This window comes from Ruditapes philippinarum, unplaced genomic scaffold, assembly GCF_026571515.1.
Source record: "Ruditapes philippinarum isolate M1 unplaced genomic scaffold, ASM2657151v2 ctg1194_1_1_1_1, whole genome shotgun sequence".
Taxonomy (NCBI): Eukaryota; Metazoa; Mollusca; class Bivalvia; order Venerida; family Veneridae; genus Ruditapes; species Ruditapes philippinarum.
The window spans coordinates 61-144,239 of NW_026866075.1; the positions used below are offsets into that span (position 1 = coordinate 61).

The 144,179-nt window shown below is 34.0% G+C and overlaps 3 protein-coding genes and 2 long non-coding RNA genes across 5 annotated transcripts in view; 3 read left to right on the plus strand and 2 right to left on the minus strand.

The window, feature by feature from the left end:
• Window positions 1–16,002: 16,002 nt before the first annotated feature.
• On the plus strand, window positions 16,003–86,683 carry LOC132731201 (calsyntenin-1-like). Its single transcript, XM_060717335.1, has 18 exons — window positions 16,003–16,208; window positions 24,679–24,828; window positions 28,012–28,210; window positions 31,803–32,011; window positions 39,281–39,427; window positions 41,375–41,566; window positions 47,661–47,936; window positions 49,491–49,672; window positions 53,399–53,528; window positions 59,076–59,230; window positions 62,594–62,745; window positions 63,598–63,742; window positions 65,983–66,130; window positions 67,447–67,623; window positions 69,906–70,051; window positions 72,059–72,188; window positions 76,050–76,228; window positions 77,384–86,683. Exons 1-18 carry the CDS (start codon window positions 16,145–16,147, stop codon window positions 77,552–77,554), a joined length of 2,952 nt encoding a protein of 983 aa, XP_060573318.1. The 5' UTR covers window positions 16,003–16,144; the 3' UTR covers window positions 77,555–86,683.
• A 13,185-nt stretch (window positions 86,684–99,868) lies between these two features.
• Window positions 99,869–104,093, plus strand: LOC132731204 (uncharacterized). Its single transcript, XR_009625847.1, has 3 exons — window positions 99,869–100,087; window positions 100,889–100,999; window positions 103,261–104,093. It is a non-coding gene; the product is annotated as an uncharacterized LOC132731204 (long non-coding RNA).
• Window positions 104,094–125,993: 21,900 nt separating this feature from the next.
• On the plus strand, window positions 125,994–131,403 carry LOC132731198 (retinal guanylyl cyclase 2-like). Its single transcript, XM_060717334.1, has 5 exons — window positions 125,994–127,230; window positions 127,913–128,053; window positions 128,640–128,738; window positions 129,248–129,339; window positions 130,764–131,403. The coding sequence occupies exons 1-5, from the start codon at window positions 126,042–126,044 to the stop codon at window positions 130,941–130,943; spliced, it is 1,701 nt and encodes a 566-aa protein (XP_060573317.1). The 5' UTR covers window positions 125,994–126,041; the 3' UTR covers window positions 130,944–131,403.
• Window positions 131,404–134,902: 3,499 nt separating this feature from the next.
• On the minus strand, window positions 134,903–138,187 carry LOC132731200 (uncharacterized). The gene is made up of 3 exons (XR_009625846.1): window positions 137,623–138,187; window positions 137,119–137,189; window positions 134,903–136,798 (listed from the first exon to the last, which is right to left on the minus strand). It is a non-coding gene; the product is annotated as an uncharacterized LOC132731200 (long non-coding RNA).
• Window positions 138,188–140,543: 2,356 nt separating this feature from the next.
• Window positions 140,544–144,179, minus strand: part of LOC132731197 (guanine nucleotide-binding protein alpha-2 subunit-like) — a 4,364-nt gene continuing 728 nt past the window's right edge. The window contains exons 2-6 of the mRNA XM_060717333.1: window positions 144,043–144,088; window positions 143,613–143,732; window positions 143,229–143,364; window positions 141,281–141,434; window positions 140,544–140,875 (exon numbers count right to left, since the gene is read on the minus strand). Coding sequence (XP_060573316.1) covers window positions 140,544–140,875; window positions 141,281–141,434; window positions 143,229–143,364; window positions 143,613–143,732; window positions 144,043–144,088 — 788 coding nt within the window. The remainder of the gene's footprint in view (window positions 140,876–141,280; window positions 141,435–143,228; window positions 143,365–143,612; window positions 143,733–144,042; window positions 144,089–144,179) is intronic.

The window sequence follows — 144,179 nt, forward strand, 5'->3', positions numbered from 1 at the left end:
CCCCGCCGAAAAGGCGGCGGGGGATATAAAAATAGGTCTCCTTCCATCCTTCCGTCCGACATTTTTGTCCGGAGCATATCTCTAAAAGTATTTGTAGGTATCAACTTGAAACTTCATAGGTGGATAGTCCTCATTGAGGAGGAGTGCAGTGCACAAGAATGATTACTCTACCTTGCATAATTTTTGAGTTATTGCCCTTTGTTGTTTTTCATTTAATTTTTGTCCGGAGCATAACTCAAAAAGACTTTGATATATCAACATGAAACTTCATAGGTGCATAGATCTCACTCAGGAGGTGTGCAGTGCACAAGAATGATAACTCTACCTTTCATAATTTTTGAGTTATTGCCCTTTGTTATTTTTCATATTTAATTTTTCACCTGAGTGGAGCATAACTCAAAAGTGTTTCAGATGTCAACATGAAATGTCATAGGTGGATAGATCTTATTGAGGAGGAATGCTGTGCACAAGAATGATAACTCTTCCCTATACAATTTTTGAGTAATTGCACTTTGTTCTTTTCATTGTTCTTTTTCATACTATTTTGTCCGGAGCTTATCTCAAAAGTATTTGAGATATCAACTTGAAACTTCATAGGTGGATGATCTCATTGAGGAGGAGTGCAGTGCACAAGAATGATAACTCTACCTTTCCTAATTTTTGAGTTATTGCCCTTTGTTACTTTTCATACATAATTTTTCACCAGAGTGGAGCATAACTCAAAAGTGTTTGAGATGTCGACATGAAATGTCATAGGTGGTTAGATCTTATTGAGGAGGAATGCTGTGCACAAGAATGATAACTCTTCCCTTTTATTAATTTTTGAGTTATTGCCCATTGTTCTTTTTCATACTATTTTTGTGCAGACTTATCTCAAAAGTATTTGAGATATCAACTTTAAACTTCATAGGTGGATAGATTTTACTGAGGAGGGATGCAACACACAAGAATGATAACCTACCCTGCATTATTTTTCAGTTATTGCCCTTTGTTATTTTCAGCCATCAGTATTCACATAGGTTTCAAATCTGTAATCACTTCAGCCATCAGTTTTCATTACCAAAGACCTCTTAACGTTGAATTATTCTGCTCTACTACATATACATTCTTCTAATGAGCAAACAACATTCGGCGGGGGTGGCCATGTTGACATGGCTCTTGTTTCAAAAGTGTTAGAGGTATCAACTTGAAACTTCATAGTGGATAGATCTCATTGAAGAGGAGTGCATCGCACAAGACTGATAAACCTACCCTGCATTGGTTTTCAGTTTATTGCCCTATGTTATTTTTCATACTTAATATTTGTCCAGAGCATAACTAAAAAAAGTCTTTGAGATATTAACATGAAACTTCATAGGTGGATAGATCTCAATCAGGAGGTTTGCAGTGCACAAGAATGATAACTTTACCTTTCATAATTTTTGAGTTATTGCCCTTTGTTATTTTTCATACTTAATTTTTCACCTGAGAGGAGCATAACTCAAAAAGTGTTTGAGATGTCATCATGAAACTTCATACGTGGATTTATCTTATTGAGGAGGAATGCTGTACGTAAGAATGATAACTATACCCTTTATAATTTTTGAGTATTTGCCCTTTGTTATTATGCTCCCCGAAGGGAGAGCATATAGTCGCCACCTTGTCTGTTTGTCCATCTGTCTGTCCGTCCGTCGGCACTCACAGGACAGTAATTATGTGGCTAGAGGGACAATAGGTAACTGTTCTTTCTCTTTGATGTCATTCATTCCGTAATGCTTTTATGTGGCTATTTTCTTTTGTGTGGCTAGAGAGAACAATAGTATTTGAGATATCAACTTGAAACTTCATAGGTGGATAGATTTTACTGAGGAGGGGTGCAGCACACAAGAATGATAACCTACTCTGCATTATTTTTCAGTTATTGCCCTTTGTTATTTTCAGCCATCAGTATTCACATAGGTTTCAAATCTGTAATCACTTCAGCCATCAGTTCTCATTACCAAAAGTCCTCTTAAAATTGAATTATTCTGCACTACTACATATACATTCTTACAATGAGCAAACACATTTGACGGGGGATGGCCATGTTGACATGGCTCTTGTTTTAAAAGGGGTCTACTCCAAACTTCATACATATGTGGCTATCACCAATATTTCCAGAAAAATAACTTAGATTTTTCCATAAAATTATATATTTTAGCTCACCTGAGCACAAATTAACTTTAATAGCAAATGTTGACTTTTTACAAAGCAGCCAGTTACTTCCATAGCAAATATTAACTTTCCATAACAACCAATGATTCTACTATTGAATTTCATAGCAATACTGACTTCCAAGGAAACCAATGATTTTGTATAGCAACCAGTGACTCCTTAGGAACTATTGTTTCCCCTTGGCAATTGCAATCAGTAATGTTTTTACAAGTGCACTATTTCAGTTACAAAAATGAACTTTGTAATATCAGTTTAAGATTTAAATTCTTATCTGCTTTTCATTTATTGTTTACAATATTACTTGTTCCTTGTTGTTAAGAGCATTTATAATCATAGGAGTGATATTAGTGTCATGATGGCCCTCTTGCTATTAGTTTTCCTATGTTGAACAATTTGGTAGCTATTACAACTAATAGACTTGAAATATGGCAAATATAATAGGATTTATGATAACTCTAAAAGAATTGAAAATATACTGAAACTTGAAAATATGGATAGATGGCAGTATGGAGATTATGCTTGACTATACAGAGTATGTTGAGAGCTGCCCTATCCACCCTGCATTGGTGATTGAGTTTAGATTTGTGATTAAAGTTTTTATTCAGTAAAATCTTTTTCATCATAACTTTTCTATTTCTTAAGGTATCTACTTAAAATTTCATATGTTCCTGATCATCAACCACATGATATGTGACAAGGTTCACAACTCTAGCGCCTTACAAGGTTCACAACTCTAGCGCCTTAATTTTCAGAATTACCTCCCTTGAATGTAGAATTTTCATGAAAAAGTTTTTTGTGTATCCTCTTTATTTGTAAATGTATATACTTCAAATATATGTTTCTTATCATAACCCACATGATATGTGGCAAGGTTCACAATTCTGGACATATATTATCAGAACGAAAACTAAAAATGTGTCCTGTAGGGTGCCCCCACACTCTACTGCCTTGTCAATCTCATGACTCTATGTCAAATATTTTTTGAGAGTGCACATGACACACATTGAAAACAAAAATCTTTTACTTTGTCAAGGTCAAGAACTTTACAAATACTGAAATAAGTTGCATACGTACACATGCTGACCAACATTCTTGTAAATTACAAATTAGGGCAATAACTAACAAAACTAAAATAATCCACATGCAAATCCCCAGGTGTACAGCTTCACAGTGATGTTGATCATTATTCATGTTAAGTTGGTTGATTCTAACTTGAGCACTCAGGAAACACATAAGACAACATAATGGAATGGTCAAGGGCAATTAGCTATTCTCTTAAAATATTGAATAAATCCACAATCAAACCCCCAGGTACAATGTACACAACAGTTACTACACATGCTGAGCAACATTTCTATTTAGTTTCATGACTCTATGTTAAATGCATTTTGAGCTACGCACAACACAAATTGAAAAATGCAATTTGTACTATGTCAATGGCAATAACTGCTGAGAGTTTCATGACTCTAGGTCAAATATTTTTGAGCTATGTGCGACACAAGTTGAAATTGCAAGCTTTTACTAAGTCAAGGGCAACAAAACTCTAAACAAAACTGAATACATCCACAAGCACAATTACACAATCATGCTGACCAACATTCCTGTAAAGTTTCATGACTCTTGGTCAAACACTTTTTAAGCTGCGTGCGACACAAGTTGAGAATTGCAAATTTTTACTAAGTCAAGGACAATTACTCTACAGATACTGAATAAATCCAAACGTTCACAACTACATATGCTGACTAACATTCCTGTAAAGTTACATGACTCAAGGTCAGATACCATTTCCTCTAGGTCAAATATGTTTTGAGCTATATGCGACACAACATGAGAACAGGAGGATTGACAGACAAGGGTAAATCAAAATGCCCGCCCTGGTGGTTTGTTGAAGGTAAAAGTGGTGGGGACTGCATATATTTCTATAAAATGTTATCTTTTTATAAAATGTTACCATGGTAACCATGAAAACTGATAAAAATTTCAATATTTGCTAACATCACACTTTCTATTATATGTATTTCAGAAAAAACAAGTCAGTCAACAACACAACAAGTACAAAAAATTGGAAAATAAATTATCAGAAATAGGCGCAATTTTAGAGATGTAAATTTTAGCTGAATTTAATTATACCCCACCCGTTTAAAATCATAATACGTCCATAGGAGAAGTGTCCATAAACATTAAAATTGACAAAAATGATAAGAGTTGAAGTTGTACTCTTGCACAAAAGTATAATATGGAAATAAAAATTGAAATGTGTTGTCATGGAAATGAAAATTTATATCAAATTTAATTTTTAGGTCATTTTTAATACATTTTCCATGATATTCTTTCAAATATTTTACATTTCTCCCATAAAAGTGATCAAAAAAAAAATATTTACAGTAAACATGTATTTTCTATCATATTTATATGTAAAGACAAAATTAAATTAATTAAGTGACTTAGAAATTCTTTTAAAAAATTGCCAAATAATGATAATTAATGTTTTTGAGGAATTTTGGCGGCCATCTTGGACGCCATCTTGGATTTCTTGATTATCCGACCATTTGGGTTAAAATGAAATACCGTTTCGTATTCTACGAATCCTTGTGAACATTTTGGTATATAAAACTTATTGTTCCTAGACATAGACTGGTAGGGTCCTACTATAACCGGTCCTCGTTTCCTATACACTATCATAGCAGCCATTTACTTTATAAAACTGTAAAATTTCATAGCAACCAGTGAGTTCCGTAGCAAACATTATCTTTTCAATTGAATTTCATAGCAGGGACTGATTTCCAAGGACAGCAATCTGTGACTTCTTATCCATTAAAAGCAACCGGTAATTTTTTTTACATAACCACTATTTCAGATACAATTATGAACTTTGTGATATCAGTTTAAAGGTCCTGTATTGCAAATTTTTTTATGGTTGTTTATCATAAATATGATGCTCAAAAGATTTTTCAATATTATAAGTTTCAATAAACATTATTTATAAAGATTTTACCGAATTTAACATTTTATGTAAAAATAAAGGGAGGTAATTCGAAATTGTTTTCGATACAGTCTAAGCCAATTTTTACAATAGAAACTGAATTAACTACGGACATCCATAAACGACAGCCTACTGTTCACTGTCAACTGCTTACTGTCAACTGCTTAATGCTCACAAGCGACTGTTTAATGCTTACTGTTCATTGATCAATGCCAACTGTCACACCTGCCGAATACCCGATTAAATGTCGGCTTTTCTTCCAATATGTTTATATGTTACAATGGGGGACCTTTTGAAACAGTATTGGTCAAGGAATTACTCTGTATCATAGATGAAGATTTTGACTGATAAAACCTTGGAACTCGTTACATATATACATGTATAACTCTCGTGTTACTAAGCAGAAAGATAGGTATACATATCTTTGCAGGCTTTGGGAACTTTCTTAATTAAAACGTACAGGCATAACTCTGTTAACGAACAGGCTTGTAAAAGACAGTCATTTAGATATACCTATCATATAACATGTATATTATAATATTTGTTCCTTCAATGATAATGATCCTAACCTATCACTATAGAGCTTAATGGTATCTTTGACCGGGGGCCTTGTAATGTCATGAACATCGTTGTTTGTACATTCAAATTACAACGGTCAATTTTATGTTAGCATTTTGAAAATAATGCTTAAAATTGTTGTTAAAAAAATCTAGAACATTGTGTATACAAAAATATATATACTTATATCTAGGACTTTGAAAATAAATATTTATGCATAATATATTCGTTGATGTTCAGACAAAATTATACATACGATTATAACCATAATAAAACGTACTGGGAGAGAAAACACAATTGGAAATCATACATGGAACCGTTTAATTCTATCTAAAGAAAGTTGTTCTTGTGATGGTAAACCGTACATTCTACAAAGCCTAAAATAGATTTTAAAGGAAAATGTTACTATAGTAGATGTTTAAAAACTTCGTTGACAGGAGCATGGTGACTAACAGCTAGGTCAATTATTGCGTTATAATTGGGAAGCGGATGCATAGAAAAATCATTGGTCTTCGAGTTACGTGGGCATTATTAATACAAAGTAATGTTAATATCTTCGTACTGATATGATATGTAATGCCTTCCGCATATCATGTTTTAGTTTTTGCAGTATTGCATATGTTACATTCTGATTTATAACTGGTGAAGAAGGCATTATAAGCCGGAGATAAGAAAACAGACCAATAAATACACTTAATATGTGAAACAAAACTTTACCTCGTAACAGATTGTTTAATTGTTTAATAATAAGTAGTATTTTATTGGTAAAATATTTTTGGAAAATAGATGGGTTTATTGTATACATGTATGTTGTTTATATTTATATGCAAAGTATATACTGTAGATGTATTTGACAATACAATGTATTTACATGAATATAATTATTTTGCAACATGTATATTGTATATTAACAATGTAAGGTATGATGGAGGATGACCCCGAGCCCCTCATACCTATTACGGGGTAAATAAACGGGGTTACTCAGATGGGGCCTCAAACAAACAAAAAAAAACAAAAAAAGAAAACAGACCAATCAATATATTGATGAACGTCCGTCGTTTTATTTCATAGTGTTCGTGTTAACTTGTAAAATATATTCGGTTCACTTGCCAGATATTCGAGCTTTAGATGCATTTTCAAAGATTTCATATGGAACTAATATTATAACATAATCTTCGTCTTCCTATTACACACTTTTCGCGATCCCATGAATAATGATAAATTTAAAATTGATTAACTAAGACACCTTTTAAATGTGGACAATGTTACAACATTCAACAAACAAACTCTGCTTAATGGTTAACATATAAATATAACTATCATGTGTGTTTAATTTGCATTAAGCAGTAATTTAGACTAATCATGTTTTCATGGGAGCTAAACATAAACAACATTACAAGAAAATTATATATTTTCAAAGAACTTTTTATTATTTACAATTAAAACGAAAAACAAATTATAACACCACATAAAAGGTATTTTTTTACCCAATAATGAGACCTGTAAGCTGATATTTTCACGTTATTTAAATAAAAATTAGGAAACGCCTGTACAAAATCCGTATCTATAAAAATATTTGCAAAGTTTCGGGGAATTATAATTAAAAGTTCTGTTATGAATAATATAATTGTTATGATATTATATCAATGATATATATTTAGCAATATATTAGTGTTATACACGAAATAAGAAAGGTAACTCAAAAATGCTTAATATTGCACAATAGAAACTCTACACTATCACGATGTCTTCGAACTGTTTACTTTAGTTGTCAAACCTCTAAAAACCATGACAAAATAGTAATAACTTTCACTGGATCATTCTGGCAAATACCAAAGCAGATTTGCTCATTGGTTTCATTTGCGGTAATTGTAAAAAGAAATGGAAAAATAATCACCCTAAAAGTTCACTTTTAAGTGTGTATGTTAAGAAAACAAAGAATATTTTCCTAACATACACACTTAAAAGTGACAAGATAATTATGAAAAAAAAATTAAACAAACACGTCAAAAAGTTATAATATAACATTAATTAACATGATCATTTTGTCTTTCACAAAGGTTTATTTTTCAGTAAATTTATATAACTAAAACTCTATAACTTCCAAGAGTTTTTCAATAGTGCAGCCATTGAATTTAAACAAGATGGTAACGATGGCTTTTCATAAAAGTAAAATAAGCTGATTCAAACTAAAATTTATTACTTTAATTATAAACTATTGTCCTTTTTGAAACAATTTGAATACAGTCTTCGTTATGCTTTCAGAAGCCGAGTTAAACTCGCCTAATTAATCAATCTTCCATTGTAATTTCAAATTTTCCACACAGGTGTGTTGGTTCTGCATGTTTCTTGTCTGTGAAGTCAAATTGGAGTTGTATACGCTGTTCCTCCATAAAAATGTTTCTGTCATACTTCTCCATCCTCCATCCTCATCCTCTGTACTGGAATAAAATTTGTTCTATAGCACATATCTTTGCAACAAAAATATAAAGTGTACAATCAAGTTAACAAAATGTATAACATCTAATAAGGAATTTATACCTACAGCTAACAGCCAATGAAAACTGAACCAAAGAACTCTTTAATTTGTTAAAAGTCACCATAAAGAAACTAATTTTTCATAGTCGAACAGTAGAATCGAATAATGAAGATATTTGTTCGTGCAATTCTTGCAGAACTATCTGGGAGTGGTAAATGTTTTGGTTTTAAATCAATGTACACCGTTCAACAGTGATAAGATTCATGCGGATAGCAGATCAAGATTACATGGAAAGAAGAAAACGTCTGCAGAGGAAGTATTCGTGTCCGGGTCCAAACCGCGTATGGCACATCGGTGGATACGATAAAAACCTTTTGGGTTTTCAGTTCATGGGGCCGTAGAAAGATACAGGCCTTGAAGTTGCAACCAGTAATAATGATCCTCAGGTTATTGCAAAATGCTGCTTGGACACCATAACCAGCTTATGCGGGATCGTTCTAACAATAATGAGTGACCGAGGAACTTGAAATGTCACTGTCACTGATAAGGACATGTCGTGGGCCATGCAGCAGAGGGAACTAATGTCACCACTCTGTTAGTTCAAAGTCAAGTTTACAATTTGAAATCAAACAAGTTTAATGCTCTTCAGTACTTCTTTTACAATTCGAAAATTTATTTCAACCTTGACATAAATGCTCAAATTGATAAGGTATTATACAAAACTCATACCACTTTGTGCTGACTTTGGGTCAAGGTCACCCTTAATGGTCAAAGGTCAAATATCATCCAATTTTGTGTTTGCTCTGAAAGTCTTTTGCCCCTTCAAGTTTCTATAAAATTTGGATTATACCTATGCATTGCACTGGGTAGAGCCTATGTCACGGCCTTGCAGGCTCAATGTTAACGCAAAGTTCAATTATCAGACAATTACTGTAGAAGATTTTTTTAACTTGATTTAATTTTAACATTAATAAGGCAATGTGCAGAACCCATGCCATTTCTGTGCAAAATTAAGGTCACCTTTGAAGTAAATGTTTTCATTTAAAAATATCTATAAATTATTCTACTAAATAGGCTGTGTCAAAAAGATCATAAGGGGGTGGGTATTCGTCACTCCTGTGCCAGCTCTAGTTTATAAATGGACTGTCTTCATATTTAGACTCAACATCTTTTAGAACAAAACATTTATGAAGATCAAAAACTTGACATTCTCACTTTTTTTGATGTGATTGACAATAAAACTATGTAATTAGTATATGGAAATTATGAGTACCTGGACCTGGACAAAAATGGCATTTCAATATAAAATTACAATGCATCTGTGTGTGCGCGTGTGCGTGCGTATGCGTGTGTGCGTATGTGTGTAAAGTTTCATAACTCTGACAGTTTAAGTTAGTTAGTTAGTTAATTATATGAATTCTATAGGTAAGAATATATCACAAAAAGTGTACCTAAGTGGCCATAGCTAAGTTATTTATAAATGAATTTGTCAATATACATGGACACAACATTCTTTGAGGAATACTTCCAATTTGACTTACAATGACCCTGCTTCATAATTGACTTTTTTCAGGTCAAGTCATCTTTTTTTCCTCAAAACGTTGATGTGACTTGCTACAAGTTTATTATTGTATGTCCTATCCAATCTTATTCCGTCTAGATAAAATTAACATGAACTTGAAATATCAATGCAATGTAACGATGTACTGTGTTTTTTTAAGTTTTATAACTCTGGTAGGTTAAGTCTATTTGGTCATTTATTCAATTTGACGTCAGAAGATTATTGTTTTCTTAGTTATCTGCCCTTTTGTTTTTACCAAAATCATGTTTGGCATATTATTATACTCTTCTTTTATCAAGGCAATTAATTGTAATTATTATTGGTTCACTGATACAACACAATAAAATATAGGTTTAGATCAATTTTGACATCGGAAAACTCCATAAAGTGGTGTGTGAGAGTATGAGTCACCTTCAGTGGAAATTTTGAATATGACTTATATTAATTATGTCACATGAATGATTTAATGATTTACGTAATTATACTTTATTATAGACGCATGTGCATCCTATTGCACAAGATACTTATCTTATAACACTTATTGTCTACTTACAAAATTAGAATTTAGAAAAGGACAAAGACACTCGTTTTAGACATGTATATTATACTCCTAATAGAGATAGGGTGTACATACTGGTCACCTTGTCCATTCATCTGTCACTCATATTCCGAGACAAAGGGGAAATAATTTAATTTAACAGAAAAAAGATGTAAAGATCACTCAGAGGAATTGCAGTAACCGAGAACCATAACTCTGCTTTGTTTATTTTTTCAAATTGTTTGACCTCTTGTAATAAATGGATTTTTTTTTTCAATTTTGTTCAAAGATTTTTTTAATGTTGATGTAAATCAAACATTGTACCTCGTTGATCGTCCTTTAATTATGCCTCTCAGAGTGGGGGCATTTATATTTACACTTGTTCGTCCAGCTGTCTGCCCGTCCGTCCAAAATGTTGTGTCGCCTGTATCTGAAGTACTGAAGCTAAAGTCAAGACACTTCACAGGAATGTTGATCAGCGTGTGGTGTTGTGCACCCGGGGTTTCAAATGTGGATTAATTTGGAATTGTTAGAGTAATGGCCACTTAGTCAAAATTTGCAATTTTCAACTTGTGACACCTTTATATTTAAAACTGCTTGAGCTAAAGTAAAAGAAAAACTCACATGAATGTTGATCAGTATGTTAAGATAAGCACCTGAGCTTTCACGTGTACATTTATATAGAATTGTTAGAGTTGTGGTCCTTAAAATTATGTCAAATTTTTCAATTTCATAATTGTACCGCATGTAACTAAAAAAAACCCTGGAGCTAGTCAAAAAACTTTATAGGAATGTTGATGAGCATGTGTACCTAGGTAATACATCAATTTTTTATCAACCATTCTGTATTTCTATTTTTACCTTCACTCTGTTATTACAAGAAATATTTTCTGAAATCATTATTTTATGTAATAATTCCTTTTTACACACTTGCGTCTTTGATTAACTTTTATCTTTCTTTATTGGTTCATTTTGTTTTTATCCTCTCATTTATCATTGGGTTTGTCATTTTTATAACAAAATAAAAGAGAGATACATGGAAAAAAATTCAGCACTTCAGAAATGTAGTGTCTAGGCATATAATTGCATCTAGAAGCATTGGATGAATGGGGGCACCTGTGTCCTATAGACACATTTCTAGTTTTGTCTTACTTTTGATGGGTCAGTTTGGTTGAACCTGTACTAATATAGATTTTAACACTTTATCATACAATCTTAATTTATTCATCTCCATGCATTTAAATAAATGACAGATGTTGAGCGATTATATCAACAAGCCGTATTTCTTCTTTAGTTCCTTAATTTGTTATGTTTGTTTTTATTTTCAGGATTTGTTCAAATTAAAGTAAATTTCACGAAAATTGTTTATAGTGTTTATCTACATCCAGCAAAGTGACATTTTGTTTAACAATAGATTAAAATACGACTATATCCTATATCCTCAGCAGAACTATTCAAAAATTGTCTTCTTACGTCTGTGAATAACTGTTACCTTCCATGTAGATTTAGTGCAGCTGCATTATACAGTGTCCTGTTTTGTGCCAGTTATATAACATCTATTGAAATACAATTTTTTTTTCTCCGGAAGCCTTGTGTTGCCCTTCTGTATTTTTATAGATAAAAATAGCGAGATTTTTGCATTATCGAATGAAAGTTTTGGCGCCATTTAACTTTCGTGTTGTCGCATGCTTAACTAAATCCTTGTGAGAATCAAAATGTAAAAACATTCGCGATGATAAACATTAATTCTCGTATGTTACTTGTTTACAGCACCAGTGACTACAATAAATCTTTTTTTTACATATATATAGCTACTTATTAGTTATTAACAAAAGTAGTGCACTCGACTATTCTTAGTGCTTGGTAGGAAAATAAGAGTCTGCATAATGTGGAATTTTCTAAGGTCAAATAGGACCATAGTTCTTTCAAAATCCATATTAGAGTAACGGGTCTTGGATATAGCACATTATGCTTCCAAATACGTTTCAATCCTTCCTCTTAGTAGTTTAAGAGAAACCAACTTGGACGCAAATACTTAACCAAAGTGTGACGTCTACACCGACACCTGAGTGGGTACAAAAGCGCTACCTAGTCTTCTAGTCGACCAATTGCAAGAGATTTAGTCCATCTTAAAACTTGACAGGCGATATTATAACTGCCTCAAACAGGACACCATAGAAACTGATTGAAATTTGTAGCGAGCTTGATAGCTTAGTTTATCGAAAATAGAATTAGATAAATACATTTTATGGCCATTTCCAGGAACAAAGCTACTGTTGACTATCGACGAAACAATTGTTCGTTGGATGAAGCTTGTTAACCGTCTGTTATTCTATCAGGATAAAACAACAATGATATGACATTTGCTGTCCCCACCCCCCGCCCCACCACTGAAAAGTAGATATAAAACGTCAACGGCCATTGTGTTAAGAATGTAAAAAAGAAAACTTAACAACTTGGTGTCCACAACATTTATCCATATAAATTGACGCAAAACGACATAATCAAGTTTAGTAAATATGACTCTCTTTTGAATACATCCATTTAACATTGTTTGTTAATGAATGAAAGTCCATTTTGTCCGATTGAAATATAGTTATCAGTTAATGTATTTATTAATTTATCTGTTCTTTACACTAAATCGTCGTATTTATAAGTCGCGGTTCCTTTTCTTCAAAAGTGTCTTTACAGACATGAAGAAGGCGGTTTGCTTAGAAAAGCAATTTATCAACGGCTTCGCCTCGAATAATTTGTTGTTTATCCTAGCAAACTGTCTACGTTTGTAAGAAGACACTTTCGAAGAAAACCTCTTACTGTATCCATTACGTAATTGAAAAAAAAATGTGAACAATCCTGAAGGAATGAACTGACCGTTAAAGCAACTCTTTCGCCCAAAACGGGTCTTTAACATCAACAGTTATAAAATAAGCATTGGAGAAAAAATGCAGTTTTCACGAGGTTCTATAATTGATTTTTTTTTGTAAGCAGCGATCCGATATTATACTAGATCATACAGGCAGCTGCAACAACTATTATAAAGAATAGCCAAACAAAGTGCTCTAAAAGAAATAAGAAAGAAATTAAAAATGTTTTAGTTTAAACATATTTATTCAATGTTTTGGCAATCGGCTGAAGATTCAAAAATCACAATCTGAAAAAAGACAAAAGTAAATACAAATAAAGCTGTTATTTACCATTCAAATGACCTACTCTATATAAGTATTAAGTAACACTTTTACAGTTTCAATTTGATTTAACACATGCACGTAGATCACGCGTAACAACTCGTTCTTATCAATCATTATTCGTACAATAACAGTAAAATCACAGTAAATATTAAATCATATGAAAAAATATCAATTAGAAAATCATATTCTGATGACTTAACATACATGTTTTTTTTTCTTTAAAAACGTATGGCGTGCAAATTTATGAATTCCTTTTGAATTTAGAGGAAATATATTACACTGGTTCTTGTTCAAGTTGCTTTCATCATGACTAATTAAATAGAACCATTTGTAACGGCCAGTCTTGAAGATTATACTACTAAGGAGATGTTATGACAATCTCTTAGCAGGTCTTTATGGAGAATATTATATTTGAATGATTATAATTGTATATGCAAGTTGAATAACAGAGCATTTTGATAATGATGACTTATGAAAGTCACACACTGATAATTTAATTATATGTGCTTTGTGAATTTGATATGTGATCCATGGTACACGTATACTTTAAACCTGAACTTCGCTTTTTCCTTGCATATCAGACAGGATTATCTACCGTTTACACCGGTGCTAGAAAACTTTTTCTTGCATATCAGACAGGATTATCTACCGTTTACACCGGTGCTAGGAAACTCTATCTTACATCCCCCATGTAAGATAAGTCGCGTGTTTTAAATAACGTCATTGACGCGAGCCTTTTATGAATGAATTGCGTTCTTAGGATGACGTCACTTAACCGTTATGAATGAAGTTGAGAAAAAAGTGCGTTATGAGAATATCGGTTTTCGTAATTTTTGTTCTGTAAATAATTGATATGTAATATGCAAGAAAAAGAATCAAACACCGGCTGCCAGTGCAGGCGGAAATATCTAGCTCTCTGGTAACTGTTTAGCGGAAACTCGACAGAGCCTCGTTACCGCCTTAAACAGTTACCCTCGAGCTAGATATTCCGGTCTGTACCGGCAGCCAGTGTAAGTTATGAATGAAAACTTATTATTTTGTCTAGAGTGTTACATAAATGAGTAAACAAATTTAATGAAAAATATTAAACTCAAACCTTTTTTAGGATGTATATTTTAAACATTTTAAGGGAGCATATTTTATCACAGGATTTGAATCTTATTATTTTATTTTAATTATCTTTTTATTATTTTATTTTTTTTGTTCGCCAGCGTTGTCCATTTGATCCTATTATGAACTTAGACTGCTTTGTAGAATTGTAGGCAGAATCAATAACAAATAATTAACTGTGTACGCAGAATCTTGATTTTTATTTGTTTGGGTTGTCAGACCAAACAAATAATGGTAGCGAAATTTCAGACTCTAATGCTGTTAATTGCAAATGCCGAAAGTAGTCCGCTTTTTTTGAAGCGGTTACTTCCCTTTATATGTACACTAACGCCGAAAAATTCAGGGGAGATCACTGCGTAAAGATGGTCAAATGACAAGCGTATTAATTTTCAAGCAAAATAATTCCCGAATGGTCGAAGATTTTTAATATTGTTTTATTCTTTATATATATACATGCTTATAGTAAGCTCCATGATTATTTACATCTGTGTTAAACAACAGTTAGCGTCGTTACAAACCCTAAATTAGAATAATATGTTTTTTTTCAGGTCTTTAATATATAAATTCACCGTGGCCGAGGGGTTTGCGCGCTCGCTTAGGAAGCGAGAGGTCTGGAGTTCAAATCTCCGATAAGGCAACTCATTTTTTTTCAAATTGTTTTTAAAAGTCAAATAAACATTGGATTGAATAATAGTGTTGCAATTATAGCCAATTTACTACAATTAAAATGCTGGAAGGCATCGGTGGCACTATACAAAAACAAATTGGTCTATAATCTCACAACCCTGCACCTTAATTTCTTACATTCTGAGACCCAAACAAATTCAGCACCTTCTGTGCTTTGATTTACCAGTGTACGCAGTATCATAATGTCTATTTTGTTTTAAGATTTTTTTCGAACAGAGGAACTGTAAATAGTTCGTTTTAAATAAGACATTTTTTGAACATGGTATGACCCCCTTGTATTTCAACACATTGTTTGAATGACACTGAAGGCAGTTAAACCTACATGTATCACAAGCCAGAGTGTGAGATACGCAATATTGGTTATAATTACTCACAATTCCACTGATAAGAATAGCCTGTCTTCTGCTAGTTCGGAAACTGTAAATCCGTGTATTCATCGCGAGACCGTCGATTTCTGTAATAACCGTCAAAGACCGTCAGAGACCGTCGATTTTGTGGAGACCGTCGAAATTTGACGGAAAGGACCGAGAAAACAATCAAAATATCATTCGGAACTTCCTCGGCTATTATCTATCCGAAGACTGACGGAAAGGGCCGAGTAGTTGCGATTGCGATTGACCTTATCAGAATCACTGACGGAAAGGGCCGGAAAGTTGCGATTGCTACATGACCCTATGTGACATGTAACCGAAACCGGAAGCATTATGACGTCACTTTGATATTATTTGCATATATTTACATGGTCGGCCATATTTTATTGACAAGAGTATTTAGAAAAACACAACGACTATACTGTAGATAGATCTACTTAGGAATTTGGCGTTCTTTGATGACCTAGAGTCAGAAAATGGAAACACTGGTTATGCTTTCTTTGTGTGTATTTGGAGCCGGGATAGTTACGTCTACATCGGGTAAGCAGTAAATTTTATGCTATCCACACACTGCCAGTTTTCAATCACAACCACTTTTCAATCACCCCTAGAAATTTTTTATTTTTGACCTTATTTGTCATGTAACCAAACTGTAAGCACATCTTGTACTCCCCTTGACTAAATTTATCAGCAGCAATGTCAATTTAGGCGATAAAAAAGAAAATGCTAGCATTTTAGTTCAAAATATGTAAAAAGTGTGTTTTCCACTAATCCTTTATTTACACAGTTACAAATCGCAATAATTTTCTAAAAATAATTGATATACAGACTCAGTTTTTTGTCAGTCTGCAGAAATGGATATTAAGTTGGACAACTGTTTCAATATCATGAAGTCATAATGTATACTGCACTTCAAAAGTTGTAATTTTAATATGTACATATTTTACCATACAGTTCTTAATTGGAAGGTAATACATCAGTAAAGTAACAGTCACTTAACCAAGGAAAAACATTGTCTGTGATAACTTTTCAGTAAGCAGTCACTAGAATGGGGTCATATAGACCCTAAGATCCTAAAAATTTCACAAGAACATGCTTTTTCTGTTATGCAAATTGAAATGTACATCCATACCCCAATTACAACAGCTTTACCACTGCAAATAGATATTAAGATTGAAAAATGGCATTATAATTAGGTTAAAATTGTTTATTACCATTTATCTGAAGTTGAGTATGTCAAAATTTCTCCATAATACATAACTGATCATATTTTAACATTGTATGACAATTTTTATGTGGTACAGTTTATATTTTGTTAACTGATTGAAAAGTGGTTGTGAAATTTTGAAGAACAGGAAAATGGGTCAGTAATGATTTGTCCTCGATTCATAATAATAATTCAGGTAAAATTAAAAAAAGTTGGTGCATTTATTAGCTAAAATGATAATATTCGCAGAATTGAAAGAGATTTTTATTAAATATAATTTCGCTGTCAGTTATTGTTGAAAAATCTGTTAGCTGATCGGAAAGAGGCAGTACGGGGATACAGTAAAGTGTTGAATAACTATTAATATCATCAGATCATATTAACTTTTTAAAGAAGTCACCACCCAAAAGATTATTAAATAAGTTTCTTGCAGTTTTGAGGAAGGCTGTAGTGGTGGGGGAGATAACCTCAACACAAAATCATAGTCATATACATCGATGTATCGATAGCCCTACTGTGGCTACATAATAACACCTGGTATATATCCCAAAGTGGTAATGGTTTAGACACTGTAATTTGTAGGACATGGCTTTAATCATACCTTCCCAGTAGGTCTACATAGAATATGTCCAGATAAGTGTATCCCAAAATGACAACCATAATATCCACATACTGCCAGTTTTCAATCACAACCACTTTTCAAATTCAATCAATAGACAATCATCCCTAGAATTTTTTTATTTTTGACCTTATTTGTCATGTAACCAAATTGTAAGCACATCTTGTAAAAGTTGTATTCACATTGACTAAATTTATCAGCAGCAATGTCAATTATGGCGATAAAAAAGAAAATGCTAGCATTTTAGTTCAAAATATGTAAAATGTGTGTTTTCCACTAATCCTTTATTTACCCAGTTACAAATCGCAATAGTTTTCTAAAAATAATTGATTTACAGACTCAGTTTTTAGTCAGTCTGCAGAAATGGATATTAAGTTGGACAACTGTTTCAATATCATGAAGTCATAATGTATACTGCACTTCAAAAGCTGTAATTTTAATATGTACATATTTTACCATACAGTTCTTAATTGGAAGGTAATACATCAGTAAAGTAACAGTCACTTAACCAAGGAAAAACATTGTCTGTGATAACTTTTCAGTAAGCAGTCACTCGAATGGGGTCATATAGACCCTAAGATCCTAAAAATTTCACAAGAACATGCTTTTTCTGTTATGCAAATTGAAATGTACATCCATACCCCAATTGTGACAGCTTTACCACTGCAAATAGATATCTAGATTGAAAAATGGCATTATAATTAGGTTAAAATTGTTTATTACCATTTATCTGAATTTGAGTTTGTCAAAATTTCTCCAAAATACAGAACTAATTATATTTTAACATTGTATGACAATTTTTATGTGATACAGTTTATATTTTGTTAACTGATTGAAAAGTGGTTTTGAAATTTTGAAGAACTGGAAAATGGGTCAGTAATGATTTGTCCTCGATTCGTAGTAATAATTCAAGTAAAATTTTAAAAATTGGTTCATTTAATAGCTGAAATGATAATATTCGCAGGATTGAAAGAGAATTTTTTTATATATTATCTCACTGTCAGTTATTGTTGAAAAATCTGTTAGCTGATCGGAAAGAGGCAGTACAGGGATATATTACATGATGTGAAAGATTGTACTATTTTTACTTTGGGTCGTCAGACCAAACAATTAATGGTAGCGAAATTTCAAACCCTGATATGCTTATTTGCAAAATCCGAAAGTAGTCCATCACGAGTTCCTCGAAGCGGTTTTTTCCCATTATAAGTACACTTGCGCCGAAAAATTAAGGGGAGATCACAGCATAGAGATAGTCAAATGACAAGCACATTAATTTTAAACCCTCTAAGGGAAGAAAAATAGTTCTCAATTGATCAAAGATTTCTAATATTGTATAATTTTTTAACATTTCCGCAAATTACAAGTGATAGATTCAAATAATTTTGTTACGGGGATGAATATCATTTTGATCAATGAAAATTGCTTAGCTTTTTCCGTAAAGCTTTGGATTATTGTGATCACCTAATGAACATTTGTTATTTAATTTAGACTGTCTGAAAAATAAAGTAAGGATGTTGACTCTAGGACAGGGACATTTATTAATTTGTCAATATATAACATTTCCTTCCTATCATATTTACATTCATATTTTCATCTATTTATACTAAAACATGAAATACAATTCTTAAACATAAAAAGAAAAATCATATCTGTTTTTCAAAAGTGAAAGTTCTGATAGAGATAAACCACCTGGTCGAGCACTGGCTTGCTTGACGGAAAAATATAATGGTTTAAGGCCCTATGTACAACACTGTGGTAAATTGTAATTTGTATCTTGATCTGTGTCATTAAAATTGTGAGTTTGAAAGGCCCAGATTTGTAACAAAAATTAGTTTTCTAGCAGTCTTTTTGTTTTGAAAAACTTTTTTTGTGATTTTGTGAAATACTGGTTGAGCACTGGTCCGGTGACTATAATAATGGCCATTAATGGCGTACATGTTGTAATTTGTATATTCTCACCTTTTGTTTGATGTAAACAAGGCTACACTGACCATTGTTTGCCATGTTTGGGTTCAAAATTTCAACAGGCAAGTCTTTTTCATTGGCCGCAGGCTGCAAGTGACCAGTATTTGCAGCCATTTATATAGAGATTTTTTTCGGAGGGAAATTAACATGACAGTTATTGGCAAGTGGCAGCTATAAGGGCATGACTGTTAGCTAGAGTTAGTCTGACATTTGGTAGCATATTCAATGCATAAACAGGGACTAAACCTTGGGCTGAAAATTTATGGAGAAGTGATTTCTCCCATCAGGAAATAATAGGGAGAAGAATGCTGTGCATAGATTTAAGGGAGAAATGATGCTTATGTGTACAACATATCATCAAATCGAGCTATAACATCGGATATTTCTTTCAATTAAAATAATTATTTATTTAAGCACATAGTAGGCAAACACTGTTCTCATCTGATACATACTAGTCAAAACTGTCTTGACTAAGGTTTTAAACAATCTTTTTTTGTAGTTTTCTGACTTTAAGCAATCTTTTAGCACTGTTTACTGAGGTAATAAATCCAAATATTGTTTTCTGAGCCATGATTCAAGCAATAAATTAAAAAAAAATAAAAATTCTTAATCCACAATGATATTCCAACTTCTATAGCATTTAAATCAAAATAAATGATGAATGATATTTTGAAAGCTAATTTATACGGTTGTAATTATACTCCAGCAAACAAACTTTTGTGGGGAATATACATGTAGGAGACTATGGAGTCTGCTTGTTGGTCGGTCAGTCCGTCTGTCTATCGGTCCGTCCACATCATGGTTTCCAGATGATAACTAGTATTTGGAATGAGGTAGTGTAATCAAACTTGATATAAAGCAACCTTTGTTGGTATTGCATTTGGACCCCAGGGTCAAGATCACCATTACTAAAAAATAGAAAAATGGTTTCCAGACAATAACTAGAGTTAGGAATGAGATATTGTAATCAAACTTGATGTATAGCAAGCTTATAATTTATGAAGACCCAAATTGGTATTGCATTTGGACCCCAGGTCTTTTTATGCCACCGCAGCATCTGCGATGCAATGGCATATAGCGATTCACCTGTGTGTGTGTTTGTGTGTGTGTTCTATAGATTATATATTGAACTTAAAAAAATCTTCTTTGTGAAAAACCACTAGTCCAATTTCAACCAAACTTGGCAGAATTGATCCTTGGGTGAAGGGCTTCCAAAGTTATTCAAAGAATTTCATACCATGCAGAAGTCTGGTTGCCATGGCAACCAAAAGAAATTATAAGAATAAATTTAAAAAATCTTCTTGTAAAGACCCAAAAGGCATAGAGCTTAGATATTTTGCATAAGGCATTGTCTGGTAGACCTCTACCAAGATTGTTCAAATTATAGCCCTTGGGTCAAAATGGGCCCCGCCCCGGGGGTCATTGATTTTCACTATTTGTACATATAGTAAAAACTTAAAATACCTTCTTGTCTGAAGGTACAAAACTTAGAGGTTTGATATTTGGTATGTGTTATTATCTATAGGTACTCTACCAAGTTGTTCAAATTTTGCCTAAAGTGTCAAAATCAGCCCCGCCCATGGGGTCATAGGTTTTCCTTATATGTATTTAGTAAAACTTAAAAAAAAATTCTTGTAGCAATTGACAAATGCTAGAGGTTAGATATTTTGCATGAAACATTGTGTAGTGAACCTCTAGCAAGATTGTTCAAATAATAGCCCTGGTGTCAAAATTGCCTCCGCCCCGGGGGTCATTGATTTTCAATATATACATATAGTAAAAAATAAAAAAATCTTATTGTCTGAAGGTACAAGGCTTAGAGCTTTAATATTTGTTAAATGATATCATCTATAGGTACTCTACCAAAGTTGTTCAAATTTTGCCTCTAGTGTCAAAATTAGCCCCGCCCGGGGGCCATAGGTTTTCCTTATATGTATGTAGTAAAGACTTAAAAAATCATCTTCTCTAAATTTACAAAGGTTAGAGTTAAGATATTTTGCATGAAACATTGTGAAGTGAACCTCTACCAAGATTGTTCAAATTATAGCCCTGGGGTCAAAATTGGTTCCGCCCCGGGGGTCATTAATTTTCATTATGTACATATAGTAAAAAAAAAAATTTTTGTCTGAAGGTACGAGGCATAGAGCTTTGATGTTTGCTTTATAATATCATCTATAGGTCCTCTACCAGGTCGTTCAAATTTTTCCCCTGGTATCAAAATTGGCCCTGCTCGGGGGCAGTGATTCTCATTATGTACACATAGTAAAAACAGAAAATAAAACAAATGTTTTCTGAATGGGAGAAAGCTACAGCTTAGATATTTGACTTGAAATTTTGTTTGGTGGACCTGTATCAAGATTGTTTTGAATTAAACCCTTGGATCAAAATTTTTGCCTTGCCCAAGGGGACAGTGACCTACTTTCTTGTCCTTTGATGTACAGCAATGAAATTTTGACCATGTGCACAGTTTTGGCTGTAAAATTGAACTTTGATATCAGGTGACCTAGATTTTGATGATGTGACCTACTTGTCGTTTGATGTATAGCTATAAAATTTGAACCATGTGCACAGATTCAGATGTAAGGCCGTGGATACACCTATTCAAGTTTCTTACATGTCACATTTAGATAAGCTAAATAAATGGCCCTTTCAACATTTTTTCAGGCACAATTTTTACTGAAATGTCTCATTAAGATAGCCCAGGATTTATACCTTTGTCTTTGCAAGACTATCATGTTTCTGTAAAATATGTGAAAAAAAGCGGGAAAATGATGCAATTAGCTAAAACAGAATGGAGTAAATGAAATGCGTTCATTCATTTTAAAATTGAAAAAATGTGACAAAAATTTATTTTGATGCAAATTCTTTATTTGATGAAAGTTATTCACTAAATGAACAAGATCATTTTAAATCCCTTTTGACTCTACTTGAAAAAGAGCTCTTTTTAATTTTTTTACAATGTATTTATTTTTATTTATTATTATTTTTTTTTTTGCTCTTCTGTGTATCAGCGTATTGATTTGTTCATTTGACCAAGACATTGTAATCATTTACTGAAATTCATAGGGCAAGTACACTTAATCAACAACAAAAAGTCAGAAAATAATAAAATTAACAGCACTATCAAACCTTCGGGCACATGTTTTGTGTCAAACTGGTGTTATCAGTGTCTTGACAGCCAAAAACTTGTAGAAAAATAGAACATGTTCTAACTTTTTTGCAAGGAATTATCTTCTTGGATGTCACATAATTTCTCTTTAAAACTCATTCAAGTAGGGTGTCTACACTATCCAATACAAGAGAATATGATACTTGCATCCAAGACTTGGATAGGTGTAGACGGGCACTAAAGTGAACTTTGATATCAGCTGACCTAGATTTTGACAAAGTGTCTTACTGTGTTGTCTTTTGATGTAGTCATGAAATTTAGGCTGTGTGAAATATGACCTTCACCACCAAATTCACTAGACTCAAGTGCATTGATATATTCCTACTCTGATCTTTTATTGGATTTACAATATATTTAACCACTTATCTGATTAATAAGAATTAGATAGGTCAGGGATCTATGCATTATGACAATCTTCAGTTGTATAGAAACAAAAAAAATCTGTTCCTACACTACTATTTAGTGTTATATTAATGCGGTGGCATAGCATTTTTCTCAAATGCAATCTTGTTATTATGTACATATAGTAAAAAATTTAAAAATCTTATTGTCTGAAGGTACAAGGCTTAGAGCTTTGATATTTGGTATATAATATCATCTATGGATCCTCTACTAAAGTTGTTTTAATTGTACCCCTAGTGATTAAATTGCCCCGCCCCAGAGGTGATAGTTTTCCTTATATGTATAAAGTAAAAACTTGAAAAATCTTCTTCTTTGAATTGACAAAGGCTAGAGGTTAAATATTTGGCATGAGACTTTGCGAAGTAAACCTCTACCAAAATTGTTCAAATTATAGCCCTGGGGTCAAAATTGGCTCCGCCCAGGGGGATCATTGATTTTCATTATGTACATAGATTAGTAAAAAAAATCAAAAAATCTTTTTGTCTGAAGGTACAAGGCATAGGGCTTTGATGTTTGCTATATAATATCATCTATAGGTCCTCTACCAAAGTTGTTCAAATTTTTCCCCTGGTGTCAAAATTTGCCCCGCCCAGGGGCATTGATTCTCATTATATACACATAGTAAAAACAGAAACTAAAACAAATGTTACCTGAATTGGAGAAAGCTACAGCTTAGATATTAGACATGAAATGTTGTTTGGTGGACCTGTTTCAAGATTGTTTTGAATTAAACCCTTAGATCAAAATTTTGCCTTGCCCAATGGGACAGTGACCTACTTTCTTGTCCTTTGATGTACAGCAATAAAATTTTGACCATATGCACAGTTTTAAGTTGTAAAATTGAACTTTGATATCAGGTGACCTAGATTTTGATGATGTGACCTACTTTCTTGTCCTATGAAATTTGAACCATGTGCACATCTTGTCCTATGAAATTTGAACCATTAAGATGCACAGATTAAGATGTTAAGTGAACTTTGATATCAGCTGACTTAAATTTGACAAAGTGTCTTACTGTGTTGTCCTTTGATGTAGTATGAAATTTAGGCTGTTTGAAATATGACCTTCACCACTAAATTCACTAGACTCAACTGCGTTGATATATTCCTACTCTGATCTTTAATTTGAATAACAATAGATTTAACCACAAATCTGATAATGGACCTTTCCGGTTTTTCGTAGCGGAACATTTAGCCACACCTTTTCCATTCATTGCTAGGTCAACTGCTCACAAACAGTATCACAAACATAACCATGTGTTCTTTTGTGCAAACCAGGTCAACCAGTGACAATGTAATATCCCAGTGTAGCAGTTGGATAACCAGTTAGCCAATTTACATAAAACTGTAAACACCGGAAACGTCCATAAGAGTTAGATAGGTCAGGGATTGTAAAGAAAAAAAAATCTGTTCCTACACTACTATTAAGTGTTGTATTAATGCGGTGACATTTTTCACAAATGCAATCTTGTTTTGTTATTGTAAAGGATGATATTATATCTATGACTTGTAGTATAAAAAGGAAATCCTGTATTTTGTCTCGAATTTTCCAGAATACTATTGAGAGACCACTTATTAGCAGTCCCTTGAGTGGTCTCTTAATACAATGTTGACTGTTTATACTTTTAAATTCTCTTTATATTTTTCAGAACCAAATGCTTATGCACCAGAGATTTTATCAGTGTACAAGAACAGCCGTGACATACCATTGTTTAGAGGTAAAGTACGTGAACACGAAACTGTTGTGCATCTTGAACCAGGGTTATTAGCAAGAGATAATGATACAGTTGGAGCTTCTCGTAAGTCTGAGATTGATTTTTTTTTCATGAGAAACTTTTTAAGCCTTGCCTATGTAAAAAAAAGGCCTCAGTTTTCCATGATACAACATTCAAGTCATATGTTGTCAAATTTGTAATTTTGTGTACCTGATTGCTGGACTATTAATCTTAGTAAAATATGAAAGTATATTAACAAGGTAGTGCAAGCATTTCATGTTCTTTTATGAGATTTTCTTGTTTCAGGTGAAGCTGATGTTGATTGAGAGTCCTTCTAAAAAATTGCTGTTATTTTCAAAAGCAATGTTTCAAAGTGTTTAATACAAGCACTGTTTATAAAAACAATATGTTTTTTTCACTTACACAGAAACAGAATAAGATAGTTCACTAATTAAAAGTTGAATTTGAAAATTACAATTTTGCTTTAACTTGTTTTCTCCTTATAATTGATAATTGTTAACCAGTTTCTCAATTTCTGTAAATTAATGTGTGTGCCATATGCTTTGCCAATGACTTGACTAAACATATTTTCTCTTTGCATAGCTAATTCTTGTAAAAAAAATGTGAAAACCACTGAAAAAAAAAAGACAACAACCAAATTCAGTTGCCTTGACCAGGATTCAAACGCAGGTTCACTAATATCCTAAACAGTTGCATGGCTTTTTATCCCCCGCCGATGGAATCGGGAGGGGGATATAGTTTTGGCGTTGTCCGTCCGAATTTCGTTTCCGGAGTAGTTCTCTGCAAATACTGGCTGGAATTCAACGAAACTTTATGGGAATCATCAATATCAAGAGAAGATGCGCATATCGTCGGCTTGTTCCGGTCAGACCCTTTAACTCAGAGTTATGGCCCTTGATTAGTTATGTTGTATGCATGTAGAGTAAAAATCGTTTCCGGAGTAGTTCTCTGCAACTACTGGCTGGAATTCAACGAAACTTTATGGGAATCATCAATATCAAGAGGAGATGTGCATATCGTCGGCTTGTTCTGGTCAGACCCTTTAACTCAGAGTTATGGCCCTTGATTAGTTATGTTGTATGCATGTAGAGTAAAAATCGTTTCCGGAGTAGTTCTCTGCAACTACTGGCTGGAATTCAACAAAACTATGGGAATCATCAATATCAAACGGAGATGCGCATATCATCGGCTTGTTCCGGTCAGACACTTTAACTCAGAGTTATGGCCCTTGATTAGTTATGTAGTATGCATATAGAGTAAAAATCTTTTCCGCACTACTTCTCTGCAACTACTGGCTGGAATTTAACGAAACTTTATGGGAACCTTCAATACCAAGAGGAGATGGGCATATCGCAGGCTTGTTCTTACTTCTAATGTCTAATAATGTGCATTATCCATGTAATTATTCCTACTTTGCACCAAATGTCCCTAACCACTGTATATTGACGAATTTTATTGCCCCTTGCATGCATCTGTGTAGACAGCATACATCAAAGACACTTGCCGACAGACCTTTTGATCATGAAAAAAATCACACACAATGTTTCCCTGATTGGTTAATCACCCTGTCAAATATTCTGATGACGAAATAGACATCTTTTTTACACTATTTTAAAATCAGCCAAAGCTTGCATGAACTTGAGTGACCTTAGGGGTGATCAAGTTTTACACCTGTCGGATTATACTGTAACTTACAGCATTTCTTAAAATAGCAACACTTTTTTTTTCAGTTATCAATAATCATTGTAAATATTAAGTAGTTGTATAATTTGTTTGTTTTATTGGATTAAATTTACGTAGTAGAAATGAGTATCTGTATGGAAAAGGGATTATAAGAAGAAATGCGGTAAGTAGATAACATGGACAAAAGCTATAGGGGAATGGATAAACTCAAGAATATGCGTAATTACAAGGGAATGGTAACATGTTGCTGTTAGTACCAGTTTTGACTGGATGACTAAATTACCCAACGGACAGTTTTGTTTTCTTATAAGTCTGGCACAGATTTTAGATGCGTCCATGGCCCTTTGCTGCCGATTTTCCTGCGCCATTCTCAATTCTTTAGCGCCAATGGCGCAAAATCGCGTCCTCGGCAGATCTCTGGAATCATTAATACCAAGAGGAGATGCGCATATCGTCGACTTGTTCCGGTCAGACACTTTAACTCAGAGTTATGGCCCTTTATTAGTTATGCAGTATGCATATGGAGTAAAAATCGTTTCCGCGCTACTTCTCTGCAACTACTGGCTGGAATTCAACAAAACTTTATGGGAACCTTCAATACCAAGAGGAGATGCGCATATCGTCGGCTTGTTCGGGTCAGACACTTTAACTCAGAGTTATGGCCCTTGATTAGTTATGCAATATGCATATGGAGTAAAAATTGTTTCCGGAGTAGTTCTCTGCAACTACTGGCTGGAATTCAACGAAACTTTATGGGAATCATCAATATCAAGAGGAGATGCGCATTGTCGGCTTGTTCCGGTCAGACCCTTTAACTCAGAGTTATTGCCCTTGATTAGTTATGTTGTATGCATATGAGTAAAAATCGTTTCCGCACTACTTCTCTGCAACTACTGGCTGGAATTCAACGAAACTTTATGGGAACCTTCAATACCAAGAGGAGATGCGCATATCGCAGGCTTGTTCTGGTCAGACACTTTTACTCAGAGTTATGGCCCTTGATCCATATAGAAAAATATTTGTTTCCTTGCTACTTCTCTGCTACTACTGGCTGGAATTCAATGAAACTTTATGGGATACTAAGAGGAGATATGCATATAGTCGCCTTGTTCCAGTCAGATACTTATAACTCAGATTTATGGCCCTTGATTAGTTATGTAGTATGCATACATCTCATTGGCATTTCCAGATTTTACTATTTAACACAAAGTTATGGCTCTGTTATTGCCCTGAATATTTATCAAGTTCAAAGAATATTACTGTTTATGCCATGATTAATATATAAATAAAGCCTTATGTCTTCAGTTGTTGTGTTAATAATAACCAGTACTCGGCGGGTGATATAAATTCAACGAATTTGCTTGTTTCTTACAAATACAATCTTGATTTCTTTCTCATTCTTTAGAAAAAATCATCTTATGTACCATTTACAACAATAAATTTGCTTTTGTATGACATATTTTGGTCCATAATACCGTCTTTAAAATTTGCCATCAGAGTTTATTTCCCGGCCTCAGCTGAGCTCATGTTGTCACTAGTTTTACAGATTTATTCTGCTTCCAGGTCTAATATGCAGATATGAAATTGTATCAAATCGAAAAAACATACCATTTGAGATTGAAGTAAAGAATAAAGAAACTGGAGAAGCACTTCTGAAAGTAAAAAAAGGGGCCGTGCTTAGCTATGAAAAAAGGAAACATTACAAATTCAACATATTTGCCTATGATTGTGAAGACCCACCTTACAGTAAAAAATCAAACAGGTAAGAAATAACCACTTTATTAGTCCCCTACTGATTTATCCTTTTACCCCATGAGCATATTTCGAAAAATGGCCGTTATCATTGAAAAGCCTCCTGTAACAAGTTCAAACTGCTATGAACCTATGAAAAATGCTTCATTACTGATGAAACTTGGCACAAATGTTGACTAGACCATAGCCTCTGTAACAGCATGCTCAATTGTAAATTTCCTGTTACCGTGGCAACGGGGGACGTCTCAAAATTGCCAAAAATCACTATTTTGCATTATTTTTTTCACCAAAACTGATTTCAAAGTGCTACAACTTCTAAATGAATTGTGATAGAGTAAAAGGCTTTTCAGTGTCGGTTACTAGTTACCCTAAGATCGACCTGAGGTCTTTTTTAGCCTGTCACATCTAATATTCTAGTATAATTCTGAAATGTGTTGAAAGCAACTTTAAACAACTGTAAAATTTACCTTCTCACCTAATTTCATACAATAACCTAATAATAACAGTTTTCACACTTTGTGAAATGCTAAGGAGCATTCAAGCAGATCATAACAACAAATTGGTGTTGACTTAAAGCAGCACGCCTCCAGATTCAATTTAATTTTATAATAATGCACGGAAGGGCACCTGAGGTCTTCCTCCAACAGTAAAGCTGGAACGTCGCGATATGACCTATACTGTATAGATGTGACGTAAAACCCAATACAAAATAAAACAAAAAAACTAAGACCCATGTCCCTACCTTCAAGTTCAAGGCCACACTTATAGTTTGAAGGTACTCATTCTCTCGAGAAGAGTTTGAAGATACTCATTCATGTCCAGACTGTAACATTGTCATGCATGGAAGGATTTTAAAATAACTTGGCACAAATGTCTACCACATCAAGACAATGTGTCGCGCCTCCGTCGGTGTGTCCCCACTTACACAACAATCATGTCCAGACTGTAACTTGTCATACATTGAGGGACTTTGAAAAAACTTGGCACAAATGTCTATTTCATAACAACATTCTGTCGCGTCCAGGAACCACGTCCCTTCTTCAAATGTCAAAATCATACTTATATTTTGAAGGTTCATGCTATCACAATTAAAGATTACAGGTACAATAATACAAAGAACAATATTATGCAATTAGTTACTTTCTTTCTCTTCTTTTCATAATACCAATGCATGCTTAAGAAACCTTTTCAGGGGCATTCGTCACTTGGGTGACAGCTCTTGTCTCCTGTCTTTTCGAAGAAAAAAGGGGGATATAGAAATAGGCTCCGTCCGTCCGCACTCACAGGACAGTAAATATGTGGCTAGAGGGACAATAGGTAACTGTTCTTTGTCTTTGATGTCATCATTCCCTAATTCTTTTATGTGGCTATTTTCTTTTGTGTGGCTAAAAAGAACAATAGAGAGAACAATAGAGAAGCCACATAATTACTGTACTGTGAGAACATCCGTCCTTCCGTCACACTTTTGTGTCCGGTCCATAACTTTGTCATTTATTTTCAAAGGAATTTAATAAATGTTTGTAATAATAAGACGATGTGTCATGCGCAAAACCAGACCCCTACCTCCAGGGTCAAGGTCGCACTTGCTCATTCAAGGTCAACATTGTCTATTTGAGGGTATATGTCGTGTCCGGTCCATAACTTTGTTATCTTTGAAGGGATTTTGTAAATACTTGCCACAATTGTTCACAATAATGAGACAATATGTCATGCACAAGAATTGGTCACCTACCTCCAAGGTCAAGGTCACACTTGGAGGTCAAAGATTAACATAGTCTGTTATAGTATATAATATAGTATATAGTGTCCAATCTAGAACTTCTTCATAGGTAAAGGGATTTTGATAACTTGTCACATAAACACAAATAGTCACTATAATAAGACAATGTGTCATTAGCAACACCTGCATCCGTACCTCAAAGGTCAAGGTCACACTAAGAGGTCAAAAATTAACATAGTCTGTTTTATGGTATATTTTGTGTCCGATCTAGATCTCATAGTTCAAGGGATTTTTAAATAACTTGGCACAAATAGTCAAAAAAAATAGACGTTATATCAAGTACAACACCTGCACCCCTACCTCCAAGGTCAAGGTCACACTTAAAGGTCAAAGGTTTACATAGTCTATTATAGGGTATATTTTGTGTCCAGTCCATAACTTTTTCATAGACCAAAGGATTTTAAAAATACTCTGACAAATAATCACAATAATAAGACTATATGTCAGGCACAAACATGGGTCCCTACCTCTCCAAGGTCACACTTAGAGGTCAAAGATTAACATAGTCTGTTAAAGGGTATATTTTGTGTCAGATCTATAACTTTTTCATAGTTCAAGGGATTTTGAAAGTACTTGGCACAAATAGTTACAATTATAAGACGATATGTCATGCACAACACCTGCACCCGTACCTCCAAGGTCAAGGTCACACTAAGAGGTCAAAGCTTAACATGATAGATTTTTATGCCCCCACAGAGTGGGAGCATATAGCGTTGCACTTGTCCGTCCGAGTGTCCGTCCGTACGTAAGTCCGCATTCACAGGAGAGTAATTATGTGGCTAGAGGGACAATAGGTAACTGTTCTTTCTCTTTGATGTCATTCATTCCGTAATGCTTTTATGTGGCTATTTTCTTTTGTGTGGCTAAAAAGAACAATAGAGAGAACAATAGAGTAGCCACATAATTACTCTCCTGTTAGAACTTCCGTCCGTCTGTCCGTGCGTCCGGAAATCTTGTGAACGCAACTCCTCTTAAACCGGATGGCTGATTTTGCTTAAACTTCCAGGGATGAACAACCTTAATGTGTAGATGGTAGTAAAAGAAGGAATTTTTGCTGCGACCAAATTTAACAGAATTATGGCCCTTTGTTGATTTTTTTCACTATATACTATGTAGAAATTTTGTGAACGCAACTCCTCTTAAACCGGATGGCAGATTTTGCTTAAACTTCCAGGGATGAACAACCTTAATGTGTAGATGGTAGTAAAGGAAGGAATTTTTGCTGCGACCAAATTTAACAGAATTATGGCCCTTTGTTGATTTTTAGTTTTCAACTTGTGGCACATGTAGTCCAAAAATATTTGACCTAGAGTCATAAGATTGACAGAACAGTGGCGTGTGGGGGCATTCGTCTCCTATGGACACATTTCTAGTTAAATTCTGTGTTTCATTTTATTTCTTTAATAAATTTGTTGTTGCATTTGCAGATCTACCATTGATAGTAATTTTGGACTGAAAGTCCTGAGATCCATACCTCTATCTTGAAATAGAACAATTTTATGCTGCATGAGACTGGGGACGTTGGTAACTCTGTTACAAATTCTTGTTGGGTCAGTTCTGGCCCTTGAATAAAAAAAAAAACAATTTAGGCCAGTCAATGATTTTTGTGTCTCCTGCTACACAGTACATTGTAGCTGCAATATGCTTCAAAGCTGCAATATGCTTCAAAGTAGCCGCATCATATAGGGAACAAATATTGTCAGGTGACACATTTAAACACTGATAGGTCTTGTTTTGTTAATCAAAGGACATGGTCCTTTACTGGAACCAGTTCTAGACCATTTGTCTGGTTCCCACGATTAATTTGCTCTTTATGTTTCAGAGGTGTGGTAACAGTAAAAGTTGAAGGTGTAGACAAGTTTGCCCCAGTGTTTGATAAGACAACATACTTTGTTGAAATGGAAGAGGACAGGATGTATGACAGTATCATCAAAGTGACAGCACATGATGATGATAATGAATCTGATAATAAAGCTATATGCTCATATGATATACTTGATGATGATGTTCCATTTGTTATTGATAATGAGGGTAAGTAAGACATACTACTATTTTACTTATTTTTGTATATTTATATATGTATCATTTGAATATTCAAAGCCCTGGCAAAGTTTAAGTGGATATATAAGAGTAACCTGTGGTTGGTCAGTCTGTTGGTTGCTGGGACATGGGGCAGTTGTTTCAGTACATTTTATTTGTCCTGTAAAATTATAAATAAATTATTATTATTTCTTTGTAACTGCAAAATTATTCAAGGAGTTTTATCATTGACTTGAAACTAGAAATATAGATACAGTAAATTCTCTCTAGTAAGACCACTGATGGACTGGCTCAAAATGGTCTGCCACTTTTAGCAACTTATGTAGTGCAATTAAACCAAATGTATAGGTTCCTATGTCTTAGATTTAGGGGTTTTTTTAGCTTACAGACTTCCCGAAATACGTCGGTCCGACGGACATGTCCGATAAATTTTGATCAGGTCCGACAATTTTTTATTCCGGATCGGTCCGACTGTCCAGTTTTTATCCTAGCAGCATGTATACTAAAGGGCGTCGCTAAAGGTGCCAAACCTGGGAAAAACGAAAATCTACGTCAGAGGAGCGCGCATAACAGCAATAAAAGGATGAAAAGAATAGACCCAAATCAAAATTTAATGAAAAATGGAAGCAGGACCATGAATCGTTGGTGTATGACAGGGAGGAGATGAAAATGCGCTACACGGAATGTGCCGATTTTTCAGACGAAAAAATTAAAATCAAAAAGTGTCTTAAAAATACAAACACAAGTCTTTCTTTGATTTTGATCAATTTCATTCGGTCTGACAGATTTCGTTTCGGTCCGACAGATTTTCATGGTTTGTTAGACCGAATGTTTTTAACTTTCGGAAAGTCTGAGCTCAGGTGAGCTTTAAGGATTGTTGAATGTCCGTCGTCTGTCCACACTTGTTCGTTGACACTCTAGCAGTCACATTTTTGCCTCAATCATCATCAAACTTTGTCAGGATGCTAACCTAGATAATAGCTCTGATGGGTCAAAATTTGCCCGACCCGGGGTCATTCATTTTCCTTATATGTTTATAACAAAAACTTAAAAGATCTTTTTTGAATGAAAACAAATAGCTAGAGTTTAGATACTAAGCATGAAACATCTTCTAGTGAGTGTCTGCCAAGTTTGTTCAAATAAAAGCCCTGGGGTCAAAATTGGCCCCGCCCCGGAGGTCATTCATTTTCCTTATATGTGTATGACAAAAACCTACAAAATCTTCTTTGAAAAAACTCAAATAGCTAGAGTTTAGATATTCAGCACAAAGCATCTTCTAGTGAGTGTCTACAAAGTTTGTTCAAATAAAAGCCCTGGGGTCAAAATTGGCCACGTCCCAGGGGACATTGATTTTCCTTATATGTGTATAGCAAAAACTTAAAAATCTTCTTTGAAAAAACCTAAATAGCTAGAGTTCAGATATTAAGCATGAAACATTGTCTAGAAAGTGTCTACAAAGTTTGTTCAAATAAAAGCCCTGGGGTCAAAACTGGCCCTGCCCCAGGTGTGTCATTGTTTTTAACTATATGTGTAAAGAAAAAAACTTGAAAAAATCTTCTTTTTTAAAAAACCAACAAGCTAGACCTTAGATGTTTAGCATGAAACATCTTCTAATGGGTGTCTCTTAGATGTTTAGCATGAAACATCTTCTAATGGGTGTCTACCAAGTTTGTTCAAATAAAAGCCCTGGGGTTTAAACTGGCCCCGCTCCGGGGGGCCTATATACAGGTGAGCGACTTTAGGGCCATCATGGCCCTCTTGTTTTACTAAATCATCATCAAACTTGGTCAGGATGCTTGTCTAGCTAATAGCTTGGATGACTTCGACCATTGGTCATCTCGGATGAAAAACTGGGTCACAGGAGCTAAAAATAGAAAAACCTTGTTAACACTCTCAATTGTATTTGATTAATTATTTCATATATGACGACCAATTCATCGATTTTACATTTAGCTTGAAATATGATAGGGGCCTACTCAATGACGAAAATTGATAAACGATCCCGAGCATACCTGATCCTGGGATTTTTTCGGACCACTTTGTGACACGTGACCGAGTTTAATGAATTATCTTCTTCTATTTATATTGGCTACTGCGTTAGTAACGTAGTAGATTATGGAAAAGAAAACTCCGATATATTGACGCTTTTGTCAACATTCTTTCTTGAATTAAGGTGACAGTAATAATGGATTTATACAATAAACCTAACTAGATCAGTATTTACTGTTTACTCGAAATTTTATTTCATTTTTTAGCTCACCTGTCACAAAGTGACAGGGTGAGCTTTTGTGATCGCTTTTCGTCCGGCGTCCGTCCGTCCGGCGTCCGTCCGTAAACTTTTACTTTAAATGACATCTCCTCATAAACAACTAAGCCAATTTCATCCAAACTTCACAGGAATGTTTCTTTGGTGTTCACCTTTAAAAATTGTTCAAAGAATTTAATTCCATGAAGAAAAAACTTTAAATATCTTCTTTTAAAAAACAGAAAGAGCTAGAGCCTAGATATTTGGCATGAAACATCTTCTAGTGAGTGTCTACCAAGATTGTTCAAATAAAAGCCCTGGGGTCAAAATTGGCCCCGCCCCAGGGGGTCATTGATTTTCCCTATATGTATATAGTAAAAACTTAAAAAATCTTCTTTTAAAGAACTCAAAGAGCTAGAGCTAAGATATTTAGCATGAAACATGTTCTAATGGGTGTCTACCAAGTTTGTTCAAATAAAAGCCCTGGGGTCAAAATTGGCCCCGCCCCAGGGTGTCATTGATTTTCCCTATATGCATAAAGTAAAAACTTAAAAAATCTTTTTTTAAGGAACCCAAAGAGCTAGAGCTAAGATATTAAGCATGAAACATGTTCTAATGGTTGTCTACCAAGTTTGTTCAAATAAAAGCCCTGGGGTCAAAATTGCCCCGCCCCAGGGGGTCATTGATTTTCCCTATATGTATATAGTAAAAACTTAAAAAATCTTCTTTTAAAGAACCAAAAGAGCTAGAGCTAAGATATTAAGCATGAAACATGTTCTAATGGGTGTCTACCAAGTTTGTTCAAATAAAAGCCCTGGGGTCAAAATTGGCCCCGCCCCAGGGGGTCATTGATTTTCCCTATATGTATATAGTAAAAACTTAAAAAATCTTCTTTTAAAGAACTCAAAGAGCTAGAGCTAAGACATTTAGCATGAAACATGTTCTAGTTTGTTGAAATAAAAGCCTTGGGGTCAAAATTGGCCCCGCCCCAGGGGGTCATTGATTGTCCCTATATGTACATGTATATATTAAAAACTTAAAAAATCTTCTTTTAAAGAACTCAAAGAGCTAGAGCTAAGATATTTAGCATGAAACATGTTCTAATGGGTGTCTACCAAGTTTGTTCAAATAAAAGCCCTGGGGTCAAAATTGGCCCCGCCCCGGGGGTCATTGATTTTCCTTATATATGTGTATGACAAAAACTTAAAAAGTATTCTTTGAAAAAACCTAAATAGCTAGAGTTAAGATATTAAGCATGAAACATCTTCTAGTGAGTGTCTACAAAGTTTGTTCAAATAAAAGCCCTGGGGTCAAAATTGGCCCTGCCCTGGGGGTCATTGATTTTCCTTATATGTGTATAGCAAAAACTTAAAAAATCTTCTTTTAAAAAACCCAATAAGCTAGAGCTTAGATGTTTAGCATGAAATATCTTCTTATGGATGTCTACCAAGTTTGTTTAAATAAAAGCCATGGAGTCAAAACTGGCCCCGCCCTAGGGGTGTCATTGTTTTTAGCTCACCTTGCACAAAGTGCAGGTGAGCTTTTAGGATGGCCAACCAAATGGCATCCGTCGTCCGTCGTCCGTCCACATTTTAAATATTCTAAGGACATCTTCTATGATACCGCAAGGCCAATGTAAATGAAACTTGGCAGGAATACTCTTTGTATGAAGCTCTATCAAGATTGTTCAAAGAATTCCATTTCATGCAGAACTCTGGTTGCCATGGCAACCGAAAGAAAAATCTTTAAATATCTTCTTTTAAAGAACCGTAAGAGCTAGAGCTTAGATATTTGGCATGAAACATCTTCTAATGAGTGTCTACCAAGTTTGTTCAAATAAAAGCCCTGGGGTCAAAATTGGCCCGCTCCGGGGGGTCATTGATTTACCCTATATGCATATAGTAAAAACTTAAAAAATCTTCTTTTAAAGAACTGTAAAAGCTAGAGCTTAGATATTTGGCTTGAAACATCTTCTAGTGAATGTCTACCAAGTTTGTTCAAATAAAAGCCCTGGGGTCAAAATTGGCCCCGCCCAAGGGGGTCATTGATTTTCCCTATATGCATATAGTAAAAACTTAAAAAATCTTCTTTTAAAGAACCCAAAGAGCTAGAGCTAAGATATTTAGCATGAAACATGTTCTAATGAGTGTCTACCAAGTTTGTTCAAATAAAAGCCCTGAGGTCAAAATTGGCCCTACCCCAGGGGGGTCAAAGATTTTCCCTATATGCATATAGTAAAAACTTAAAAAATCTTCTTTTAAAGAACCCAAAGAGCTAGATCTAAGATATTTGACATGAAATATCTTCTAGTGAATGTCTACCAAGTTTGTTCAAATAAAAACCCTGGGGTCAAAATTGCCCCGCCCCGGGGGGTCATTGATTTCCCCTATAGGCATATAGTAAAAACTTAAAAATCTTCTTTTAAAGAACCGTAAGAGCTAGAGCTTAGATATTTGGCATGAAACATCTTCTAGTGAATGTCTACCAAGTTTGTTCAAATAAAAGCCCTGGGGTCAAAATTGGCCCAGTCCCAGGGGGTCATAGATTTTCCCTATATGCATATAGTAAAAACTTAAAAAATCTTCTTTTAAAGAACCCAAAGAGTTAGAGCTAAGATATTTAGCATGAAACATCTTCTAATGAGTGTCTACCAAGTTTGTTCAAATAAAAGCCCTGGGGTCAAAATTGGCCCCGCCCCAGGTGGTCATTGATTTTCCCTATATGCATATAGTAAAAACTTAAAAAATCTTCTTTTAAAGAACTCAAAGAGCTAGAGCTAAGATATTTAGCATGAAACATGTTCTAATGGGTGTCTACCAAGTATGTTCAAATAAAAGCCCTGGGGTCAAAACTGGCCCCGCCCCGGGGTCATTGATTTTCGTTATATGTGTATAGCAAAAACTTAAAAAATCTTCTTTTAAAGAACCCAAATAGCTTGAGTTTAGATATTATACATGAAACATCTTTAAGTAAATATCTACAAAATTTGTTCAAATAAAAGATAAAAGCCTGGGGGTCATAACTGGCCCTGCCCCAGGGGTGTCATTGTTTTTAACTATATGTGTTAGTAAAAACTTAAAAAATCTACTTTTAAAAAACCCAATGAGCTAGAACTTACATGTTTAGCATGAAACATCTTCTTATGGGTGTCTACCAAGCCTGTTCAAATAAAAGCCCTTGGTTGGGTAAAAATTGGCCGGGGGGGGGGGGGGGCTATATACAGGTGAGCGACCTCAGGGCCATTATGGCCCTCTTGTTATATATATGTGTATAGTAAAAACTTAAAAAATCTTCTTTAAAAAACACAATGAGCTACAGCTTAGATGTTTAGCATGAAACATCTTCTTATGGGTGTCTACCAAGTTTGTTCAAATAAAAGCCCTTGGTTAAAATTGGCCCTGCCGGGGGTAGGGGAGGGCAGATCATTGTTTTTCATTATAAGTGTGTACATCATGAAACGTCTTCTTATAGGTGTCTTCCAAGTTTGTTCAAATAAAAGCCTTGGGGTTTAAACTGGCCCCGCTCTGGGGGCCTACATACAGGTGAGCGACCTTAGGGCCATCATGGCCCTCTTGTTTCATTTTACCATCTGGAGGTCAGTGGCTTTAATAACATTTATTGCATATGATATTTAAATATTAGGCACACTTTAACTGATTGGTGCAATTAAGGACTTATACCATACTTGCCATCAACAGACAAATTAAAATGCACAAAGTTCAATGTCAGCACAAACAACAAAATTGGTTGTTTTGGTGGCATATAGTGTTATTATTGGCTGTTTTTGTGTGTTCAAATTATCCGTTCTCCTATGTACATATAAGTGGTTTTTTCTGCGGGCTCCTAATTTTGGCATGTTTTTATTTCTGCGGACTTAATTTCTGCGGCACATTCTTTGGACAAAACGTGATTTAAATTCTGCGACTCATCTTATAAAAGTCTAAGTCACATTAATCTACCTATTTTATTATTTTTTTTGCATGTACACGTTTGCATTTGTTTATCATCGTCACTGGAAAACTGTATAGTAATTCCAATCAATTATATTGTTTGCTTGCAAACAAATATAATGCGCAACAATAGAAAGGTATGCATCTTTGATCACGTGAAATGATGTGTGAAAAATATACTCTGGTAGTATCTTTAATTTAATAAAATTGATAAAAGTTTAATGTAAATCAGATGACAATTTAAGTATACAACGATTATTTAGCAGTATAAGGGTTGGAATGGTTTGAAATATCTTTATTCTTAAATTAGCATAATATCCTTACAAACACAGATTACATACTTACAGCCGACAGCAATTGAAAACCCGCTAACCGTTATATTCTGTAAGTCGTTATTACTTTAGACGAAACAGGTCACAATGTAGGACACATATCGTAGCAGGTTAGGGAAATATTCTGCAGTTTATATTTCTGCGGTGCTGAAACTGACTGCAGGAAACGCAGAAATAAAGTCACCGCAGAAAAAAACACTTGTTTGAAATAAGGAAAGTCAAGCATAGCCAAGTACCCAAATGTTTCTATGTCCATCAGTCTGTCTGTCACAAAACTTGTCTGGACCTCTCCTCAAAAATTACTCCAAACTTTACAGGAAAGATCAGTAATATGTCTAGTTGTGCATATTATCAGTGACAGCATTTTTCAGATTCATGATGTTTGTCAGAGTTATGGCATTGTTACAGTCATGTTGATGTCCACAAACTTTAACCTTGACCATAACTTTTTAAGTTCTTGATATATTGTCTTCATACTTGAAGGATCAAAGATCAGGTTGGAGAATTTGAGTGTTCTGTGTTCAAGCCATCCAATGTAGAACCATATATCTCATATGGATTCCGCTGGGACCGCATGCTTAGTCCAAGCAAAAGGAGGTATTCGAGGGATCCGAGTCCAAACGAGCAAAATTTTACTGTATATTTCCCCTAGCGGAGCTCTTGTTTCACAAATGCAATCTTGTATTGTTTAGTCATGGTTTTACTGAATGCATAATTAGCATTATTTTTTTAGGCAATTTGAAGAATACAGAGAAGATAAGCCATAAGGAGAGGTATAACTTTATAGTGAAAGTGGTAGCTAGAGACTGTGCTGGTATGGTTTCTGCTCCAGCATTTATCAACATTGATGTAAAAGAAATCTGTAAGAATGGCTGGACAGGTAAGAATGGCTTGCATCTGTATCTTAGATACTCTGTACTTTATGTATTTAGGTGTGAATACTAAAAAAACAATATTTTTCATTAAGCTATATGGTTTTTTATTATATGCCCGAAAGAATTTCTGGCATATTATGTTATACCCCCTGGCGTCTGTCCGCACTCACAGGGCCACAAGGTCAAAGTCACTATTACTTTAAAACTAAAAACAGTTTCCGTAGCATAACTTAAGTTCCATTTGGCCAACAATATTCAAACTTCATAGGATGATTGTCCATATTGGGTAGAAGACCCCTATTGATTTTGGGGCACAAGGTCAAAGGTTAAGGTCACTATTACCTTAAAACTGAAAACAGTTTCCAGAGCATAACTTAAGGTCTATTTGGCCCACAATATTCAAACTTATTAGGATGATTGTCTATATTGGGTAGAACACCCTTATTGATTTTGGGGTCACAAGGTCAAAGGCCAAGGTCACTATTACTTTAAAACTGAAAACAGTTTCCAGAACATAACTTAATTTCTATTTGGCCCATAGTGTTCAAACTTCATAGGTTAATTGTCCATATTGGGTAGAAGACCCCTATTGATTTTGGGGTCACAAGGTCAAAGTTAAAGGTTGTTATTACCTCAAAACTGAAAACAGTTTCCAGAGCATAACTTAAGTTCCATTTGGCCCACAATATTCAAACTTTATAGGAAGATTGCTCTTTGAAGGAGGTAATACTTTATTTAATTTATGTAATGTCTTACAAATGTGTCATCCTTACTAAAAAAAACACTTTCGGTCATATAATGCTTCGCCTACTGCTGCTAATGTTTGTTTAAACAACACTCCTTGATCTCAGTGCTGATACGAAATTGACACACCTGCTCAGATACACAAAGCATGCTACCATTAATTGGTAATTGTACATGTCACCTATGAAATTTTTGGATGTTTGGAAATTGTTTTAGAAGAATAAAAGTGTTGTTACATCCGTAATTTATTATTACAACATACAGGATATTTAAACTAGACAAAACAGACTTGCTACCAACAAACATATTAAATAATTTAGATGTGACCTTGACCTTAAGTTGACCTTGATTGTCAACTCTCTTGTATTTTTCTTTAACAGGCTATAACTTTGTTATTTATTATGCCCCCCTTCGAAGAAGAGGGGGTATATTGTTTTGCTAATGTCTGTCTGTCTGTCTGTTCATCGGTAGACCAAATGGTTTCCGCTGATTATCTTGAAAACAATTTATCACAAAGTCTTCATATTTCACATAGAGATTAGTCATAACTAGTAGATGACCCCTATTGATTAATGGGTCACTAGGTCAAAGGTCAAGGTCACAGGGGCCTTAAATGTCAAAATGGTTTCTGCTGATTATCTTCAAAAGTATTCATCACAAAGTCTTCATATTTCACATAATTTCACATAGTGATTTGTCATAACTAGTAGATGCCCCTTTAAACATTAACCCTGTCTCAAATGCATTGTTTTGGGTCAGAAGTTGATTTCATCAGATTTTTGGGGTCAAGGAGTCAGAGGTCAAGATCACATTAACCTTATAGGTTGAAACGATGCATACATGTTTTGCAAACACATTTTGTTTTCAATCAATACAATAGATATACATGTTGAAGTATATTGCCCCACCCATTTGGTGTTCAAGTTTGATAATATTACATAAAAAAATAGAATGTGCAATAATAGCTTTGAAATATGTTAGGGAAATTCGAAATTATGTGAAGGATATGTCAGGGAATTCTGTGTTCCCTGGTTTGTGGAAACCCTGGCTTTCTTCAGTGTCGAAAAAGTCAATCTCAAGTTAGGATTTTCTGCCTTTGTCCAAATTTGTCATATGGCTTTGGTTTTCTCTGGCATTTATGGTTGCTGGGGTCAAGGTAATCACCACTGAAAATAGATTTTCAGCATGGTCATCTTGTTTCTTTACAGATTTCCCAGATCATATAGAATACACACCCGGATCAGGTCATAAACAGCTAACTAATAATGCGCATCTCCAAATCTGTGACAGAAAATGCGTACCAGACCATATCAGCACGCGACTTAACTTGCAGACAAAACATATTGGCAAAGGCTGTGACAGGGATACATACAGCATTACATCACAAAGGAAGCTCTGTGGTTTGTATGCCATTGTTATATTATTATTATAAATGCATGTCATCCATTTTATGACTTCAGTCCAACATTGATTACATGTACTGTGAAGTCATTTAAATTTGCTGCCATGAAATTTTACACAAATGGCATAAATAGTAAGTTTGTGCAGTCTTTCTTATTTCCAAAATAATGAAGATGATAAAAACTTAATGAACAAAGAAGTCACATTATTGTACTGTACTTTGTCACCTGCTCGGGTGATATGTGTCAATCGGGAAATGCACAAAGGCCCTCCTGTATAAAAACCCTTCCTTCTAATGACAGGACGGACAAAATTTCTAAACCCCTACACCAATAGTGACACACAATACAGGAATGATCCTTCGATGGTCCCCTCCAAAAAATGCTCAAATGGATCTTGTCTGCTGAACAAGATGGCTACCAGAGCTAAAAATAGAAATACCTTTCAATGACATCTCTTAACTGTTTGATAGAATTTTACAGAAACTATACAGGAATGATCCTTAGATTGGCCTTGATGCAAATTGCTAAGATGGTTTTGGTCTTTTAAACAATATGGTCACCGGTGCTTAAAATAGAAAAAACTGTTCAATGACATCTTGTCCTCAATAGATTTTGATAAAACTGTACAGAAATGTTCATTTGGCAGTTCTTTACTGTTCCAGTCTGCTAAACAAGATGGCTGCCAGAGCTAAAAATAGAAAAACCAACAAAATCTGCTCCATAATTATTAGCTCGTTTTTTGTTGTTTTTTTAAGAAGAAAAAAGAGCTTTTGCTACAGTCATGTTGTCTTTGACATTGCTGTTGCCAAGGACAAGACCTTCAAGTTGAGTGGACTGAACTTGGCCTCCACTCATAAATGACCTTGATGTTTGAATTTTGCTTGATTTGAGCTTCAATCTTTTCGAAGAAAAAAGAAATATTGCTACATTCATGTTGACATTGCTGTTGCACTTACAAACTCGCTTGCATGATTTCAGTTGGCCATATTCACTAGCCACGAATAATAACTCATGTTTCCCTGTCTAAAATTCTGCAAAATTATTCCCCTTTTAAATGAACTCAAAGAAGGGACCTTTTCTTAAGACTTTGTATTTATTAATTTGATTGTTTGTCAAGTAACTGACAATTTTTTCATTAACCTTATATAATTTATTTTCTATATACAAATGGTTGCTATGGTAAACATATGAGTTTTTATGGTAAACAAGGGAATTTTCTGGATCGGAAGTAATCTTACACAGCGTTCGCCTGCTAACTAGCTGTCATCACATGTAAACAATATAATAAATGGGAAAGAATATTGAGATATTTGTTTGACTATTAGTTGAAAATGCAAAATATTACTATGGAAAACAACTATGTATAGTTTATGTGTGTTGTTTTAATTTGTTTGACTAATATATCAGTTTTAAAGCCATGTAAGCCATGTACACTAAGTGTAGCAGCAGCTGGACCCATGACGTTTCATAGCAACCACGCTGAAAATGTGAACGGTAACTGAATGAGATATGGCAAAGGGCATGCTCACGCACTGACTTCCGCTCTATTGAAATACTGCATATATATATATAGCGAAAGTTGGTAAGTGTGTTGCCAGCCCAAAACTTAAAACATTGGTCATGATACTTTTATAATGCCACCGGAGCATCCGATGAAAGGTAAACAACTCATATTGGAATGTCTGTCATGCATGTGCACATGTTATGATATTTTTTAGCTAGACTATTCGATGAGAATAAGTAGAGCTATCGTAGTCACCCGAGCGTCTGTGTCTGTGTGACCACTTATGTTAAAGTTTTTGTAATACCTCAAATATTTCCAAAGTCCATTGACAACTGGTTTTGAAACTTTGCACACTCGTTCACCATCATGACCCCAACCTGTAGACAGGAGGAGGTAACTGTATCAAGCATTTTGACAGAATTATGCCCCTTTTTATACCCCCGAAACGAAGTTTGGTGGGTATATAGGAGTCATTCGGTGGTTGGTTGGTTGGTCGGTCCAGCCGTCCGTTGCATTTTCCTTGTCTGGAGCATAACTTGAAGACTAATGGTTGGAATTCAATACAACTTCATACAATGGTCAAGCACAATAAGAGGAAGTGCAGTGCACAAGAACCATAACTCCATCTTCACTAATTACAGAGTTATTGCCCTTTGTTACTTTTCCTTGTCCGAAGCATAACTTGATAACTACTAGTTGGAATTCAAAACGACTTCATACAATGGTCAAGCACAATAAGAGGAATGCAGTGCACAAGAACAATAAGTCTATCTTAAGTAATTACAGAGTAATTGCCCTTTGTCACTTTTCTATTGCTTTCTTTTGTCCAAAGCATAACTTGAAGACTAATGGTTGGAATTCAATACTACTTCATAAAATGATCAAGGACATTGAGAGAAAGTGCAGTACACAAGAACCATAACTCCATTTTGACACATTACAGAGTTATTGCCCTTTGTTACTTTTCCTTGTCCGGAGCATAACTTGAAAACTACTTTGAATTCAATACAACTTTATACAATCTACAAGCTTATTTAGAGGAAGTGCAGTGCACAAGAACAATAACACCATTTTGACAAATTACAAGTTATTGTCCCTTGTCTGGAGCATAACTCTATTTCAGTTCTTTTGCAAGGTATTCTGTTACTAGTAACTTCCTCATTTCCGAGGCAGCCTTGTGGGGGTATTAATCACATTTAGCGATAGTTCCAGTTTGACTTTATGTTAGTTTGAATTTATGTTAAAGTTTTTGTAATACTTCAAATATTTTCAAAGTCCATTGACATATAGCTTTGAAACTTTGCACACTTGTCAACCATCATGAGACCAACATGTAGACAGGAAGAGATAACTCTATGAAGCATTTTGACAGAATAATGCCCCTTTTTATGCCACCGCAGCATCTGCGATGCGGTGGCATATAGCGATTCACCTGTGTGTGTGTGTGTTAGTGTGTGTGTTTGTGTGTGTGTTATATAGATTATATAGTGAACTTAAAAAATCTTCTTGTGAAAAACCACTAGTCCAATTTCAACCAAACTTGGCAGGATTGTTCCTTGGGTGAAGGGCTTCCAAAGTTGTTCAAAGAATTTCATTCCATGCAGAAATCTGGTTGCCATGGCAACCAAAAGGAATTATAAGAATAAATTTTAAAAATCTTCTTGTAAAGACCCAAAAGGCCTAGAGCTTAGATATTTTGCATAAGGCATTGTCTGGTAGACCTCTAACAAGATTGTTCAAATTATAGCCCTGGGGTCAAAATTGGCCCCGCCCCGGGGGTCATTGATTTTCACTATATACATGTACATATAGTAAAAACTTAAAATACCTTCTTGTAAAAACCAAAAAGAATTAGAGCTTAGATATTTTGCATAAGGCATCGTCTGGTAGACCCTTACCAAGATTGTTCAAATTATAGCCTTTGGGTCAAAATCGGCCCCGCCCCTGGGTCATTGATTTTCCCTATATGTATATATAGTAAAAACTTAAAACACCTTCTTGTAAAGATCCAAAAGGCCTAGAGCTTAGATATTTTGCATAAGGCATTGTCTGGTAGACCTCTACCCAGATTGTTCAAATTATAGCTCTGGGGTCAAAATCGGCCACGCCCCGGGGGTCATTGGTTTTCGTTATATGTATATAGTAAAAACTTATAGTAAAAACTTCAAAAAAAAATCTTCTAGCAATTGACAAATGCTAGAGGTTAGATATTTTGCATGAAACATTGTGAAGTAAACCTCTAGCAAGATTGTTTAAATTATAGCCCTGGGGTCAAAATTGCCCCGCCCTGGGGGTCATTGATTTCAATATATACATATAGTAAAAAATAAAAAATCTTATTGTCTGAAGGTACAAGGCTTAGAGCTTTAATATTTGTTAAATAATATCATCTAAAGGTACTCTACAAAAGTTATTCAAATTTTGCCTCTTGTGTCAAAATTAGCCCCCCCCCCCCCCCCCCGGGGGCCATAGGTTTTCCTTATATGTATATAGTAAAAACTTAAAAAATCATCTTCTCTAAATTTACAATGGCTAGAGTTAAGATATTTTGCATGAAACATTGTGTAGTGAACCTCTTGCAAATTGTTCAAATTATAGCCCTGGGGTCAAAATTGGTTCCGCCCCGGGGTCATTGATTTTCATTATGTACATATAGTGAAAAATAAAAAAATATTTTTGTCTGAAGGTACAAGGCATAGAGCTTTGATGTTTGATATATAATATCATTTATAGGTCCTCTACCAAATTTTTCCCCTGGTGTCAAAATTGGCCCTGCCCCGGGGCAGTGATTCTCATTATGTACACATAGTAAAAACAGAAAATAAAACAAATGTTTTCTGAATGGGAGAAAGCTATAGCTTAGATATTTGACTTGAAATGTTGTTTGGTGAACCTGTATCAAAATTGTTTTGAATTAAACCCTTAGGTCAAAATTATGCCTTGCCCAAGGGGACAGTGACCTACTTCCTTGTCCTTTGATGTACAGCAACGACATTTTGACCATGTGCACAGTTTTAGTTGTAAAATTGAACTTTGATATCAGGTGACTTAGATTTTGATGATGTGACCTACTTTCTTGTCCTTTGATGTACAGCTATGAAATTTGAACCATGCGGTGGCATAGCATTTTTCTCAAATGCAATCTTGTTCAACTTAGAATTTTCATTAGAATTTACATTATAGTTTGCATACCACCTCAGATATTTTCATATTCTATTGACATCTGGATTTGAAACAAGTTGAAATTTTATACTCTTCTTTGAGAGCATAATAGGACCCTCTCCAAGGCCTATAACAGTAACATGGATTTAAGGAAAAAATTTGAGAAAATTTTACATTATCAAGGGTCTTTTACTATCAAGCACTAAGAATAGTCGAGCGTTGCTGTCCTACCGACAGCTCTTGTAAGACTTGTCTAAAAATAGTTCAATGGTCTTTATATCATGACCTCTAGCAAGAGAGATGTTTGCTTTTCAGAGATATTTATGAAACATTTGAGGTCATGACTGTTTCTAAATGTTTTTAGCTCGACTATACGAAGTATAAGAAGAGCTGTCCTACTCGCCCCGGCGTCGGCGTCCGTGTCCGCGTCCAGATTTCAGATTAAAGTTTTGGTGCAGTAAAATATTTTTCACTATAACTTTGTCATTTCTTAAGGTATCAACTTCAAACTTCAAATATATGTTCCTTATCATCAACCACATCTTATGTGACAAGGTTCATAACTCTAGCACCAATATTTTCAGATTTATCTCCCCTTGAACTTAGAATTTTCCTTAAAAAATACTATTTTTTACTGTTACTTCTTTATTATTTAAGGGATCAACCTCATACTTCAAATATATGTACCTTATCATCATCCCCATCTTATGTGACAAGGTTCATAACTTTAGCACCAATATTTTCAGATTTATCTCCCCTTGAACTTAGAATTTTCTTTAAAAAATATTAATTTTTACTGTAACTTATTTATTTCTAAAGGGATCAACTTCATACTTCAAATAAATGTACCTTATCATCATCCACATCTTATGTGACAAGGTTCATAACTCTAGCACCAATATTGCAAGAATTATCTCCTCATGATCTTGGAATTTATTTTAACAAATGTTATTTTTTTACTATAACTTAATACATAATTATACATAATTGATTTTTCTTTCATAGTTTTATCCTCCTTACTGCGTCCAGTATTTTATTAGTCGAGCTTGGCTGTCTCCTGTGACAGCTCTTGTTTACTGGGAAATATGTAACAGTACAAAATTTTCAGTCATGTGGTATACTTAAATTTACAGTAAGAATTGCTCACAATGGCCATTGGGATATGGACATTACAAAAAAGTGAGGGGTAATAATCATTAATATTGTCCTAATTGACCTTTGCTGAAAAATATATAATCAAGGTAGAGAAAGGATCAAATGATGTTACTGAAAAAAATGCTAATTTACAGTGTTTAGTACTATTCAGTATCTGAAGCAATACAGTTTTGATAGCTGGATAAGATTCCAAATTTGTTACCTTCCCCCTGCAGGAATCTTATTTCTGAACTTTCTGAAGTGATAAATTAAGTATATGATTATTTGTAGGAGCAAATGAAGACAGTGTTGATCTTTTACCTACACCATCTTTGACATCTAACTGGACCAATGCCATACCAACAGATGATGGTCATGATGGGGACAAAGTTTATATGTTTAATGGGGTGGATATTGCTGTAGAAGTTCCAAACAATCATATTGATCACAAACTAAGAAGGCATTTCACTATCTCCACATGGATGAAACACACTTACCCTAATACTGTTGTGAGCAGTCATAAGAAGGGAAACAAAGAACATTTACTGTGCATGTCTGATGGTGATGGTAAGTTATTCATGTTTTTTTCAGCTCACCTGTCACAAAGTAACATGGTGAGCTTTTGTGATCGCTTTTTGTCCGGCGTCAGTCTGTCCGCACTACCCAATAGGGATACGGGGCCATCTAACTGTAAACAGAACAAAAGAGAACAATAGAATTCATTTCGTAACAATAGAATAAGGGGCCATGGCCCTCTATTAATGAAAAGAAAATAACAATTGAAATGGCCCTTTATCCCTATTCGGTCGGATGTCTGTCCGTCCGTAAACTTTTACTTTAAACGACATCTCCTCATAAACCTCTGGTGGTCACCTTTAAAAGTTGTTCAATTTAATTCCATGCAGAACTCTGGTTGCCACTGCAACCAAAAGAAAAACTAAAAATATCTTCTTTTTAAATCCAAAGAGCTAGAGCTTAGATATTTGGCATGAAACATCTTCAAGTGAGTGTCTATCAAGTTTGTTCAAATTTGCCCTGGGGTCAAAATTGGCCCGGCCCCAGGGGGTCATTGCTTTTCCTTATATGTATAAAGTTAAACTTAAAACGTCTTCTCATAAAAAACCCAAAGAGCTAGAGCTTAGATATTTGGCATGAAACATCTTCTAGTGAGTGTCTAACAAGTTTGTTCAAATAAAATCCCTGTGGTGAAAATTGGCCACACCGCCAGGGTCCAGATTTTCCTTAAAAAATCTTCTTTTAAATAACCCATAGAGCTAGAGCTTAGATGTTAAGCATGAAACATCTTCCAGTGAGTGTCTACAAAATTTGTTCAAATAAAAGCCCCAGGGTAAAATTAGCCTTGCCCAGGGGGTCTGATTTTCCTTACACGTCTATAGTAAAAACTTTGAATAACCCATAGAGCTAAGAGATTAAGCATGAAACATCTTCTAGTGAGTGTCTACCAAATTTGTTCAAATAAAAGCCCAGGGTTAAATCGACCCTGCACCGGGGGTCTGATTATAGTAAAAACTTAAAAAATCTTCTTTTAAAAACCCCAAAGAGCTAGAGCTTAGATATTTATCATAAAACATCTTCTAATGGGTGTCTACCAGATTGATTAAAAAAAGCTCCTGGGTTAAAATTAGCCTGGCCCAAAGGACCTATATACAGGTGAGCGATTTCAGGGCCATCATGGCCCTTCTGTTTATTGTACACCCAAAATCTTTTGGTGTATAATGTTATGCACCTGGTCATCTGTCCATCTATCTATTAGCAGTTTCTGTGTCTGGTCTGCCTCTTTTGAACCTATGGACTACTTGGGGAAATATTGACCCAATCTGGGGTCACATATTTTATATAGCCTTCATACTTCACTTAAAATATTGTGTGTAAACCCTACAGGAGTTTGGATTAAGTATCCTGATTTTCTTTTTGAAAATATTAACATTAAGTTTGTATTAAAGTGACTTGTATGAATTAGAAATTACAACCGTCTATTTCAGAGTGCTTTTATCTAAAACCCAAACCAAAAACTTAAAGAATAAAAATGTCCAAGAATATAAACATTATGTAGAAATTTGTAACACAACACTTATATTTGATTTATAATAATTGTTACAGGAATGAATCGTCACCATTATGCCCTATATGTTCATAACACGAAGTTGGTGTTTGTATTACGGAGAGAGAGCGAGGATTCCAAAGATCTTGAAGTGTTTAAGCCTGCTGAATGGCGCTGGAATCTTGATCAGGTCAATGATGGAGAATGGCATCACTATGCTATAAGCATGGATTTCCCTGATGTAAGTTTGATATTATGTTATGATATTTTAAGAGGTGTATCAGGGAAATTTGACAAAAACTTTATGAATAATGGCACCTTGGACTTCAATTTGCGGGATATTATTTATTTTAAGACCAATTATCAGAATGAGGTGCTGTGCAGTGTCTAAATGTCTACAATGTTCATGCCCCTAGCATATATATTTCTCTTGTCCATTCACTCTGCTCTCCTGCTGTCCGTCCATAGACTTACAAAGAGTGCAATGTTGGGACATTCATGTCAATGGACACCTTTCTAGTTAGATTGTCTGTTTTAAAGAAAAAGTCAATCTATTAGGATTGCTGCATCATCGTCATTGTTGTATTGCAAAAACTTAACTGTAGCCCATTTCTCAGCATTAATTTACTATTTGTTGACATGTTTAGTTTCTTAATGTTGGTTAAACCAAAACCTTATCCATTCTTGGCATCCTTATTATCATGTTTGACGTCCTTATCAGAAGTTTGATTGAAAGGGCTGAAAAAATGCAAACGGGAACAGTTTTTAAACAAATTTCATTTTCCTAAAAGCAATATTTTTCGGAATTTAGAGCATGTGATGCTTTTGTTTATAACATTTGTTCCTAACAGTATATATTGGCAGTTTTGTCTATGTACAGCTCCTACATTTCTTGAAGGTTTAGTTTTCATAGAACTACAGGAAGAATACCATTTCATTTAAATTTCAAATTTCTCACTGAAACCTATTTGTCATCAACTATTCATTCAACTGACATCTCCTTTGAAACCACTGGAACTCATCTGCAATATTCCTTGCATAAAGCTCTACCATTCTACATCTACCAGTAAAGTAAAATACAGTCAAACTTGCAGGGGAAACAATAAAATTGGTTGTTTAATACATTAGTTTCTTAAGAATAAGAAAAAGTCAAATTTATTTATGATATGATATCTTTCCTTTGCAGTTGGGGGGAGGGGAGGCGTCCAGTTCATTTCTTTAAATGTTATTACCCTCCGATAATCTAAATCACAGCTAGAATAAAGAAACAACTTTCGGATATATACTGCAGTGTTGACAAAAGTTTTAATGCATTACTTGAATATTTGATATTTTTCCATGATTTTTAAGCTCCTCTTTTTTTTGCTCACCACTATTAGTATCAAAGGGGGATGCTTCGTCATGCATCAACAATCGTCTCCTCTGAAACTGCTGAGCAGATTTACTTCAAATTTGGTCAGTACCATCCTTGTGACAGTCACGCTTGAATTTGCTCGTGTCATTTCAATTGGCCCCTTTTAGGGGTCAACAGAGATAAAAATAGAAAAACCTTTAAAGATATACTATGCTCAAATTTGTTTTTTAAAAATATTGATAATTGCTACACAGTCTCTTTGTATGTATAAAATAAACATGTTTTGACTTCATTTAAAGTAGATATGTTTTGAACTCTACACACTATAGGTGGTCACAATATGAATATATAGTGGGTCATTAAAAAAAACTGGCAGTTTTTTTGAAGAAAAGACCAACTTAAAATGACCTGTTATAGGGAATGCAGCTTCCTATATATAGTTTATTCATTATTTTATTGAAATTAAACATATTCAGTAAGACTTTCATGGATTTCAATACTTTTCTAAGATAAAAGTATTTTACCCAAAGATGAGCATAGTTTATCTTTAAACATCTTCTACTACAGAACTAATTGATGGATGATCACCAAACTTTGTCTGTAGCATTCTTGGGTAGTCTTTTATCAAGTTTTTATAAGCCCGAAAGAATTTCAGGCATATTATGTTATACCCCCTGGCGTCCGTCCGTCCGTCTGTCCGTCCGTCCGTTAGCAATTTGGTTTCCGGAGCATAACTTAAGTTCCATTTGGCCCACAATATTCAAACTTCATAGGATGATTGTCCATATTGGGTAGAAGACCCCTATTGATTTTGGGGTCACATGGTCAAAAGTCAAGGTCACTATGACCTTAAAACTGAAAACAGTTTCCGGAGAATAACTTAAGTTCCATTTGGCCAAGAGTGTTCAAATTTGATAGGATGATTGTCCATATTGGGTAGAAGACCCCTATTGATTTTGGGGTCACAAGGTCAAAGGTCAAGGTCACTATTACTTAGAAATTGAAAACAGTTTCTTGAGCATAACTTAAGTTCCATTTGGCCCACAATATTCAAACTTCATAGGATGATTGTCCATATTAGGTAGAAGACTGCTATTGATTTGGGGTCACAAGGTCAAGGTCACTATTACCTTAAACTGAAAACAGTTGTCGGAACATAACTTAAGTTTCATTTGGCCCACTGTGTTTAAACTTCATAGTATGATTGTCCATATTGGGTAGAAGACACCTATTGATTTTGGGGTCACAAGGTCAAAGGTCAAGGTCACTATGACCTTAGAACTGAAAACAGTTTCCGGGGCATAACTTTAGTTCCATTTGGACCACAATATTGAAACTTCAAAGGAGGATTGTTTTGTGAAGGAGGTAATACTTTATTTAATTCCCATGTCTTACAAATGCTTCTTCTTTACTAAAAAAAAAATCACTTTCGGGCATATAATGCTCCGCCAATTTTGATTGGCCCCTTTTAGGGGTCTCTAGGGCTAAAATAGAAAAACCTTTAGATATCTTTTTCTACAGAACTTATTGATGGATCACCAAACTTTGTCTGTAGCATTTTTGGATAGTTTTATATCAAGTTTGCTCATATTAAACCGATTGGCCCCTTTTAGGGGTCTCTTGGGCTAAAAATAGAAAAACCTTTAAACATCTTCTTCTACAGAACTAATTGATCGATGGTCACCAAACTTTGTCTGTAGCATTCTTGAGTAGTCTTTTATCAAGTTTGCTCATATTTATTTGATTGGCTTCTTTTAGGGGCACTAAAACCAAAAATAGAAAAACCTTTGAACATCATTTCCTACTGAAATAATTGATAACCTTTGAACATCATTTCCTACTGAAATAATTTATAGATGGTCACCAAACTTTGTAGCATTCTTAGGTAGTCTTTTATTAAGTTTGCTAATATTAATTTGATCGGCCCCGTTTAAGCTAAAAAGCTAAATGCCCCTGATCATGGCATTTCTTCAAATTATTGTTTAAACATATTCTATGCTCAAATTTAATATTAGAATATATTGACAATGGATAATTTCCAACACTGAAAAGCAGTTGTTTCTGGTGAGCGACTCAGGGGCATCATGGCCCTCTTGTTTCTTTTTCCCATTCATAAGTTTTGTGCATTTTTTATTAAAAATAAACAATCTATGTCTAAATACATAGATTTATTTTCAAGTTCAAGGTAAATTCAATGCGGTTTTAATATCAACAGAGAATGGTATATACCATCAAAGTAGGGGCGGAACTTTGATTAGTTTTATCGATTTTATTGGATAATACACATCATGCGTATACTTTACTTTATTTGCATAAGCTACTGGTTTTGGAAATTTTTAAGTTGTTAACTCGATGAAAAAGATTGACCACAATTATCTGACTAATTAGAGGTCACTAGTTGTGTTGAGCAAAAGTCACTTAACACTTTAAAGATATAGAGAGAAAATGATCTGGGGAATTTACAGTGTTTGCATAAGACAAAACTCGCTTATTACACATGTTCTCATGGGCAAGTTAGACTGTTGTGTGAAAAATAGTATTACGAGTTTATTTGTTTCATATTTAATCTATGCACAGAAATATATTTTGAAATATTTGATTGATTATTTACAGTTAAGCTTGTATGTAGATGGTCAGTTGGCAGAAACAACCAATGAAAATTTTGAGATATTAGATGACTGGCCACTCCATCCCACTGATAGGGTACACTTTACTAAACTGGTAGTGGGAGCATGCTGGAAAGGTAATACATATTAAATCTATCTGAAAATATTATCTTAGTGTTGTTCAAAGAAAAGGTTAGACCTAATTATAAAAAATGAACATAAAAAATTTATGTCTTGGATAGAGACTTCTATATGGTTGGAAAAATGTAATGGGTGAGAAATAAATAGTTACTTACAGTTAAATATTTCTACTGATTCATACTACCTCAGGGTTTGACAGCCTTAAAATGTCCTTAAAATATATAATGCTCAAATTCATTATTGAAAATATTGATAATTGCTATACTGTCTTTTTAAATGTAAAATAAACATGTGTTGAGTACACATTAAGAATATTTGTTGCAATTTAAACTCTACACACCATGGGTAAACACAATGTTTATGGGGGGCGGGGGGTCATTGATTTTCCTTATATGTTTATAGTAAAAACTTAAAAAATCTTCTCTTAAAAAACCCTAAGAGCTAGAGCTCATATATTTAGCATGAAACATCTTATAGGTGTCTACCATATTTGTTCAAATAAGGGCCCTGGGGTTAAAATTAGCCACATCCCGGGGGGAGTCATTGATTTTCCTTATATGTATATAGTAAAAATATAAAAAATCTTTTTTTAAATAACCCATAGAGCTAGAGCTTAGATATTAAGCATGAAACATCTTCTAGTGAGTATCAACCAAATTTGTTCAAATAAAAGCCACGGGGTTAAATTGGTCCCACCCCAGGGACCTGATTTTCCTTATATGTCTATTTAAAAACTTAAAAAATCTTCTTTTAAAAACCCCAAAGAGCTAGAGCTTAGATATTTATCATGAAACATCTTCTAATGGGTGTCTACCAAGTCTGTTAAAAAAAAAAGCCCCTGGGTTAAAATTAGCCCCACCCCAAGGGCCTATATACAGGTGAGCGATTTCAGGGCATTCATGGCCCTCTTGTTTTGCTCATGTGAGCACAAAGTGCTTAGTGCTGAGCCTTTGTGATGGCAGTATAAATAACATTTCCTCCTAAACTACTTGACCACACAAAATTAGCCCCACCCCAAGGGCCTATATACAGGTGAGCGATTTCAGGGCCATCATGGCCCTCTTGTTTTGCTCATGTGAGCACAAAGTGCTTAGTGCTGAGCTTTTGTGATGGCAGTATAAACAACATTTCCTCCTAGACTACTTGACCACACTTCACTGGAATGATTCTTAGGTGGTCCAGTGCAAAAGTTATTGAAATGGTTCCAGTCTGTGGCATACATGTAGGAGGTCAATGGAGCTATAAATATACTTTAAAGATGAAATCTTTAAAAATCGTCTCAGAAACTACAATGCCCAGAGGTGAGATATTTGGCATGCATGTAGCATCACCTTGTGGTCCTCTACAAAATTATATAAATCATGCCCCTTGGGGTCTAAATGGCCCTTCCTTTGTTTTCACTTAGTTAACAACGGCATATATAGCAAAATACATTAGTCAACTGCAAATTGAAATGGAGCATTTCACCAAGTGGACAAATTATATAATTCATGCCCCTTGTGTCAAAATTGGTCCCAGTCTAAGGGGTCACTTAGTTCGTCCCCCTCCGCGTAGCGAGGCGGGGATTACAAGAATGGCCTCCGTCTGTCAGTAACACTTTCGTGTCCGCTCCATAACTTTTAAACCGCTGAAAACTTTTTGAAATAACTTGGCACAAGTGATCATCATTATGAGACAATATGCAGAGTGCAATAATTGTGTTGTTACCCAAGGTCACACTTTAAGGTCAATTGTTAAAAGTGTATATTCTGCTCCATAATGTTTAAACCACTAAAAATGTTTTTGAAATAACTTGACACAAGTGATCACCATTATGAGACTGTGCAGAATGCAATAATTGGGTTGCTACCCCCAAGGTCAAGGTCACACTTAAAGAAAGTGTTAAAAATTATAGGAATGGCCTCCATCTGTCCGTTTTTCTGTGCGTCCGTCCGTAACACTGTTGTGTCCACTCCATAACTTTAAAACCCCTTCAAATATTTAGCTCATTTGAGCTAGCTCAGGGTGAGCTTTTAGGATCATTGAATGTCTATTGTCCATCGACATTTATTTGTTAACACACTAGTGGTCACATTTTTGCCTCAATCATCAGGATGCTTGTTTAGGTAATTGCTCGAATGAGTTCGAACATGGGTCATCTCGGATGAAAAACAAGGTCACAGTAGCTAAAAATAGAAAAATCTTGTCAACACTAGTGGCTACTGTTGTTATCCAAATATCCTGGTCTGCAAGTTTGTTTTGATGATTTCTAGGTCAAGTTTGAATATGGGTCACCTGGGATCAAAAACTAGGTCACCCTGCCCAAATATGGAAAGACCTTGTTAACACTCTAGTGGTCACATTTTGATTCAATTATCATCAAACTTGGTCAGGAGGCTTGTCTAAGTAATTGCTCAGATGAGTTTGATGGGTTAGGTGAGTGATCTAGAGCAATTTTGGCCTTCTTGTTTGAAATAACTTGGCACAATGATCACCATTATATGACGATGTGCAGAGCTTAATAATTGGGTTGCTACCCTCAAGGTCAAGGTCACACTTAAAGGTCAGGTATTCAAAAGTCTACATTTCATGCCGCTGAAAAAAACTTGAAATAACTTGGCTTAAGTGATCAACATTATGAGACGATGTGCAGAGCCCTTCTTCTCCCATTGTCAAGGTCACACTTAAAGGTCAAGTGTTAAAAAAAAACTACATTTTGTGCCTGCTCCATAACATTTAAACCTCTGCTATGTTTTAAAGATTACTTGGCAGAAATGATCATCATTATGACATGATATGCAGAACCCAACATCCAAGTTGCTACCCTCAAGGTCAAGATTAATAGTTCTCAATGGCTTTTTGACTTTATGGAAGATTTTATATAACTTTGCACAAATAATTACTATCATGAGACTATGTGCTTATAATATGCATGGCACAACATCAAGGTCATGGTTGTACCGCCTCCGTGGTCGAGGGGTAAGAGTCGATGACTTCTAATCCAGTTACCTATCTGGCGTGGGTTCGATCCCCGGGAGATGCTTTGGTAGTTTAGCGCGGAGGAAGGTAGTCTAGTACTGGTGTAACTCTCCAGGAGCGATGGTTAGGAAACTACCCGCCTATATGACTGAAATACTGTTGGAAAAAGGCGTAAAATGAAACAAACAAACAAACAAAAGGTCATGGTTGGTTAAAGGTCAACCTTGTTAACACTCTAGATACTACTGTTATGGTTCAAATATCCTGGAAATTACTCAGAAAGGTTGTTTTGGTGGTCTCTAGCTCAAGTTCCAATATGGGTCATCTTGGATAAAAAAAACTAGGTCACACACCCAAAATAGAGAAAAACCTTGTTAACACTCTAGAGACTACTGTTCTAGTCCAAATGTCCTGGAAATTAGTCAGAAAGGTTGTTTGAATTTGATTTCTACCTCCAGTTTAAAAATAGGTTATCTGGGGTAAAAAATAGGTCACAGCACATTAAAAGGCTTATATGGAAAACCCCATTAACATTTGCTCTATTTTTGTATTTGATTGTCATGATATTAGTTTACAGTTGATGGCATTATATCTGCCCTTCATTCATTTCTATTAATATTAATTCAGATCTTTAATAATCAGGTGAGCAATAAAAGGACCATCATGGCCCTCTTGTTTATTAATGTTATGATTACTTGTGAATAATTTCACAAAGTATTCAAGGTGAGCTTTTGTGATCACAATTTGTCCGGCGTGAGTCCTTGCATCTGTCGTGAATCTTTTACAAACGACTTCTTCTGAGAAACCACTGCATCAAAATTGATAAAAATTTTCCTGAGATGTTCCTAGCATGAAGCTCAAATGGTTCTGCTTCATTGAACATCTGGGTCAGAATGGCTAAAAATATTTTTTTTTTTAAATAAAATCTTCTCTCAAAATGCAAGGCCTAGAGCTTAGATATTTGTGTGTAGCATCATCTAATGAAACTCTACAAAAATTGTTCAAATTATAGCACAAGGGTCAAAATTAGCCTCACCTAAGGTGGTCATTGATTTTCTTTATATGTACAGAGTAAAAACTTAAAAAAGTCTTCTCTCAAAGTGCAAGGCCTAGAGCTTAGATATTTTGTGTGCAGCATCATCTGATGAAACTCTACAAAAAATTGTTCAAACTATAGCCCTGGGGTCAAAATTGGCCTCGCCCAGGGAGTCATTTTCTTATATGAACAGAGTTAAAACTATAAAGATCTTGTCTGAATTGACATAGGTAAGATATTTGGCATATCTAGCTCAAGTTTAAATATGGGTCATATGGGTCAAAAGATAGGTCCAACATAAAAAGGCACATATTGAAAAACCTTATTAACATTTGCACTATTTCAGGTTATGATATCAGTTTATTGTGCCCCGCCTTTTCGAAGAAAAAAGGGGGATATAGAAATAGGCTCCGTCTGTCTGTCTGTCCGTCCGTCCGTCTGTCCAAGCAAACATTGTGGATTTAGGTGCTACATAACAGTAAAGAGAACAAAAGAGAACAATAGGTTCATTCCGTGATCAAAGGGTTTATGGGCTAGTAGCCCTTAAGTAGACAAAGAAAATAACAAAGAAAATAGCCCCTAAATCAAAAATGTTGGAACGTCCGTCTGTCCGTCCGTCACACTTTCGTGTCCGGTCCATAACTTTGTCATTTATCAAAGGAATCTGAAATTACTTGGCACAAATGTTTGTTATAATAAGACGATGTGTCATGTGCAACAACCAGACCTCTACCTCCAAGGTCAAGGTCGCACTTGCTCATTCAAGGTCAACATTGTCTATTTGAGGGTATATGTCGTGTCTGGTCCATAACTTTCTTATCTTTGAAGGGATTTTGTAAATACTTGCCACAATTGTTCACAATAATGAGACGATGTGTCATGCGCAACAACTGGTCACCTACCTCCAAGGTCAAGGTCAAACTTGGAGGTCAAAGATTAACATAGTCTGTTTTAGGGTATATTTTGTGTCCGATCAAGAACTTCTTTGGGATTTTAAAATAACTAGGCACAAATAGTCACAATTGTAAGACGATATGTCAAGTACAACACCTGTACCCCTACCTCCAAGGTCAAGGTCACACTTAGAGGTCAAAAGTTAACAGTCTGTTATATGGTATATTTTGTGTCCTGTCCATAACTTCTTCATAGATCAAGGGATTTTGAAAATACTTGGCACAAATAGTTACAATAATAAGACGATATGTCATGCATAACACCTGCACCCCTACCTCTAAGGTCAAGGTCACACTTAGAGGTCAAAGTTTACATGATAAATTTTTAAATTCCGTTTTCATTTTATTTCTTTAATAAATTTATTGTGGCATTTGCAGATCTAGCATTGATTATAAGTTTGGACTGAAAGTCCTGAGATCCATACCTCAATCTTTTGAAATAGCACAATTTTATGCTTTGTATAAAAATTCCCCGAGGTGGGGGACGTTGGTAACTCTGTTACAAATTCTTGTAAGTTTATTTCTGCCTCAATTATGAGGTGAGCGATATTAGTTATTTATATTAGCTTTCTCATCCATTATATTGATTATTTCAGGCCTGGATGAAGTATATGTTGACCATTTCCAAGGATTCCTAGCTGGACTGTCCATATTAAAGGATAGGACAGAAAGTGAGAGAGTTATACAGTGTCTCAACTCATGTCAAGAAAGTCTAGATTTCACAGAACTAAAAGATATGCCAAGTGGAAGTGTAAGTATTCAGTTCAAAGTTTATATCATCTTTTTTTATTTTACTGAAATCACAAACATGCACTCTTTACATTAATTTATTTTCCCTTTTAATTATGCTTCATGCATAGATACAGCAAGTTATTTAATCATGCTGAATTGAATCGATTGTTAGATTAAGTGTAACAGATTACTAAGAACATTTTTTAGCACACTTTTTTTTAGGAAGAAAATTTGGGCTTTTGCTACAATCATCTTCACACTTCCAATGCTCTACTTTAATATATACTGATTATACATGTATATAAAATGGAGAGCTAGCATAAACTCGTCATCAGTGTCCAACATTTTCTATAAATGTCATTTCTACCGACACTTTTGTAAAACTAAGCAAGATTATTCCTCAGACATGACGCTATTATAAGTTAGTTGAAAGAATTCCATTCCTTGTAGAACTCTGGTTGTCATGGCAACCAATAGAACAAAAAACATGAACATCTATTCCAAAGCAGCAAGGGCTACAATTTTGATTTTTGCCATGAAAAATCATCTTTTGGGTCTATCAAAATTTTCTACTTTGAACCCAGTATGGTAGAGATTAGATATGTGGCATGAAACATTGTATGGGGGACTTTGTACTAACTTAATTCAAATTATTAGCCAGAACTCAAAATTGGTCTCGCCTGAAGATCATCGGTTTTCCTTGTATGTAATTGTATGTAGCTAAAGGTTGACAATTTTCCTGTGAATCCACAAAGACCAGAGCTTAAGTATTTTGCATGAAATATTGTCTATTTAACAACTTCCAAGTTGGTTCAAATTTTTGCTCTGGAATCAAAATTAGCCCTGTCCCAGGTGTTATAGGTTGTTATATGTATAAGTTTTAGTTAAAACTTTAAAAATCTTGTGTTTAACCAAAGGGAAAACAGAAATGGTAAATGCTACACTGAAAGTACAGCATTGAACAGTATCATACAGTTATCCAAAACTGCTGCAGTCACAATTGGGCCAAGATTGCCATAAATGATCCTGATTTGAAGATTGGTATCACCACCTGGGATAAATATGATGCTTTAATCAACACCCTCTTCCAATCCCCATAAATAATACTGCCAAAGACTGCAAGAATATGGTTCATTTCAATGCCGGGAAAATCATAACACTTGAACCAGACCAACAATCCTAGCTAGCTCAGGGTGAGCTTTTAGGATGGTTGAATGTCCATATGTCCATAGTTAGAAATAAGAAAAAGTCTAGCATGGCCCCCTCAAGGTGGGGGCTCATGTTGTAGTTAGAGCTACCAGTATATAAAAGTATGGAAGTCGAAATGCTACTTAGTTTACATTTTGCTAATATTTGACATATTATTTTACATTTAGCTTCAAGTAACAAACATCTAGCAAGCTCTAAAGTGATAATTTAAACATTATAAAACACATGTTTGATCTTTCTAAAGGAATACATATTTTTTCATTTTTAAATACATGAACTGTGAACTTCACCATGGTCTATTATAGGGTATATTATGTGTCAGGTCCATAACTTTCTCATCCATCAAGGGATTTTGAAAATACTTGGCACCAATGTTCACAGTAATGAGACAAGGTGTCAAGTGCAACACCAAGATGCCTACCTTTGATGTCCAGGTCACACTTGAAGGCCAAACTTAACATGGTCTTATATATATTTTATGTCCAGTCCATGACTTTTTCATAGATCAAGGGATTATGAAATAACTTGGCACAAATGGTCACAATAATAAGATGTGTCATGGGCAACACCCAAACCCGTACCAGCAATGTCAAGGTCACACTTGAAGGTCAAAGTTTAAAATGATCTGTTACAGAATATATATTGTGTCCGGTCCATGACTTTTTCAACCATTTTGCAAATAAAATGTCATTGGTAATTCTTCCATATACTTTGATAGATGCAAAAGTTACGTACTAGACATAAAAATATACCCTGTCACAGACCATACCCTGTATTTATTTTGTATTTGTTAAATTTTGTGGTTTTGAAATTGTGATAACAACTATACAAATGCATTTCTGTTGACACATACACAGGAGTTATTTCATTATATTTCTATAATGAATTTTTTGTTGCATGATTGTGCAGTCCTAGAATTGATCAAGATTTTGCATTGAAAGTCCAGATCCAATCAATCTTTTGAAATAGCACAATTTTGTGTTTCATGTAAAACTTTCCATAGACAGGGGACGTTGGTAATTCTTGTTGATAGTAGGGTAAGTTAATCCATACTTGTTAAGGGTTGAGTTTATCTTTAACCCTGAAAGTGGCGAGAAGGGGGTATTTTTGCCAGGATAGTGGCAGATCTATTTTCTCAAAGGCTTAAAATTTCAGTTGAGCAGTCTAGAGCAATTATGGCCCTCCTGTTTATATGCTAAAATGCTGAAAATGTCCCAGTGACCCAGCAATGAGTAAAACAGTTGCTGGATGGTCAGGAGTTTAATTTTTAGCTTGACTTTTCTATGAAAAGGGGAGCTATCCTACTCGCCCCGGCGTCGGCGTCGGCGTTGGCGTCACACCTTGGTTAAGTTTTTCGTACCACCCCACTTTATTTCAGAAGTATTACAAGTATGGCTTTGAAACTTACCATACTTGTTCACCATCATAACCTCCATCTACAGACAAGAGTACATAACTCTGTCAAGGTTTTTTGACAGAATTATGGCCCTTTTTTGACTTAGAAAGTGTATTGAGCTTGGTTAAGTTTTTTGTACCACCTCACTTTATTTCAAAACCATTGGAGGTATTGCTTTGAAACTGACCATACTTGTTTACCATCACGACCTTCATCAACAGACAAGAGGACATAACTCTGTCAAGGTTTTTGACAGAATTATGCCCCTTTTTGACTTAGAAAATACATTGAATATGGGTAAAATCCACTTATTGCCTTAACCCTTTGAGATATTGCTTTGAAACTTTTAATGCTATTTCACATCATTACCCCCATCTGTACGCAAGAGAAGGTAACTCTGTCAAGGATTTGTTTTAAAAATTAAGGCCTTTTATCGACTTAGAATCTTGGTTAAGTTTTTAGTACCAGTCCACTTTTTGACTGAACTGTTTGAGATATTAATTTGAAAGTTGGAATACTTGTTTACAATCATGATTCCCAAACATGTCCAGGAGAAGGTAATTCTGTCAAAGATTTTATTTGAATTATGGCCATTGTTCACTTTAAAAATACAGAGATTCTTGTATTGCCTTTTACTGCAAAAACTTTTTTTATTGGCAAGCAATAAAAAAGTCGAGCGCGCTGTCTTACGGACAGCTCTTGTTATATTTTTGGGGTTATGTTTGTTTTCTATACAAATAAATAAAATGAAATTAAGAATGTTTGATCTATTTTCAGTCTGTGAGCTTCAATAAGGACATGACAGAGTTTAGTATTACTGGCCAGAATGCTTCTGATATAGAAACCCTAGTACAAAAGTTGGCATATGTCAATTATAGACCATTCCCAACACCTGGAAGGAGAAACCTTAATATTCGTACCAGTGTACAGTAAGTGTTATCTTATATACTATCACATTGTATCTTCTATTTTACTGATCAAACAGTGCTTGCATACTTGTATCTTTTAAGCTTGCCTGGCACAATGTAGAAGATTGACCTTTTGTGATTGCTATCATCCATGTATAATGTCAGCTTTTTAACTCAAAAAAGCACTATGTGCTCAAAGTGAGTAATTGTTATAAATCACTATCCATCTGTAAGGATCTATATCTTATCAGTTTGTCAAATTTTCTTGGAACTAACTGTTGTTGTTTTGATGGTTTCTAGCTCAAGTTCGAATATGAGAAGGTAACATCCCATATATGGGAAAAGCATGTTTACATTAATTTTGCACTGTTTCAGTTGAACGTTATGATATCAGTTAAAGATTATGACATCTGATTTTCCTTCATTGCTAACAATATTAATAAAGAGCATAAATAATCAGTTGAGTGATATAGGGGCCATTTTGGTCCTCTTGTTTTACTAATGTCTCATATTTGGAAGGAACATACCTCAGGTGGTAAGTTTGGAGTGGTGTTTCGGGTCACTGGAATTAAGGTCAAGTTTTTGCATTTATATATATTTGATAAACTTTTATTGGTAAATTGAATATTTCAACTTATCAAATAGCAAGGACATGCCAACTTATATTTTTCACAATAACGAGAACATTGCTCTGTCAAGTTATATTACTGTGTTTACAATTGTTTCCATCCATAACTGAGTGAATGGGTAAACCTGTTTGAACATTTTGTTACTGAAAAGAATCTGAACCAGGGGCATTTATGTTTACCAAACACCTTGTTACACTGCTGTATTTTTTCTAGGATTTTTCTAAATCATGTGTTTACATTTTAGTTGTGGCCATACTGAAGAAATCCTACCTCTCGTTGAAAGTTATGTGTTTGTACAGCATTCAGACAAACCAGTTATCACTATAGCTGGCAAAGATGTTATCACTGGCAGCAAAGAACAACTTGATGAAGGAATGGATATATTTAAGGTAGTATAGTAAATGAGCTTAGATATTTGGCATGAAACATTATATTGTTGACCAGTACTTAGTTTGATATAATTATAGCCCTGAGGCTAAATTAACTCCCACCAATATATCAATAATTTCCATAGCAACCTGCAGGGCTGCCAATTGTCTGCGATTTTTATGTCCTGTAGATTTGTGTAAATTTGAAAGTGTAGATGGTGCCTATACAATTAAAACCTCTGTTATTCATATAAGTTTTAAACTCTACCCGGAATGTAACTCAAACTCCTGATAAAGATGAGCTAAAAATAAAAGAAATTAATAGCACTGTATCCAATAAGTGGAAAAGAACTAGTATCAAATTAAAATAAGGAAGAGATGAAATTTTAATAAAAGTCAATTCTAAGAATTTAGGACTGATATTAGTTTTTTAGCTCGACTATACGAAGTATGGCTTCGGCATCCGCGTCCACATTTCAGATTAAAGTTTTGGTGCAGTAAAATATTTTTCACTATAACTTTTTCATTTCTTAAGGTATCAACTTCAAACTTCAAATATATGTTAATTATCATCAACCACATCTTATGTGACAAGGTTCATAACTCTAGCTCAGATTTATCTCCCCTTGAACTTAGAATTTTCCTTAAAAAATATTATTTTTTACTGTTACTTCTTTATTTCTTAAGGGATCAACTTGATACTTCAAATATATGTTCCTTATCATCAACCACATCTTATGTGACAAGGTTCATAACTCTAGCACCAATATTTTCAGATTTATCTCCCCATTCACTTACATTTTTTTACTTGAAAAATGTTATTTGTTACTATAACTTCTTTATAAGTTTAAAGTTTAAAGGTATCTACTTCAAACTTCAAAAACATTTTCCTATCATCAACCACATCTTATGTGACAAGGTTCATAACTCTTGAAGCAATATTTTTAGATTTATCTCCCTTTGAACTTAGAATTTTTTTTTAGAAATATTATAACTTCTTTACTTTTTAAGGTATCTTTTGTAACTTCAAACTTATTTTTTAGAAATATTATAACTTCTTTACTTTTTAAGGTATCTTTTGTAACTTCAAACTTATAATATATATATCTTATCATTACACACATTTTGTGTGACAAGGTCATAACTCTAGTGTGATTTTTTTCCAGAATTATTTTCCCTTGAACTTGTAATTTATGTTAACAACAATAACTTCTTGTCATAAGAAGAAATATATTTATATCGTAATTGATTTTTAGCTCGACTTTTCTATACTTGTTTACAATCATGATTCCCAAACATGTCCAGGAGAAGGTAATTCTGTCAAAGATTTTATTTGAATTATGGCCCTTAACTGTCAATGTTTTGTATTATAGGCAAGCACTAAAAAAGTCGAGCGCGCTGTCTTACGGACAGCTCTTGTTCTTTCATAGTTTTGTCTTCCTTGCTGTGTCCAGTATTTAATTAGTAGAGCTTCGCTGTCTCTTTTGACAGCTCTTGTTAAATTATATTATGACAGTTGCATGATGTCTAAATAACTTCTGAAGTTTTGGGGATACAGGCCCCATCATGAAGCCTGCCAAGTCTCAAATGGAGGGTAGTGCTGGAATGATCAGTGACAAAACATTATGATATTACTTCTTGTTGTTGGCAGCCCTGAACCAGTGACTTTCCATAGCAATCATTGACTTTCCATAACAATCAGTAGCTTTCATGGCAACCATTGACTTTCCATAGCAACCAGTGACTTTCCATCTATTGCTGATATTATGGCCCTGGCATCAAAATAACTCTTCCCCCAAGTAACCTTGGCTTTCTTTTTATGTGTACAATAAAACTTAAAAAAAAAGAGAATCTTCTCTTAAAGTCCAAAGGCTAAAACTTAGATATTTGGCATGAAACATTGTCTAGTTGACATCAACCAAGATTTGTGAATGGTTCACAAAATTGTTCTGTGATCAAAATCCTCCTGGTCCAGGAGGTTATGGGCTTTCCCTTTATGTATGAATTAAACATTATTTTGAGTAACTCAGGTATGACCTTGATTCTAAATCACTTTAATTTTACTTTATTTAAACCCTTCACTACAGAGCTCTTCTTATGCTGTGTTTGCCTTTGGAAATAAGAAAAACTCAAGTGTGGTTCCTGCTCAGCAGTAACTCCTATTTATGTTACCTGTGAATGAGATAAAATGATATTTCCTGTTTAGAATCCATATGGATTTTATGTTACCTTTAAATTTGATATATGATATTTTCTTTCAGGATTTGAGTATCCATGTGGATTTTATGTTACCTGTAAATGAGGAAGATGATAGAGATGAGACTGAAAGTGAAAATGATGATGTTAATGATACATCTGAAATGAAGAAAGCTAGGCTTCAATACAAACTTAGTAAAGCTACACTTATGCGTAAGTTTGATATGGATATGATAATAAATTAAAATTGAATCCGTATCTCTGATCAAGCTTACAAGCTATATGGGTCCACATCTGAATTTAATATTACAGTTTTGGGGAAGTAACAATTGTAGCCCAACTGAGCATGATATTGTACTTAGGTTAGTTGTTGTCTGAACATCTCGTGCTAAAACACTTGACCAGTCCTTATGAGAAATAATACAAGAATGATCCTAACATGATTCATGACAAAAAAAGCTAAAACTACTTTAGTCTTCTGCAAATATAGACAAATCCTGCAAATGATGTCCTGGCAGATTTTTTTATAATTCAACAGGAGTGATTCTTGGTGATGGTGTGCAAAGATAGCTAGAATAGGTTTGGTCCAATTAACAAGATGGCCTCCTTAAACGAGGCCAGATTGTGATGAAACTTTCAGGAATTGATCCACGGTTGATACTTGAACAAATTCCTAATAATTCCAGTTAGCCAAATAGGTAAACTTAACACAAAAACTAGAAGAATAATAAATATTATAATTGAGATAGAAACCAGATTAAAACAAGTTCAGCTTAGACATAATATGATAATAATTATGATATTCTTGTTTGATTTTCAAGTGAACAGTTCAGGGCTCTTTGAAACTATGTAGATAAATTTAGTAAGATGTAAGAGGTTGTTACAGATTTCTTTTATGGAATTTTTATCAAAGCCCTTTGATCCATTCTTAAAGGGACTCCACTGAGGTTTTTCTTACTTAACGGGACTGGAAATAATTGTTTGAGATTCATGTTCCATTCAGTGTAGGGATAGACCAATAAATTTTGTGCAAAATTGCAGATCATTCACTCACTCCATTTATTCCAGAATAATTATTCAAATTGTGTAAAATGACACAAAACTGAAAAGTATTGCTAAGAATAGCATAAAAAGACAAAGTTCACTTAATTTATCAGTATGCTTGTTAATTATCTTTTGTATATCTTTCTGTTTAAGTGCCCCAGTTGATCTATGTAAAAAGTAGCATTTTATGGATTTTTTTTAAGCCCCCCCCCCCCCACCCCCAAGAAAAGTGGTAGGTGGGTAGGTACATAAGTACTTATTGGTATTTTACATGTAGCATCTTCTTGTGGTTTCTATACAAAAGTTAAATAAAACATGCCCCTAGGGTCACAAATATCATGTGTAAGAATTAGTTCTCCAGCTAAAAGGAAAAATTTACCCTCATGATTTGATTGTGAAATTGTTTACTCTGTTATGAAATATTTATGCATGGATATGTTGCATATTAAGATTATTTATTATGAATGCACTTTTTTATATGACAGAACAAACCATGGTACATAAGGATAATTCTGAAGATGTTTTACTTGATATGTGTACAATAAGAGCAGAACCTGTTCTAAATTTCTACAATGAACATCTGGACTTACCAAAGGATGAAATAAACAAGTTTAACATGAAGTTGGAGGGTATTGAGACCCAAGCTGGACTAGTTATCATGGGTAAGTTAAGTTTACAATACTTTAGTTTACATATTATGTTAAGGTTTACTAAAAAGTTTATGAACAACCTCAATGTTTTCTTATACGCCCGTTTGAAAAACTGTTTTCTCCAAGGCGGGCAGCTTGGCTGGTGGCGTCCAATTTTTGTCTGAAGCATATCTCCTACACCCATGGTGGAATTTTAACGAAACTTCATAGAAATGTTCACCACTATGAGAAGCTGTGCCATGCGCATGAACCAGGCCTCTAGGTCAAAACATGTAATTTAGATTAATATATGCAAGGTCAAGGTCACTAAAGATGATTTCCAAGGTCTCTAAAGATGATAAAATGTAGAGATTTTGTCCAGAGCATATCTCCTACTACAAATATGGAGGGATTGTAATGAAACTTCATACAAATGTTCACCACTATAAGAAGCTGTGTTGCGCACATGAACCAGGCCTGTAGGTCATAGGTCAAGGTTACACTAAGAGGTCATATAAAAATGCTTGTCTAGAGTAAAACTGCTACATGCATAGAGGAATTTCAATATAACTTGGCACAAATGTTCACTATTGTGGGGCTGAGTGTTGCGCGCAAAATTTAGGTTCTTGCGGCCAAGGTCAAGGTCACACATAGGGGTCACAGTTCAGATATAAATATGAATAAGTATTGGGACCATTTAGTCATCATTTATTAAGGGATTGAAACACAAATGGTCATTATCATGACTACTGGTGTGAAACATGTAATTTAGGCAAATATATGCAAGGTCAAGGTCACTTAAGATGATTGTCAAGGTCACCTGAGATGATAAAATATAGAGATATCATCCAGAGCATATTTCCTACATATACGGAGAGGTTGTAATGAAACTTCATACAAACTTTCACCACTATGAGAAGCTGTGTCCAACGCATGAACCAGGTCTCTAGGTAGAAGGTAAAAATGCTTGTCTGGAGAAAACTTCTACATGCATAGAGGAATTTCAATATAACTTGGCACAAATGTTCACTATTGTGAGGCGGTGTGTGGCATGCAAAATTAAGGTCCCTGCGGCTAAGGTCAAGGTCACACATAGGGGTCAAAGTTCAGATAAAAAAAATCACTAGAGATGATAATATATCCAGATATTGCACAGAGCATATCTCCTAGATGCATATCTATAATGCCCACATCTCTGTCAAAAGCTTCTGTGATGGGCGTATATTGCCACAATGTTGCCCTTGTTTTAATCTGGAGTTCATGCCTATCTTCGTTAAGATATTGATGCTAGTTATATATCATTGTGATTACAAACACATCTTTATATATGTGTGGATTTCAAATTCCATTTAAATAAATACACATGACAACATAAATGTAATCATGATGTTTTTACATCATTTTAAAGCAGTATTAATGATGTTGGGCGGTCCTGTTTTGCCTATAGCAGTTCTTATCTCTCTTATCCACTCACACTAACTTGGCTGAGACAAGATCTTTTCAGCTTCCACTGCGTTCTGATGATCTGCAAATACAAAAGAAAAAAAACCCAGTACTTATATGTATGAATAAATCTTATCTCAAAATCAATGAAATGAAATGAAACAGATACTCAGTACTTTTTAACAAAGAAGAATGTTGTTTATTTTAATGATTTTTGTGATCAGACTCTTTAGCACCTAATATATTCAGATACGAAAATATCAACACTATTCAAATATTAAACAGTGGTTTTATATCAATCATTAGTGAAATTATTATTTTAATTGTCACCCGATTTAATATTTCAAACTACAGTATAATTATTTTTAGTCAGTTCACGAGTCGACTTACCTACAGTTTAATTTTTGTTAACGTCATGGTCGATCTTTTATTTCTCTAATTTGCTACTAACACCAGTTGATTGCCCGTGTAATTAACAGTGGTCTAATTAGAGGGATTAAAGATGTTAATTGTTCCAATTAAATCACTGGCACTTTCATCTCGACGTGTTCCCGAGGTGTCACACAATTTGATGATACAGTTTGATAAACAAACTAATGGCGTGTGACCTTTCACATCTGGGCCGCTTATGTAAATTATGCGAACGCTTATGACTTTTAAGTGTACTAGTTGTCAGATATTTTTATGTTACGTTGGTGCCAGTAAAGTTTGCCAATTTAAGATTTTATGCCCCAGAATTAATATATTGTCGCATTTGGCGCAATTAGAGAGCAACAGTGAGAACCCTGGTATTCAATAAGTCAAAAATGCTGTCTTTTCTGATAGCTCTATCATAAGGTTGTTTTTAGAAATTAATTTATGTTTTATGACAGATGCTGACACAATAAAGAACTATGAGAGGGTAATTAGGAATATACGCTATATCCACAATAAAGCAGAGGAGCTGTACATGAGGAAGTTTGTTATAAGCTGCTCATCACAGAGTGCAAGATTTGTCAGCAATGAGTTTGAAGTGCTGGTAAGTTTACTTCAGGACATAGTGTTGGCTTTTACGATTGATGGCTCTGTTATCTGATAATCATCTGTTATTAACAATAAGTTTTTATTGAAGAGCCCGCTGGCGGTAAGCTCAACTTAGTAATCACTCGGTGTATATGCGTCCATCCGGATTTGTCCAGATCATGTTCATTCAAAATAATTTGGTACAAATGTTTACCATGATGGGATGGTGTGTCTCACACAAAACACAGGTCGGCCGCTCAAAGGTCAAAGTCACATTTGGGGGTCAGCGCAAAACCCGTGTCCGGAGCTTCAGGATGCATGGAAGGATTTTAATATAACTTGGGACAAATATTCTCCATAGTAAGGTGGAGTGTCCTGCGAAAATATCATATGTCTGTGGCAAAGGGTCAAGGTCACACTTAGAGGTCAAAGGTCAAATAACAAAATTAAACATTCATTTGCGAGTATATCTTATACATGTATATACATAAATTGATTTTAATATAACTTAGCATAAATTTTCTCCATGTTAAGTTGAGTTGTCTCATGCAAAATTAAGGTCAAGTTCACAAGAGGTCAAATAAAAATAACAAAATTTGTTTGTTGGCACTGTATCTTGATTATATGCTTCGTGGTCGGAGGATTTTCGTCAAGCCCGCTTGCGCTTAGCTTGACATAGTAAGTTGTCATGTTTATGTGTGCGTCCAAACTTGTCCATGCTATAACTTCTATGTGCATGGAGGTATTTTCAAATAACATGAATTGAGTTTTTAAGGCAAAAATGTTCATCATGAGACATAATGTCAGGCACATGAACCAGGTCACCGTGTCAGAGGTCAAGGTCAAGATGATGCAATGTCAAGATTTTGCCTTGGGTATAAAGAGGATGTGTTGCGCACATGTCACCTGTGTATATATCTTTCTCCTTGATTTGGACCTTATACGTTCAGATTTGAATTAAGATGAGTTGGCTCGACATTCTGTCCGCGGGCATGTCTTGTTAAGTCTTCTGTGAAACCAGTACTGAGACTTATCAGGTGCTCTATATATTTGGCATGTAGCATTGATCACCTTGTTGCTCTCATAAAACTGAATTCAAATAATGGCTCAGGGTTAAATTTTTAACCCTAAATAAAGTGCAGAGGTGAGAATATGGGTACTTTAATAACCACAAATAATAAAAACTTTAGGGAGAAGGAATACAGATGTGCACTTGTCTGTCTGTCCTTCACATTGTTTGTAGACTGTTGTTTGTGTTGAGTGTATATGAAACAACCATAAAATCATATGCTTTCTTGTCCAGTCTATAACTGTCACATGCATGATGAGATTTTAAAATGTATTAGTTCATATGATCACCATGTCATATGTCAAGATCATAGCAAGGAATTGAACTTCGTATATTTGTCAAAAAGTCGTAAAGCAGCAATGCCTTGAGAATGATGCTAATTTTCATGACAATTTTGAAAATGCATATAAAAGTAAACTATTGTGAAGCAAACAAAAAAAAGTTATTTACACATTGCAAATGACACAATTCAAATAAATTACCAAAAAGACCTTAAAATTTGCAAAAAATAGCCCTTTCTGTGTTGGTCACCCAGTAGAAATATTGTGATAAATATTGCAAAATCAGTCTACAATTGTACATATAATATAAATTATTACCTGAATCTTTAGTCTTTTTTACCTTTCTTAAAACGTATGTATATTTTTCTCAAGTTTGATAATCTTGAAATATTTTTGCTCATCTGGAGGTGTGCAGCTTTAAGTGCATCTGGAGATAGTGACATATCAATTATTTCTGCATGCAATATAAGATTTCATAGAGAAATAGTATTTATGATCACCATAAGTAGGTTATGTGTCTTGTGCAAGACCCAGATACATAGTTCAAAGGTCAAAGTCACAGAATGTGTTTTGAAAGATCTATGTTTTAATTGATTTTTCATATTTGTAGATTGCTTAGAACTGTGAAAAATTTTACATTCTTTATATTATTTATTGATTTAATATTTGTTAGATTGCTCCAGTAAAAGATGTGGAAGAACATGACACAATAATGAAAGCAAATATAGCAAACAATGCCAGACATCAGAATGTATTGACACATACATTTCAGCAAAGACAGTTTGAAGGAAATACCAGTACTAGTATGTTGATTATTTATTTCATTTGATTGCATAATACATTAAAGTCTCTAGATCACCTGAGCTGAAAATGCTTAAAGTGAGCTATTGTGACCACCCTGTGGCTGACTTAGATAAAGAGCTGAAATATTGTTAGTGTTTTTCAAATTATCACCCAGCTCTGAGATCAATGCTTTTCCTTGCATGTATATAGTAAAAACCTATTTGTTATTTGATATACAGCTGTGAAATTTTAACGATATTATATGTTATCCATGCATATCAGCTGATCTACATTTTGACATATAGTGGATATTCAAGTTTCTTCTATAAATACTGGATTCATTTTCATCCAGTGGTATGAAAATAATTATTTCATGAGTGGCAGAACCCACGATGAAATATAATAATTTTCATACCGCAAGATGAAAATAAATCCTGTATTTGTAGATGTGCTACATGGAATCACTTTGTCCCCTCCAAGTAGAGATAAAAACCTGAACATGAAATAACCATACAATATTTCAATGAAACTGTATTTTAAGCTTCTTTTTATTCAAATTAGCTTCAGAATGCAATTTTTTTAGCAAAGTGGCTATAGCTTTGTTATTTATAAATGAATTGTCTTCATACATGTTTTGGGATAGACCTTCAAGTTGATGAGACTTACATTGATCTGCTATATACTCAGGTGGATTTATACTCAGGTGGACAATATATGGCCATGATGGTCCTCTTGTATTGTTAAACACATTAAAATCTTATTCTCTTAAACAACAGGTCATAAAGCTTAAATATTTTGCATGTAATTTTACCTAGTGTACTTCAACAAAAGGTGTATAAAAGTCCTATGCGTGGGGCAGAGATGCTGGCCTAGGGGTTTACCTTTGTTACACATTTATTGAAAGCTTTTATTGGAAGCCTAACTCTTTCTTCAGAATCTACAATGCACAGAGCTTTGATATCACTTATATAGGAGAGCACTTTAAGTTCAACTTCTCTGAAACTACATTTCCTGGAGCGTATAACATTGTCAGGTGACAATTTCTTGTTACTTGTTTTCACATGGATGCAGATAAAGCACATATGAGACAAATTTCACAGATTGGTCTCTTCTATTATTTTTGATTTCTCAAACGCATTGATGTTTAAATTGCCTTGCTTTTGCAATTCCTTGATTATAAAATTTATGTAGGAGATATTTAGATATTCAGTTCACTATATATTTGCTAAATTTATGGTGACTTATTAATTATTCCCCCATCAAAAATATGGATAGCTTTAATAGAATCACTTTGTGGCATCTGGCATCTGTGTGCCTGCTCCATAAATCCTGTATCTGTTGAAGAAATTTCTTCAAACTTACTCAAAAATTTCACCTCAATAAGGTAATATGCGGAACACGTCACTGTTGTGCCAGCTTAAGATGAAGGTAAAAATGTCAGATAATTTTGTTCCTATTCTATACTCATTGTATGACTTTCTACAAGTTTGACTTAAATGATGACCCAAAAAGAAATGAAAAATAGACTTACATTAAACCTTGTAAGGTCACAGGGACCTTGACAAAAAAAAGCTTTTCTTCTCAATTGCTAAAGAATGTCCTGTCCGCAATGTATTGATTTTGACATTTTCACATTTGAAGCATGTAGAATACATAACTTAGCAATGCACTGGCTTAGTAACCTCAGATTTGTAGGGAGGTTGTCCTTGAGCTCTAAATGGCCACTGTTGATTCTGACAAAGTGGTATGCGGGGGTATTCACGCCATGATAGTGGCAGTTCTAGTTTCATGAGTGGCAGAACCCACGATGAAATATAATAATTTTCATACCGCAAGATGAAAATAAATCCTGTATTTGTAGATGTGCTACATGGAATCACTTTGTCCCCTCCAAGTAGAGATAAAAACCTGAACATGAAATAACCATACAATATTTCAATGAAACTGTATTTTAAGCTTCTTTTTATTCAAATTAGCTTCAGAATGCAATTTTTTTAGCAAAGTGGCTATAGCTTTGTTATTTATAAATGAATTGTCTTCATACATGTTTTGGGATAGACCTTCAAGTTAATGAGACTTACATTGATCTGCTATATACTCAGGTGGATTTATACTCAGGTGGACAATATATGGCCATGATGGTCCTCTTGTATTGTTAAACACATTAAAATCTTATTCTCTTAAACAACAGGTCATAAAGCTTAAATATTTTGCATGTAATTTTACCTAGTGTACTTCAACAAAAGGTGTATAAAAGTCCTATGCGTGGGGCAGAGATGCTGGCCTAGGGGTTTACCTTTGTTACACATTTATTGAAAGCTTTTATTGGAAGCCTAACTCTTTCTTCAGAATCTACAATGCACAGAGCTTTGATATCACTTATATAGGAGAGCACTTTAAGTTCAACTTCTCTGAAACTACATTTCCTGGAGCGTATAACATTGTCAGGTGACAATTTCTTGTTACTTGTTTTCACATGGATGCAGATAAAGCACATATGAGACAAATTTCACAGATTGGTCTCTTCTATTATTTTTGATTTCTCAAACGCATTGATGTTTAAATTGCCTTGCTTTTGCAATTCCTTGATTATAAAATTTATGTAGGAGATATTTAGATATTCAGTTCACTATATATTTGCTAAATTTATGGTGACTTATTAATTATTCCCCCATCAAAAATATGGATAGCTTTAATAGAATCACTTTGTGGCATCTGTCAGTCAGATAACTGACAATTGTGTGCCTGCTCCATAAATCCTGTATCTGTTGAAGAAATTTCTTCAAACTTACTCAAAATTTCACCTCAATAAGGTAATATGCGGAACACGTCACTGTTGTGCCAGCTTAAGATGAAGGTAAAATGTCAGATAATTTTGTTCCTATTCTATACTCATTGTATGACTTTCTACAAGTTTGACTTAAATGATGACCCCAAAAAGTAATGAAAAATGGACTTACATTAAACCTTGTGTCATAGAGATGATTGGGTTTTTGTTACTTTTGTGACAGTTTTTTCCATTTGACCCTTTTTAATGCCACTGCATCCCATATGTGTGATGACATATAGCGATTTACCAGAGTTGTTAAAAGAATTTAATTCCATGCAGAAGTCCAGTTGCCATGGCAACCAAAAGGAATAATTAGAAGAAACCAAAAAAAAAGCTTTTTCTCTAGAACCACAAGACCTAGAGTGTAGTTATTTTGCACAAGGCATTGTCTTGTGAACCTTTACCAAAATTGTTCAAATTATAGCCCTGGGGTCACAATTGGCCTAGCCCTGGGGTCATGTGTTTTTCTTATATGTATTTAGTAAAAATTGAAAAAAAAAACTTCTTCAAAACTACAAGGGGTAAAGCTAAGATATTTGGCATGAAACATTGTCTAGCAGACTTCTATCAAGATTGTTGCTGCAATTTTATTTCTGGGGACTCCTGTGTTAGAGGTTTTCTCTATATTTCATGAAATAATTTTTTTTAAAATCTTCTCCTGAAAAACTAAAAAGGTTAGAGCTAAAATATTTGTTACAAAACATTGTCTAGTGGTTATCTACAAAGATTGCAGCCATTCACCAAATGTGAACTAATTACTTGCTTCTGCATTTAAGAATTGTGACCATTTCTAGCAATGTATTTCAGGTGAGTGATCCTGGGCCATTATGGCCCTCTTGTCTTATACATATATACTGTAAAAACTTCAAAACTCTTTGATTTAACAAATAAATACATTTGAAAAATTATTCTCATTCATTTGACATGCTGAAATATAACCTTCACCTCAAAATTCACTAGACACTACAGCATTTAGTTATAAATCATGGCACATCATTTTATAACATTTGATAAGTTAGAATATGAAATGTTTTCAAATTGATATTTTCAGACCTTGGAATGGTGGCTATAATTGTGGTATGTGTTGGTTTCCTCTTGTTTATGATTGTGCTTGGTGTTTTGCGTATACGTGCTGCTCACAACAGACGTGTGCCATCCATGGATGAACGACCAGAAATGGAATGGGACAATTCAGAACTCAATATCACAGTGAATCCCATTGATCAAGAGGTTTGTTTTTTGACCAGATTTTCAATTTTGAAACTCCTGGTTTTTAGATTGGGGTAAGGCTGTGGGCAGGCACCAAACATGATGGTGACGGTTAGTAACTTAAGTTCAAGTCATAAAGAAGCATATGTGAAAACCTCGCTTGGGATAGCTTTTTGGCCCCCTAGTGTCAAGATCACTGTAAAATAAATATAGAAAATCTGTTTCTGGTCAATAAATAGAGTTTGGGATGAGATATTTCAATGAAACTGTGTGTATAGCAAGCTTATGTGAAGACCTCCCTTGGGATTGCTTTTGGGACCCTAGGGTCAAGGTCTTGGTTACTAAAAATAGAAAATAAATTTCCAATCAATTACTAGATTTAGGAATAAAATATTTTAGTTAAACTTGTATAGCATTCCTATTGGAAAGCCTCGCTTTTGAGCTCCATAGGATCAAGGTCAAGGTCATTGTTACAAAAGTTAGAAAATTTGTTTCAGGTTGATAAGTAGAGTTAGAATTTAGATACGTAATACAAAACTTGGTGTATAGCAAGCTGATGTGAAGACCTCACTTAGAATTGCTTTATGGCCAATATAGTATTCATTTTTCCATCAGCTTTTCTTTCAAAATGCTTGCTCATTTACATGGCACTTAGTTACATTGTACCTTTCTTGTATTTGTATTCCAGCTACAATAAGACTTTCTACAATGATGATAATGGAAAGCCTGGTTTTGTAACATTGTCATGTTTTTGTTTAGTTCATATGTTAGTATGCAACATTTTTAGCTAGACTATATAAAGTATATGGAAAGCTGTCCTACTCATCCCAGCATCAGTGTTCTTGTCCAGAGCTTTAATTAAAGTTTTTGTGCAGTGAAATATTTTTTAGCTCTACTTTTCGGGGGGGGGGGGGGGGGGGGGGGGGGAAGAAGGGCTATCCCTCAGTGTTGGCTTCAGGCTTGGCAAAACATTTTGCTGAGGGATGTTTATTTCTAAGGAGATCAGTTGAAATAAACATGTTTGTTCTATTAGTCTGTCAAAAGCTTCAATAGTGATAACTATTTATACAAATGCTGTTCATAAAATATTGCCGCTGATCAATATATTTTACATCTTGTTGGATTAGTAGAATGTAATTAAGTTTTGCTCCTAGAAAAGTGAATGTATTATTTCAGTTATTTGAATATGAAGAGAATCCTGGGAAAGTATCATTACCTGATGACAGTGATACAGATGATGATATCAGTGAATGTTTCCATGATGATACAACAGATGATGAAGATTATGATGATGCTAGAAGAGCAAGAAAAACATTAGAGTGGGATGATTCAACACTTTCTTACTGAAATGTCATACAATGAATCTTAAGTTTTTATTAAGATACCTTGTAATATATTTATTTCTGTTAAAAAGTCAATCTTTTAATAACATTTAATATTCCAAAAATATACATGTATTGTGAGCAGTGTTTCAAATAATGTTTGCTAAATTATACTTCATAATTTTATCTGAAAAAGAAAAATATTGTAACTATTACTCGAGTCATACAAGAGAGAAAACAAACATTATTTTTTATTTAAAAGTATTGTCATTGCTGTATCATGTAAAAGACATTGTGTCGTTTTTAAATCCTGATGAAGGTGTGAAGATTTAATATAATGTTTAAAACTTGGTTGTATATTTACACTATACTCTAATGAAAATATTACAGTGTGTCTCAAAATAAAAGATAGAGATGGTTATAGATCAGGGATGAACTGGTTCACCTTGTTTTGTTTTGTTTAACACATATCTTATATCATCTTGAATATTAATGTTAAGTGTGTTTTTATGCCACCTGCGATGCAGTGGCATATAGCGATTCACCTGTGTGTTTGTGTGTTCTATAGATTATGTAGTGAACTTAAAACATCTTCTTGTGAAAAACCACTTGTCCAATTTCAACCAGACTTGGCAGGATTGATCCTTGGCTTCCTAAGTTGTTCAAAGAATTTCATTCCATGCTGAAATCTGGTTGCCATGGCAACCAAAAGGAATTATAAGAATAAATTTAAAAAATCTTCTTGTAAAGACCCAAAAGGCCTAGAGCTTAGATATTTTGCATAAGGCATTGTCTGGTAGACCTCTACCAAGATTGTTCAAATTATTGCCCTGGGGTCAACATTGGCCCCGCCCCGGCGGTCATTGATTTTCACTATATGTACATATAGTAAAAACTTAAAATAACTTCTTGTCTGAAGGTAAAAGGCTTAGAGCTTTGATATTTGGTATATGATATCATCTATAGGTACTCTACCAAGTTACTACTCTAGCATCAAAATTAGCCCCACCCAGGGGATCATAGGTTTTCTGTTTATGTATATAGTAAAAACTTATAGTTAAAAAATCATCTTCTCGAAATTGACAAAGGCTAGAGGTTAGATATTTTGCATGAAACATGTGTAGTGAACCTCTACCAAGATTGTTCAAATTATAGCCCTGGGGTCAAAATTGGCCCTGCCTCAGGGGTCATTGATTTTCACTATGTACATGTACATATAGTAAAAAAATTTAAAAAATCTTATTGTCTGAAGGTACAAGGCTAAGAGCTTTGATATTTGGTATATGATATCATCTACACGTACTCTACCAAAGTTGTTCAAATTTTGCCTCTATTGTATAGTAAAACTTAAAAAAGTCATCTTCTCTAAATTGACAAAGGCTTGAGGGTAGATATTTTGCATGAAACATTGTGTAGTGAACCTCTAGCAAGATTCTTCAAATTATAGCTCTGGGGTCAAAATTGGCCCCGCCCAAGGGGTCATTGATTTTCAGTCACTATGTTAATGAGTAAAAAATTAAAAAATCTTATTGTCTGAAGGTACAAGGCTTAGAGCTTTGATGTTTGCTTTATAATATCATCCATAGGTCCTCTACCACAGTTGTCCAAATTTTGCCCCTGGTGTCAAAATTGGCTCTGCTCGGGGGCATTAATTTTCATAATATACATAGTAAAAACAGAAACTAAAACAAATGTTTTCTGAATTGGTAAAAGCTACAGCTTGGATATTTGACATGAAATGTTGTTTGGTGGACCTGTATGAAGATTGTTTGAATTAAACCCTTGGGTCAAAATTTTGCCTTGCCCAAGGGGACAGTGACCTACTTTCTTGTCTTTTGATGTACAGCCATGAAATTTGGACTATGTGCACAGTTTTAGTTGCAGAATTGAACTTTGATATCAGGTGACCTAGATTTTGATGATGTGACTCTACTCTGACCTTTTATATGAATGACAATAGATTTAACCACTAATCTGATTATAAGAATTAGATAGGTCAGTGATCTAAGCATTATGGCAATCTTCAATTGTGTAGAAACACAAAAAATTCTGTTCCTACATTACTATTTAGTGTTGTATTTATGCGGTGGCAGAGCATTTTTCACAAATGCAATCTTGTTTAATTCTACGTTGCTTTGTTTTGATAGGGGAAAAAATGAAAGCATATATACATATATATAAATATTGAAAACTTAAAGAAAGCATATAGTAAATGATAGCATTTTTTTCTTCAGAAGAGTGACCTACATGCTTTCCTCTACTACTTTAACGTGGCCTTCAGCTTTTCTAAAGGTTAAATGTTATTTTTAGAAAAATATAATTGTCAGATGGAAAATGAAATTTGCTGTCAATAAAATACTTTATCAATTAGGAAACCCCTCGATACCTCAAATCTAGTGGTCTGCTCTCTGAATGTAAATTACTAAAGCGGACGATTGTTTTCCGGTTCTTCTTTTTTTTTAGAAACAAATGTTACTGATATATTATAAAAAGCTCTCGGGGACACTGCTTTAATGAAGGCTAAACAGTGATATGATTCACTTTTCAGAGATTAAAATATTGATGTACTTTGATTTTAACGACACAGAATTGTTTTTTCAACTGAAAATAAAAGCTGAAGCAATTTTGAATTTATTTTGTGGGTTTTTAAGATAATAATAACTTCTCGTTAAAATTTACATTTATAGAGTAAACATCATTAATTAGCATTTTCAGCGCACATGAGCATTTTGTGCTCAGAGATGAACATTTCTGATGGCATGATGTCAGTCCTGTGTTATGGGTCAATATCCACAGTTTCTGTAAACAACACTGCTAAATAACATGGTAGATTTTAGTCAAGCATCACAGGAATAACCATTAAGATGCTAATTACATAAATTACTTCAATGATTCTAATCAGAAACTAAAGCTTAAATATTTGACCTGTGGCGTCATTTAGTATTTCTTTACAAAAGCTGTATAAATCTTGTCCCTTGGATAAAAAATGGTCCCATTCTGGGTATCACTTTAGTTATTAGGACTTAAATAGAAGTCTTCTTGACTGGTACTACAATGCCAAAAGCATAGGTATTTAGCATATAGCATTGCCTATTAAACTTTTAACAAAAGTTACAGGAATCATGCCCCTTGGGTAAAAAATGTTAAAACACATGAGTTTTAGCCAAAACAATTTCATTGTATCAAAATATTTATTAAAAAGATGTATAGTAAAACTGGTTATTTTGATATCCATTTGATGTTCTAATCACTTTATAAAGTTGATTGTTGATGATATGAATTTATCAGTCACATAGACTGGCAAAAATGATTTTATTATAATGAATTAATGTAACCCAGATTTCAAAATATGTCTTGATCAGATGGAACAGAAAATAACCATTATCAGTTATATATATATCTTGATGACGTCACAGGGTGAATTGGATTTTAAAAATTGATGAGTAAACTCCCAGTCATTTGTTTATAAGAAGTGATTTAAAGTTTATACACTTTCAGATTTTCAATTTATTTAACAAATGCACATATTTGTTTTGTATCATAGTTTGGTATTTGTTGTGCATGCACAATATTTTAAAATAAGATGCTTGAATTGACAAGAGAAAAACATTTAAGATCTACTTTGGCACTATTTTGTGTATTGCGTAGGTGTTTTGGCAGGTGGCATTTTCTAGTGGACCTGTATAAAAAAGATTTACAAATCATGCCACTTTAGTCGTAAACGATATTCTCAAATGTGACCGAGATTGAAGAATTATGAGCATTTCTTGCAGTAGATCTCAGGTGAACAATCTACTACTATCACTGTTTTCTTTTCATTATGTAATTTTCCTGTTTTTAAGCGGCTATTGTTTATCAGTTAGAGTGACATATATATATGTTGAAGACAAGTTCTCTTTGTTAAGATTATTGATACATCCTTCAAAGTGAATGGAGGAGTTTTATGTTCTTGTGTTATTAAAATGTAATATATACTTGATGTGTACAGGGAGTACAAGATTATATCACTTATTTTGATTATTTTGTTTTATAATGAGTGATAAGATCATGTACTGTCTGTAAGCTATACATGTTGTTGGTGCTTTCTGTTACTTTAGCACGTGTTTGTGTTGTGATCTGACTCATTCTCATTTACTGTTGCCATAATAATCATGATACACCCTGAAGGTGTCATATTTGTTACATATTTAGAGAAAAGTAAAACGGTTTTATTCATTTAATCTAAATGATTTTACTTGCACAATGGTAACTTTTATATGCTCTATTTGCATTTAATATGAATTGTTGTTTGTTTATTTACTAACCATTTACAGTAAAAAATCAGTGTCGGATATTTCATGTTTTATGAGTTCTCATACATTCCTGTATTTAAACATACATTTAGCATACATTTTTAGCTCACCTGAACACTACATGCTTAGAGGTTTTTGTATGGTAACATGTCTGTCATGCATGGTTAATTAAGAACCACAATTTATAAACATCATCTCTATAACTATGTGATAGATTTTGACCAAATTTCAAAGGAATGATCCTTAGCCCTTTACAAAAGTTGTAGAAATGGTTCAGATCTGATATGTAATGTCTAGAAGCACAAAATTAAATTGACCTCTGTAATGAAATTTTGAAAAATCTTCATTTAGTTCACATGGACTTGAATAGGAAATAATTCTTCTGGAGCAAAATGTGTCCCTGTTCATCAATTTTTTATTTATATCATAGAATGCATTGTGAAGCTTATATTCTATGAGTTGTGCTGAACAATATTAAGGCAAATTCATTTTTTTGTATGTACGAGAAATTTTAGATTTTTAAAGTAAAGTTTTAAATTAATATTTGTACACAATGTATATAATTGTAGCATAATAGGTTTAAGTTAATGCAATGATTAATATAAATACTTGTGAGCTTGTATTATTAATAAATTTGTTCCTTTTCCAGATTTTCCAGAATTTAAAAATTCAAACATTCCAGTTTTTCTAGAAAAAAGGTCAATGGTATAATATATATTACTGTTTTCACATTTCAAATTGTATAAAGATTTTAATATGTTAAATATGTTAGCTATTTTGCCCTTAGTATTGATTATATATCTGTTATTCCTTGAATATGTTTAAAATTGTTTTTTAGCTCAACCTGAGCACACAGTGAGTAGAGGGGTAGTGTGTTCATCATTTCTGGCTCTCCACAATTTCTTTAAAAAACATCACCTAAACCACAAGGTGGATTTTGACCAACTTCTCAGTAATGATCCCTAGGTTGCCATTTTCAAAAAGTTATGTAAATGGTTTGAGTCTGATGCATAAGTGGGTCACAAGACTAAAAAAATGAAATCTTTTTTTAACCAGGTTTTCAACGAAAACCTGGTTATTGTAGTGCCGAAGTCGGCGGGCGGGCAGGAGGGTGGGCGGGCAGGCGTCAACTTTTGGTTTCCGCTCAATAACTATAGTTTGCTTTGGCCTATTGACACCAAACTTGGTGTGTAGGTAGCTTATAACAAGAGGCAGCTTGGGTTTGCTACCCAGGTGTCTGTGATCAAGGTCAAGGTCACTGTTACTAAAAATAGAAATTCAGTTTCCGCTCAATAACTCGAGTTTGCTTTGGCCTATTGACACTAAACTTCACCAAACTTGGTGTATGGAAAGCTTATATTAAGAGGCAGCTTGGGATTGCTACCCAGGTGTCTATGATCAAGGTCAAGGTCACTGTAACTAAAAATAGAAATTCAGTTTCCGCTCAATAACTTGAGTTTGCTTTGGCTTATTGAAACCAAACTTGGTGTATGGATAGCTTATATCAAGAGGCAGCTTGGGATTGCTACCCAGATGTCTGTGATCAAGGTCAAGGTCACTGTTACTAAAAATAGAAATTCAGTTTCCGCTCAATAACTTGAGTTTGCTTTGACCTTTTGACACCAAACTTGCTGAGTGGCAGCTTTGGATTGCCACTTAGATATCTGGGAGCAAGTTCAAGGTCATGTTTTTACCATAGAATTTTCAGCTTCTACTTCAGTGCACTTTGACCTATTGATTGCTGTCACATCAAAACTTGGTCGTTGAAAACCTGGTTTTCATCGCAATGTGGCGTTTCTTGTTGTTAAACTACAATGCTTAGATTTTTGAATATTTTTGCATGTATTATCACCATGTGGTTCTCCATAAAGTAATACAAAATCTTGCCCCTGGGGTAAAATTGGCACAGTTCCAACGTCAAGTTACACATTTTTTTTTTTACTTGATATAGACTTACATGTATAATTGAAAATATATATAAGTCAGTCTTGTGTTTAGCGATAATGATTTGACCTGAAGAATTGCCTAATGGACAAAGGTTTATAAATCAAGCCCCAGGCCCCGTCTTCACTAAGAAAAGATCAGGATCAGGATCAAGTGATCCTGACTTAATTTTCAAAACTGATTTTTTGGGGTTATTGCTTAGTTTATGTAGACTGAAATAGAAACATATAAATCTTCTTGTGAAAATACTTTAGATACTTGTCATGTAGCTTTTCCAAGCAGATGCCTACAAATATTTTATGTAGGTATACAGCTGGGGTTATAAATGACACACAAAACTTGACTTCTGTATTGAAGAGTTTTGACCTTTTCTAATAATGTGTGTCTCAGGTGAGCAATACAGATACATCATGGCATTCTTGTTATTTTTGCCTTTTATTTTTATCATAGCTTGTCATTTTCTCTTTTTAAGTATGTGTATGTTTGAATATATATTTATTCTCACTTGAAGAAAAGTTCACACTGACCTTTTAGTCTGATATCCACATAGATCACTTTCGCATATTTATACAGTTTGATCTTTGCATGCTTGTATTTTTTATTCCTCTGCCATAATAATGTCAAGGGGGCATATAGTATTACCCCTGTACATCCGCAGGTGGGTGTGGTTGAAAACATTGTCAAGCCCATAACTCTGTCATGCATTAAGGGTTTTTTGATAGAACTAAGCACAAATGAGAAGCATGATAAGATGGTTTGTCATGCTCATGGCTCAGAGGTCAAGGTCACACTGAAAGGTTAAAGGTCAGCAATTAGAAAATCTTGTCCACCCATTAACTCTTATCATGCATAAAGGGATTTTGAAATTACTTGGCAGAAATGTGAAGCATGATGAAATGGTGTGTCATGTGCAAGACTTAGACCCTATGCTCCAAGGTCAATGTCACATATAGAGGTCAAAAGTTAGCAGTTAGAAAATCTTGTCCTATTCATAACTCTGGGATTTTACATATGCAGGCTTCATAACCTCTGATCCCCTTTCAAAATTCCTTTTTATTCAGTTTTGCCCATTGTTTTATTGTTTAGGGTCACACAAAGTTTTTATTTGGAGACGATATGCGCCTTTCCATGGAATGGAACTATGTGAAAGTAAGTTGGAAAAGTGTTTATATTAGGATAATGAGTCCTTGATATCCTATTACTTCTGATGGACAATGCCACACTTTTACAATAAAAATAATTGTTACATATGTTAAAATCTGTTAAACCTTTATTTTTCAAGTTTTATGCCATAGTGAAGACTAAACTGAGAAATTAACATTAAGGCCTTGCGAATATTAAATGAAACAAACTATTTTTATCAACAGTCATGAGTCTGTCCTCTTATTTTAAAGGTCTTTTATTGCAAAAAAAAATGTATTCAGTTTCGCCCATCACTTTATCATTTAGAGCACTCGCATTCTTTTACTTGGTGACCATATGCCGCTATTTTTAGAAATCTGTTTGAGTGAAAATTCTGCCCTGGATTTCCATTTCAGGGTGATTTTTTTTCTGACTCTGGTAAACATTTCATGGAATCCACCCTGAAAACACTATATATAATTGTATACTAGGATATCTAAAAATAGATTTCTGTCTTCTCTGTAGTCAACTGAATAGCCTAAAAATCTGGCTGGGAATAAATTTCTTATCCTATGTCAAATCAGGGTGTAGTAAGGGTATTATCATATTATCATACCAGAGGGAGAGGGGAAGTGAGAGCATGGGATAAGTAATGCAGGGGTGACTGGTTTGATCCTCATGTGAGGTGTTAACTTCATGCGACAGTTGATCTCCAACATTGAATCTAATGTTCAGATGTCTCTCACAAATGATTCAAAAATCTTTAGGGATCAGAAGTCAGTCAATTACTGAGAAATTGGAGATTATCCAGGAAAGGTTGAAATATAGATACATGACCTTCAAGTTTCTTCTAGCAAAAGAAGTTGTTATTGATTCTGTCTAAGTTACACACCTTTGTAAACACCTTTCCATAACTGAATGTGTAAACAGTCTAGCGACAAGAATCAGTACCAGGGGTATGTGTATTTACAAAACATACATGGTTACTCAAATTTTCATATGTAAACTTACTGTTTTGTAACATTTATTCTTGTGATCTATTAAGGGCCATTATGGCAATTTTGTATCATGTATGATGTTGTTTTTGTTGTTGATAAAAAATCTTTACAAAATATTTGCAGTCTTATTTCTTTTTTATAAAAAAAAAAACAGCTTGAAAAGTATATCAGGGAAACAGGTAAATTTGTTTAGTTTGTAAAAGCTCATCATGCCGGGGAAAGTCAGTCATTTTTTATTTATTTATTGCAGTAGCTATAGGGAATTATTTAACATAGCCCTTACATATTGTTGTTAAATAATCAATTACAAAAAGAACTGAAAATGATAATGGTAATTATTTAATCTTCATGTTTATTACTCTGGAAAAAAATCAGTATACTAGATTCAACAATATTATCTACTTTAATTGTTTTATGTTTAAAAGAAGTTTGCTACATTTATTAGCTTGTAGTTTACCTTTCATTCTATTTTATCCTTATCAGTGCATGCTTTTCTTTTGATTTTTATACTAAACTTAAAACAGCTTTGAATGTAATAGGGATAGTTTCTGTTTAGTTATTTGCCATTTTTCACAGGATTCCATTCATGGTTCATGTTTGTTGAATAATAAGAAATCTGAAAACATTTAAACATATACGTTACTAACTTACTGAGGTAACAAAGATAGTATGAAAAATATAAAACAATATAAATATCATATCATATATAGAAAGTCAATTTATCTTTACTTCTTGATGGTACTTTTATTGTTTTAGTTTAATATTCTCTCTGTCAATAAAACATTCAGTCAGTATAAATATTAGTTGTCTTTATATAAAACTTAAAGAGTAGAAACCAAATTCAAACATTAAGAATTGTCAATAGTATGGAGATGCAGGTAAAAATCTTTAAAGCTACAGTTTATAAATATGTAAAAATATTTTGCCGTCAGCCTAAAAACCAAGCAATCTGCACTTTTATCGACCCTTTTAAAAGTATTGCTGAAATTCTAATCGAATACTTTCCAGAAATTATGTTTTATAAGGAAAACCCCACGGTAACACTAAAGTAACATTGTGGCGCCGTTATATGTCGCAACGCCGCTAAATGTCGCACCATTGCCGCTAAGTGTCGCAACCGCCGCTAAATGTCGCAAAATCATTTGCCGTAAAATGTCGCAATGTTAGCGTTAAATGTCGCACGGATTTCCCCTACCGTTAAATGTCGCAACACTATCGTTAAATGTCGCAAGACGTTGAACTATTATGTTATATCAATTTTGCGTTCGATTTTTACCTGATCTTATACAAGTACATATTGATAAATTAATTATACAATTGTCTACCATTTGTATGAAACTGCAAAATTTACATTGTTATGTAAATAGTTTTGTACAAACATGTCTGTAAAATTAGCAAAAGAGACAGCCTAACGGCCAGTCTGAGTTTGCAGAATGATGGCCTAGTAGGCTGAGGAGGCAAATCGTCTCGCAGCCGGAAGAGGAAGCCTAAATTGCTGACGACATGGGCCTTAGGAGTTTGCCTAACGCCCTAGAAGTCGGCAGCCCTGCATCCTAAGAGACAACCTGGTATGTGTTAGATAGAATCTGGTACAGAAGTCAACGTAGATAAACAAAATCAGTTTTGAAAGCATAAAACATGTTATTTGCACAAACAGTTTATATGCTTTTATTATATTTGCGTGTTTTTATTTCCATTTTAACGCCAGAGTGGCAGTGCTCATTCATATTGTTTCTTCAATAAATATAAAAATGTTTACTTTACGCATCTGTTCCATATTTTATTTTGAACAATAAAGTTCTCTTAAAATAAATACTCTATAGTGCCTATGTTTTGTATTTATGGTCATTTGAATTTTACTATGATGTTCTCGACATGCGCGTTAGAACACGATAAGAAATCAAAAAGTTCTAATCAAACTCGTGACAAAAAAACTACGAGCATAAAAGTGGTTACAGATATAATTAATATCGTCGTTACACATGTATAATGTATGTCTTGTGTTGTTGTTTTTTCGAAAAATGTCAGATTAAGTTTCATTGAAATCGTAACAGATTAAGATTTTCATTACAGCAAAAGCAATCATGTGACAATAAAATATGAAAAAGCCTAGATTCCCTGGCCAATACGGCTAGCTGTATTCAACCAAATAGCAAGGCCAATATGAACATAATTAATTATTGGTATTCTTATAGAGAATCTATCATAGTATAAAGCGGCGTGACGAGTGAAATATTAATATAATGTCCAAGCGTAAATAGTGTTTGACAAATGGTAAAATGTACTTAATGTTCTGTACGTTTTCTAATTTTGACATCTGCTCACTCAGCTGCCGGCATATAATATGATAATATCTGCTAATCGTGAAATTCGCTCATATCTAACACCCGACCGCAGATCGGCAAACCTGTGAGGAATACTAAATGATCAAAGAGTACTACACGAATGCTAAGTGCAAGATCTCAAAATGGCCCAAAACACTTCCCATTTCGAATAAGACCAAACTTGTTTGTCGATTTTCGTGTTGACCGTGCATTTCATACTGTGCATTTTTAGCTCACCTGTCACAAAGTGACAGGGTGAGCTTTTGTGATCGCTTTTCGTCCGGCGTCCGTCCGTCGTCCGTCCGTCCGTAAACTTTTGCTTTAAATGACATCTCCTCATAAACCACTGAGCCAATTTCATCCAAACATCACAGGAATGTTCCTTTGGTGGTCACCTTTAAAAATTGTCCAAAGAATTTAATTCCATGTAGAACTCTGGTTGCCATGGCAACCAAAAGAAAAAACTTTAAATATCTTCTTTTAAAAAACCATAAGAGCTAGAGCTTAGATATTTGGCATGAAACATCTTCTAGTGAGTGTCTACCAAGTTTGTTCAAATAAAAGCCCTGGGGTCAAAATTGGCCCCGCCCCAGGGGGTCATTGATTTTCCCTATATGCATATAGTAGAAACTTAAAAAATCTTCTTCTAAAGAACCCAAAGAGCTAGAGCTTAGATATTTGGCATGAAACATCTTCTAGTGAGTGTCTACCAAGTTTGTTCAAATAAAAGCCCTGGGGTCAAAATTGGCCCCGCCCGGGGGGGTCATTGATTTGCCCTATATGCATATAGTAAAAACTTAAAAAATCTTCTTCTAAAGAACCCAAAGAGCTAGAGCTAAGATATTTAGCATGAAACATGTTCTAATGGGTGTCTTCCAAATTTGTTCAAATAAAAGCCCTGGGGTCAAAATTGGCCCCGCCCCTGTGGGTCATTGATTTTCCCTATATGCATATAGTAAAAACTTAAAAAATCTTCTTTTAAAGAACCGTAAGAGCTAGAGCTTAGATATTTGGCATGAAACATCTTCTAGTGAATGTCTACCAAGTTTGTTCAAATAAAAGCACTGGGGTCAAAATTGGCCCCGCCCCAGGGGGTCATTGATTTTCCCTATATGCCTATAGTAAAAACTTTAAAAATCTTCTATTAAAGAACCTAAAGAGCAAGAGTTAAGATATTTATTATGAAACATGTTCTAATGGATGTCTACCAAGTTTGTTCAAATTAAAGCCCTGGGGTCAAAATTGGCCCCGCCCCGGGGGTCATTGATTTTCCCTATATGTGTATAGTAAAAACTTAAAAAATCTTCTTTTAAAGAACCATAACAGCTAGAGCTTAGATATTTGGCATGAAACATCTTCTAGTGAATGTCTACCAAGTTTGTTCAAATAAAAGCCCTGGGGTCAAAATTGGCCCCGCCCGGGGGGGTCATTGATTTGCCCTATATGCATATAGTAAAAACTTAAAAAATCTTCTTCTAAAGAACCCAAAGAGCTAGAGCTAAGATATTTAGCATGAAACATGTTCTAATGGGTGTCTACCAAATTTGTTCAAATAAAAGCCCTGGGGTCAAAATTGGCCCCGCCCCTGTGGGTCATTGATTTTCCCTATATGCATATAGTAAAAACTTAAAAAATCTTCTTTTAAAGAACCGTAAGAGCTAGAGCTTAGATATTTGGCATGAAACATCTTCTAGTGAATGTCTACCAAGTTTGTTCAAATAAAAGCACTGGGGTCAAAATTGGCCCCGCCCCAGGGGGTCATTGATTTTCCCTATATGCATATAGTAAAAACTTAAAAATCTTCTTTTAAAGAACCCAAAGAGCTAGAGCTAAGATACTAAGCATGAAACATCTTCTAGTGAGTGTCTACCAAGTTTGTTCAAATTAAAGCCCTGGGGTCAAAATTGGCCCCGCCCCGGGGGTCATTGATTTTCCCTATATGTGTATAGTAAAAACTTAAAAAATCTTCTTTTAAAGAACCATAACAGCTAGAGCTTAGATATTTGGCATGAAACATCTTCTAGTGAATGTCTACCAAGTTTGTTCAAATAAAAGCCCTGGGGTCAAAATTGGCCCCGCCCCAGGGGGTCATTGATTTTCCCTATATGCATATAGTAAAAACTTAAAAAATTTCTTTTAAAGAACTCAAAGAGCTAGAGCTAAGATATTTAGCATGAAACATGTTCTAATGGGTGTCTACCAAGTATGTTCAAATAAAAGCCCTGGGGTCAAAACTGGCCCCGCTCGGGGGGGGGGGGGTCATTGATTTTCCTTATATGTGTATAGCAAAAACTTAAAAATCTTCTTTGGAAAAACCCAAATAGCTAGAGTTTAGATATTAAGCATGAAACATCTTTAAGTAAATATCTACAAAGTTTGTTAAAATAAACGCCCGGGGGTCAAAACTGGCCCTGCCCCAGGGGTGTCATTGTTTTTAACTATATGTGTATAGTAAAAACTTTAAAAATCTTCTTTTAAAAAAGCCAATGAGCTAGAACTTAGATTTTTAGCATGAAACATCTTCTTATGGGTGTCTACCAAGTCTGTTCAAATAAACAAATAAAAGCCCTTGGGTAAAAATTGGCCCGGGGGTGGGGGGGCCTATATACAGGTGAGCGACCTCAGGGCCATCATGGCCCTCTTGTTTCACGTATTTGCCGTTTCTGTTAAAATGAAATTTTTGCCTTGATATACAATCAATATTTCAAGTTTGAAGTGAATATTTGTGATGGTTTTGGGAAAAAAATATAAAAAGGGAGATAATTAAGCAAAAATGCCTTTCAAGATCTTTCCTTTAGAAATACATTTTACTTTTATATGAAATAAGTATTTAATGTTTAAAGTGAATATGTTTGAACTTTTTTGAGCAATTAGCCGTAACCAAAAGGTTAATCAAGGCGAAAACATAATCGAAAACTTAACCAAAAAGGTTAACCAACGCCGAAAAGAATGAAAAAAATCATTTCTCAAAATCGTTCAATCGGGAGGAAATAAAGTTAGCAGTCATTTGGTCACGGAGGCCCCTCATACCTTTTGATATAATGCAAATATTGTGTTAAATCTGGAGATGACATATCAGTTATAGAGGAAAAACTACAATATAGCCTTAATATGATTATTAAGTGGTGTAAAATAAATAATATGCTTTTACACCCTAAAAAAATCTAAAAGTATGCTGGTAGGTAGTAGACAAAAGCTAAAGATTGCAAAAGCATTAAATTTGAAAATTAACGACTCAACTCTTGACAATGTAGAATCACAAAAACTGCTTGGTATTTATGTTGAAAATACACTCAATTGGCATTGTCAGGTAAATGATGTGTGTAAAAAATTGAACTCTAAAGTTAATTTATTTAGGCGTATAAAGTACTTTTTAAATGAGGAATCTCGTATGCTTTTTTATAATGCATACCTTCTTCCTATTTTTGATTATTGTTGTAATATATGGGGAAAAGAAAACAAAAAATATATATGCCAAATATACAAAATACAAACACGAATTTGCAAAATTATTCTAGACCTTCCAACGAGAAACCAATCAGAAAATTTATACAAAAGATTAAAAATATTGCCTTTCAAGAAAAGATGTATTTTTCACACCGGTGTCCAAGTATATAAAGCACTGAATAATATGTCCCCTCAAAAAAATAGGGGCCTCCGTGGCCGAGTGGTTAAAGTCGCTGACTTGAGATCACAGGTCCCTCACCACTGTGGGTTCGATCCTCACTCGGGTCGAAATCTTTCATGTGAGGAAGCCATCCAGCTGGCTTACGGAAGGTCGGTGGTTCTACCCAGGTGCCCGCTCGTGCCTGAAATAATGCCCGGAGGGGCACCTGGGGTCTTCCTCCACCAATAAAGCTGGAAAAAAAAAATCGACGAAAAATCTCGGCGGGACGCTCTAGGATGACCCGACTTGAGTGAACGGTCGCCCATATGGGCTTCCGGCGGCGACCTTAAATAAACGCATTAAAAAAAAAAAAAAAAAAGAAAAAAAAAGAAAAAAAAGTCCCCTCAATATATCCGAGACTTACTTACCATATCTAATAATCAAAAGTATAATCTAAGAATAATATCTCACGGAAATTTAATTTCGTCTTACAAGCCACGTACTAATTATTTTAATGACACATTCCAATTTAATGCCATGGTTATTTGGAATTCCATACCACTGACTATAAAAAGAAAAACAAAATTGTTAATATTTAAGAATAGTTTCAAGAAATACTTATTTAATCAACTTTAGCACGGTCCGTATGTATTATATATACAAGATACGCTCTTTATATTCATACATGTGTTTTTTATTATTATGTTTTCTAATAAAGGGTGTCTGTCTTAGTTTCAAGTTTTTTGACTGTTAATTTTGTAAGTTAATTTTACTTTTTAAATTGCAGATTAAAATGATGCACTGATGAAAGTATTATGTTTAATGATAAATAAAATGAATTGTATGAATGTTCAGTATATGTGTTAATATATGTTAAAATTGTGATAACCATTTAATCATTTCTTTTACATGTTATATTTTCTTTGATTGATATGTGTTCTTTTGTGTGTGTGTTTTTGTTTTTATTTTTTTATTTTAGAAGGCCGCATTGTAAATAAGATGTTGCAGTCTGTATATGTCTTAATGTGTTACCTTCGGTAAATAAAGTTATTATTATTATTATTATTATTATTATTATTATTATTATTATTATTATTAAACAATAGCTGAAAGTAATGACATATGAAATACAAATATCTTATTTGACATTCAAGTATAATCTTTCATAAGCATCAGCTAAATTGTTATGTCATTCGTTTACTGTATAAATTTTGTTTAGTCTTTGGGCCCCGGATCAGCGGGTTTGAGTGCTATATTTTCCTTGAATACTTTAGTTGTTCAGATGTGTGTTGAGGAACATCAGTCATTGATAAAATAGAGAAAAAAAGAACCCCTAAAGAAAGTCCAAAACGGCAAAATTGAAAATGTTGCAGGTTCCGTTTGATAAAGCCCAAATTAACACTGTCCCGGTACTGGCCGGCCACGGTATCGCGTACTGTGTCTTAAGCCGGTGAACCGGGGTGTTCCGTGGTGTTTTTCTGAGAAATCAAATTGCGTTTACACACCCCGACAGAGCCCAGGTGTATTCCATGTTCAGAGCCAGATATAGCACCGGATATATAGGATAAGCGCCGATGCTAAATCGGTGTATTCCTGCTTGATTCCGGTGGAGACCCGACTTGACACGGTTTCATCACGGTCAATCCCGACCATCGCCGATTTTGCCACGGTAACGCTACTTTTAATGCCTGTACTGTCCCGGTGACACGTTAATGCACCGATGCTGCCGGTTCAAGTTTATGAGAATAAAACTGCCTGACCACGTTGACATCAGTCATTTGGTAAAAACTCAGCAGAGATGCCATCCAAAGGAAAGGGGATGAAAGTTAGAAATCAAAGCACAGAAGGCGCTGAATTTGTTTGGGTCTCAGAATGTAAGAAAGGTGCAGGTTGTGAGATTATATGTTTAGTGCCACCAATGCTTTCCAGCGTTTTAATTGTAGTAAATTGGCTATAAGACTAATTGCAACACTGATATTCAATCCAATGTTTATTTGACTTTAACAATTTAAAAAAATGAGTTACCTTTACTGGGATTTGAACTCCAGACCTCTCGCTTCCTAAGCGAGCCCGAAAACCCTTCAGCCACGGTTAAATTTATATGTGAACGGCCTGAAGAAAACCATATTATTCTAATTAGGGCTTGTAACGACTTTTAACTGTTGTTTAACACAGATGTAAATAATCCTGAAGCTTACTATAAGCATGTATATTTATAAAGAATCAAAGGGCTTCAAGTTCTTTGGTATTTTCTGATCTTTGCAATCTAAATCGTACTGTATATCTGTATGCATTTTCCTGTATAAGTTTATTTTTATGTATTATAATTCATTTTGTAAGGCACATACGGAATTCTGCATAACTAGAGTTGCATCAAAAAATCATTTATGTACTTTTTTTACGACAGCCACACTTTATCCTTGTAAATCATGGCTACTTCCTTAACAAAAACAATTAAAAAAAGAATTTATCAAAAAAAAAAATTTCCTCGACTGGGATTCGAACTCGAGACCTCTCACTCACTAAGCGAGCGCGTTACCACTGTACCACGGAGAAGTTATACACAGAATGTCTGAATAATATCAAGTCATTCTAAATTTAGAACTTCCATTGCATTCAGGTTTGTAATCCTTATTAATTTCGAGGTATTTTGTTCAGGGTAGACCTGTTGTTTAAAATTGAAGAAAATATTTTAGCGAAAATCCTCTCGCCCAAACAGTCCGACATGTAGAATCTATATATTCCACTACTCGGTTTGTGTAGTATTCGGTAATCTACATGGCTAAAAATAGTATTTTCATTGATAAAATCATATTCATCCGCGTAATTTGTAATTGTGCATTTATTGACAATTCTATAAGCCAACGCTATTGTTTAACTTTAAATGCGTTGTAATTTGTTGGATACTTGTAACAAAATAAAATATTTCTTTCTTTTAAATCGCTAGTTTTAAGCTGTTTTGAGAACTACTTGTTGTTAGGTTTGTCATAAACTTCTGTGTCAGAGATTGAATGTCCGCTTTGTATTTAGTTATTTTCGATCAGAAAATACCAGAAAACAATATTAGAAATCTTCGACCATTCGGGAATTACTTTGCTTGAAAATTGATGCGCCTGTCTTTGACCATCTTTACGCAGTGATCTCCCCTGAATTTTTCGGCTTTAGTGTACATACAAAAGGGAAGTAACCGCTTCAAAAAAGTGGACTACTTTCGGCATTTGCAATTAAGAACATTAGACTCTGAAATTTCGCTACCATTATTTGTTTGGTCTGACGACCCAAACAAATAAAAACTGTGCCTACAACGCCTACAGAGCTTGAGGTACCTGAAGCTGAAAATGCGCCAGCCGAAGATTTTTTCCTACTCTCATTTAACAAATTGTCCATGCTTGTGTACCTTCTCTAAAGTAGCACTTCTATGGCATGTTTAACGTTGCAATATTCAATAAATAAATTTTTTGTTCTATATCCAATATTTATATTGCATAACTCAAATTTTATATTGTATACCATAATATTTATTCAATCCAGCTGAATATTTGTTCATCATAAAAAACATTTGTGTGCGATAATTTTCTATTTATATGTTCTATATTTGAAAATATATATTGTATAATAAAAAATATTTATTGTATAGATCTACTGAAATCTACTTATTCGATAATTTGAATTATGGGATAGAACACTTAGCATACTAAGCCCCGCCTATAAAGTAAGCACGAATGACTGATAAAGCGTTATCATCCTGATTAAACTGTGGAAATGATCAGCGTCCCTGTCACTTAATTGTAAATACATGTAGTGCATATGCTTAATCCTCCTTAAAAATGTATATGTATATGTAATATTGGAAACAGATTTTAAAGTCTTTAGCACATGCAATCGTATAAATCGAGGATATTGAATGAGTGTAGGTTTAGTACTAAATTTATTGAACTCGTTGAATAAAACAATTTATTACTCGCTTTTCGGTGGTTTATAGAAATATATCAGTGAATGTTTTAAATATTTGATAAGCAGAGTATGAATTAAAAAGTATCAAGTTGAAAACATTACTTAAATACCAGCTTAAATATATTGGTGTGAATCTGGGACTATTTTCTGAGAGTGCATTTTTTGCCGACACAAATTAATGGTATACATGCAGTCATGTACATTCAAAATAATTCTTATTTTTTATGCCTTTACATTTATTTTGAAATAACATAGATTTATATTGTTGTTTTTCTTTGTCTAAGTAATGATTAAATCAAAATGATTTTTAATAAACCAGTATCTTGCAATTAAATATTATTATACGCAGCCGTTTTTCGAAACTACAGAATCCTTACATTTTTTGAAACTCAAAATATCTTTTGGGTATTGTATATTAGCAGACACATAGATGCATAATCTATATCTCTGGTATTAGCAAGTTAGTACGATTTAACTGACTGGTAAAATTTTCATTATAAAGAATCTAACGAAAATGGTAATCATGATCAGTTACCCAGCAATATGGTCTACTATTAAAACAAATCGTTAGCCTTATTATAGTAAACATTTTTATTCATTTCACCATCCTTTTTATGTAATATCTTATTCAATTACACAAAATTTTGGCAATTTCAATCTGCCAATCTTACAAGAGAAAGGATTAAGATCTTTATATCCCTCTATTATTGTACTTAATCGTATCGGCATTGTCCACCGTATCCCCCAATGACGTCTTCCAAGGGCGACAACTTGAATATTAAATGAAAGGGTCTATATAAATTTTGGAAAAAACATCAATTTTACGAGCCTACCGTTCGAAAACCATTTGACCAATTCCAATGAAAATTCGATTTTGTACAACTTGAGAGGGTCTTCTTTGAACGTTGTAAGGCCTAAAGCCCTAACCCAAGTAATATGTACAGGAGATTTCCGCGTGGCTTGGTCATTTTTTGCACAGGCGAGTTGTTCTTTCTCTATTTAAATTTCGAAAGAAAAAAATATCAATTTTACCAGCCTACCGTTCAAAAACCGTTTGACCAATTCCAATGCAAATTTGATTTTGTACAACTTGAGATGGTCTTCTTTGCACATGAAAAGGCTTAAAGCCCTAACCCAAAGAACATTTCCAGGAGATTTCCGCATGGGTTGGTCATTTTTTGCACAGGCGAGTTGTTTTTTCCACTTGATAAAAATAAATCGTGTATTTACAGAAAAAACTTGAATATCCCCTATATATTTTTAACAGCTTTTGTATATTTGTCCTGCAGTTTATCTAGTATGTAAGAATGTATTTTTTATGTGTTTAGGTTTTAGGACCACAATGGAGCTCCTTTAATTAAATACCTTAACAAACTTATATATTATAAACCGTTTTTAACTTTAAGGTCCCAGCTTCTTTCAATATTTCATTTTGGTACCACTTCCAATTCGAATGACGAATAAAAACTGTTTCGCGCATGTCACGTGATGGTGTGCCAACCACGTTAACTTTTTGGTCCTTCCGAATTATCCAGGCGGGGAACAATAGTTTCATATAAATACATAGCAAATTAAATCGTGTGACTGAAAAGAGATCGGAAAATGTTTTGCTGGCGTCTTTAACGGATTTGTTTAGTAAAGTTTTTTGGTGAGAATCAATCAGTGGTTAAACATACAAGATTGTCCCCGAGCGCTCAAGATTCATGGTCGAGTGATTTTCCATGCACTTTACTGTTAGCTACATTTGCGTGAAGTTTGTGAGAGGGACGTGACGGAAACAAAAGTATGGCAGGTTTGGAATTGTTTCTTTTATTTTAGGACGTCGAAGAACTTAGTATCAATCAAAAATGTAAGTTATTTTATATTTTATAATAAAAACTATATAGCCGAAACGTAATATTATTACACATGAAAATCGGGAAAGCGTTACTGTTTTTTAAGGAAAAAAATGTAAATATTTCACAGAAAATCCGGGAAATGTTATTGTATCACATAAAATTTTGTAAATTATCAAATATTTTTCGTAGGTACAATTTGTTTGACACAAAGTTAAATTTTCCATGAATAAGGACTTTAATTATAAATTAGCATTAATCATAAGGATTATACATGTTAAACTTTTAATTTTTCATGTGACGTTTCGATCATATAGTTAACGGTATTTTTGACCATTATGGTAATTGGCTAATGATATTAAACAAAATACAGATATGAATAATTGATAGTTGGCATATGAGGTCTAACAAAGTATTGACACGGATGATTGACGTGTGATATGTAAAAATGATGGCGATGTTGATGACAATGTTGTTTTGATGAGGACGTCCATGGGTGTTACAATGATGATGAAATGACGTTCATCAGGTAAATTTAGTTATTTATAGAAACGAGCTTTTTTTTTAGAAACTAGTTATTTTTAGACAAATGAGTTTTAACTTTTCTTCGTAAGTTTTATCAGTTTCAGAAGATGAAATTTCAAAAGGAACCAATGAACTTGCAAGTAATCATACTATATCGGGCCATGCTTGTGGAACAAGGACAGTCCACATTATGCAACGTTAAAACAGCATACTTATTTAATTCAATTTACATTTGGAAAATTTGACATTATAAGAAATTTGATATACATATAATACATGTAAATGGTATTATGTCAGTAACTGAAACTGCGTAGAATTACAAAATTTTATTTTAGAAATGAAGATTCTTTGTCAAAATTGAAAACTATGTTTTATGTTTATGTATATTGACGATATTTTGTGTGCATTGTTTATATCGATTTTGGTTGTTTTGGTTTCTTTCTCAATTTTTGGAGTTGGTGTGTGATTGGGGTTATTCGATTTTGGTTCGGTGTTTTAGTTTGTCTCTTTGTTGGAGTTGTTTATGTGTGTTATGGTAGTTTTTCTTTGTCTTTGTTGGAGTTGTTAATGTCATTTGTGTGTTATGGTTGTTTTTCTTTGTCGAAAATTCTGGCCTTATTTCTGAATAGTTTGGGAATTGGTGGTCGATAAGACAGTTGATTCTTTGCTGATACATTGTGATCGATTAAAAAATTTTGGATTTTGGATTTTGTTAAACATGTACATGTACTAGTCGAATTATTATTATTCATCATTTCAAATAGTTATATCAATTTCATAAAAATGGGAGACACATTTATAGTTATATTGAATTTTTAGCTGTACAATACCCAATTTTGTATAATTATATTGATGTTTAATATTAATGTGATATTTTTGATAATATATTAAAGATAACATTGATTCTTTTAGATTTAAAACGTGACATTTCTAATAATGATATTCGGGTGTTGAATGCGACATTTTTAACAATTATATATACTGATTATTTTAGATGCAGAATGCGACATTTTAGACTAGTATAATATTATTGTTCTTTGGTTTTTCGTTTGTTTTCAGATGTCGTAAGAAAATATCACTGGATTACTTTTTGAAAGACAAAACTAGATAAAATTGTATATTTCTAAATATTACCACTATATAATTCAGACTATTGAAGAAAAAATGTTTATTGATCATTTAGCAGACGTAAAGCAGGAAATGGCGGGAAGAATCCTAGCACGACAGTTGTCGCGCAGTTGCAATCATGCACCATATCAGACTGCCCGAAATTACAGGCTGGCCCAGCTCTATACTGGACTCGCTTTCAGCAGGTTAGGGTTTGAAAAAGGAAATCATAACTTTGTAATGTATGTCTTGTCTACTTTTTGAAAAATAAACTTTCGTGTCAATGTAATAATTATGTTGACATATCATTATTGTCTAATGTTTCATAATGAACCATTTTTAGCCCAACTGTTTGAAAAACGAGTAAGGGCTATTTTAGTCACTTGGTCGTCTGTTCTCGTAAAACACTTCGTTTTGCATATGTTTTGTGTGTAACTTCCTACCTCAGAATTCATTATGATCGTGTAACGGGGAACATAATCTAAACACCTTTAACTTTAAACTAGATTTAGATTTATATAATTACATGTATGCTACTTAGTCAACTTGATTTAAAGCAGTCATGTTTAAAATAATAATTTAAGTTTACAATATATTCTTATCAAATGAGCATAATAATGCTGAGTTATGGGTCATTAATAACATTTCAGTAATTTAAACAAATAACTTACAATTATTTTTAAAATTCTAAAAAAAATGTAACATTTGTTCGACCATGTTATCAATAGTGTATCCACAGGTAGCAGACGACAATAAAAAGTGGAAATTTGCGACTTCCGGTGTGTCTGCTACTCGATGTTGTGATCTCAGTTACTTCCCCTGACGTTCAGTATATGAAATGAGGGTCGAGGTAAGTAAAGATATTTTGAAGAAATACAAAATTTAGCTAAACATAGAACAATACATTTTACAGATAAGGCTTTGTGAGTCGCTGATTACACCTTTAACTCCGCAAAATATTTTAAATGGACTTGCCCATCTTCAAATCTGGACAAAACCATTACTCATTTTAAGGGAAAATTTCAAAATATGTCATGTATGTAGTGACTTAATATCGAATAGTGCAGATCATGAGCAGATGTCAAGGATATGCCGACTGGTTTTGGTCGGCACTGGTCGCACGGGTACATGTATATGATGCTGGCACTAGAAGGCTGAGAGTAAATCAAAATATTGTACCACACAAAATATTCAGAAAGTACTAATTACAGTTCATTAATAATTACAACTTTTAATTTAGTACAATGTTTGTATTTTAAAAGCATGTTAATATCAGATGGACCATGACTTTTTGTAATTATTGTTGCTTTTCTAGAAAAAAATGAACTGAACATAATATAAAGACACTCGCTTCCTTAAAGTATTACAATCTAAATACAAAAAAATATACATTCAATAACTAAATTCACGAATAGGTAAAAGATATCGGCACTACATTAGTGATCGTGCCGAAGGAAGGGAGATAATTATGAATGTATTACAAATAAGGGAGAAAAAATATCTCTTATTATAATTATACTATAAAATATCATAATTATTTCTAATGCATAATGTGTATTTTGTAATGATCTGGTGACTTTGATTGTGACACTCCGATAACATCTTAATTTTCAATCTATAAATAGATAAAAAAATTTAACCTATATTTCAGTTTCAGGATTTGAAATTAAGAAAGGACGAAAGATATAAAATGAGCATCGGCAACATGATCTTGGCATGTTACATCCTTATCACAGAAGTGGAACCTACTGATTATGATGAGGTAATAGTATATTTTATGAATATACGTACGAGTATAGATTTGTTTCTTAGCCTGCTAAAAGCGAAAGTCATTAGTCTTTGCCTCCAGAATGGAGCCCGCCAGCCTGCACATGTGTGCAGTTTGACCAGACTCTTTACTGTTTGCTAACTTCCGATTTTCATTTTCATGTGATTATTAGTTATAATAATTTATAATGGACTGTTCCTTAAATAAAATGTTGAAAAGTCCATTTAATAATTTCCGCAGGTTAAAGCAGCATCCATCTTGATTCATACTCATGTAAATTTTGAAAAAAAGAAAAATATAGTGTAGTGAACAAGGAAAGTAATTTACACATTACAAACAGCATTTACAGTCTACTTACATTACCAAAAAAAGGCCAAAATATACACTAATAGCCATTGCGTTAGTCACGCAGTAGAAATATGGTAATAAGGACTGCGACTTCGGTCGTTAAAGACATCTAGCACATAAATAATTACTTGAATCTTAAATCTTTTTACATTTCTTAAAATCTGAGTACATTTTTCTTAAGTTTGTTTTTCTTGAAATATTTTTGATTCATCTGGAGGCGTGCAGCTTTAAGGCTTGTTTATAGCTCTTGAATGAGACGTGTATTCATTTGGTTCTGAAACAGTACGGCATTGTGAAAATTGTTTCATGTTCGGGTTTGATAAAAAAAATTGCCTTTGCTTAACACAGAAGCAGTAACCGTTGTTGTTGTTGTTATTCAGTCATGAATTGCTTTAGCTAAGTAAATACATATACACCTACACTGGTATATCATTATTCAAATTTGATAAAACTTTTGTAAGTTTTAGTTAAAGGGCGTCCGTTACCGAGTGGTTGAATGAATTCATTGACTTCAAATAATTCCCCCCCCCCTCCTTTCTTTCACTATTATGGGCAGCGACTTTGAATTCATGAATAGTTTCATGTGCAGAGGTGATCCACAGCTAGCCTAATTGGCAGAGAAAATTGGTGGTTCTACTCGAGTGCCCCACCGTGTCTAAAATAATTTATAGAGGGCTATTTTGGACTTTCTTCCGCCAGTAAAGCTGAAAAATTATTATTGTACCGTCGAGACAGTAACCATTCACATACTAAATTAGTGCAATGGAACTGCCCTGCATTGAATTTAAAACAGTTCATTTGAAGTTTATGGGATTTCAATAACAAAATACAAATTTGAGCAGACGATAATATATAGCCTGGGCACGTGGTGCACGGACCAATAGGTAAAGGGTTAAACCCAACCGAATAATTGAACCATTGCAGTTAAGAATATACTAGAAATAATAAGAGAATCGTTTAATGACATCACGTGAATAAAAGCTTTATGACCACTATTTGAGTAAGACGTAATTATTTGTTTGTTGTATTCCTGAATTCTATTATGTGCATTTTTGAATAAAAGTAATGATAACATTGTTTTTTTTTTAATTTGGTGGTTCAACCCGTGCGTCTGCTGTCTTTTGCAAGTGAAACGCAAAGTGTTACAAGTGATATGAATATTTTATAAATTATACAAGTTAAATCTTGATGCTGCACATCAAAGACGCCGCCAATTGATGTGAACAGTCAATCAGCATTGAAAATCGTTCTCTATTACAGTTGAATATCCGAAGCACAAATCATTTTTTTTCTCCATGTTCTTGGTATGTGCTCGTTGTTTAATAATTAAGTTGCATATTTTTGTGAAAAAGTAGACCCTAATGCATAAATTCACAAGGTAATGCTATGTCTGAAATTCTGAAATGTTTGTCTGTTGCGACAAAGATTGAAAAGTCTGGTCAAAGCAAAATAAATCTTTGTTCATTTTTTTTCTGAAGAGTTATTTCTTAAACGGTTTGTTTGCTGGTATTAAGGTGTGCAGCTTTAAACGCCCATTATGCCCCAAAACATGTTTTTATTTTTATATCTGAAAAGCTTTTTATTTTTGGTACCCATTATAGTTTCAAAAGATCATTTATCTGAATAATCTTTTGCTTTATGAAAACAGTTTTAGTGATCTAGTATTTTGTGTGGAAGTTAAAATACTACTGTGTTTACATTTTGCGACCTTTAAAACAAATATTTTCACATTCAGCCATACTTCATTTTGCTAATAAGCATCTAACATGCTTAAAAGCATTATTTGAACGTTATAATACTCATGTTTGCACTGCCTTTGGTAGGAAAAAATTATTAATTTCTGAGGCATAATGTGCCTTTAAGGAAAAACAGTTGAGTATAAGTTGAATATAATTTTTACAATGCAGGTGTATCGGGGATCAATACGGAACATGGTAAATTGAGCAGGTGAAGGAATGAAGAAAACACAACCCTCTTTACAGTCAGCAAAATAACTATACTTCCGGTTTGGAACTACTGCATGCCGTTACAACATATGTGACAAAGAGATTTTAATCCACCTGATACGATTTGGTATCTTTCTGAAAATATCATGTTCAAATTCTGAATGGTGTTTTTTTCTGCCAAGTTTAAGAAATATATTACCATGTAACTGTATAATATTTATGGCAATTATGAAGTAATAGTGAGTTTTTGGCGTAGTAATAAAAACCATGAAAGGTGTTACCTCGATTGGATTTTCTACATGAGCTTGAAAAATAACACCTTCATAAATGCCTTGATGTGAACATAATGGCAGGGATATTTTATTTGCTTTTTACATTGTACATCTTCTATTTAACATACTGTACCGTCTATGAATTGAAATTGCAATAATGAGTATAATTGCAATAATGAATAATGCACTTTTTTGCAAAGTATATTTCAAGTGGTGTAATAAGTAAAATTTGATCAGGAATGCACATTTATTAAGACTTAATATATATGCAAACATACTGTACCGTTAACATAATAGCAATAGTAAAATTGCAGAAATGAATGATGCGCATTTTTTACAATGTATATTTCAAAAAGTGTAATAAGTAACATTTAATAGTTAATAAAGACATACTAGGCCGTACAATGAGAAATAATGATAATTTAACAACGTCATGATAGAAACATCCTTTTTGAAATTTCTTAACATTTAGATAATAATAACACCACCAAGAATATCACCACTACCACCAAAAAACAACATTAATGATAATACGTCCGTTCAGATTGACCAGACTCTTAACCGTTGGCTGACCAATTTCAAATTTGATTTTATTCAAGTTATATTCTCTAAATTGAGAATGAACGTATTCAGAAACGGAAGCTGGACAAGTCAGCTTCCGATAATATTATCAACCGTATACATGATATAATGTGTTCCTTTATATTTTGAAGTATCATTTGTTTCATTTTTTACCTTTTAAATGCTTTAAATAAGGAGTCACAAAGGGTTACTTTATCATTTTCATTTCCAAGCATATCCTCGTGCGTTTCATCGCCGGATATCCACTGATAAACACTGTCTTACCATTAACATTTATCTTGCTAACATGTTAATCAACCGTGAGTATCCGACGATGCATGCGTTTATGCTTGTTTTTATTTATTTATTTTTTTTTAAATATTTTTTTATTGTTGTTTTCAGTTTTTATATGATCTGACAAAAAGTTAAAAAAGGGGGTGGGGGCTAGCATCATTTTAGCTTTTTTTGTTCACCTTTGATACGTTATTCTATCAATTTTTTAACTTTACTTGCCTGTTTTAATTTTCTAAAGTTTTTTTTTAAATTAATTAATTTAAATAATTATTTATTTTTTATCTATTTACTTATCTTTATTTATCTATTTATTTATTTATTTATTGTTTTGCAAATTACATCAAGCGAAAAGGGAGGCTACTTGTTTTAAAATACAGATTGATCTCCCCTGAAAATTCAAATGATAAGAACGGACCAAAGGAGACTTCTCTTCATTAAAACAAGTATAAAATGATAAAAAAAGTCGTTTTCCCGTCAGTTTACACTCCATTACCACTTGTTATTTTTTTCTAACTGATAACTCTCACACATCTTCGGTACTAACATTAACTTTTGGGGAAAATGACTTTCTGTACTACTGTAAAACTTCCAACAAATATCAATCAAAAGTAATAACATTTGGTTGTGAAAATTTAGCCGCAAAAGGCATAATGTTTAATTATCAATAGGGAGAGAAGTCGCCTGGTCCAATTTTCAGGGGTGATTACACCGTTATTTAATTAAGAGTGGTCTCCCTTTGGTCATACTTGCTTTTACAAATTCTTCTGCAATATTAAATTTAACATCAAAAACAATTTAAAGGAACACACTATAGTCAAAATTGGATACTTTCTATTTTTAAAAGTATACAGAACTTGAAATATTCAACCAATTTTAGGGTAGATTTAATGATTTATGCTTTTCACTTAGTACATATAAAAATATGAAAATACTATAGGCCTAGTATCTTTACTTATAAAATCACGATTTTTTAAGTATTATTTAAAATAGTTGGCTATAATTTGTGTCACGGGTAAACCATTAAAATTTTGTATACTAGTTTATATATATCTGGAATAATTTAAAGAACAACATTTGACATTTTAAATCTGTCTTGTATCTTGGAAACTTCTTTGCGTTTGTAAATATTTCTTTAAACAGATTTTAAAAATCGATTTCAGTTCTGGAATATTTAAAATATCTCAACATTCTTAAAATTCTAAATAATTCTAACGATGTCCTTTCATAGTTTGAAACATTAATATATTTGTTAATATTTGGGGAAAAAATTGAAATTAATTTGTGTCGTGGGAACTGCTTTACTATCTAAACGTCCATAAATGAAAAAAAGCTTAGTTTTAATGAAGACCAATACTTGAAATAATTTAACTTGTGTCTGGAAAATCACTTGAAATATCTTAACTTAGTTTGAGCCTGGAACAAAACTTAAAATATCTTAACATAAGTTGAGTTATGAAGAATAATTGAAATATCTAAACTTAATTGTGTCTTGAACAATAATTAAAATATCCTAACAAAGTTTGAGTTTTGGACAATACTTGAAATATCTTAACTTAGTTTGAGTCTGGAACAATAATTGAAATATCTGAAATAAAGCTTAATTAAGTCTGAAAAAAATACTTGAACTATCTTATCTAAGTTTAAGTCTTGAACAATACTTTAAATATCTTAACTTAGTTTGAGTCTGGAACAATACTTGAACTATCTTCACTTAGTTTGAGTCTGGAACAATACTTGAAATATCTTGACTTTGTTTGAGTCTGAATCAATATTTGAAATATTTTCACTTAGCTTGTGTCTGGAACAACACTTGATTTATCTTAACTTAGTTTGAGTCTTGAACAATACTTGAAATATCTTAACTAAGTTTGAGTCTTGAAAAATACTTGAAACGTCTTAACTGAGCTTGTGTCTGGGACAACACTTGAAATTTTTTAACTTAGCTTGTGTCTGGAACAATATTTGAAACATCTTAACTGAGTTTTAGTTTGGAACAATACTTGAAATATCTTAACTGAGTTTGAGTCTGGGACAAAACTTGAAATATCTTAACTAAGCTTGAGTCTGGAACAATACTTGAAATATTTTAACTGAGTTTGAGTCTGGAACAACAATTGAAATTACTTAACTTAGCTTGTGTCTGGAACAACACTTGAAATATCTTTACTTAATTTGAATCTTAACTAAGTTTAAGTCTGGAATAGTAATTGAAAAATCTAAACTTAGTTTGAGCCTGGAACAACACTTTAAATATCTTAACTAAGTTTGAGTCTTGAAGAATACTTGAAACATCTTAACTGAGTTTGAGTCTGGGACAAAACTTGAAATATCTTAACTAAGCTTGAGTCTTGAAGAATACTTGAAATATGTTAATTGAGTTTGAGTCTGGAACAACTTTAGAAATATCTAAGTCTGAGTCTTGAAGAATGCTTGAAACATGTTAACTCAGTTTGAGTCTTGAAGAATACTTGAAATATCATGACTTTACTAAGTTTGAGTTTGGAACAATAATTTAAATATCTTAGTTTGAGTCCGGAACCATACTTGGAAAATCTTAACTTAGTTTGAGTCTTGAAGAATACTTGAAACATTTAAACATAGTTTGAGTCTAGAAGAATACTTGGAATATCTTAACTTAGTTTGAGTCTGGAAAAAAAATCAAAAACTTAGTTTAAGTCTGGGACAATACTTAAAACAGCTTTACTTAGTTTGCGTCTGGAACAATACTTGAACTATCTTACCCCAGTTTGAGTCTGGAACAACACTTGAAATATCTTAACTAAGTTTGAGTCAGGAAAAAAACACTTGAAGTATTTTAACTTAGTTTGAGTCTGGAACCACACTTGAAATATCTTAACTTGGTTTAAGTCTTAAATAATACTTGAAACATCTTAACTGAGTTTGAGTCTGGGACAACACTTGAAATTTCTTAACTTAGCTTGTGTCTGGAACAATATTTGAAACATCTTAACTGAGTTTTAGTTTGGAACAATACTTGAAATATCTTAACTGAGTTTGAGTCTGGGACAAAACTTGAAATATCTTAACTAAGCTTGAGTCTGGAACAATACTTGAAATATTTTAACTGAGTTTGAGTCTGGAACAACAATTGAAATTACTTAACTTAGCTTGTGTCTGGAACAACACTTGAAATATCTTTACTTAATTTGAGTCTTAACTTAGTTTAAGTCTGGAATAATAATTGAAAAATCTAAACTTAGTTTGAGCCTGGAACAACACTTGAAATATCTTAACTAAGTTTGAGTCTTGAAGAATACTTGAAACATCTTAACTGAGTTTGAGTCTGGGACAACACTTGAAATATCTTAACTAAGCTTGAGTCTTGAACAATATTTGAAATATTTTAATTGAGTTTGAGTCTGGAACAACTTTAGAAATATCTAAGTCTGAGTCTTGAAGAATGCTTGTAACATCTTAACTTAGTTTGAGTCTTGAAGAATACTTGAAATATCATGACTTTACTAAGTTTGAGTTTGGAACAATAATTTAAATATCTTAGTTTGAGTCCGGAACCATACTTGGAAAATCTTAACTTAGTTTGAGTCTTGAAGAATACTTGAAACATCTTAACTTAGTTTGAGTTTAGAAGAATACTTGGAATATCTTAACTTAGTTTGAGTCTGGAAAAAAATTCAAAACTTAGTTTAAGTCTGGGATAATACTTAAAACAGCTTTACTTAGTTTGGGTCTGGAACAATACTTGAAATATCTTACCCTAGTTTGAGTCTGGAACAACACTTGAAATATCTTAACTTAGTTTGAGTCAGGAAAAAACACTTGAAATATTTTAACTTAGTTTGAGTCTGGAACCACACTTGAAATATCTTAACTTGGTTTAAGTCTTGAATAATACTTGAAACATCTTAACTTAGTTTGAGTCTTTGTGAATACTTGAAATATCATAACTTTACTTAGTTCGATTTTTGAACAATAATTTATATATCTTAGTTTGAGTCTGGAACAATACTTGAAATATCTTTACTTAGTTTGAGTCTTGAAGAAAAGTTGAAATATCACAGCTTAGTTTGAGTCTGGAACAATAATAATATTGAAATATCATAACTTAGTTTGAGTCTTGAACAATTCTTGAAATATCTTTACTTAGTTTGAGTCTTGAAGAATAGTTGAAATATCATAACTTAGTTTGAGTCTGGAACAATACTTGAAACATCTAAACTTAGTTTGAGTCTTGAATACTTGCATTTACTAATGGAGTGCAAGAAAGATATGGTTTACATGTACTTTAAACATGCTATGCTAAAATCATAATTCATAAGAGCTTTCCCCGCCATAGGTAGCACCTAACTTCATATAAAATATTGTATCATGCAACAGTTTTGTCTTTTATGCAGTTGATTGATATCATTGATTTTGTAAACAAAAAAAAATACATGTATTTTTGTATGCAAATTATTTTGAAAAACGATGAAATAGTACTGGAATTAAAAAGGATTTTTCTGAACGTGTTAAGTTATCTTTCCTCAATCTTTATTAATAAGATATTATATGATATAATATTTGTCAGATAGAGTAACCTCCCCCGAAAAATACAAATTGTGTTAGGGGCCGGTAAACACACTTATCCTTTATTATTAAATCTATCTGATAGTGTACCCTCCACTGACAATTGCAAATGGAGTGAGAAAGCAAATGGAAACCACTTTAACCTTTCATTATTAAGTCAGAGTAACCTCCCCTGAAGAAAAACATTTCATTTTTAGTCAGATGGAGTAACCTCCCCTGAGAAAAAACAAAGGGAAATCACTCTATCCTTTCTTTCTTAAGCCAGATTGAGTAACCTCCCCTGAAGAAAAACAAAGGGAAATCACTCTAACCTTTCATTATTAAGTCAGATAGAGTAACCTCCCCGACCAAAACAAAGGGAAATCACTCTGACCTTCCATTATTAAGTCAGATAGAGTAACCTCCCCTGAAAACAAAGGGAAATCTCTCTGACTTTCATTATTAAGTCAGAAAGAGTAACCTCCCCTGTAGAAAAAAGGGAAATTACTCTTACCTTAAATAATTTATCCAGATAGAGTAACCTCCCCTGAAAACGAAGGGAAATCACTCTGACCTTTCATTATTAAGTCAGATAGAGTAACATCCCCTGAAGAAAACAAAGGGAAATCACTCTAACCTTTCATTATTAAGGCAGAAAGAGTAACCTCCCCTGTAGAAAAAAGGGAAATTACTCTTACCTTAAATAATTAATCCATATAGAGTAACCTCCCCTGAAAACAAAGGGAAATCACTCTGACCTTTCATTATTAAGTCAGATCGAGTAACATCCCCTGAAGAAAACAAAGGGAAATCACTCTAACCTTTTATTATTAAGTCAGAAAGAGTAACCTCCCCTGTAGAAAAAAGGGAAATTATTCTTACCTTTAATAATTAATCCAGATAGAGTAACCTCCCCTGAAAACTAAGGGAAATCACTCTGACCTTTCATTATTAAGTCAGAAAGAGTAACCTCCCCTGAAGAAAACAAAGGGAAATCACTCTAACCTTTCATTATTAAGTCAGAAAGAGTAACCTCCCCTGTAGAAAAAAGGGAAATTACTCTTACCTTAAATAATTAATCCATATAGAGTAACCTCCCCTGAAAACAAAGGGAAATCACTCTGACCTTTCATTATTATTAAGTCAGATAGAGTAACATCCCCTGAAGAAAACAAAGGGAAATCACTCTAACCTTTTATTATTAAGTCAGAAAGAGTAACCTCCCCTGTAGAAGAAAGGGAAATTACTCTTACCTTTAATAATTAATCCAGATAGAGTAACCTCCCCTGAAAACTAAGGGAAATCACTCTGACCTTTCATTATTAAGTCAGAAAGAGTAACCTCCCCTGAAGAAATCAAAGGGAAATCACTCTAACCTTTCATTATTAAGTCAGAAAGAGTAACCTCCCCTGTAGAAAAAAGGGAAATTACTCTTACCTTAAATAATTTATCCAGATAGAGTAACCTCCCCTGAAAACGAAGGGAAATCACTCTGACCTTTCATTATTAAGTCAGATAGAGTAACATCCCCTGAAGAAAACAAAGGGAAATCACTCTAACCTTTCTTTATTAAGCCCGATAGAGTAACCTCCCCTGAAGGAAACAAAGGGAAATCACTCTAACCTTTTATTAAGTCAGAAAGAGTAACCTCCCCTGTAGAAAAAAGGGAAATTACTCTTACCTTTAATAATTAATCCAGATAGAGTAACCTCCCCTGAAAACTAAGGGAAATCACTCTAACCTTTCATTATTAAGTCAGAAAGAGTAACCTCCCCTGTAGAAAAAAGGGAAATTACTCTTACCTTAAATAATTAATCCATATAGAGTAACCTCCCCTGAAAACAAAGGGAAATCACTCTGACCTTTCATTATTAAGTCAGAAAGAGTAACCTCCCCTGTAGAAAAAAGGGAAATTACTCTTACCTTAAATAATTAATCGATATAGAGTAACCTCCCCTGAAAACAAAGGGAAGTCACTGTGACCTTTCATTATTAAGTCAGAAAGAGTAACATCCCCTGAAGAAAACAAAGGGAAATCACTCTAACCTTTCTTTATTAAGCCCGATAGAGTAGCCTCCCCTGTAGAAAAAAGGGAAATTACTCTTACCTTTAATAATTAATCCAGATAGAGAAACCTCCCCTGAAAACTAAGGGAAATCACTCTGACCTTTCATTATTAAGTCAGAAAGAGTAACCTCCCCTGAAGAAAACAAAGGGAAATCACTCTGACCTTTCATTATTAAGTCAGAAAGAGTAACCTCCCCTGTAGAAAAAAGGGAAATTACTCTTACCTTAAATAATTAATCCAGATAGAGTAACCTCCCCTGAAAAACTAAGGGAAATCACTCTGACCTTTTCATTATTAAGTCAGAAGAGTAACCTCCCCTGAAGAAAACAAAGGGAAATCACTCTAAACCTTTCATTATTAAGTCAGAAAGAGTAACCTCCCCCGTAAACAAAGGGAAATCACTCTAACCTTAAATAATTAATCCATATAGAGTAACCTCCCCTGAAAACAAAGGGAAATCACTCTGACCTTTCATTATTAAGTCAGATAGAGTAACATCCCCTGAAGAAAACAAAGGGAAATCACTCTAACCTTTCTTTATTAAGCCCGATAGAGTAACCTCCCCTGAAGGAAACAAAGGGAAATCAATCTAACCTTTCATTATTAAGTCAGAAAGAGTAACCTCCCCTGTAGAAAAAGGGAAATTACTCTTACCTTAAATTATTAATCCCGATAGAGTATCCTCCCCTAAAAACAAAGGGAAATCACTCTAACCTTTATTAACCCAGATGGAGTTACAATCCCTAAAGACAACAAAGGGAAAGCACTCTAACCTTTCATTATTAAGTCAGATAGAGTAACATCCCCTGACCAAAACAAAGGGAAATCACTCTTACCTTTCATTATTAAGTCAGATAGAGTAACCTCCCCTGAAGGAAACAAAGGGAAATCACTCTAACCTTTCATTATTAAGTCAGAAAGAGTAACCTCCCCTGTAGAAAAAAGGGAAATTACTCTTACCTTTAATAATTAATCCAGATAGAGTAACCTCCCCTGAAAACTAAGGGAAATCACTCTGACCTTTCATTATTAAGTCAGATAGAGTAACCTCCCCTGAAGGAAACAAAGGGAAATCACTCTAACCTTTCATTATTAAGTCAGAAAGAGTAACCTCCCCTGTAGAAAAAAGGGAAATTACTCTTACCTTTAATAATTAATCCAGATAGAGTAACCTCCCCTGAAAACTAAGGGAAATCACTCTGACCTTTCATTATTAAGTCAGAAAGAGTAACCTCCCCTGAAGAAAACAAAGACAAATCACTCTAACCTTTCATTATTAAGTAAGATAGAGTAACCTCCCTGAAGAAAACAAAGGGAAATCACTTATCTTTCATTAATTAGTCAGATAGAGTAACCTCCCCTGAAGAAAACAAAGGATAATCACTCTAACCTTAAATTTTAATCCAGATAGAGTAACCTCCCCTTAAAATTGCAAATGGCGTAAGAAACTAAAGGGAAATCACTCTAACCTTTCATAATTAAGTCAGATAGATAAACCTCCCCTGTAAATTGCAAATGGCGTAAGACACTAAAGGGAATTCACTCTTACCTTTCATTATAATGTCAGATAGAGTAACCTCCCCTGAAAATTGCAAATGGCGTAAGAAACCAAAGGGAAATCATCACTTTTACTTTCATTATTAATTCAGATAGAGTATCCTCCCCTGAAAATTACAAATGGCGTTGGGATCCAAAGGGAAACCACTCTTACCTTTCATTATAAAGTCAGATTGAGTAACCTTCCCTTGAAATTACAAATGGCGTAAGAATCCAAGGGGAATCACTCATAATTTTCAGTCAGAGTAACCACTCCTTAAAATTATAAATGGCGTTACGGCCAAAGGGAAACAACTTTTACCTTTCATTAATAAGTAAGATAGAGTAATCTCCCCTAAAAATTGCAAATTGCGTAATAAACCAAAGGGAAATCACTCTTACCTTTCACAAGTTATAGTTATAGCGACGAGACTGTTATGTGGAAATATCATGGCCTGGTGCGACATCGAAGGTTTTTCTTTACAGAATATTGGCCGAGAACATTGTCTGAAGGGAAAACCCGAGATGCCGCCCCAGGGAATGATCTTTCTACATAATAGGTTCGATACATTATAACTGTTTTTCCGCATGATAAACAGAAATGAGAATTAATAAACATAAAATTTCAATTTATATTTTGCTTCTCTTCATAAATTAAATTCCCCACTCGGAACCTTGGTTACTTTTTATGTAATATGTCAAAGACCATTATTGTAAACCCCACACCATATGAGCCAATCAGAAGTATGTTGGATGTTCCTGATTAGTTTGGGTGACCAAAGACACTGTAAATACTTTGGACGCACCAGTACTACGCTAACTGCCGTTTACCGATAGCGACAGATGTACCACCAGAGTTTCCTCACTATATGGGGATTTTACATGGATTTGGCTGGGCTTGAAGTATAACAGTATAACAGAGGAAACTCTGATGGTTCATCTGTCGGTATCGGTATGCCGTCGCTTTGTGGTTTTTCACAATTTGACATTCGTAATTAGATTTGTGAAGATAGTGCAAGAAGTACAGAAGATGGCCCATTTCAGAACATTGGTTGGTAATGTTAGGGAGGAGCGGGGGATCGAACTCAAGACCCCTGGATTATATATATGTATTAACCACCAGACCACAGATCCGCTCCTAAATAAATCGCTAGATTCCTAGATGTCCTTTTATTTATGGACAAGCTTCTGTCATTGTACGAAATATATAGCTGTACCTCTGGTGCATCTTCTGCTTCACTACATGAGGTTCTACATTTGATTGCCCTTCTAAAATCTTATGTTGCAGTGGGTATTTTCTGTTTCAGTTAAGATTGTCGTTTATTCTGTATACATGTATAATACATCATTTGAATATCATTATATCAATACTGATTTTTAAAACATTTAGTGTACATATTTGTGACAATTCTCAAGGATCGTGTATAAAATTTAAAACAAGCTTGTTTAGCCCCGCCGAGTTCACACTGCTAGCAAATGCATCATAACGTTTTAGTGTTTTAAAATAGTTAAGTATGGAATTTTAGACGACTAGACTACTAGCACGCTGAATTTGTACCGCTGGCCCGCTTCACTGTTATCTCGCGAGCTTACACTGCTAGGAAATGTATCATAAGGTTTAATGTTTATACAATTAAGTATAAACGTTTAGACCGCTGGCCCACCAGGCCGCCCATTTCACACTGCTAGCCGCTTACACTGTTAGCCCACCCACTTCACACTGCTAGGAAATGTATCAAGATTTTAATGTGGATTCAATTAAGTATAAAAGTTAAGCCGCTGGCCGCCAGCCCGCCCATTTCACACTGCTAGAAAATGTTTCATAACGTTTTCATGTTGATTCAATTAAGTATTAAAGTTTAATCCGCTGGCCCGCCAGCCCGCCCAGTTCACACTGCTAGCCCGCTGCACTGTTAACCCGCCCACTTCACACTGCCAGGTAATGTACCATAACATATTCATGTTCAATCAGTTATGTTTTAGAGTTTAGCCCGCTGGCCCGCCAGCCCGCCTAGTTCACACTGCTAGCCCGCTACACTGTTAGCCCGCCCACTTCACACTGTTAGGACATGTTTCATAACGTTTTCATGTTGATTCAATTAAGAATTGAAGTTTATCCTGGCCAGCCCGCCAGCCCGCCCATTTCCCACTGCTATCTCCGCTACACTGTTAGCCCGCCCACTTCACACTGCTAGGAAATTTTCATAACGTTTTCATGTTGATTCAATTAAGTATTTAAAGTTCAACCACTGGCCCGCCAGCCCGCCAGTTCACACTGCTAGCCCGCTACACTGTTAGACCGCCCAGTTCACACTGTTAGGACATGTTTCATAACGTTTTCATGTTGATTCAATTAAGAATTGAAGTTTATCCTGCCAGCCCACCAGCCCGCCCATTTCCCTATGCTATTCCGCTGCACTGTTAGCCCGCCCACTTCACACTGCTAGGCAATGTTTCATAACGTTTTCATGTTGATTCAATTAAGTATTAAAGTTCAACCCACTGGCCCGCCAGCCCGCCCAGTTCACACTGCTAGCACGCTACACTGTTAGCCCGCCCACTTCACACTGCCTGGTAATGTATCATAACGTTTTCATGTTCAATCAGTTATGTTTTAGAGTTTAGCCCGCTGGCCCGCCAGCCCGCCCAGTTCACACTGTTAGCCCGCTACACTGTTAGCCCGCCGACTTCACACTGCTAGGAAATGTATCATAAGGTTTTAATATGGATTCAATTAAGTATTAAAGTTTAGCCCGCTGGCCAACCAGCCCGCCCATTTCACACTGCTAGTCCGCTACACTGTTAGCCCGCCCACTTTACACTGCTAGGAAGTGTTTCATAACGTTTTTATGTTGATTCAATTAAGTATGAAAGTTAAGTCCGTTGACCCGCCAGCCCGCTCAGTTTACACTGCTATCTCACTACACTCTTAGCCCGCCCACTTCACATCGCTAGGAAATGTATCATAACGCTTTTTGTGTTCATTAAATTAAGTTCCGCTGGCCCGCGAGCCCGCTCAGTTCACACTGCTAGCCCGATACACTGTTAGCCCACCCACTTCACACTGCTAGGATATGTATCATAAGGTTTTCATGTTGAATCAGTTAAGTTTAAGAGTTTATCCCGCTGGCCCGCCAGCCTGCCCAGTTCACACCGCTAGCCCTCTCAGTTTACACTGTTAGCCCGCCCACTTCACACTGCCAGGTAATGTATCATAACGTTTTTATGTTGAATCAATTATGTTTTAGAGTTTAGCCCGCTGGCCCGCCCACTTCACACTGCTAACCCGCTACACTGTCAGACCGCCCACTTCACACTGCTAGGAAATGTATCATGAGTTTTTTTTGTGTGGATTTAATAAAGTATTAAAGTTAAGCCCGCTGGCCCGCAAGCCCGCCCAGTTCACACTGCTAGCACGCTACACTGTTAGCCCGCCCACTTCACACCACTACGAAATGTATCATAACGTGTTCATGTTCATTCCATTAAGTATTAAAGTTTAGCCCGCTGGCCAGCCAGCCCACTCAGTTCGCACTGCTAGACCGCTACACTGTAAGCCCGCCCACTTCACACTGCTAGGAAATGTTTCATAACGTTTTCATGTTGATTCAATTAAGTATTAAAGTTTAGCCCGCTGGCCCGCCAGCCCGCTCAGTTCACACTGCTAGCCCGCTACACTGTTAGCCCGCCCACTTCACACTGCTAGGATATGTATCATAACGTTTTCATGTTGAATCAGTTAAGTTTTAGAGTTAAGCCCGCTGGCCCGCCAGCCCGCCCAGTCCACACTGCTAGACTGCTAGCCCGCCCAGTTCACACTGTTATCCCTCTAGACTGCTAGCCCGCCCAGTTCACACTGTTAGCCCGCTAGACAGCCAGCCCGCTCAGTTCACACTGTTAGCCCGCTAGACTGCTAGCCCGTTACCCTGCGTACTTCACGGCAATCCCGAGCAAGCATCATATTTAGAGGTATATAGCGAGATTTCTTTTTTAATCGACAGCAGCCGTGTATATAAAACTATATAAACGTCACGATTGTCCAATAAAAAGCGACGTTACAAACGTGCAGTATTATAAAAAGCTTTATAATACTGCACATTTGTAACGTCGCTTTTCATTGGATAATCGTGACGTTTATATAGTTTTTATTTGTTTGGGTCGTCAGACCAAACAAATAATGGTAGCTAATGCTGTTAATTGCAAATGCCTAAAGTAGTCCACTTTTTTAAGGCGGTTACGCGGTGATCAATGCGTAAAGATTGTCAAATGACAGGCGCATTAATTTTCAAGCAAAGTAGTTCCCGAATGGTCGAAGAATTCTAATATTGTTTCATTCTTTATAGATAAACATGCTTACAGTCAGCTCCATGATTATTTTCATCTGTGTTTAGACTCGAAATAATAAGAGTTACAAACACTAATTTAGAATAATATGGTTTTCTTCGGGCCGTTGATATATAACTTCACCGTGGCCGAGGGGTTTGCACGATCGCTTATGAATCGAGAGGTCTCGAGTTCGAATCCCAGTTGAGGCAACTCATTTTTTTCATTTTTTAAAGTCAAATAAACATTGAATTGACTATCAGTGTTGCAATTAGTCTTATAGCCAATTTACTATAGTTAAAACACTGGAAAGCATTGGTGGCACTATACAAAAACAAATTGGTTTATAATCTCACAACCTTCACTTTTCTGACATTCTGAGACCCAAACAAATTCAGCGCCTTCTGTGCTTTGATTATTTTATATTAGCGGCTCGGGTTATATTTACAAACAACCGTTTATATAGGGCCATATAACCTGTCAAAAATCTTTATAACTAATAATATAACTATTATGATTATCCAATGAAAAGCGACGTTACAAACGTGCAGTATTATAAAGTTTGTTTCTTGCATATCAGACAGGATTAACTACCGTTTACACCGATGGTAAAAAAAGCTGTCTAACACCCCCATGTACATTTAAGACAAGTCGCGCGCCTTAAATAACGCTTTAAATAACGTTATTGCGGCGCGCCATTTATGAAAGAATTGCGTTCTCAGGAAGACGTCATTTTACCATTATGAATGAAGTGGTAATTTCATACGCTACAATAAAAAAGTGCGTTATGAGAATATCAGTTTTCGTGATTTCTGTTCTGAAAATAATTGATATGTAATATTCAAGAAAAATAGAAAATACATGGTTGATGTATGGAAGGAGAAGTTTTATCCGGTGAGCGGGAAAGTGTATCTTGGCGAGATTTAGCCAGCCAAGATTTCACTTTCGCAGCGAACCGGATAAACCTTCTCCAGCCCGACATCAACCATGTATTTGATTTATCCTGCTTTAAATAATGTTTTTAGAATAATTAAATGATTTCATTCTTCTTTTCCCCCGATAAAATAGCATCTATATGTAGTTTTGTTTTGCTGCTAAACATGTGACGTCATCATATGACGTAATGACTGGAGATAGATAAGTTTATCCGGCAAGGCTTTATCCAGCTGATGATATTGACAGTAGCAGGATAAAGAATCAAACACCGGCTGTCGGTACAGCCGGGAATATCTTGCTCTCGGGTAACTGTTTAAAGCGGCAACTCGGCAGAGCCTCGTTATCGCAGTAAACAGTTAACCTCGAGCTAGACATTCCGGTCTGTACCGGCAACCAGTGTAAGATTCTTATAATATATAATCATATTGTTTTAAACACTAAAAGAAAGCGTTTCTCTGATATCAACGTAAGAAAAGGGTTGTTCTAAATTGAAAAATGCGTTATGTCAAGTTAAACCCTCACAATAGACATTAAAGGTATCGTGACAACCGCACTGCGTTGCAATCGAATCCACTGCCGTCTGCGTTGTAATCACTTTTTGTCAATTCTTTTAAAGTTTTATAAAAAGGCAATAACAATTTTCAAAAATTCCAAATAATGGTTGTTTTGGTGCAAGTATTATACATATGATGTAATGCTGATGCATTAAGTTTTGCACACAATTGTACGTGTTTTAACCTAAAATAGGCAAAAATGGCGTCCCACGTCAAACTGTACATAAGTGTTAGCAAAAATGGCAATGAATTCGTCGTGTGCGTGTTATAAGTTGGAAACGTACAAATGTGGGTTCCAGTCTCACTAGGTGTTTCCGGTAAAACATTAAAACATAATGTAAAATTCACTCATAGACTTACCGACAGCAGCAAACGGCCATATTTTATCCACCGCTTCTGCGACGAAATCTCCATCGCGACCGATTCTGAAAAAGCTATGGCCAGTGTGATAATAATTGCATTAATATTTATTATTTAAATTCCTTAGTAAGAGTTTATTACACAGTCCCGTAGCTACTGTCGAACATAGTTTATAATGTCCGCAGTCAATCGCCTTCCACTTTTCAACGTCTCTCTCGGCGATTGACGTCACCAACGTCCTTGAAAATTTCTTCTTTCTGCCTCTCCCTTATTTTTCTTTTTTTTTCAATTTCTCAATTACCCTTTCTTAATCATTTATTTCAATCAAAAACTGTGCTGTGGCTACCTTAACCTTTTCCCTTTTTCCATTATCCCTTTTTATGTTTTAGACAGTTTCTCGACTTACTATTGACACAATTTCTTATTGATCGAATTTCGTGACGTTCCGACGGCATAATTTTAACGCGAGTTTTTCTTTTACAAGTGACATATGAATTGTGATTGCACAGATAAATGTGATATAAATGAAGTCATTTTTCTGACAACGTCAAATATGGCTCATGACGTTTCGGCGTATTTTGAAATCTAATTGTGTCATATTGTAAAAATATACGCTTCATAAAGCGCCTATTGTCAGCGCAAATTTATACTGCGCCGGTGTGCGTTGCCATGTTTTTTTAAATCGCTGTTACGTACAAGCTATTTGCGTTATCAAATTAGATATGTTATATAGTTTTCTGATTCATTGTGATATATAACAATAAGTGATAGTTTGACAATTCTTCAATTGACAGCCCCAGTCCGGTTTATTTTTGATCATCCCTCGTATGTCCTGAATACTTTAAAATCTTTTTCCAGTTTTAGGCATACATATATATGTTATTATAAGGAGGATTAAGCATATGCACTATTTACATTGACATTCACAGGGACACTGATCATTTCCACTACATTATATAGTCTATCAGGATGATAACGCTTTATCAGACATTCGTGCTCACTTTATAGGCGGGCTTAATATGCTAAGTGCGCTATCCTATGATTCAAATTATCGAATAAATATTTTTCAGTACCGTATCCAATAAATATCTTAAATTATACAATATATATTTTCAAAAATTATCGCACATGAATATTTTTGGATGAACAAATATTTTTAGTAGGATAGAATAAGTATAATGGTAAAGCATATAAAATTAGAGTTATACAATATAAATATTGGATATAGACCAAAAATTAAATTTATTGAATATTGCAACGTTTAACATGCCATATCGTTCAAGACTATTTCATATATTTTTCTTCTCTCCCTTGAGACATCTTAACTATACACGGCATTCCATTTTGTAAAAACAATAAAAAAATGTTTATATAAATTCATGACAACGGTTTTATTAATCATTTTTTATGAGAAGGAACAGTTCAATATTCTTGAGCGTGAACTCCATTGCACGGGGAGAAAAATCTATGTTTTTCTTCAGTAATTCCACGAACGTATAAAGAATTATCATACTTCATCGATGAATTTATTTATAAGATATATTTGTGAAATAAAAATATTCATTGAGAAGGTGAAATAGGTTATATCCTCACTATGTTCAAGTTACCATATGTGTACTTGTATACGATTACACGAACCATTGTTCAATATCATGTTAAAATACATGTGCTGTTATATTTTATTATTGTTGCTTATTTTATGCTTTTGAGTGGATAAATGAGTTATCCGTGAAACTTATCAAAATATAATTTCACACTTTTTCAATGACGAGACTACTTTTAAAAGATTGTCACCATATGGTACCTCTATTTTATATTTACTAACAATTCTGACATTGTCAGGGCTGTGTAGAGAAAAGCAAAGCTGAAATTGATAAATAACTTGAATTTCAAAATTATCAAAAAGAAAAAAACTTACTTCAATTCATTCATATTACCAATTAACAAATATCGTGACTAAATTTTTGGTTTCATTTTACATTCTGAAAAAATACACTTCCTTCCACACGCAAAACTGCTTTTGGGCACATTTAAGTATCCTACGAGCAATAACTGCCTAATGAAATACAAGTCGAGATTTTGATGCTAAAGCAGCAAGTCGCCGGATAGAAAATAATTGTATGACATTGTATCATAAATATAAGAAACTATCAGTTTTAATTATGCGCTATCAATAAAAATATAAATATAGATGTATTTCAAAAACTAGTTTGTGGGATTCTGACATATTAAATGGATCTAAATGAAGTTAATTAACATTACTTATTAATAATTGATATTTACTTACAATGCCACGTAAAGAAGTACTATTTAGAGTACATCATAATTATCATTATGATTATTTTTGAGAAAAAATTAAAACGTGTTCATTTTTGATAATATACATCTATTAACTAGAATATAAATATAAAATGTATTTAAACGCTATATTTAATATTTTTAAATTCACTTTTGCTCACATTCCTCAGGAAAAGTCACTTTTGTGTTTTAGTCATGACCTTTGATCATATTAATCGTTTAAACGGTGTTAACCCATAAAGAGATCCAGGAAATAGCATTAAGAAAACCCGGGATCGTACATATTAAGACATCTAGAGATCCCGGGAATTGGCCACTACCATATTGCTTTTAGAAAAAGTCGAAATCGTATTAGTTAAACATACTGAGATTCTGGGAATTGTCCACCTATCATAGATGTCAAAAGATTTTTTGTTATCAATTATGTTAAGTATATCTTATGATGATTTCTAAATAATATACATGAGCATAAACTTAAGCCTCTATTGTGTATTAAGAAATTTTAAACTTTTATTTTTCTATTTTGGCAAACACGTATTGTGATTTCCGCATTTCGAATTTGGTAATAGATAGCTCTGAATATAATTCATTTTTTAGTTGAAATCAATATACCCTTCGTTACGACAATTTTAATACTTTAATATTAAAGTTTATATTGAGGACATTTCATAAAAGAAAATGTGTTTGTTTCTTTTGTAAGATGTAATTTTATTTCACATTGTGAACTTAAGAAACAGTATTCTCACTCTTGTCTACGCCACTTGTGAGAATCTCAATCGATGAAATAAAATTTCATCTTACACACAAACAAACAAATATCCTCTATATAAAAACAAAAATACCAAAATATTGGATAATTGTTTCACCAAAAGATAGTTCTGTCAACAAAATATTATTGACGCATACGTTAGCAACCAAAATTGCTTGAAGAACAACTTTGCAACCAAAATGCGCTTGAAAGCAGTGAAACTTTATGACGCACTCCAAACATTCGTTATATATTATGACGTAGACAATATTAGGAAAGAAAATATGATAGTATGAAGTATCGATAATGAAAAAAATGTTTCGCAACAAATAATTACGCAAATTCGCTTAATCGTAATAATTTGCTGTGTATACGTTAATAATGTGAAAATCATCGCGAACGTGTGAATACGTGATGACGACGTCAAGGACGTAGGAAAAAATATTTGTTTTTATGTATATATTGTCTAACAGGTGTTTTCTCCTAGCTTGTAGTACATGCTTGTTTACGTGTAACAAATTCTTGAAAGCGGGATTATCATAATGGTTTAACTAATTATTATTGAATATCATAATGTGAGCAAATGTGTCTGAATGGTTTACATCGTTAATTTTGAACATTATAGCCACTTTTGCTTTGGTGTGTCGAGTCCTTTACGGGACGCTGGGACCCGTCTAGTTTTCGGATGACAAAAAGATTAAGCCGGCTAATCTTAAGCATGCCGTCGACTGTATATCCTATCAAAGATCAGCCAGCACATCCGTGCCGGTTTTGCTATTCATTCAGTACAGTTTTTAAAACATTTCCTTAAACATGGTGGATGGTTCTGTCCAGATTGAAAAAGATTTGTTCCACCTCCACGCTTATTTTGAATATTTTAAACGACTTTTGTTCAAGTAAAATGCATATGTTAAATCAACAATTTTATTAAGTGTTAGCTCGCCGTTAATTACAGCCGTGTTGTAAGTTATTCCCGTAAGCATACAAAACTCAATGGGTCATGTAAAGCAAACAATCTTTGTTTGGCCTAATTTCAATCATTTAATACAATTGAAAACTCATTTTGAATCTTGTGCAGTGATCATTGTCAACAGCAACATAGTAGATCTATTTCTGAGGCATTGAGAAAAAATATAGTCAAATAAATAACAAAAGAAACGGTAAAATAAAACAATAAATAAGATGCTAAACAAATTGGATAAATTGGATATGAAGAAGTCAAATCTGGAGGGAAGGTATTTATAAATAGTTTTGATTTAGATCTATTTTCTCTGTGTCGTGATGTTATTGTTCCAGTTTTATGTCACTCTGAAGAATTACTCAAGTTAATGATTGAGAAGAACCCTGATAAAGGAGGACCAACAAGGTTAGTAATTTGATTTCAGCAACGTTAACCACTTTACAACAGAGAGCTTCGATGTCTTTGCTTTGGCACGAACATTGCTTGAATTTCACGTGTTGCAAAAAAATGTTATGTTACGCATCAATATAGGGTCTCACATGACACAAGTCTAATAAAATATCATAAAGCGAACATGTGCTGACATTGCAGCAAGCTTAAAGGAGCTTTCGATTGTTCAAATGTTTACAAACATAACATATTAATTTCTTAAATAGACTTAAAATAGAAAATATGCAACAAACTATAATAAAGAAGTTTACTGAGAATTAAACTGCAAATCATTGTTTGAGCTATTTTTAGTCTGATTTGAGTTTAAAGCGTTTAAATAACTCTTTTCAAGGTAATGCCATTTTGCACACACAGACACCATTCTGGACAACTTAAGTTGAGCAAATTATCTGAAATTTTGCACACAAGATCAAGTCTAGACCTTCGTCAAATGGTGTATAATTCTTCAAAAGTGATTCTGGTCCCTTCATGTTAGTGCAGTACCTTACTGATATATTGCATGAATTGAAGGCGAATATTAAATACTATTTTCTAACTTTGAAACTTTGTTGATGAAAACAACAAAATATAAAACATAGAAAGTAAAAGCATGAAACAACAATACAAGAAATAAAATGACAAAAATGTGAAAAATATATATAACTTTGAAACAATTATTGTTTACGATGATGAATTGATAATTATAATACTGCATGTTTGTAACGTCTAATTTCATTGGACAATTTTGACGTTTATATAGGATATATAGCTTTATATATACAACAGTTGTCGATGTATAAAGAAATCTATTTTTCTCTAGAAAAATGATTGCAATATTATAATTTTGTCATAAATATTTCGCAAAAAATATAAACGGTTGTTTGCAATATAATTTATTTCCTGTCAAAACTTTTTAACTATTAATATAATGTGACATTTACGGTGTCTGCTTTCTTAATTATTTTAAGGATGGAAAGAAAAAGAGGAAGTTCATTTTCTTACATAAGTATCCAGCTAATAGAGTCGGCTGCTGCAACAGTGATTGGATGCGGTAAGTTTTGTAAGACATCTAAGCTTGGACAGCCATCATTTTCTCTCGCTATAATATATATATAAAATTTTAATAAACAGTCCAATATGTGATTGAACATGCATTTTTTGGCGAGTGACCTGGAGCATCACACTAAACACAGTATTCCGGTATATACCGGGCAATATGCTTGCCTGATTAAATGCTGAGAAAACATATTGGAAGAGTTGTTGGTTATCGAATGCACAACAATATTGATCAAGTTTCACTATTTCAACTCATGACAGAAACAAACAAGCAAACAAACAAACAAACAAACAAACAACAACGAAGAAGAAATGAATAAATAAAAGAAAAAACAACAACATCAACTAGTGATATGTTTATTGAAAGTGGCATTAAAAAGTCAGACACCCAACTTACTCCAGATAACTGTTTTACACCATTTGGGCGGATGGGGTACAGGGTAACGTAAACCAAATTAAATGCATTCTAAAAAAATCCGAAACTTGAACGTAAAATATGTATAGCATCTTTAAATAACTCGGAAACGAATAGATATTTCTATCATTAGAAAGGGCAAACATGTTGTTGAGTTTTAAAATGTTTAAATGTATCTCTGAACTATTTGTCACAAAAGTAGCATAGTATTTTGACGTCCATACAAAATAATAAATCTCTCTAACTCTACCAATTCTCAGAAAGCAACAGAATGAAAAATTTTGATTCAGGTAAATTCCGATAAGTAACTCTTTGGAAACAATAACAGGTCACCTAAAGTAAAAAAACAAGCTTTTGAGAAATAAAAATAAAAGCAATTCTAGTTGATAATGGGCCTTTTAAAATCTTATAGGATAGACTTTTGACTGACGAACTTTTTGTAAGACGTTGCAAGCACCACATATTTTGCCTGCTTTAAATGTAAAGACAACAATGTCCCGATTTGATTATGTATGGTCAAGTTATCATTTACCGCTACTTATTTGCAGGTCGTCTGCTTCAAGCAGATTATCTCTCCGCACGTGGTAAATGGATACATCTCGGGAAACTCCTCATCCTCGTGTTCATTCCAATTCTTGGAGGATGGGTGTTTACCCTGTACTCACTGACTGACAACATACTTCGAAGAGGTGAAACGGTAGAAGTAAGTGATTTTTACCTTTTCGAATCAAGGTTAGTTTTATTTTCACATTTTAGGAATGTGGAAAATTGTTCATTTGAACAAGAATATACAAATCAAAATATTCTTAAGCATTTTTCCTTTATTCATAAAAAATATAAGCGGAGCGTCCGTGTCCGAGTGGTTAAATCGTTGATTTTCAATCACGAACCCAAGACAGGGACATTAGATTATTTCATATAAGAAAGTTATCCATCTAACTTATGGAACGTCGGTGGTTCTACTTAGGTACCCGTTCGTGCCTGAAATAATGCATGGAAGGCCACCTGAGGTTTTTCCTCCACCAGTAAAACTGGAAAGTCGCTATATGACCTTTACTGATTTGGCTCTACGTAAAACACAACAAAATAAATAAGTAAATAAATAAATAAATAAATAAATAAAATACTAGTATATAATTCATTTATATGTTATCAGATTTTTATTGAATTTCGTACGATTTTTTCCAATTTATTCACTGGAGATGTCGCTTAACCCTAAACCTGCTGACACGCCATTAGCCTTTGCCACAAATATTCCTTTGACATCCTGTCAGCATTTTAAGTTTGTATTTTGATATTCATACACCCTTAGATTTTGAATGGACCATTCTAATTTCGAAGTTGGATCAATCCATTACACAAATTCAGCAGGTTATGGGTTAATGTTATATTTAGGCACAGCAAGTGATGTTGCGGGCAATAAATCTAGGCCGATTAATTCACACTATACAGAAGGAGAGGGATATGAGTATTCTTTACATTAGTAAAGTAGGGCCGGGTACCAAGGTGTTTCTACTTCGGGAGTATGAAAACACAGATCAAGCGTTTGCAGAAATGTGGAATTGGCCTACAGAATTTGCAAAACATCCGAAAATGTATTTCCGATCCAAGGTGAACATTATGAAACATATTGCAATGCAAAGGACCAAACTAAATCCTTTGACTTCAGAAGTCTATGGCGAGATAGATTTTTACAGCGAAATCTTGGAATTTTTCATGAAATGGATGATTGAAAGGATTCGTGAAAGTGGTTTTGGAAAAACTTGGAAGAACTTGGTGGTCTTCCAGAAAATCACCCGCTGTATGTTGGACACCGGAATTGAACGGGCGTATGGGGCGATGTTTTTCGCGCGTGGAAACTTCCCCTATTCGCATTTCTACGATGATTTTTTCCGGAGAATTTTCAGATTTAACTACAACTATAGGAGCTCAACGTTCTATTCAAAGGTTGTTGATCCAATTCTGGATACGGACACGGACCAATCAGCTACCACGATAACGATCAGGACTCTCCGAGAAGAAGTTAAAAATAGTAACCAGAGTGGTATCTATACCTCAAACGAAAAAGCGATGCTTTACTTTGATAGCGTCTCTGACAGGATAGATTTCTTGTTTGATTTGCAAGAACGTATTGCGTCTTTGGTTGTGTCGAGTATAAACTCGACGCTGAACGATTACTTTAACAATATAATAACATTCAGCGTGGCCGCGTCAATAGTTATTTTTAGCTGCCCATTCATCATGTTTTTCACGGAATCATTGACAAGTACCATGCAGAAGTATTCGAAAGTTCTCGTTAAGGCATCGGATGAGCTGAATAAAGAAAGAAACAAAACTGATTGCCTTCTGTACCAACTTCTTCCGAAACCCATCGCCGACGGACTTAAACGCAACAGTAGAGTTGAATCTGAATTTTTCAAATCCGCCACAATACTGTTTACATGCGTTGTGGATTTCCTTCAACTGAGTATAGTGTACTCAGCATTTGAACTTGTGGATTTGCTCAACATCCTGTATACATGCATAGATGAGAGGATAGAGAAATACGATGCCTACAAAGTTGAAACAATCAACGACACGTACATGGTCGTATCAGGTAAACAACATGAACAGTTTTAACATATATTACATAATCATTTTCATATATATACACTATTTATTGAACGACCCGTTGAAGAGCTATATAGAATTTCAAGGGTAACTTTTTTTGTTCATATATAACATCGGTTATGGAACATAACCGTTACAATTCTTTCGATCTCTTTCATGCCATAGGAGTAGCCAGTACTGCAATGTGTCACTCTGGTTTAAATGGTCACACGGTTCTAACACGCCCTGAGGATCGTACCCTCGGTTTTTACGCTGAGGGGAGAAATAAAAATAAATTGACCAACGTTTTCCTTTATCATCTAGGAGTATCTATTGTGCTATGTTGTGACAGAATCTTTGTTATTCCATATAAATTTGTATTCCATATACAAAATGTAAACCCGTTTTAGTAATACAGTTTTTAGTCCGCAATCTCATTATATTTATACAAAACTAAGAGTTGCATGAAATAAGGAATTCATTTCATAATGTAAAAAATAATATGTGAAATGATTATCTAAAGTATTTTGTAAAATACATCAGGTTGCTCTTTTTTTCGCTGCTCTTTTTTTCGCTAACAAGTATCTAATTTCGACTATATATATATGTATCTTGCTAGATATCGCGTTATAAGTAATTTACTGTTTATAAAACGTGTCTATGACACAATATTTAATATATGATATCAGGTGTGCCTGCTCGTAATGGTGCAAGACACGCCTCTGAAATCGCCTACTTGGCCTTGGATATTGTTACTATGGTGAAAGGAAACGCCTTTCTGTCGGCTAGAATGAAATGTCCTGTACATCTTTTACTAGGAATTAACACAGGTTAGCATATCACGATAATCGAAATTGTATTTTATTAATTATACATATTCAATGTACATGTAGATTTGAATCTCTGTTTGTATTCATAATTGATGCTTTCCCAAACCCCACGCACCTATTACGTCACATTTTGCTTATTTCTTATAACTCACGTGACCATTTGTGTATCATGTGAACATAAAATGGCGGCAAATAGTAGTTATCGCGAAGTATAGGGGGACGACTGTGGCAACGATTTTTCCTTGAAAAAGCACCTGCGAAGAAGTTTGGTTTTTCTTGTCTCTCAGCATAAGATAATGATGTGATGCATGAATTTGCATGTGGTCTTACTCAATAACTTAAGCTAGAAGATTAATTAATGTATGGCCGTTACTGTCATGATTACCCTAAACAAATAGAATGCAAGTAGATCTAAAAGAAAATTTCCTATTTGGTAAAACCAAGTTACTGTATTTTCTTTAGTGTTTTTTTTTAACTTATTTTTCTGCTTAAATTTTTTCATATTTTAGTGTTTATTACATACTATATTTTCTTTTATAAAAATAACTAGTTAAACATCTCACGAGAAACCTGTATATTTATGTAGGTCAAGTTTCAGCCGGCGTTGTTGGCAACATTATGTTGAGGTACTGTCTGTTTGGTGACACTGTGAACATTGCGTCCAGAATGATGTCAAACAGTCAACGTAAGTCAAATACCCAGCCAAATTCGACAGTGTTTTCCGTCTAAGATTCGTTTATACAATATAATAATGTCAAGTGAAAATATTAGGGCTATTCTATGAAATATAATGCAAACTTGTTTAAATTTAAATTCAAATTTATTTTGTTTTGAAGTTTTGAAAGAAAGGTGTTAAAACCGTCAATATATGATTGCTTTTCGCAATGGACAGTGTTTTATACGATATATATTGATTATAAAACCAACTCATAAGTCAACTTTGTTTATACCCACGGGACATTCCATCCGGTCTTAATATATCATCTTGATATGCAAAACAAATTAAAAAAATAAAAAAGCAAGAATTCATTAAGAATATCCAGCAGACAAGACAAAAGTATCAAAAGATGCCTAGAACATTTAACTTGGGCTTCAAAAAGGAAATATGCATTTATATATATGTAATTATACATTATATTATTAACATTTCCAAAAACAAGCAACATATTATGAATTGTTAAATTATGTTTTTAGCTGACAGAATACAGCTGAGTGATACAACTTTCCGTGCCCTGAAAAAATGCGGCTCATTCGTTATAACCTCTCGTGGAAAAATTGCTATTAAAGTAAGTCAGTTGTACAGAAAGCTTACTAATAAGTAATTAGTTATGAATTGGTTGGTATTCCTCTTACTATTTGTATATATTCTTAGTGTGATTTCATCAATGATTATTTTGTTAGGCAAAAATAAAAATATGTCTCCTGTCGTTACAATATGAAACCCAAGAAAAAAGTAGCCAATGTACGATCATCTGAATATGACTTTTCTATCGTTATCCATTTTTCTGTCGTTACAAAAGGTAAACTCCAGAAAAAATTCAACAAGCATGCTCTATTTTTTTATCACCGACAGACAGTACGATAACTTTAGTGCGGGTCAGGAAAAAATCCACTCAAATCGATATATTTATGCCACAAAATATCCGATTTTCATTTTAGGGACTGTAAGCATTATGATAAAGGTTTTAATATATTTAAAAAATAATATGAAATGCCAATTGGTGCTGTCTGCAGTCAGTCTATAGAAACTTAGATGTGACTTCAGTTTTTAATGTCATATTACTATTTTTACGACGTCCTGAAGCTATATCAATGCCAATAATTAATAGACTTTTTTTAAACTTCCTCTATGGAATTAATTCGGGTTTAAAGGATATAGGAACGTGAAAGTAAGTTCTAAATACAAATGTCGTAACCGACATGCTGAACAATCGTGAAATAATCTGTAAATGTCTACCATAGCAGTCGCGTGAACATATGACATTTACATTATGCTCAAACGGTGGAATTTTCTAGCGTTTTATTTTAAGGAATGGCCTTTGCTCTTTTCTTGTATTAAGTAATGAATAACTTTAAAGTAAATTTGCTGTGTAAATAAGCACTTCTGTAGACCATTTGTTTCTGTTCTTAGAGTTGATAGTGTTAAATAAAATTTAACAGAGTACAGATCTTAGGTTATTTTTGTCTGTGAAAAAACAAGATAAAAGACAGTCGTGTGTGACTGCGTCCGTTTTACTAATCAAGTCATAGATTATCTGTTATAATGATTATTTGAAACTGCTGATTTCTAGTGAGAAAGGATTACATGCATCTGTTTATAGCAGGTACATTTACATGGTGATATTATTAGGGCTTTGGAAGATGTCAAAGGGAAATAGCAGCACAGTAAAAGTACATTTACCTTTGAGCAGATCTTTAATAGTTGACATATTCCATCGTTTAACAAACAAGTCTTGTTTGTGGAGGGCCAACCAAAATACCTTGGTTATTCTACAGTTTCTATTTGTCATCCACATTCGCGAAAAAATACATGTATTCATACTCGTCACCATGTATCTTGGTGTGTTTTCCTATTGCCCCCCCCCCCTACGAATTGCAAACAACATTTTAAATGAGTTAAGAACGAATCATAGTTACCGATTTGCTACTTTCGTTATGTACAATCATTTCGTTTCTTCGCTGTTCAGTACAAATCTTATTTTAATTTTAGGGTAAAGGTGACATGAATACCTATTGGCTAGTGGATTCATCACGTATGTATGAACGAACCCCAATGTCAATAAAAGAACACCTTCCGGGACAGACTGATCGTGTATCGGTTGTTAGTGCTAGTGCGCAGCCGGGAACAAGCCAGGAGAGACAAATAGACTCGGATGAAGATGTTGCATAGTAAACGAACGAACTTTCACATTCAGTGCTAGATTTAAATGTAACAGTAACACGGGCCATTTTTGGTCATAAGGCTGGCAAATATTTTCTTGTAATTCGTTGCAAATTCATTTAAACTGGCCAGCTAGATCCAAAAAGATAAATATAATATATTGGGTAAGATCAACAATTTGGGTTTCGAAACAAACAAATTAGACTTTTCGGCAAGTTTCATGTAGGCCATAAGATTCATATATCTAAAAATGGTTACTTTGCACTTTGTGGAACCAGTGTAGGCCTATTGTAACGATAAAAAAATATTCATAGGTTTGATAGATCTAATTTTATTAATAAAAAAAGTTGATTATTCATAAGTCGTGTTATAGAGAGTCGTGTATCTATAATACGGCGTGCATCTATAAAACATATTGAATCTGTAAAAACGTCGTGAATGTTTAAAAACCGTCGTGTAGTTATTTTATAAAGCGTTATGTATCTGTAAAGCGTCGTGCTTTTCTAGTATATCAGACATGTGTTTCCATTAGTTTTACCCATGCCGGGAATTTCATCAAATGTATTCTTTATGTGTCGCGTGCTTTAAAATGACGTAATTTCCACGCATTTTAGAATGAAATTGCGTACCAAGGATGACGTCATTTTGCTGTTATGAACGAAATTTCAAATTCATATGATATCGTAAAATATAAACCATTTAAAATATGACACAATATGTTAGAATATATATAAAAAATATCTGACATGTGTTTGCGGTTCCGAATGAAATATCCTTTCCCATGAGTGGCAACTCAGTAAGCCTCATTACCGCGAAATGGGCGGGAACCCTAGAGACTGGTAATACAGTACCGACATATATAATTATTATGGAGGGCGATTGTTGCCAAAATTCCAGCCATGTAATGTGTTCCTTTTGAAAACTACTTTTGAAAATGCGAACGTGTATGCCTAGCATTTTTGATTGTATTCGTGCACAGCAAATGATATGCCTCTTAATCCAATCTTTTAATTGAAGGAACCCGCATTTAAATAACAAGTTTACATGTAAATCTTAACAACTGACCTAACGTGGAGAACAACACAAATTTACAAGTTCGTATCTTCCATTGCATATAATACATATTAAGCATGTTTGCACACTTACAGATATCTATCTGTACCTGAAAAATACAAATGAAATGTAAAACTCGAAATTTAATAAAACGTGTTTCCAGTCGTAGAACTACAACAGTACGTTTACACAGTAACATGTTTAAAATGACAAAAGTAGATTCACAAAGTTAAACGATTTTAAGTCATGCATGACGCCCCGCCCCTCTCTGAGTATTTACGATCTTCTATTACGGAAATGTACGGTCAGGTATAAAACCCGTCGCCTCTTTCCTATTTCTCAACAAAGTGAAGGAAAACACGGCGTCCATTCTAACTTTTTTTATTTCTATAAAAAGTCAAATATTTTTGGTATCAAATGAAAGATTACTCCATAAGCTTTCTATGAGTGCCTCAGAAATAAAAATGAATTAAATGAATAGATGAATTGAAATTTTTGTTTCAAAAATTATCATTTTTTTCCTCTGAAAATAACACTCTCGAACTGGTAAGAAAAACACGGCGTGCCCTCCAAACTTTTTTTATTTCGTAATCAATTTTGATAATTTTGAATTGAAATAAAAGTGTGCTTCATACGATTTATGATATATGATTATATAATGCCTAAAAATAAAAATGAATTAAACCAAAATGAATTAACATTTCGTTTTAAAGTTTATCATGTTACTTTCTGTAAACTAGAGAAAATAAGAATCCATAAAGAACGCTCAAAACGACAAAATTGAGAATGTTGCAGGCTCGGTTTGATTGAGCCTGTTCATGGACGGTAATGGAAAGTGCAAGTTACCGTCCACGCCCCCTAGCACCGGCTTAAGCAAAATTCAACATTTAACATGAACTGGAACAATTTTGAATTTTGAAACATCCGCAGATGTGTTAATATGGCGATTATCATGGAACTTTCAATGTGACACGTAAGTGTCATTCCATGAAAAACGGCATATGGTCCCCAAGTAAAAAACAAAACACACTCTGAAATTCAGTAAGAGAAACATGGCGCCCCCAGCTTACTTTTTTTTATTTAGACTCAAGTAAAAGAATCCTTCATGAACTTTCTAGTGATGCCTTAAAAATGAAAATTAATTACGTAGAAGTATTAAAATTTTTGTTTCAAACTTATCGTTGTTTATTTTGTCTCTCTTAAAACCAACACATTATATTTGGCAAGAAAATCACGTCGCTTCCTTTAGATACTTTATTTAAAAAAGAAAATGAAAATGAATATTGAATGAAAGTTAAGACCATAAGCTTTGAACAAGTATATTAAAAATCTGGAAACAAAGTGATCCCTCGGAAGCATTAATCACAACAAAATTACATAGGAATTGCAGGCTCGGTTTGATTGAGTCTGCACATGAGTGATAATGAACGGTGCAACATCCCTCACGCCCCCTAGCACCGGCTTGAGCGTACTCGATTCTCAACACTTAATAGCGCTGGCATCAATGATCCCGAAAGACCAGAAAAATATAACAACACTGAAGTGAAGTACGGGGCAACGTTTTACAGCTGCCACACGACACTTGACACCTGCTGTTGTGAAGTATTAAAATCTGGAAACAAAGTGATCCCTCTCGGAACCATTAATCACAACAAAATTACATAAGAATTGCAGACTCGGTTTGATTGAGTCTGTACATGAGGGATTGTGAACAAGTGCAAAAAGTTTTTATTTATACTGAAAATACCGGTACCTTATTAAAGGTTGTACATATGTGCTACGTATAAATATTTTTTTTGATTTCGGAAAGGAAATCTCGGTGGCCGCTTTAAAATCCTATTTTTGCAAATACTTGCATATTTTTTGTTGAAAATGAAATTTGTGCCAATACATTTTTCAATTATACCAATAAAAATATTGGATGGTTTTAAGATTATTTCCCCTAAAAATTTCCAAATCGCCGATGTTCTCAGGAAAACACGATGTTAAATAATAAGTTCATGCATAAGTTATCTTCATCATAAATGGTAAAATCAGCAATTTTGAAGTGATGTTCCTACAAATGTAACAACTATAATTTAATATATGGTATGAAAAATGCGGTATGCTGTCCTTCAGTTTTATTTAGAAATATGGGAGAGGCGCCTTTTTATACCTGACCGCAATAGAAGTTCGTAAATACTCCGAGAGGGGCGGGGCGTTATGCTTGACTTAAAATCGTTTAACTTTGTGAATCTACTTTTGTCAATTTAAACATGTTACTGTACTCTTGTAGTTCTACAACTGGTAATACGTTTTCTTAAAACTCTATTTTCTGTATTTAAGATTTATATTTCATTTGTATATTTCAGATCTATAAGTGTGCAAACATGCATATGTATTGCATGCAATGGAAATATGAACTTGTAAATTTGTTGTCGTTTTAGATCTTAGGTCAGTTGTTACGATCTATATGTAAACTTGTTAAATAAAGGTGGGGAACCTTTAATCAAAATATTGAATTAAGAGGCATATTATGTGCTATGCACGGGTACAATAAAAATTGGTAGGCATACAAGTTCACATTTTCAAAAGTCATTTTAAAAAGGAACACTTTACATGTCTGGAATTTTGGCAACAAACGCCCTCCATAAATTATAGTCTATACCATCAAATTTGAACATTCCATTTTTTATTAAATATAATAAATAGTAAAATCATTTAAATTAATGTCATGTTAACCCTGACGTCAATATCTCTAGGCATGTTTTTCATTTTGTCATAAAGTCAGTAATATGGTCAAAATGTTAAAATTATATTTTTTCCCGTTGACTTAAAATGTACTCGGTAATTATAAAAATTTGATTATTCTTATTTAGTTACTGATCAATAGCTAAATGTTATCATTTAAATGAAAAATGAGAACAAAGTTGGTGTCAAAGGCAATTTTACTAGCAAACCATTATTTAAAATAAACAAAATCATTTGAAGTGAAAATGTCAGTAATCGCTTTATAAATTCTAACACACAAAGATTTAATAAATTACCATAATATACTATCGTATTTTAATTTTTTAAAGAGAAAAAGAACAATGAAGTGATTTGATTAGATAGCTTTTCAATCAAGCGCGCAACGCGTCGTAGGGGAGCGGGACACGAGCTTGAAGACTATAAAAATGGTTCTTCGCTAATTAATGTTTAATTTACATAATTCTGTAGTTGTCTGAATTCTGTCCGTATGTATCACGTCTATTCAAAAACGACTTAATTGACCAGGTTCGATGGGATACAATAATATGTTACCGTTCTTATTTCGGGTGCGATGTTCGTGCGCTAAAATTGTCCGTAGGTTTCAAATTTCACAAGAAATCGCTAACAAATACTACATTATAAGCATGACAAGAAATAAATAAAGGAAAACTGATTCACTTTACGTTCAGCATTGAAAATGTAAATTATAAGAATATAATATCATGCTTTCTAGTTTGAGCAATCAAACGTAGGCCTATACACTTTAAGCTAGTAAATCCGTCTCACAATTCAACAAAATGTCCAGAAATACCGGCAGTGATTTGATATTATTTAGAATAAGTTTGAGTTGGAGTGTTCAATAAGCGACAATAAGTGTGTGCTTTTGTAGACTCAAAGTATTCCATAATAATTTTAGCCTTCCTAAAATTTGAAAATATTCAGTGAAAAAACAATAGATCTAGCATATTTTTTTAAAAGTCTTGTATCTGTTAACCGTCGTGTGTGTGTGTGTGTGTGTGCGTGCGTGCGTGCGTGTGTGTGTGTGTCTAAAACGCGTCCTGTGTACTTTTTAGCTAACCTGTCACAAAGTGACATGGTGAGCTTTTGTGATCGCTTTTCGTCCGGCGTCCGTACGTCCGTCCGTAAACTTTTACTTTAAACAACATCTCCTCATTAAAGACTGAGCCAATTTGATCCAAACTTCACAGAAATGTTCCTATGGTAGTCAACTTCAAAATTGTTCAAATAATTTAATTCCAAACAGAACTATGGTTGCCATGGCAACCAAAAAAAACAACAACTTAAAATATCTTCTTTTAGAAAACCGAAAGAGCTAGAGCTTAATATTTGGCATGAAACATTATCTAGTCAGTGTCTACCAACCTTTACGAAATTTTCTGCACGGAAATGAGGCGGAATTCAATGGCAGATTCCGCCCAGAAATTTAAATTCTCCCCCAAATATACAAGTGTTAAACCATTTGCTTTTGGCACGGATTCCGGCCGGATTCCAGGCGGATTTGGGACGGATTCTGGGCGGAATTGGGACGAAATATGCAAATGGGTTGGGGCGGAATTTTGAAGCAGAATCTTGGGGCGGAATTTTGAAGCAGAATCTTGGGGCGGAATTTTGAAGCGGAATCTCGGGGCGGAATTTCGGAACGGAATTTTGGAACGGAATTGTCAAACAAAATTCTGGACGGAATTCTGGGACAGAATTCATGGGGGCGGAATTTTTATGAGTTTAACATGATCACATTTTTTTGGGATAAAATTATCAATAATGTATCACATTAAATTTTCTTTCACAAAATTTAATACATATCCTTTAGTCCAAATACAGAATAGAATACCATACATTCACTATAACACAAACAGTCTTTTTTCTACCTGCAGGTTTTGGTAAGTACTGGTTTTCTTAGAATCCAACACTTTGTTTTTTTTGCAATTTTTTTGCTGAGAGTGTTTCAATCATAAATTTGTTTCAAATGTTTCTGATTATTTAAATTACTATTTCTTTAATTGATGTCTGTTTTAAGTCCACTGCCTGTGTTTCCAAGAACTTCTTGTGGTTGTGCTCACCTTTAATAATAAAATTAATAATTAATTAAACAAAAATGTAGTAATGAATTATGTTTGATTGCATAATTATATGCAGTTATATTTCATATTTTTTGATAATATCAAATTTTATGTTTCAACAGTATTAAATATTAACAGTGCTTATGCATATTCAAAAATACTAAAGCTTACGCAGTATCTTATTTCAGTGCACAAGTGTTTAAGAATTGCTCTGTATAAGAATTAATTAACTGCTTTATTTGTGACACTTTTTATTACTGGTTATGTATTTTTTCAAGGAAAGATGTTGAATAGTAAAGTATTGAGATTTAAAAATATACCTTTTCAGGATTAATACTGCACATCTTTATTGAAACACCTTGCATCTCACAGTCAGCACTTAACTCCCAGTCTGAAAATATGAGTGTAAAATGTAATTTTAGATTGTTCCATTGGAAAAACAACACATACATGTAAAATAATAAATGATTATGATGACCCTGTTCAGCTGTTTAAAACTTCTGAATTTGTACCATTTATTCCTATTTAATCAAATTGACTTAATTTGTTTAATTTCCAGGAAATGAAAAAGATCTACTACATGCTATTGATTTATACAATACACACAATCATTATATAGAATCATTGAATAATTTATATTTTACAGTCATTAAACATGTAATAAAGATTTAAAACAATTATCAGAAAAAAACAAATGTATGAAGTTGAAAATATAAAAACAACATTGACCTCTTGTTACAAATTTTAGTTTGCTACACATGTACCATTGATAGCTTGATATAAAACTTGTTTCAGCATTAATGTAACTAAAGGTTTATGATTACCTGATTATGTTGTTCATCTCCTTGTCCCATGTTTTCACACTTATTTACTAAAACACTTTGAGATCTTAAACAAAAGCATATCTCCAAAATTGTTAAAATATCAAGTACATCCTCTGTCATGTCTGTTATTTGCACTCTTTTTGCTGACCCAGATATCTTAGAATTCAAAATTCACAACTGTATAACTGCATGGACAGGTCAATCATTATGTAAAACAGGGTTAATTTACTCATCATCTCAACCTCCATTCATTGAATGTAACAAAAATTCAAGTAACAAATAGATATATATATATAGAATTTAAAAATCATTACAAATTTCTGAGCAAAAAAAAAATTGCAATGTCCTAGACAAATTCTGCATATGAAATTTATAATGTTATCTCTCCCCAAAATAATTCAATGGAACAGCCTGATCTGTTGGAATGACCAGTGGAGTAAATTAGTCATGCAAAGAGTTTAAGATGGTGGGAAACTGCTGGTCAGTTGAGTTTTATCAGAGCTCTGATCTGTGTAGTGTAAAATCTCAGTGGATGTATATTGTAGTATTTATTTACCTAAATGAAAGCAATTATTGGGCAGTATTGGCTGATCAATTCTATATAGATTAAAAGGGCATACTATATGAGATTATTTCATGCAATGTTTTTGTTTTGTTTTTGTTTATTTTTTTATAACAAAATCATGATTTCTTAGAGTTTAAAATGGCAAGCACACTATCTTGTCCTGTGGCTGTCCTGATATTCAAATTTAAACAGCATTCTTATTTCAATGTTGCTTTTTATAAACTTAAGCATTTTGGAGGTGAATGTTTTCAAGTTCTACACTAAGATTATTACAGTTGTTTTTCAGTACAAAAAAGATTTGCTAAATTAGTCTGACAATATATCATTTGCCACAAAATTTAAAAACATTGTTTAGGTATATTTTAATGTCTAAAAAATAACCCTATTTATTCTAAAAATTCACCTGTAATTATTGGTCAAGTATCATGCTTCAACAAAAATAATAAGTACAGTTGGTAAAATTTCAATGTCTGCAAGTGCAAAAACAAGAGTTAACAATTATGATTTAGACATCTTATATGTGAAATTCTGTTCAAGAAAAATGTTTAAGTATAGAATTCAGCCCATAGTGAAGACCATTCCTTCCCAAGAAAATTTCAAAGTTGAAAATTCTGTCCAAGATGAAATAATTAAGTATAAATTCTGCTCCAAATAAAATTCCAGCCGGAATTTTTCTAGTTTTCCGCCCAGAAAAGTGAACAAAATATTTTTCTTGTGAGACGGAATGACACGGAATTTGCGTTTCCGTTCCTGGTCCGCCCAGAAATCACTGATTCCGTGTCAATTCCGTGCCAATTCCGCCCAGAATCCGTGCCAAAATTTCGTACAGGAGATTGTTCAAATAAATGCCCTGGGGTCAAAATTGACCCCGCCCCTGGGGGTCATTGATTTTCCTTATTTGTATATAGTAAAACATCTTCTCATGGGTGTCTACCACGTTTGTTCAAATAAGGGCCCTGGGGTTAAAATTGGCCCCGGCCCGGGGAACATTGATTTTCCTTATATGTATATAGTAAAAACTTAAAAAATCTTCTTAAAAAAAAACCTAAGAGCTAGAGCTTAGATATTTTGCATGAAACATCTTCTTATAAGTGTCTACCATTTTTATTTAAATAAGGGCCCTGGGGTTAAAATTGGCTCTGCCCCGGGGATCATTGATTTTTCTTATATGTATATAGTAAAAACTTAAAAAACCCTCCTTTAAAATCCCTAAGAGCTAGAGTTTAGATATTAAGCATGAATATTTTCTAGTGAGTGACTACCAAGTTTCTTCAAATAAAAGCCCTGAGGACAAAATTGGCCCCGCCCAGAGGGGGGGTCATTGTTTTTCCCTATATGTGTATAGTAAAAACTTACAGCTGGGGCTTAGATATTTATCATGAAACATCTTCAAATTGGTGTCTACCAAGTTTTTTCAAAGAAAAACACATAGGTTAAAATTGGGCCCGCCCCGGGGGCCTATATACAGGTGGGCGATATCAGGGCCATGATGTCCCTCTCGTTATATAAAGTTTTTAATTAATAAAATGTGTATTTATTAAAAGTCATGTGTGAGTATCTATTTACGTTTTGTATCTGTAAAATATGTGCTTTCTTTATCAAATAAAATAAATCGAAAAAAAAAATTGAATTACATGCATACTTTTAATTGTTTTGCCAGCTTATGCGAAAAAGTCGAAAAAGTGTATTCTACGTACTCTACGACTTTTTTTCAGGCAAGGCAAGAGAATGTAATCTTGGCTAGAAACACCACTCTATAGTAAATTTATATTTACAGCATCCACAGTTAGCCACATATCTGCTGAAATAGACAGTGATTAGCCACTGTCACCACGCGGTGGTGGAACCCCATATTGATCTAAAATTGAGCATCAGTAAAAATAATTAAATATTATATATGTGAATATCCGCTGATCCAAATGTGCGCTTTAACTCGATAAACATCAAGCAAATTGCTTGTCTACATCTAAAATAAACACCAAAAATATGAAAATGCATTACCACCGATTTAAAAAAATAAATAAAATGTTATATGTGTTGACAAATCTCCAAGTCTTTTTTTCAAAAGAGCACTCCTGCTGATCCGATAGCCCTGACTGTCTTTGTTAAAGCTATGAACTTTAAATGTACGCTTTAGACGCTAGTTCTAATGATAGTGTCTCCAAATCACATGTAGCAGTATCATTTGAAACAACCTGCCGGCTATTGCTAATTAATACTTTATATAACATGATAATCTGTATCTAAAAGACTCTGTTACCATCATAATGGAACACCTTTTCTGTTACCATCATAATGGAACACCTTTTAGAATAGGCCATAAAATTGGCCAGACTGAACGATGATACAGCTTACATTAACCATGAAACAATTTAATGATGAAATCTATGTGAAACGAAAGACGAGAGCGTGTTGGCATACAGCAGTAGTAAACGCAGTACCATAAAGGCAATATGCATATGGTAGACAATGGTTCGTCGCAAAAACTTGATTGATAAGGTCGATTGTAACGCTCTGTGTGCACCTCCTCTATTGGACACATATCAATAACGGTTTGAATTAAGGAACTAAGGTCAGCGCTGTCATTGTATTGTAATACTTTAGTGTGAATACTACGACTTTTCCACGTACAAGACTTCTCGAATTCCGTCAATATAAAAGCTAAAGCTTCCTCAAACGAGCCCGCACCTACATTTGAAATAAATAATAATAAATGTAAGTAAAAAGTGTGATAAAAAAATCTAGTTCAATAAACTCAGTAGAAAGAAGTGTATATAGTGTCTTAAAATCTGAACAAAGCAACAGGCTTAATCCTTATAAAATCATAAACATACCAAATTTGATGATGTGGACATAAATTTTATCAATATCAAATGAAGAAAACATTCTATTTAAGCAAAACATATAATGCTAAAAGGCATTTTAAATAACATTTTATCAGTTTTTTTAAACGTCAAAATTTAGAACCTCACAGATCGCCAAAACATACTACAATATATTGCCTCTTTAGATTAACAATACTTATGTACAAAAGTAATGAATGTATACAGTACTGATGTAAAAGATGTACGTGCATGTCCATACAGTGAATACCTTTGAAGTTTGGGAAGTATATACTAAGAGAGATTTGTGATAATTTCTGTTCAAACACGTCCGGATTCATGAATAGCAGGCAGATTGGTATATCCCGGAAAGAATAATGCCTGCCTACTTCTTCGCATAAGTTTATGCTGTCTAACAATTGGTTCTGAAAAAGAAATAAAGATAAGTTATATAAATATACAACAATAAAAAGAACAACCACAACAACAACAATAAAGGAAAAAGACAGACCAGTTGTAAACTAAATACAATATCTGAGTTCAGATATTAAAATATAAATCTAAATTCCTCAACAGTGCATACATGTTCGTACAAGCAGGCACGAACAATCAATGTAAGTGTGAGCAGATCAGAAAGGGTTAATAAAACACACACATGAAAAAATGCTTATTTCCTTTATTAATACAATGCACATATAAAATGTTTAACAGCAATAATAATAAAACCGCTTTTCTAAGATGCCGACAATTAGTCTTCTTGCTTTTGATATTGATTTTACTTGTTTCGTTTTTTTTTTAATTCAGCTATTCAATAATGACTAATAACACCGAGATCTTAATTGTACAGACACGCTCTTCCCAAAATTATTTTCGTTGCGAACAATTGATAGTTTGTGGTATCTGTTATATTTATAGCAAATATTTATAACTTTAAGTTAATACTATTTACAATGTTACACATTCCTTAATAATTTTGAATGATTTCCATGTGCTTGTACGGTATATAAAGGGGTGTATGTGTAAAACTTCACTTAGCAGAATAAATTTATTAAAATGACAGAAGAAGGCATACATCTTCCCGTCCCAACACCCTATAAATGTTCTGTTGTTTTTTTTTTTTTGCCTTACAAGCCGTCATTCGTACTAGGGGCTGACGCAATTTAGTACACCATCCTCGTCCACTTGTACTTGGTAGGACCACTTCCCTAAGCTTTAGTCAGGACACCGGCAGTTAATGTCACGCAAGCTAAGTCGTAACTCCAAGCTGTAGAAAACTTGCGAACTTGCCATCTTACATGTAGCATTGGTTCTCAAATCATATCCCGCAATGTGTCTTCTCAACGACGTATGCGTACCGAGGGGAAGAGAGAAGATTTTCTTAATTTCAGATATTTTCAGTTGATTTCGTCATGAAATTCGAGACAGTCCTCATTCCAGCAGATGTTTCTTTTTATAGACTAGAGCAATGTTTGTTCTTGAAATATAAAACTTCTATCAAATTCAATGACATAAACCTTTAATGTTCGTTGTTGTAGATTAGATCAAAGTACTTGAGAATAGAAAATAATTGATTTACTCACTGTTAAAAGAGTTAATCAAATTGTGAACATACATCATGCGAGTTTGAAAAACCAAGTTACATTCGTCACTTAAAGCTTATTGTTATTACAAGTCAATTTATAATGCCCTCAGATGAGTTAATTAAATCTTAAACAATCAAACTTGTCTAAAATATATCTCCGATTTAAGAAATGCATTAATATGCACAATCCAGTTGAAACGTTGAATGTATTTTACAAAATAAAACAAAAAAAACAAACAAAAACAAAACAGAATATATCTCCAAATTTAACCCAGTTACTAACGCAGCAATCCAGATGTGTGCACACTTTCAAAAGTGACAGGCACATTCTGTGGTAAAATTAAACAATTTTGTTAGAATACTTTATGTACAGCATTTTTGGGACTATTTTAAGATTCTGTAAAACAGTACGACAACCCTAAATGCGTGCTGTTAAAAAGGTTCTTGTTGTCAATGACAAAATAGCACCAGTGCTAGTTATAAATGTATTGATGTGTTTATATAGCGAAATATCTTGCAAAGTATTGAATATATTGAACCGTCTGATTCTTATGCTGCGGTCGTTGACAAAATGAGTACGATTATTATTTTAGTTTCGAGCACAACCCAAATAAGTGTACAAACTAAACTAGTATACCTCTTCTGGACTCTTGTCTGATGAGTGTATGTTATATTTTGACAGATTTGACACTACCAGTATCACGCTGACATGGTCTAAACAATTTATCCATTTAGATTTAAATGCTTCAACTCCATCTTCCAAATGTAAAATTCTGAAGAAAAAAAAGTATTAAAATACCCGATATTCTAAAACGACATCTGCTATATAAATTAAGTGTGAATGTTTAAGAAGAATATTCTGAACCTTTACAGAAGATTTTTGTTTTGCTGAATTTTTGAACATTCCCTAATGTATATACAATAATTTCTATGTTTAAATCTTAAAACATTTCTATAAAGATGTAACACTTTAACTGGCAACATATAACGTACAAATTTGAAAAAGAAAAAAGTCATGAACCTGAACTTTCTGTCACAGATGGTAAAACAAATTTCTGATAAATTCTTTGAGATTACAATCTCTTGAGGACCACCCGCATTGTTTGTTGCGTCATTGTTTTCTTGTTCTTCTTTAATGAATCTGAAGTATACAAGTTTTTAGTTATGCTTTTAGTGACCCCGCCTTTTCGAAGAATAAAGGGGGAATATAGGAACGGACTCGGTCCGTCTCGTTAAACTTCGTGTCCGATCTTGGGTATTCATCAAGGAATTATGAAATAACTAAGTACATACATGTATATATCTTCACATTATTAGACAACGTATCATGCGCAATAACCAGACCTCTAACTTCACATGGAGATGTTTTTCAAACTTAGCTTTAAAATGGGGGAACATTAAAATATGCTGCAATAACAGGAACTAAAATTGTTTACAAATTGTAATCTTACCTCAGCAACTGTTGAATAAATTGTTCTTTGTCTGAATACTTTGTTCCTAGAAATAAATAAAAAAGTTGTCAAATAGATATTTGAATAGGACTAGCAGTTCCTGCTTAGGTCATCCTCGGTAACCAAGGCTATTTATT

Bases quoted from the DNA above. Each gene is read 5' to 3' on its own strand.
- LOC132731201 (XM_060717335.1), top strand. From the start codon at position 16,145: ATGGAAACACTGGTTATGCTTTCTTTGTGTGTATTTGGAGCCGGGATA. The intron at 53,529-59,075 runs GTAATACATATT...TGATTATTTCAG, and splicing joins AGTGGGAGCATGCTGGAAAG to GCCTGGATGAAGTATATGTT. The intron at 72,189-76,049 runs GTATGTTGATTA...TGATATTTTCAG, and splicing joins TGAAGGAAATACCAGTACTA to ACCTTGGAATGGTGGCTATA.
- LOC132731198 (XM_060717334.1), top strand. From the start codon at position 126,042: ATGTTGCGGGCAATAAATCTAGGCCGATTAATTCACACTATACAGAAG. The intron at 128,054-128,639 runs GTTAGCATATCA...ATATTTATGTAG, and splicing joins TTTACTAGGAATTAACACAG to GTCAAGTTTCAGCCGGCGTT. The intron at 129,340-130,763 runs GTAAGTCAGTTG...TTTTAATTTTAG, and splicing joins GTGGAAAAATTGCTATTAAA to GGTAAAGGTGACATGAATAC.